Raw genomic sequence first — 144,179 nt, forward strand, 5'->3', positions numbered from 1 at the left:
AATGCCAATTGTTAATGAATTGAGTTTTACTCAATTACAAAATGATTTCCTAGTGTCCTTAAAAGGAAAATGTGAGTTTGATCCTCAATTTTTTGAAATATAGAAAGCAATTAAAGAGATGGATCCAACTTAATCGAGGAGCTTTCACTGAGGAGTCACATGGAAATGGTGACACACCACAAGTTGGTGATAGAGGACTCAAATGGAAAAAGCATGCTATTAAATATGGCTACCTGATCTACAAGGGTAGAGTTTGTGTCTCGAATAATAATGAAATTAGGCACCAAATTCTTTTTGAGTGTCATGATAGTCCAAGTGCTGGACACCTAGAACTTCAAAAGACACATGCACTTCTGAAGATGCAATTCTTTTGGATTGGAATAGATAAGGACGTCTAAGACTACATATTGAATTGCCAAAAATGCCAGGTCAATAAGGCTAAATGCCTTAAGCTAGGAGATCTCTCCATTGGATATTCTGTCTGGAAAATGGAAAAGTCTCTCTAGGGACTTGATTGTTGATTACCTAGGACACAGATGGGGTGGGGCATGACTCTATGTGGCTAATTGTGGATGTTGACCAAGATGGCTCACTTTATTCCAACCAATGAAGAGGTTAAAACTTCAGAACTAGTTAGGCTATTTGTGGAGCATATTTATAAATTGTATGGCTACCTGCAAGTATTGTTAGTGAGTTCATAAGAAATTTAACAACCATTTTTAGAGGGTTGTGTTAATGAGGTTGGAAACTTCTTTGAATATGAGCACTATAGATCATCCACAGAGTGATGGTCAAACTAAAAGTGTCAATCACATCATTAAGGTCATGCTTTGAGCATATACAAGTAAATGACAAACTAATTGGAAACAATATTTGCCCATATTAGAATTTGCATATAGTAGTGCCAAACATTTAGCTACAAGCTTTAGTCCATTCATGATGATGTATGGGTTTCAACCTATAGCCCTAGTGGGGTGGCCGTTGGACCCGAAAAAGAGAAGGTTCAAGTGTCCAAAGACTTTCTTGAAGATATGAATCAAATGCTTAAATTAGCTAAAGATAGCATCAGAAGAACTCTCAATAGAGCAAGAAGTTATGAAAACCCACATCGAAGAAGGTTGGAGCTTGTTTGAAGTAAATGAGAAAGTCTATCTCATGGTACCTAAATCTCTAGAATCTGTAAAGATAGGTAAATGTCCAAAGTTGTCTCCTAGGTACGGTAGAGTTTGAAGTAAATGAGAAAGTCTATCTCACGGTACCTGAATCTCTAGAATCCCTAAAGATAGGTAAATTTCCAAAGTTGTCTCCTAGGTATTGTGGACCATTCACAATACTTAAAAGAATTGGAGAAACCATCCTTACTAGAGGGATGTAGAGTACATCCAGTTTTTCATGTAGGTAGGCTAAAAAAGAAATTAGGAGATGATGATAATCTTATTGGAAATGAAGTCCTAGTTGAACTCATTGAACCTTCATCTTTACCACATGAACCATAAAGAATTTTAGATAGACAAGAAAAAAGAACATGACATACAATATGGCAAGAATGTTTGGTTAAGTGGAAAGATAGAGCTGAAGAGAGTTCAACATGGGAAAGGGTTACTAATCTCCAGAGGAGGTCTCCCAATTTTGTTTTTGAGGATGTAAACCATTCTTAATGGGAGGGAAATGTTATGTCAACTATAATCATGGAAGCTACAACTAATTATGGCAAGGTGGGAAACTAGAGGACTCGATAGTGTTTGGAAAATTATGAGCATAAGGATGGGGTCTAGGTCACACTTAGGTGGCCTACGCAATATTGAGGAAGTGCAAATGAAGCCCGAGAGAGGGCCCTAATGGTAAGGTCCCTTGTCAGACACATGGCATCAAGTAATGAGGCCACATTTCAAGCACGGGTCTAGGAGGCAAGATTCTAGAAAGAGCTTAAGAAAGTTGGTCTAGAGAGAGAAATCTCACGGTTAGAAGGCTGTTTGGCTAGAATCCGCAGCTGGGGTGGCTATAATGGCAAGACTAGATAGGGAAAGTGTGTTAGTAGACAAAACTAGAAATTTAATTTACAAGGCAAAGACCAAGAAAAACATGTCCATAGTAGTAAAAGATTGAAGAACAAACTTGTAGGCTGTGTAAAATGGTATTGTAAATTTTGATCAGACCATGTCTCATGTCCTTCATGTTTCGATAAGTAATGTTTTTGTGTTGCTTTCTCTTGCATGCAGAACTAAAGGAAAAGTCTGCAAACCTTGAGAGGACCTAGGAGCAATTATTTTTTACCAAAAAGATGATGCAATGAGTGAGTCCGCCAAGCAATGAATCAAAGTGAAGGTGCTTTACTAACTCCTTTGTGAGTACTTTTATGATTGCTTTGTGAGTTCTTTAGAACTATTATGTCACTACTTTGACACTGCAATAGACTACTTTGGGGGATTATTATTATATATGTTTTGTCAATACATGTGATTGATTTGCTACTACATGTGATTACCTTGTCATTTCTTTGTCACTGATTTGTAAATGCTTTGTCCCTTTTTTGACATTGCATTTGACTACTTTAGGGGATCTTGGTATCTGCTTTCAGTGCATGTGTTTACTTTGTTATTGCTTTAGTTTTGGTTTATGATTGCTAAGTTTTGGTACAAAAGTAAAAATGCAAGTTTAAAATTTGACTTGCCTTTCTCTATCTTCATCCTTCATTGACAATTCACAGGCTCAGTTGTTTGACAAGCTCGACAGACCTACAACTCCACTAGCATTTAGTAATGAATTTAATCCTATGCTAGACAACACATCGTAGGTGAAGACGATGTGCAAATCTTAGGGCAAAGAATGTAGTTGAATTATTGTTGGTTGGATTTTGACACATAGATGGGTGAGGCTTACCATCGTCAGCCCTAGTTTGGCAGCTGATTTGTTTCCAAGCATTAATAGAAAGTTCTTCTCTTTGCCCAAAAAAAGAAAGAAAGATGGGTGAGGATTCAAATTGAGGCCCAAGAAGTGTGCTTTGAATGCATGTGGGCCAATCCACATACGTGAAGGCAATGTTTCAGAAGGGCAATTGCAAAGCTTGGGTTAATTTTTAATAGCAATGAAACTGCTATACCACTACCAAATTGGGAGAGTCGGCTTATGCTACCTCCCCTTGCACTCGACTTTGACATCATTGAGAGCAAGGTCATTGAGCATCGCACTCTACTCTTGGACTTGAATGGGGTGCTTCTTCATATGCACCAATGTTGGCAAAGAGTCATTATGGCCTAGTTGGCATTTAAACATGAGGCAAGTAAGAGACTTCAGAAGCAGACCCGATATTGAAGTCACATTTGTTGTGGCCAAAGATGTAGAGAAATTTTTATGTTGGGTAACACTATGGTTCGAAGTGTACATATGGAGTTCATAGCATTTGGGCAATGTTATATGAAGGTTCAAATTATGTTTTCTTGGTTTGGTATCTTGGATTTTAGGATCATGATGCAAGAATTCTGTTATACTACTCGCTTTACTTTTTTGGGTGGGAAGCGAGTGTTTTTTTAGCATCTTTGGAATTTCTCAGACCATTTCCCCTTTCTATGGTACTTGTGAACACTATTGATTGGTGACAACTATCATAAGTGTGTTGGGGCTCAAGAAATGTGGCAGAATAGGCAAAAATCATTGCATGATAGGAGTCTCAGAAGTCACGAGTTCAAAGTGTGTGACTTAATTTTATTGTATTCCAATAAGTTTTGAAACATAAGCCTAAGTCTATTACTAGTGGATCGATAGCCTCTTTCTTTATCACCAAGATCATTTCAAGTGGGGGAGCTACTAGGCAACCCTAACAAGGAAACTTTTGGAGGCACACGTCAATGGATCATAGGTAAAAAAATATCACTCTTCATGATCGGTATTCTAGTTGAAGTTGGTGTACATACTCTGGTTGCCTTGGAATTGTTGTACATACTTCACAATTGCTAGTTTCTTACTTTTACATTACAAGAAAAGAGAAATGTTGCTCAAGTTTCCCATATGCAATGACACATAGCTATGCAAGTTAGCAAAATGGCAATTGGTTTGACCTTCAAATGGTTAGGAAGCACTTAAGTACCAGGCATCTTGTGCGTACCCAAGTACTAGCTATGCCCAAGGTATGACCATAACAGGTCTAGTATGGTACCATGACCAGTCTAGTACTAGTACTAAGACCAAGACCAGTACCAAGATTAGTACTAGACCAAGACCAGTACCAAGACTAGTACCATGACCAGTCCAATACTAGTACACCATGATTAGTCCAGTACAATACCACGATCAATTTAGGACCATGATAGTTCAATACTAGGATTAGTACTAGGAGGTCTAGTACCAAGCATGCTTGACGAGGGATAACTTGTTCATTGATTACTTGCTTATGGGAGATCACAGTACCACCTTTAATTGGTCGCCAGCGGGATTCATCTTGAGGGGCTCATGGGGCAACCATCGCATGTAATTGGTTGACATTACTTGCATGATCAAGGAATGGAGTTGGGTGATTCAAGTACAAGCTCTCTTTTGCTCTTGTGGCCACTTAGGTGATGTGTGAGACTAGAACCTACAGAGCATAAGAGGTGGATGTACCCAATCTGGCTCATCAAACACAACAACCATCCAAATGGATCCCATCGCACTTTCCATGGAGCACATGTCAGACCACACCAGTCCTACATTGGTTTCCACATTGCATGACAAAGTAGATCTAGGTGTTATGCTTGCTTTTTCTATTCCTCTCCACGTATGCATGGCCACAAATTCTCCTACTGTCCTTGCTTTTTCTAGCTTTGCCTTACTTTCTAAGCTTTTGATGCTTTTCTTAACTTTTCTTTGCTTTCCTAGCTTTCCCCACTTTTTTTGCTGCTTCATGCTAGTGCAAGGAACCTCTTCTCCATATAGAGGGCCTACCTTGTGGTTCAACCCCGTGAACCATACCTCCTCAGTCCATATTACTCTTCCTATCAGCCTCTTCTTACAGAATCTCCTTTCTGCTGTTCATATCCTTTCTTCTATCGTTCATCTCCTGTGGTTCCAGAAGCTTCAGCGCTGGGATGATCGAGGGATGTTCAGCTCAACTTAATTCCTATCAACCTCCTCTTCCTATTAATCTCCTCTTGCGCAATCTCCTTCCCCCTCCTTCCTTATGAGCCATACCATCCTTTCGTGGGTCCCTCACTAGGCCTCTCCTCATTTCAACATCGGAGCTGGCATCGCCATGCCAATGGCCATCCATCCATACCATTCCAAACTTCAAAAATTCTCTCCTTCACGTGAGCTCATCCCCAATCATCGGTACTTAACGATTCTGTCGCGCTGCTCATGCACCACCGTTTCTAGCAAACATTCGCATTTGCATAGGCAAGACCTCACTAAGCGGAAACTCCAAGACTACGTTTCCTCTCCCCCTTACATACTTTTTGAAGTTTGGAATGGTATGGATGGTAGCTCTAGCATTGAAACGAGGAGGGGTCTAGCCAGGGACCTGCGAAAGGATGGGCACTGAGTTGTACATACGACAAGCCTAAGGTCACTATATGTATCTCTAGGTGTGAGGAATACAACTTGACTATCCTTCAGAGAGATCGTCACCTATGAATTGTCCCTAGGATGGGCACTGATTTGTGCATACGACAAGCCTAAGGTCACTATATGTATCTCTAGGTGTATACCGGACTAATTGGAGAGTAGATCCCAGATTTCAGTCCGCTCACTTAACTCTACGACATCCGTACATCTTAACTGGAATCCAAGGTGTCATGGGTGTGGAGACACGAATAACTTTAAGTTCGATTTCCCAGATTTCAGCCCATTGACTTCGATATTTCTTTAAGTCTCTCATTCAAATCTAGGATTTCTATATCCCAGATTTCAATCTACTTAGATCTACGATGTTCATATGTCTTTAACTAGAATTCGAGATGCCCTTATGTACCGGATGGCCATATGTCTTAAACTAGAATCTGGGATCTCTTTAATTAGAGTCCAAGATGTCTTTAAGATGCTTTATGTGATCTAGTGTCAATTATTTACGTCTTTGGACATAAATACAAGAACTGATGGCAAAGGATAGGCATGGTTAGCTAGTACCATATCACACCCCTATGCAGGTAAGTCCAGAAGAACAAGGCCTTGGAGTTCGACATTGGAGAGATGGCAGTTTAGAAAGTGACTTGCCCATGGTTCAAGTGAAGGAGCTTTTCAATGTGAATCACTTCATTGTCAGTCAGGCCAATCCTCATATTGCTCCTCTACTGAGGGTTGAAGATATTGTCAGGGCATATGGAGGAGATTTTGTTGCAAAGGTATGTGCACGTGAAAAACACCCCATTGGGACATGCATTCACAGTGTATGAGGTACTAAAAGTGCTTCCAAATCTCTTCTTAACTTCAATGAGCCATAGGAGGAAGTGCTTTAGTGGAGAGTTGATGTTACTTTTGGAAAATTTCCATGTGTATTTATTTTGTTTTCTTGACAATGCTAGGTTGTCTAGGCGTTTTTTGTTTCAAAAAAGTTCCGTAAGCAAGATTCAAATTAGAACCATCGGTAAGCAAAATTCAAAAAAATTCCATAAGCAAGATTCAAATTAGAAAGATCTCAAATGACAAGTGATGTGCCACCAATAGCATTTAAGTCCCATAAGTGGCAATGGTACATAGTACATATGGCCAAAATTGGAGCTCACTTCCTTTAATTTAAGATGTCCGCATATCTTTAGCTGGAATCTACAATGTCGTGGGTGTCCAGGATGTCCGCATGTCCTTATGTTTGGAGGCACAGATATCTCTTAGTCTGATATGTCCCAGATTTTAGCCCACCTACTCAAATCTACGATGTCCGTACATCTTTAATTGAACCTATGATGTCTTTGAGTGGAATCCAGGATGTGTTTAGGGTGACTTTATGAGAAAATGTCTATTAACATGCAATGCCTTTATGTCTTTTTAGTAGAATCTAGGATGTCCTTCACTCCGATATGTCCTAGATTTTAGCCTACTTATATCTACGATGTCCATGTCTTAAACTGGAATCTGAGATGTCTTTATGTCCCAAATTTTTGTCCCACGTTTGTACATATTTAATTGTAATCTAATATGTCATGCGTGTCTAGGATATTCGTAGGTCGTTATGTTTAGAGGCATGGATATCTTTAAGTATATATTCCGGATTTTAGCCCACTTGCTTAAATATGTGACCGTTGGAATCTGAGATGTCTTTGAATGGAATCTAGGATGTCTTCATGTGAAAGTATCTTGGATGTTAGTATGTCTTTAACTACTAGAATCTAGGATATAATGGGTATTTGGGATGACCACATGGCTCTATGTGGAATCCAAGATGTCTTTAAGTATGACATATCTTTATTTGCTATATCATCAAGTGGTCTTCTTACTTGCATGTCTGTGTATGTGGGTAGCTTGTATATGTCCACTATGATTAGTATATTAGATGTCTTGTTGCACTCGAACTTAGAATATGTTCTTATAATGTGTTTTCATTTTGACATAGTTAGAGGAGTGAATCTACGAGGGAAAGAACCATGTGTGTGCTTGCTTTGTGATGTTTGTCGCACGTTCTTGGGGAGAGGAGAATTCCAGAGGCATCAACGTTCTCACCCCAACCCAATGCGAGCTACGATTATTGGGGTTCTAGAGCTTGGAGGAGTGGCAAGGCTCCTCACATGACAGTTCAGGATCAAGAGCAACGCGACATTCCATGAGAGCCGAGCTTGAACGAGCTGCTCAAGAATGACAGTCCATTTCTTTGTATTGTGTTATGTACTAATCTCAAGACAAGCATATGAGTATTTTGGAATAACTTTATGTTTACGATCAATTTTCGGAATGAGAATACATTTCACTTTTGATTAGAACAAGACGACATCTTCAAGTGTTTTGGAATAAGGTTGCAATTTAAAGTTTCAAAAAGTATGGCAAGCATGGCTTTAGGTGGCTTTTATTTGTGCTTCATATAGTATGGGAACTCTCACTGCAAATATATAAAATTGGCACATTCAATTAGAACATTAATAAAGGACTTAATAGTCCAACAAACAATCCAGAAGTGATGGATGCAACCATTTGCCACAAACAGAAATAAAATTTCCCTCAAGCTCATGCTGAGAGAAATAAGACAAATAATATCTTACACGATGAGTAGTTATCACTCAATTCACATGGTGAGATACAACCCATTCAATGTTTGTAAATGATTGTGAAATTTGTATTTAAAAATCCAGTATATTACATAGTTTCATTTAGCACAATCCAATATGTAATATAATTCCTTATAATGTTAAGGAATCCAATACATCACATAATTCCATGCAGTAGAATCAAAGACGCAATAAATATGTTGTATAGGAGACACCAATTGCTCTAATATTCAAGCTGTTTTAATTGCTCTCATGTTCATTCATAAGAGAAGTATGGGGCTGTCCTAATGTCTTGCATGAAAGTATGGGACTGTCATCATGAAGGGGAAGCAGGGCTTCATGTCTGTGGGCTTCTTTTGTTGATCTTATGTTATCATATGGGTAGTATTGGATCATCTATTTCAGAGATATTTGTATACTGGACACATGATACATTAATGTGGCATTTCGATGACATAAAATGGATGGGAAGTATGAAGTATGGACCACAGTCGTGTTAAATTTTATATTGTTCTCATGTTCATTCGCACTACTCAATATTTTCATTTCTCTAATGTTCGGGCTGTTTTCTTTTCTCTTATGTTCATTCATATGGGAAGTATGGGACTGTCATGATATCTTGCAAGTTTACACTATTTTCATTGCATATGGTTTGTAGCAAGCTTTGTCTTTAAATAGATGATAAGTTTTGGCTGAGATAAGCTTTGGCTGAAATAATTGAGGAGAATGAATAGTGGGGTGGCATAAGAATAATTGTTTGAGATTATAAGTTTTGAAATGAAAAGTTTGGGTTGAAATAATGCGCTTACATGCTCATATATAGACTCAAGATTGTGGACCAAAAGAATTGCGGGCTGAAATAAGTGGGTAGAAAGAATAGTGGGCTGTAATAATAATGACGGGCTGAAAGATATGTGGGCTAAAGTAGCCAAGAGAGAGGAACGAGCCAAGAGAGTGGGTTGAAGGAGTCAAAAGAGTGGCTGGCGGAGCCAAGAGAGTGGAAGTGTGTGCAAGGAGTGGTGAGAGGTTGAAGCAGTGAATCTTGAAACGTAACACCTTGCAAAGTTTAGCCTACTTAGAAGGCAACCCATGAATTAGATATTTACATGTGTCAACACCTTGATGTGGGCGAAGATTATGTTTCATCCTCCTAGACATGTGTCCCTATATAGATTCATGACTGAATAACAAGTTTGGGCTGAAATAAATGTTTGAGATTATAACTTTGAAATAATAAGTTTGGGCTGAAATAATGACAAAAAATGGGCTGATGAGTGGTTTGAAGGAGCCAAGAGAGTAAAGCATGTGCAAGGAGGAGTGGTAAGAGGTTGAAGCATGTGAATCTTGAAACGTAACACTTGCATCTTCAGCCTACTTAAAAGGAAACCCATGAATTAGATATTTTTATGTATCAACATCTTGCTATGGGCTATGATTAAGTTTCATCCTCCTACCATGTGTCTCTCAATTCCTGCTCATGCTCAGTTTTTAATACTTAAACTTCAAAAGATGTAATAACTTGTGCAAGGATGAGTGCACTTATTGTAACCATTTATACCTATCAAACGGTGTCAATCCATAACTCATCTGCTTACTTTGTGACCATATTTATCAAGTTCATAATAGAGTCCATCTTATACAAGAGTCCAGCAAACATTCAATTACAACAATGATGAAGGACATCACAGTCCAGCAAACAGTCTAGTAATGCTGGATGTATCCATTTTCCACAAACAAAAACAAACTTTTTCTCAAGCTCATGCTGGGAGAAATAAGAGAAAGAATATCACTACACGTTAACACTCAATCAGTAGCCCACATGTTTTCTTAGTAGAGTAAGAGAGAAATCCTGAGAATTATGTGTTAAGGAATCCATATATATGCCACATAATTTCATAGCAAGTAACTTTTCCATATAGTATTATGGATTCCAATATATCACATAATTCCATGTGGTAGGATCCACATATACAACATAATTTCGTTGAGTGGGACTTCAAGAAGGAATTCAACGTAAATCCATGCAGTAGAGTCTAATAAGTCCATTAAATAAAATCCAACATAATTTCATTGGGTAGGAACCAATAATGAACCCAACACTGTTTCAAGAAGGAATCCATCTTATTTTCATTGAATAGAATCAAAACAAAAAATTTAGAATTACGTTCATTATACTACTCTACAATGAAAAGGCTACTCTCCAGTGGTTGCATCATCTAGCCTTTGTTGCATGCTCCGCTTTCTTTCTGCCTTTGTGTTTGAAACGAGGGTGGAGGGGTCTCATGAATGCTTTTTCTCAATCAATGGCCGTGCTCTCTGTATCGTCATGCCAAAGCCATCTTGTATGGCTTGTAAGCCCATGGTTGGATGCATAGGCAAATCCTGTTAGAACATGAAGTCAATTTGAGTGTTTTTTAGTGTGTTCTACTAGGAGTTCTTGTAGAGTCTTATGTGTGAGTGCCATGCGTCATGTTGGGAGATATCCCATATACACTTTGGTATTCTACTGTGTGCACCTATTCTTCTATATATGATTGTGTGTGCCTATCCTATATATGATTGTACTTGTGTGTCATGTCAACACACATCAAGCTTTATCAATGTGAGTCTTTCATTTTGCTACTTCCATTTCTCTTTAATTCATTTCCATTTCCTCTCAGTTTCATTATGTTTCCATTCGAGTATCATTACCTCTCTCCCTAGCCTACCCTCTCTCTCTCTCTCTCCCTCTCCACCATGTTCCTTCATGTGGTGTCAAAGCCATCCTTCCTCCTCCATTTCTTCCCTCCTTCCTTTACCCTCTTGCCCCCGACTCTTCCAAGCGATCGAGGTGAGGAAGGCCAAGAAAGAGGAGCTACTCTTCCTCTTTCCTCTTGGAAGATAGCCCTTGTTCCTTCACCCTTAGCCTCTCCAAAAGTTGTTGATCTACATCGTCATTGGAGCTGCCACTGCTCACACTTATGTCCTTGCCATCAGTCTCGGGATTGCTGATGTTGCTCACCTGGGATTGTGGCATGTTGCTCCCGCTGTTGCTGCTACTATTCACGCTTCAGAATGCTGCCATCTCCCCCGACATCAACATGAGCTACTACCTACGTCGTTCCTTCTTGCCGCCTCCCTTCTCTTGATTGTTTTCTGTCCCAATTGCAAACTGAACTGCTACTCTGTAGCCCATACTATTTTAGCATTTGCTCCGAGCTCGCCCTTCAGCTCATATTGCTACAACATTTGGAGTAGACACTTGATTGACATAAAGTATTCCAAAATGGGAATTGTCATTGAAAAGTTTCTTGGTAAGAACTTTCAAACTGGCAAACCAAGCTGAGGCTTCTGCTTATGAAGGAAGGTGTGTGGAATATGGTAAGTGGCAACGACAAGAAACCTGTATTTGAGGACAAACTTTTGAGTAATCTCATGTGCTAGCACCATAGTTTCTAGATTCTCCCATTTAAGCTTGAGGCGGAATTCGTCACTTGCTCCTGCTACAAGGTAGCCCAGCACATGCCGAGTCCAGGCATTGTCCTCTTGCGTGGCAATTAAATGGTCCAGGAGCACAGCCGCTCGATCCATATATCGACGCACCGTCTCACCTTTTGACTGCTTCAAGTTTGCCACCTGCAGGTACACATTCTTCGGCTCCTCTTCTTTGCTGAAATACTCAATCATCGCTGCTGTTAACCTTGGCCAGCTTTGGCGAACATCGTTGGCCTGCTTCTCATACCACGCTTGAGCCAAACCCTCTAGAAATGTGGGAAGAACCAATAGCCATCTATCTTCAGTAAGAAAGTTGAGAGAAACACAACGGCGCTTGAAGGCCACAAGATACTCATTTGGATCTTCTTCAACCCGTCCCCAAAAAGAATTACAACTTGAAGCTCAAAATGAGGCACAAAAGGTTGATTAGGTACAAATGGATTCCTTGGTCAAAACATTACTAACCATAGCCGAGCCCTAGAAACCTTTGTAATGAGATCGATAAGAAATCATTCAAGACGAGCTTATCCACATGAATAAATAAGCAGATGTGCCAAATCTCCCCCCAAGCTTGGGGAGCATCCCACCCTTCAAAGAATGTCACCCTTTTAATTACCTCCGATGCAGCAAGTAGCTCGATCACCGCACAATGAGTAGAATTGAAATCAAAGTCCTCCCAGTGTATCACTAATTCTTCACCTTGAATCATCCACAGTGTATCATCCCACCCGTCGTCTCCTTGAACAATGCATTGTACAATCAGTTGTTGAAGATCGACATGAAGATCAAGAAAGAGATCTCACCAATTGGTAGCCGTAATGAGCGGAGGACCAAGCACCAAATCCTTGAACTCGTCAAGAAGTGACATAAATATCCACCATCCTCGTGTGGCATGCGTCCAAGGAGTGAATTTGAAAAAGTTCCGAATCGGCAATCTAGTAGGAGATGTGAATAGAGCACATGAAATGAAATACTTTTGCTTTTTACAGCAAGAGGAAACTCCCCACGGTTAGAGAGTTACAATTCTCGATATTTCAATATATAAGCAAAATCATTACATTTTCATCACTTCCTATTTGCTGGCCCATTGATAAGTCTTTCTTTTGTGAATGGGGAGGTCTTGGGTTCAATTCCCACTCCTTAATAAAAGGAGAGGAGAAGAGAAGAGAAAGAGATAGAGAAGGAGAAGGACAAGAAGAAGAAGAGGAGAGGGGCGTGATGTGAGGATCATCTGTTATAATTTTGCAGAAGCTATGAAAATCTGTCGTAACCAGAAGACGTGATCTGTCTGTGGCCAGAATATGTGCGACACACACGCGAATGCGCCAGTCGTGACAAAGAGATGTGCGGGTGCACCCAGGAGACGTGCGAATGCATGCACAGGACCCCAAAGGAAGTGCAGATGTTACAGTTTTGCAGATGTGACCGGTACGACTAGAAGATTCGCCAAACAAAAGATGCGCCGGAACTACAGGTAGACTAGGGGCGCAGAAGCAAGGATGCGCAAATGCGCAAAAACTACAACCAGAAGCACATTGGAGGCGCAGAAGCTGAGAACCGCAGATGGAAGGTGTCGCAGAATCACACTAAGTCGTAGGAGAAACGAATTTTACGCCACTAGCCGTGGAGATTTCGATCCCAGTAGCCACACCATTTCTATTACCTAGAAAAGAAATCACAAGGAGAACGTGAGGGCGAAACGTTGTCATGGGTGGGAAAAAGGGATTAGAAGGGGAGGGAATGAAGAGGGAGACTATGGCACAAGGGGGAAAGGGAGAGGGGAAAGACAAGCATGTACATGATGGGAGGAGGAATGTAAAGATGGAGACATCAAGGGAAGAGGGCCATGCTTTATTTGAAGGAAGGGAAGGGGAAATCAAAGTACTAGCTAGGTGGCTTTACAAGAATGAGCGTGTCCCATCAAGGAATAGCCCCCTCCTTTTATAGCCAAGAGAGGGGGTCTCTTCCAATAAATGCATCCTCCCACATGCATGGTGTGTGTGGAAAAGTCTCCCATGTGGGCTAGGCGGTTACCCACTCTCAATTGTGTGCGACAACCCTTTGCCTCATTTTTCCACAGAAATCAAGCCCCATATCTCAAGTCTATGATACTCCCTTGGTCTCTTCCCAATTTTATAATATGTTCAAACCTCTAGGAGGACAAGTGGAGGGTTGGCACAAGGAATCTTGCCACCTCATCCTATTTTCCCCATTATTTAACTTGCATCCTTAGACTATCTATACCCCCCCCACATGGGCCTATCCTACATGGAGGGAATAATCTAATATAATATCCATCTCCACCTATTTTATATTACTTCTCTCATGGACTTTAGGCCATATCTCACTAAATGCAGGCATGGGACTACCTAGGTGGAGGGGTGGCACATGGAGGAACCATGCCACCTTACATTTTATAATATTACTACTATGGATTATGTACAACACACCTTATGGGTCCTCTTACGTGGAAGGGTGGCACATGGTCATGCCCTGCCACCTCAACCCTGGGCCCTATGCACAACATATTTTATTATGCTATTGCCACACATACAAACACACACACATATTTATGCCTTTTTCCTTAGATAAATTTATCCATAACATTGTGCGTGTGTGTGTGTGTGTGTGGAGAGAGAGAGAGAGAGAGAGAGAGAGAGAGAGAGAGCAGCATTGGGATGTTAATTAAGAATGGATTAGATACTTTTACTATTAGGTACATTTTAGAGAAAGGGAAACAAGCATGGGAACCAGAAGTTTTAGGTACTTTTTATACACGTTAATATGCTAAACAATGCTTTCTTTGCAAGTGGTTTTGATTTATGTCTCAAAACAATTTAGACGAAGTCTAACTTTTACCTTTTAAATAAATAAATAAACCACAAACTCAAGGAAGTGGGTGGCCATAGCGTTGGAAACAACACTTTGGATGAGTCATTGCCAAAGGGATTTGAACACGATTACTCGCTCAGGAGGGTGAGTGGCCAAACCACTTGAGGGCCCATGTCTACCTTGAAATCTCTCTTATATGATTTGTTTGTATGGAATATTGGTGCTTGATCATGCATCAAAGATCATTTCATGGAAGTAGACATGAAGTTTGTAGCGATTTAATATGTATAGTTTGCACCTATAACATAATGATAAGAAGAGCACAATCATGGGGTCACAATGGTTTTTTTAATTCAATGACATGTTCATCCTCTTTGTAAAGAAAGGATATGAAATATTTTGCAAGATCTCCAATAAGCTTGTTCATATGAAATACTGCAGTAATTAATTCGCTTTTAAAAAATGGCGAAGAAATCTCCCTTGAAAATATATGCTCTCTTGTTTGGGTTGAGAGAAAGGACTTTGGGTTAACATTTTCTAACCTTCCAACCAAGGATATTAGATCATGATTCAATGCATGGGCCCCTGGCATAGCGGATCAGTGTAGCTCACGCGGTTCGAACATTCGCCCACCCACCCTGCCTCCATGCGGTCGGTGCCCTCGCGAAGCTCCTCTATGGCTTGTGAAAGTAAGCCATGGGCGATGGGGGGGAAAGAAGCTGGCGATTTTAGCGGGAATGGTCATAGGGAGGACCATTCCCGTAGACATCTTCTTGTTGTCAACTTATCGAACTGCATGCACGTCCGATTCTTGCTTGCTCACGTGCTTATCCATCACTTGCTCATTTGCAAGAATTTTGCTGCCCACCTCACGAATTTTGCAAGAATTTTGCTGCCCATCTCACGAATTTGGAAGAATTTTGCTCCGTCTCACGAATCCATCAGAAGCACAGCAATAGTGCCCAGTTCTTGGAGCTGCCTTCGACTGCTGCAAATCATGCCGGATGAAGACCCCTGAGTTGTGCATTTCTCCCTCTCTTATCGAGCAGCTCTAGCTTCAACAATCCGCAACCTTAGGGGAGCTTTTGCATTGAATTAAGATGTCGCATATGACATGGAAGATCTGCGGTTTTTTGGCGTACCGACCTTTCTCAGTCCTTGGAAATTAACGACAGCTTTCAACTATTGTCACTCGGCTCCTCGAAGGGTGAACACAGGAAAGAGAAGTACACAACTAGATTAAGCATGCATTAGCTCGACACAGCAAAAAGCGCAAAGGTAAAAAGTCGTCACATTACTGCGCGACTGGGCAACAGTGAAGATCCTGAGAGACGCCAAGAAAGGTTGACAAATGAGCTATCTCGGAATAGTTTTTCAATCTCATGCGTAAGACGTTTGTGATCCAACTACGTTAGGGTTGAATTCCCAGCAGCCACCCAGATATGGAGGGTTTGAAGTTGGCTAGTGATCCTCTCAGTAAACTAATTAGACGGGCAGAAGTTTTTCGTGATGCCCTTTCTAAAGCGTCAACACAAACAAGCTTACGGTATCAGCAACCCCCAAACACCTCACCTTTGCTTGAGAAGGCAACGTGCGACCCCGCTTCACAGGACGGATCGGAACGGGTACCTTGGATTAAAAACAATCGGGCCGTTTTGACTGAGGTATATTCAGACAGTAATTTTCTAGATAAGCTTTTCGAAAACGACGGCCTAATGCATCTACAGGATTGCCAATACGATCTCGAGGAAGATGATGATCTGAAATTCCTTGACGAGGAGCTGATGGAATCAGAACAGGAGCACCCAAGCGATGTTGCCGAAGAAGCTCTGCTGCAAGAACTGTTTTTCCCTGGGAGCGGAGAGGTCAGGCTACGCTCCGGCGGCGAGCACGTAGGATGTGTTGGTGAAACTCTCTCTACTCCCCGTACAGTTGCACATTCTCCATTTTCAACATCTAGCTCCACTCAAGGCAGTATATGTTTGACTGTGAACGTGGGAAAGCTGCGTTTTTGTCAGCCTTTAAAGCACCTCAACGTGCCTGTAACACCTACATGCTTGCTCACTCTCATCTTCCCTAACATCACATCCAAAAGAGAAGAAGTGGGTTCATGTCCTGAGCAATGCATCTCAATTATGCCAATCAATGTGAGTAGGGAAGAACTTTTGTTCGAGCACCAGTCTCAGTTGTTCTGGAAGGTACCTCCAGGACAGCCCGTCTGCAGCATATGGAAAGCACAGATGGTGCAGGCAATCATTGAGGTGAGAGTGCAAGGAGGAGAGACATTGCAGGGTAATGCTTACCTTTCGCTACATAATGTCGTGCGCTTAATGCCATCTACTCTTCACACAAACATGGTACTAGTGGGATTGGATAATAGCTCTCAAAAATGCTCTCAGAATTATACTTCAGTTCCAGAATGTGACACGCAAGAGCAGACAAAAGGTCTACAGAACTATCGTAGACATAGGATAAAAGAAAGTTGCTTGAGGCAGAAATGGAGCGGACAGAAACCTTTGGCCATAGTCGACATAGGACTGAAGCTTTCACATTTTTTACAGGAGGACCTACCTCGCATTCAAAAGTATTCTCCTCAGACAGAGGTATGGAGTCAAAGTGGCGTTGGGATTCTAAAATTCAAAGCCGTTATAAGTCGGTAATAATTTAGTAAAGGTTGTATTTTCTTAAGCAAGAAACAGAGAATTAATAATTCTTTTAAAAAATACCAGTTGTTGAGGAGGAAACTCTGTGTCAAAAAATCTCTCTTTTGAAATTGAGATTCTCTTTGAGAACATGGAAGAAACTAATTTCATACAGCGCATCAAAATATCCCAAACCAAGTATCGGTAATTGGATGAGATTGGGCAAACATCCAACTTGACAGCCCCATTTTGTGTGGAAGAGAATTGCATGATGGAGAGAGTTTGCCTGACTAAAGGGAGAGGAATCGATGAATGAATGAATGATTGAGAGGGAGAGACTAATAGCTTGTGGGCTGATAAATCTTTTTGATACACTCTTCATTTAAGCAATTGGATTTTATGCTTTGAATGACAAAATCTCTAACATAGCTGATATGAAATTGCCTTGAAATGCCACAACTTCGAATCGATTTCTTTCGACTCCTCTTCGTGATGAAAATATAAGGTCTTCGGATCATGGATTGTGTTTTCCGCAGGAATCCTGGCTCTATATCTATGTGCACAATATTGATCATATCTCAACGCCCAGTACTGCAGACAGAAAGAGGGATAGCTTGATGTTCGTTATTAAGTCTGGGAATCACACCATTCTCAGGTTTCTCTCTGTGGCTCATCGGACATCCACGAAAGTGGATCCTGAGTCAAAAATATTGATACCGCATTTTCCTGATGCCTTGATTGAAGCTCCAGAAGTAACAAAGAAGACCTTTGTGTTTATAGAGATATGGTGCAACAATAAAGGTTTATTAAAATGGAGAAACGATGGACTTGAAAATCTGCATGGGCTTGTAAAAGTACCCCTCCCAGTGAATGGTCTCAGGAAAAACACAGGCGCTCACAATTTAGTAGTTGACAGAAATTTTCCATTGTGGCATCCTAGAAGTGATACACAAGGTAGAAAGCTGAAAGTTACAATTTATATGGGTTCCAAGGCAGAAGTGCAGAGAATCCAACACGAAAATCAGTCTGTTATAACTATACAGGGACACGTAAGAAAGTACTTGAAAAGTATTCTTAAGGCAAGAAGGAAACTTGCTGAAAATAATCAGCAGCCCTCTGCTTGTGTAAGTTTGTTTGCCACTTGGATTTTACTTCAATGACAGAAAACAATACTTCATACATTGTCTCTTTTTTCTCTACAAGGTGCAAACAGTAGACTTAGTATTCCTTTTAACTCCACTAACCCATGTTCTTTCATGACAAGGGGGAGACATTGAGGCATCTCTTTGAAGTAAGAGTTCAAAGAGTTAAGGACATTCCCATTGAAGACTTAGTGGACATTCATAAAGGCCAAAACTGCAGTAAGTTTGATATGGATCACCCTTTCTTTTCTTTCTTTCTGAAAATGATCATTCAGCTACTATGGCGGAAGATTTTGTAAACGTTTGCCCAAAAATCACATAGGCCTAGCTCAAATCTCACTCCTTTCCTTATTGTGTAGACAAGTAAATATAGATAAATGCAGGCAGTTCTTGAACTATGCACATGAGAGTAGAAACAGTAAACATGTACTGCTCCAAAGATCTTGCCACAGTTGCTCGTATTTTCTTGGTCCAATAGGAGATGCTTGAGTCCCATCCATGCACAAATTGATAGACTTTATGTGGATGATTGGACATTGGATAGAGGTGGTATTATTTGCGTTGCCCCTAGGGTATCACTTTGGACCAGTATCCAGTTATTATCTCTGTTTTTGAGCCGCACACACATACTCATTCTGCCAGTATTAGGATTCCGTATGTTTTCTATGTAGTGGAGGATCTGTCAGTGGCAATTATATAGATACGAGATTCTTTCTTTCAGGATGGTTTGTGTTCTCTCCTACTTTGGCAATAGCTCTCCGATATAGTGGATTTTATCACTCTACTGCCAGCACTAGGAGATAGGATATCTTTAGGTAGCATATTGCCATTTGCCAACACATTGGCAACCTTATAGAGGGAGGAACAAAAAGACCTTCACATGCCTAGGTCTCGGAGTGCCTTGTGTAGTAAGGGCTCACCAATAGGCTCTCATGGAGCATAAACATTAGAGACAGTCTGAGATCTCAAAAGGGCCTCATAAAAAATGGATTAGCCTGTTAATTAAGGTCTTAAAATTTGATTAGTAATCTACACATTACTAGAGGTTAAAGTCGTAAAGCTAAATTATAGGTCATTTTAGGTGCATTATAATAGGTACTTGTAAGAAGCTTTACACACAAGTAGCTGATTGGATGGAAGGTAAGCCTATGGGTCCATGGGCAGGAGGTGGTAGGTTCAAATCCTAGAATGACCACCGACCCAGCTAAGGTGGAGGTGACTCTGACCGTGCCCATTCCTCGCACACCTCGCGAGGTCAGGTCCTTTTTAGGACATGTGGGTTATTATCGCAGATTCATCCGGTTCTATGCCGACATAGCAGTAGCACTGACAGAACTCCTCCACCAGGAACAATCCTTCCTATGGTCCACACCTCAGCAATTGGCATTCAAAAATCTCAAGGACCGTTTAGTGAAGGCACCCATCCTACAGCAACCCCAATGGGATATCGTTTTCCATGTCCATGTTGATGCAAGTGGGGCGGCCATTGGTGCAATATTAGCTCAATCGGATGCAGAGCACAAACTGGACCTGCCTGTTTACTTTGCCAGTAGACAACTCAACTGTGCAGAACGCAACCATAGTACCACGGAGTGCGAGGGCCTAGGCATGGTTTATGCCATGACAAAGTACCGGCACTACCTCTTGGGCAGTAAGTCTATTATCATCACTGATCATCAAGCTCTCAAGCACTTGCTGAACAAACCCACACTTGGGGGTAGATTAAGCAGGTGGATACTTCTTTTTCAAGAATTCAACTTTGACATTGTCATGAGGGCAGGGCGTTTGCACCAACCTGCAGATCATTTGTCACGGATCTCTTTAGGTGAAGCACCAACAGGGGTGGAGGATGAATTGCCAGACGCGGGCCTCTTCGGAGTGACAATGACAAAGGATGATTGCTTGCTTGCAGTGGAATCCATTCCACCGTGGTATGCAAACATTGTACAGTTGTTGTCCACGGGTGAGTTTCCTAAAAGGCTAACCCCAGCCCAAATGAGAAAACATATCATTCAAGCTGCCACCTTCAAATTGATTGCTGGACAGTTGTACAAGCTAGGTAAAGACCATATCCTTTGCTGGTGCATGCTCCCTCATGAAACACAGGACATTCTTGATGAGGCTCACTCAGGCATGGGGGGTGGTCATATGGCCCCGGAGGCCACTGCTCGGAAGATAATGCGCGCAAGATTGTGGTGGCCGAAGTTGTTCCAAGATTGCTATGCTCATGTGCGCAATTGTGACTCATGTCAACGAGTACCCGACGTGAGTACCTCCCCCTGAAGCCATTCAGCCCTGTGCCCCCTTTCTATAGATGGGGTTTGGACTTTGTTGGACCCATCTCTCCTGCCATCGGAGAGGGAACAAGTACGCCTTGATTGCCACAGACTATGGCACCAAATGGGTTGAGGCCAAGGCTACAAAGGCATGCACCGCTCAAGTGGTAGCTACTTTTCTTTATGATCAAATCATCTCAAGGTTTGGATGTCCTGTAGAATTGATGAGCGATCGAGGCACCCACTTCCTAAATGATGGCATTGCTGACATCACCACCCAAATGCAAATAATTCACAAGACATCTAGTTCATATTATTCTCGTGCCAATGGCTTGGCTGAGAGCTCCAATAAGACCATGTGTCTTATCATGACAGGGTTGTGTCTTAATTCTCTGGAGGATTGGGATATTTTGCTACCCACAGCTCTTTTTGCTCATAAGGCCACCACTAGATATTCACCATTTCAATTGGTTTACGGCCTGGAGGCGGTTATGCCTTATGAATTTCATATGAAGACTACTAGGGTCATTGCTGAGATGGATGACAACTTCGAGGCCTGCACCCTTGAACGGGTGTGGGATCTTGAAGCCTTAGAAGAGCACCGACGAGAGGCCATCCTTGCACAGGAAGTTTGGCAGAATAGACAACGGGCATGGCATGCAGGAACCTCCGTCGTCGTGAGTTTAAAGTGGGTGATTAGGTTCTCTTGTATTCTAGCAAGTTTTTGAAGCATAAAACTAAATTTGTTAGCGGGTGGACTGGACCTTACTTCATCTCCAAACTTCTGACTAGTGGCGGTGTGTATTTGGCCACTTCGCATGGTATGGTGCTACCAGCCCCAGTGAACAATTCCAGAGTGAAGAATATTAGCCTTCGTAAACTCTTATGGAGGAGTTTTAGCTCCATGAGTCCCCCTACATCTGGACCGCTCCCCAGGAGGCCCACTACATCTTCTCCCACAGCACCAGCTGCATCTGCTGCCCTAGACTCTCCTACAGGTCCCACTGCACCTGGTGCAGCTACTACCCCGAATTCTCCTGCTGGTGCTTCTACATCGGTATCTGCTACATCGGGCACTTATGCTGTACCTGCTCCATCTGCTACTCTAGTGGGCCCCAACATCACAGTGAGCTCTGACGAGGATCGGGATCATCCTACAGCTCATTCTCCCACTTCCTCTAGCAGTTTGGACCATGGCGGCTCCGATTATTCACCCGCTCCCGCTCCACGACGAGTGGCACCTCGAGATGCACCCATTGATGATGAGAATTCCTCCCAACTCCGGGTGGTATTCAAGACTATTCTTGATCCATCTCTTCATCTCTCATCCATCCTATCTATAGGGGAGATTGAGGCACTCGCCCTCATGGAGTTCAATGAGATTGATTTTCCTCCGGTGGACATTTCCTTGTGTACATCTTTCATCCGGAGTGATGACATGTCATCTGACACCTTCGAGTTTATGGGTTCCCGCCACACACTCACCCCAACTCTAGTGTCCACTTATTTGTGTCTCCCCACACTTGCGATTCAGCCTGCTTATGGTGAGTCTCCGCTCCTGACATCCTTCTCGCGGGCTGTAAGTGGCACAGACGGGGAGAGGATTGCCGACAAGGACAGAGGAGAGGAGGTACTGGCGAGGTATTTCTTTGCACGTTTATATTCAGCAGCTGGCCATTTCTTTTGTGCCACTGTGTGAAAACGCCGCGGAAAGACACATACATGCACATGTGGACCACATCTCACCTGCCTTCTACATCAGTGGCAGGCTGCCCCTCCTCCTATAGTTGCTGCACGGCTTCCATCTGCCCACCCGGCCCCGTGTGTTTCTCGGGTGGCATCCAGGACACACTAGACACTCCGGCAAGGAACCACCCTCAAATAGATACACTGTGATCGAGTCGACCTCCGTAGTAGCACACGTGACGTCGAAGTGCTAGGTGCGGCGTAGCTAGTACATGGTCGACAAGGAGGCACGGGAATGGAGGGCTGTAGGAGGGATAAGCTTTGGGGGGTCGAGTGAAGTAAGAGTGCCTGCTGCCCATGTATAGTCCCGTCACTGCTCATGCCCAAAGTGAGATTGAGATCGAATGGCTCCCGAGATGGAGCACTGAGGGGCGGTATGCATGATGTAAGGACCTGGGAAACACGTGGTGAAGCAGTAACAACTGGCAGATCAAGTGGCTCCATAGTAACATCTCCTTCCCAAAAAGTAGCCATAATCGGATCTATAACAACGCCGACCACTGAGGATACCCCGGTGAGATGAAGGGAGTGGACATGCGAAGAGGGTGCCAAATCTGTGGAACAAGCATCTGGGACCTGTGCAAAACTGCCCCCAAGTGGGCTCCTGAAGTGCATGAAGTACTGGAGAGGTGGTGGAGTGGTGGTTGGAGCACGGAGAGAGGGTGAGATGCGGGAGAGGAAATGATGGTACTGGCAGGGGGTGTGGAAGAAGGGGAAGATTACAGGCGGTTACTCACTAGCATGAAAAGGAAGAGGTCTCCCATCAACCTGGAAGAAGAGGACGTCGATGAGCTATTCACTATCCCTCTGCAGGAGACCTTGGCGCGAAACAACCGCGCTACTAGAGCACCTACAGATTACATCGGACTCGATCGTCTAGCGAGTGTGGTAGTCTTGGACGCAGTGGAGCAGAAAGACATGAAGGCCAACTTTGAAGAGCTAGGCAATGTTATCAACATGGCTGATCGCATGTCTTTTAATGACAGGTATGCTTGGGCTCAGAGGTCATTGCATTTACATCAGAGAATCGTGGATGACACCTTTGCCCAATTAGGGGCTGCTGTTTTTAATGCAACAGGCCATACCCAGATGCTCTTGTGCTAGAAGCAACACCTGAGGCTCAAAATGGAAAAAGAAGCACGTGTGCAAGAGCAACAATACAACAAGCAGCTCCAGAGCACAGAAAGTGCCTATAAAACAGAGATGGAAAGGTTGAAAGCACAGCATGCGCAGCACTTACATCAGAGGGACTCTCAACTACAAGAGGTTTTATGCAGATAAAGATAGGCTAGCACCAAAAGTACACTTCAAGCCAAACATGACTTCCTAGCCACTTCCCATTCTGCAGCAAAGAGGAGGATAGCTGAGTTGGAGTCTCAGCTTCAGATTCAAGAGCAGGGCCTCAAGGAGATTCAGGAACAGCACTCTGCATTGCAAGATACACATGCCACAGTCCATGTAGAGCTACTATCCCTACAGGCAGAGCATGTGCAGTCCGAGCGTGACCTCTATAGATCAAAATATCACAGATATAAAGGAAAATATGAGGATCTCCGGAATGTGATGGACACTGTGGAGGCAGAGAATGATCAAGTGTCTAGAGTCTCTGTAGCACCATCTTAGGGAGAGATGAACAATGACATATGTTTCAGCAGGAGGATTTTTGTATATAGTTATCTTGTTTGCCTCCTCTAGCATCTCTTGTTAGCATGATGGCATCTCTGCTGATTTTAGTATTGGGTTGGTTATTTCCATTTTCAGCTCCAGCATTTTGTACATAGTGCTTCTCTTGGTGTGTTTCTTAAATTTCAGCACACTTTTGTAATAAAGGAGGTCTTTTTGTAGAACCATGGCTTCTGCCAAGCAATTTGATCAGCAAATTTTTGTAACCACTGGTTCAATAAAGTTTTCAGCAAGTTTTCTTTCAACTCCACTCTTGCGAAATAGTGGATCTCCATTAGTGATACATTTGGAAGTGAATGACTCTGATATGTTTTCGATTCCTTTATTTAGCAAAAGGCACTCTTCCTGCACATCTTTCAGCATCACTTATTCACCGGGACGGTGAATGATAGTGGCGGGGGAATTGTTATACCGAGATCATGCAGGACCAGCTATGTCAGCACTTAGTGAGGGGATGACACAAGTCAGGGGATGACATGGTCACAAGGATGACACAAGTCAGGGGATGACAGTGGGCTATGCAGAGCGGCCAGAGGCTAGCCATTCTACTCTTGGATTTTGAGAAAGCTTATGGCAGGGTAGATTGGGCTTTCTGGAGAGCACCCTTCGTTGCTTTGGATTTTCACATGCATGGATTAGAGGCGTTTCCTCCTTATACATATCAACCCACAACTAGGCGCTTATTGGTAGGGTCAAGGGAGAGAGGTTCTAGATTTCTAGATCAGTCCACCAAGAATGCCCTCTAGCTACTTTCCTTTTTTTGTTTGTGGCTTGTGGCTGAAGCTATGAGTATCTACATTAGATCTCAAGCTGAAATTTTTGGTCTGAGACTTTCCAAGATCTTCTAGACAGTGAGTTGGCAGATGATACTATTGTTTTCAGGGATGCCATGAGACATACACTCACTTCTTTTAGGATAGCCTTGGATTTGTTTTGCACTACTGCAGGGGCACACATCAATTGGCATAAATCCAATGGATTTTGGATCAGTGACAAGAACATCTTGGATTGGGAAAATGACATTGGCTTCACTGGTTTCAGAGGGGTGTTCTCGTTAGGTATTCGGGATGCGAGGTCAGTATGAATATCTCTTCATCACAACAGTTTTCTCCTGTGTTGGAGAGTATAAGGAGAAAACTCCTCTTTTGGAGTTTGGCCAAGCCTGATCTTGCCTTTAGGCTAGTGGTGGTTAACCAAGTTTTGTTGGCCATGTTGGCTTGTATGTTCTTGCTGGTGCCATTCCAAGGAGTGTATCACTCAGCTCAAGAGACCTATGAGGAACCTTTTATGGAGTGGACTTTATGGCACAATAGATGATATAGCCAGGGTGGCTTGGGAGACCTTGATTCTCCCCACACAGGAAGGGAGTCTTAACATCATAGATCAAGATTTATAGTGCAAATTCTTGCTCTACAAGATGGTGGTGAGGGGACTTATGCCTAGGCAAAAGCCGTGGAAGGACTTTTTTATTTGCAGCATATAGTCTTGTACGCCTGTTTCAGGAGGAGACTGGAGGGACAATACTAGATGTATTTTTACTTCAGCCCACCTTAGGTCTCCTTCTTTCCCTCTTATGGCTGCCATCCTAAAGGCTTGGTCTAGGTTCAGGAGTACCCTTTAGAGAGTCCCCCTTCCCTCTCATAAAGAGATAGATAGGTAGCCTTTCATGTGGAACGATAGCGTACTTGATGATCATGGCATACCACTTGGTGCCTATCACTACATGCAGTGGTCCAAGTGGGAGAGGGGACTTTCCTCTATTATGGGATCCTAAAAATCTTTCAAAAGGCTTTCAAAGGACCGTAAGGCTCAATTACTAAGCAATCTCAGAGGGAGTGCAAGTAGAATTCAGCAGATTGTTGCATCCATTCTAGTGGATTGGATGAATACATATGATATGCCTATTTCATATTCCACTTGGATGGGACCTTTCATGAGAGCAGGCATTGCTCCAGAGGTTATTGCTTTTTGTTGTGAAGATGAGGATGCCCTAGTTTTTTTATGTCCTTGCAGCAGCGGGAGTCAGGCTGTCTAGATCAACCGATTATGTTCTACTAGAGGTTGCATCTCAGCCTGTCAAGATTGTTGGTCTTGTGGAGCATCGTTCAGACTTAGAGTGGTACATAGACCCTCTCCCATGTCTTGTTGCCCTGGGTTTTTAGAGATTGTGGCTTTATGGGGGTGCTCCCATAAAGTTCTTGCAGCGGGATCCCAAGGAGTAGGAGTGGATTGATGAAGGGAACCGAGAGAAGAGCCTCCCTTATACTGTTAGTAATGCCAGGAGATTTCAGTTGAGCTATAGAGGTTGGAGTCCCTCCAAAGCACCCCATTGGGAAGGGTTTGAGATTTCAGCTGATCTACAAAAGAACGTTTGGAAGAGACTCTGGAAATGCCTCAGGAATAGAAAATTACTCTCTTATTTTGGCTTTCTATTCATGATGGGATTGTAGTGAACCTGTGGACATCTAGGTTTGGAGCTGACCGTACTTGTCCTCATTGCCTTTCTATTGTGAGTCAGTTTAGCATTGCTTATGGGATTGCAGACAGGCCAGGATTATTGGAAGGGGGATAGCCAAGATTTTCAGCTTTTATTCACTCTTATAGAGTATTTATTTTCCTCATGCCCAGCATGATGTATTTCCGCTTCGAGCTTGCTCACGTGGGTTTCTTTCATACTTAATAGAAGTCTTTTTCATGAAAAAAAAAGATTTTTAGTACTTTAATTCATCGCCCCTTCTTCATGACTTGGGGTTTAGTTGCTTGGGTTTCTCTTTTGGGGCCTCAAGTCTTCTATGAGAGACATGACTCCTCTTGGGCTTTATTTATTTGATGCCAATTAGTTGATCCATGCTCTCTGGATGATGTTTTTGCCTCATTTTTTAGAGCTGTGCATGCCTCTATGGAATCGTCTTGGGAGATACTGGCAAGTATTGTAGCATGGCATATTTGGAGAGCTAGATGCACAATGGATCCCAAGTTCACCCTTCTCACACTTTGTCCAATATATGGACAGACACTATACATACAATGGCCATTTGGGCAAGCATGCAAGGATCCTCTCGTACAGCTTCTTCTAGGAGGGCTACGTTCTTTACAAAATGGAGGGGGCCCCCCTTCTTCTCAGAGACTTCTACAAGGTTGAGATGGCACTTTCAGCCTCAACCTTTGTTGTTTTCTACCTCTTTTTGAGGAGTGTTTTTTTTCATGCACTGCATGATATATATATGCTTTGAGCTTGCTCTCACAGGTTTTGTTCATAATTTATAGAAATTTTTCTTGGGAAAAAAAGAAACAAAGCTGGCACCTTACATTTCGAGGGGCATTCTAGGACTGTGACCAGAACTTTGCACTCCAGGCATCACAAACCACTACGTATTGGAGCCTCAAAACATGAAGGCTCCTTAGCCTTTGATTTCTCCTTTTATATTCTTTTGATCTGTTTTGACTCCCCCAAATACATTGCCATTCTAAAGATTTTGCTTCTACTGGAGATCCCAAAAACGGTACTCAGCAGAAGAAGCATTTTTTTATGCTGCTCCTCCCCGCACGAACTGCCCCTCCCTCCTCTCAGCCTAGCCTCTCTCTCAGCCCCCCCCTCTTCCCTCTCAGCCCTTCCCTCTCCTCCCTCTCAGCCCCATGTCCCTCCCACCCTCTCTCCCGGCTGCCTCCCTCTCAGCCCCGCTCCCTACCCCACCTCCTTTACCCCACCTCTTCTACCTCCCCCCACCTCACCCTGCCTCCTCTACCCTCCTCCCCCCACCTCCTCTACCCCCGTCTCATCCCTTCCTCCCCCCGCTTCAGCCTTCCCCCCCGCCTCCTCTACCCTCCCCCATGCCTCCTCTACCTCCGCCTCAGCCCCTCCCCCCGCTTCAGCCTTCCTCTTTGCCTCCTCCCTCCTCTATGCCTACCCCCTCTCCGCCTCCTCCCTCCCCTTCATCCTCCTCCTCATCCTCCTTCCCGCCCTCTCTCTCATCCTCCTCCTCATCCTCCTCCTTCTCCTCTCCTCAGCCCCCTCCTCCCTCTCCTCCTCAGCCCCCCCTCCTCCTCCTCCTCTTCATCCCACCCTCCTCCTTCTTTCCCGGGCAGCTTAGTGCAAAAGGAACCTTTTTGTGTTCGATTCGGCCTCACCCACCTCGATTGGTGATGGCTCTGCCTTCAGCCAATCTCCGTCCACTCCCACAGGCCACAAAAACAATGATATTTTCGAAAGATGAGTTGCAACAACTTAAAAAAGATGCAGAGGAAGAAAGTTTGACATCACTCTTTGCTCGCATCCATGGGTCCCACCCTTCCAGATTACAGGCCAGGGGCTGGATGCTCTCCACTCTACTTGGAGACCTCTCAGGGCACCTCACAAATGTTCATCTGCTTGGGCGAGGATTCTTCCAGGTTGGTTTTGACTCCTTGGAGGTAGCAGGTACAGTGCTTCAAGCTAGTCCGTTAGCACTTAGCTCCAAGTGGATTTTTTTGACCCCTTTCTCATTGGGGTTTGATCCTATCAAGGAGGATAGCCGGACAACATCACTCTTCATCAGATTTCCCGTCCTTCCTTAGGTGTACCACCGACTTTTGCATTCCATTGGAGCCGCCTTAGGGATGGTTACCGAGATCCCCCCTCTCCCTGGGCTACCTTCCTCAGCAATAGAGGTAGTCAAGTCGGATAGACCCGTGCCTTACTTGAGAATGATGCCAAGGTCATACAGCACCATGCCGAGGTCATGCAGCACCCCCCTTGCTACACCAGACAGAGGTAAGGGGGTTATGGATTCCACTTCTCCATCCGTAGGGCTCCTTCGCACTCTTGCGCTAGAGGTGCCTTGTAGGAATTCAGTTCTAGCAAACTTAGCTGAGTTTGAGATAGAGGAGGAGTTTGTACCCTCTACAGTCGGGGAGCACATTTTTCAGACATCCGTGGACAGAGTATTCCCCTCAGTAGGTGTGGGTGTGCTATCCCCAGTTGACTTCCCTCCTCTTGATAGGAGGAACTTTTCTCAAGAGAGGGATTTATTTGCTACTTTGTTTTTATTTGCAAAAAGTTTTACTTAGAATGTCTTTTGAGAGAAGTGAACTCGTCTGCCAAAACTTACGCCCCCGCCTTAGTTTCTCAAAAGGATTTGATCTCAAAACATCAGAGTTTTTGCAAGTCTTCTGGGTTTGTTTGCAATCCAAGCATACCTTTTCTTTGTGCTGCTTGGAAGTTTCACAAAACTCCAAAAAAGCCAAGATTTATTGCAGCTGCTTGTGAGACTACTTTGACGAATATCTCTAAATGGCTAAGCTACTGCTTCAAAGCCATGTTGCCTAGTGTCCATGAACTTTGGAGGGACTTATTAAAAGAGGCAGATGTCCCCTCGAACTCAAGCTGGATTTTAAATGACTCTGTAGGAGTGATTCCTGTTGTAAAATTTTTTAATTCCTCTCGAAGCATTCAGGAAAAAGAGTCTCCTATTCTCCTTCAAACCTATGATTTTACGACGCTTTACACAAAGATTGAGCTGGAAGACCTGAAGTTTAGAATTAAAAAGCTAGTAGCTGAAGTTTTCAAGCTGAGATTTGACAAAGATAGATGCAAAGTGCTAAAAGTTGAGAAAACAGCCTTATGCTTTGACTTTTTGTGGCTAAAAAATAAAGATCATGACATAGGTTCTAAAAAGAAAAGATACACAAAGGTAGTAAGTGTAGAAGATGTTTGCTCTTGGATAGATTTTCTTTTAGATAATCTTTACATCACAATAGGTGATTCTTTGTTTCAACAAGTTATAGGAATCCCCATGGGCACTAATTGTGCCGTCTTTTTAGCAAACTTTTATCTTTTCACTTATGAATTTGAGTTTATGCAACGTCTTATTTCTATCAATACCTGCCCTATCATTTTACATAAGCTTAGTCAAGTTAGGCGTTTTATAGATGATTTATTTGTACCAGATGTTCCTAACTTTCAAGACTTTATGTACAAAGACGCTAGAGCTTTTGGAGAAGGAATCTATCCTCGTGACTCTTGTGAACTAAACTGCACTTCAAAAGGGGATTCTTGTGTTTTCTTAGATCTTAGACTTTCTCAATCTACCATAGGATTAGAGGTTGATATATACGATAAACGTGAACAACCTGAATATAGTGGTTTACACATTATAAAAATGCCTCACATTGACTCAAACATTTCTGATTTGGCAAAATATGGAGTCATTTCTTCCCAATTCCATAGATTTTCCCGCCTTTGTACAACTAAGGAGTCTTTTATCACTCATTGTAGTAATTTGATCACTTTACTATTACACAATTGGTATAATCCAAGGAAAATAATGAAAAAAGTTCGCACATTCTTAGATATGAAGTCTTTTATCTATGGTGTTTCGGCCTTAGGTTTGTTTAGAATGATTGAACTTAAGCTGAAAACAAAAAGCGGGGAGCTGAATAGCCCGTTTTTCTTTTAGTTTCAAAAGAGAGTTTGTTTGAGTATACTTGTGCTTTCTAAGTTAGAAATGTATTTTTGCCTCTTTGCAGAAACGAGACATAAGTGTAAAGTGCCTTTTAACTTTTTATGTTTTAAATAAGAGAGAGAGAGAGAGAGAGATTCTAGTTTTTTGGAAGTTTTTGTTTCTTTACTTGCTTGTTTATTTTTGCTTAAGTCACCTGCTTCGTTTCTTCTTTATTTCTTGTTTTCATTCTCTTTTGTTTATTTGACGTATTTTAGCAAGCACTGGGTTTGCCCAAGAGACTCCGCGGGTCTTTAGAAACCCAGTATAGCTGCTTATGCTTGGGCACTGATGACGACATAAGTGTTGCTTTGCTTGCTAAGTATGTCTTCCTTTTGCTTTTCATAAAAGTTTTTGTTTACCTCTTTTTTCTTCTCTTTCATTTTCTCTTTTATTTTCTTTGTAGATTTTCGATCTTTAGAACAACAAAAAATTCTAAATTTGTATGATTGGACTTATTCTAGTCTTACAAAGGTATATTTATTTGCTACTAGGTTGGGTAGGATCTTCCATCCGGCCTCTTCCTGTCGCAGATGAGGATTGTCAGTTGAAACGTTCCAGGCCTCGGTGGTGTACATCACCGCCGCCGTAGGCAGTTGATTTGTAACCAACTCCATCCAAGTGTTACTGGGGGACCCATTGATACTCTTATGATTCAAAAACACAAATTGGATGTCACGGATTGTGCCAAGTCGGGTAAGCTTTTCTCAGGCCATACTTTTTTGTCTCACGCCTTGGGCACCAGGGGAGGTACTTGCATCTCTGTTTCTTCCTCTATACTCCCCTTGGTGATTGGGCACAGGATCATAGTCCCTTCTAGAGCGCAGTGGATTATACTTTTGATTGGTGGGCAAAAGGGTGGTCTTTTAAACCTTTATGCAGGCAATTCTAAAGGGGATAGTGTCCTTCTATGGAAGGAATTGCTCTCTTGATCACATATTATAGAGGCTTGGATAATTTCTTGGTTGAACAGGAGATTGCATATGCCTATTCATGCACGTATTGACAGATTTTATGTAGATGATTAAGCTCTTGACAGAGGTGGTACAGTTAGCATTGCAGCTGGGGTGTCCACTTTGGATCATTTTCTAGTGATTCTGATGGTTTCATATCCTCATGTGAGGGGCTATTCTTCCAGTGTTAGGATTCCAGATGCTTTTATATAGAGGAGGGCCTTACAGAGACAGTGTTGAGGACTTGGGTATCTCAAATGCATGATGGGCAGATTTCTCTGTCAGACTTTGCTACAGCCCTCTCTGGTATTAGTGACTTTCATCTTTCAGTTGCTCGTATCAGGAGGGGTGAGATCCTCAGGCGTGAGATAGGTATCCGTCAGCAGTTGGCTGCCCTCCAGAGGGAGGAGTAGAAGAGGTCTACAGATGCTTAGATTCAAGAGTGCCTTGCTGCAGCAAGGGCCCAGCAGGAGTAACTTTTAGATTACAAAGGAGAGTATGCCTTTCATGCCAGAGAGTCATTTTGGACTCAGACGGGAGGTAGGGTCAACAAGCAGTTCTTCTCTACTCTTGGTCCCAGACATAGTAAGGAGAGCGTCTCACAGCTGGTTGACTCATGCGGAGTTCTTCAGACACATCCGGATGTCGTCTTGCAGGTTGCCACCGATTCCTATGCCTCCCTTCTTACAACAGATCCTGACACTCAAGCCACAGAGATGATAGAGTGGTTATTTGGCAGCACTTACCTATGTTGGTGACTACGGATATGACTCTCTCACTTGATGCACCCTTCACTAACATAGAGCTCAGGACTGTTCTCTCTGCCCTTCACAAGGGCAAGTGTCTGGGTTGAGATGGACTTATCCCCTTATTTTTTATTATTTTTTGGGATCATATTAGGGATCACATTACTTCAGCCCTGCAATGTGTTTGGGACTCGGGTGAGATGCCAGACTCACTTACAAAAAGCCTCATTCATTTGATTCCAAAAGGGGGTTGCAGGAATTTAGTTTCTCAGTGGAGACTGATTACTTTACTGGGTACTTTGTATAAAATCTTAGCAAAACCTATCAGCCTTCGTTTGCATCCCTTTCTGCCAGATCTTATCATGATACGCAGACGGGCTTTGTGCATGGTAGGAGCATCTTTGACAACATCTTCTCATTTTGGGAGGCTTCTGACTGGGCCATGCATAATGGCCACAGGCTGGCTATTCTACTCCTAGACTTTGAGAAAGCTTATGATAGGGTAGACTGGGGCTTTCTGGAGGTTGGCGGGAAGGTTTAATCATTTTTAATTTAAAATATTTTACGGGAAGGTTTAATAAATTTTAGTTTATTGGTTACTCAGATGCATGGATCAGAGGGGTGTCAGCCCTCTACAGATCAGCCAGGTTCTTATTGGTGGAGTTAGGGGGGACAGGTTTGATATTACCAGATCAGTCCGCCAGGGATGTCCTCTAGCCCCCTTTCTGTTCTTATTTGTGGCTGAAGCTATGAGCTATTACATTAGACTCAAGCTGATATTGTAGGGCTCAAGCGCTAATTGAGGCAGGAGGATGAGCTCTTAGACAATGAGTTGGTAGATGATACAACAGTTTTTTTGGATACCACTCCACAGACACTGACCTCATTCAGGACGGCGTTGGATTTTGTTTTGCATTGCGGTAGGTGCACACATTAATTGGAGCAAATCCAATGGCTTTTGGATCAGTGATGAGGACACTCCAGACTGGGGGAATGACATAGGGTACACTTGGATTCACAGGGGTGGTTTCTTCAGATATCTTGGATGCCAGGTTGGGGTGGGCATCTCTCCCAGCAGAGTAGTTTGCTCCCGTTTTGGAGAGTATCGGGATGAAACTCATCTTTTGGAGTTCTGCCAGACTTGACCTTGCATCTAGAGTTGTGGTTGTGAACCAAGTAATATTGGCCACTGCCTGGTTCGTTTTCTCAAAGTACCTCTGCTGATCCGCAGTAATACCAAAAGTCTCCCAATGAGGAACTCTGGAGGGTCTCCAGCCTCTACTATTGAGCTGAAATCTCCTGGCATTACTGACCGTGTAATGAAAGAAGGGGGAGATCTTTACTTTAGCCCATCTCAAATCTCCCCCTTCCCCTCTCATGGCTACTATTCTTAAAGCTTGGGGTAGCTTCAAAAAACACTCTTCGCAGAGTTTCACCCACCTCTCATGAAGAAATTCACAGTCAGCCCCAGTTATGTGGAATGACTCGATATTGGATGATCATGGCAGGCCACATGGAGTGTCACACTATATGTAGTGGTCTAGATGGGAGAGGGGACCTACTTCTATAGTAGACGCCTGGCAGGCCTTTAGGAGACTTCCAGAGGATCAGAGACTCTTAGCAGTTGGCCACCTCAGAGGGAGCGCAGTCAAGATATAGCAGATAGAGGCAGCCATTCCGGCAGAGTGGATAGACATAGATGACTTGCCGATCACAGAGTCCACTTGGTGGGGAGCATTCTCGGGGACAAGCATTCCTTTACAGGTTATTGCCATGCAGGATGCACATGAGGATACCCTAGTCTTTGATGTTTAGTCGAGAGGCAGACTTACCAGATCTTCTCATGATATTCTTTTGGAGGCTGCCTTTCAGCCTGTCAGGATTGCAGGTATCATGGAGTGGGGTACGGACTCACAGTGGTATCTTGACCCCAATCCTCTTCTCCTTGTGTTGGGGTCTTGCAGACTCTGGTTATATGGTGGTTCCCCTATTAGGTTCCCGCAGTGGGACCTAGGGGAGTAGGAATGGATTGATGAGGGGAACCGAGAGAAGAGCATCCCCTTCTTTCGTTATACAGTCAGAAATGCCCGGAGATTTCAGCTCAGCAGTAGCCCTCCAGAGCCCCTCATTGGGATAGTTTTCAGATTTCTGCAGTTGTGCGGAAAAAAATTTGGCGTATGCTCTGGAAATCCCTTAGGAATAGAAATTTTTGGCTTTCTATTCATGGAGGGATTGCAATGAACTTGTGGAGATCCAGGTTCGGGGCTGACCCTGCTTGTCCTCATTGCCACATAGTAGTTGAGTCAGTACAACATTGCCTTTGGGAGTGCAGACAGGAGAGGTTGATTTGGAAAGGTGTTGCTAGGATTTTCAGCATCTTTCATACAGCACCTTTCTATATGGCCTGGGGTTCAGTAGCATGGTTATCTCTTACTAGCCCCCAGGTGTTCTTCGAGGGACATGATCCAAATCCAGCTTTCATTGTACGGTGACACTCAGTGGAGTCTTGTTCCCTCTAGGATGTTCCCTTTACTCCTTTCAGAGCTGCTCATGCCTCAGTAGACACATCATGGGACATTCTGGCTAGCATTGCAGCTTGGCGATGGAGGGTACCTAGGTTCACCCCTCTCACACTATGGCCCATATTTGGACCGACACAGTATACACTCTGTGGCCATCTGGGCGAGCATGCTGGAATCCTCCAGAGCAGCCACTGCCAGGAGAGTTACTTTTTTCAAAGTTTGAAGAGGATCTCCTTTTCTCCTCTGAGTCTCCCTTAGGGTTGAGGTGGCATTTTCAGCCTCCGCCTTGGATTTTTATTAGCTCCTTTTGAGATGTTTTCTTTTTTCTCATGCATAGCATGATGTATTCCCGCATGTGAGCTTGCTCTCACAGTTTTCAATCATACTTAATGAAGTAATTTTCTTGAAACAATAAAAAATAAAAATGGTACTCATGGTGCATCGAAGCTGAGTTGTGACTATCCATTTTTGCCATTTTGTTTAAGAAAACCTAGAGAGTGGCATATTTAGGCAAGTTACTGCAAGGCTAGTAGACGAGGGCGAGGCTCTCAAGAATAATCCCTCCATGATGACATCATTAGGGAGCATTGACATCTTAGCAGCTAGAACCTTTGTGCACGTGTACAACTAGACATGCTCTCCCCTAGCTTCATCACAATGGTAGAAAACTCTTGCACAATTATGTGATCAGACTTCTCAAGCTTGAAAGTCCTGTAGCCATTCGCCAATCTTTGATGGGAGGCTGACTTAAGGCCTTTTAGCTGTTTTTCCATTACTTGCAAGTCGCCAAGAGAAGGAAAGCATGGAAGTATGTATATGTGTGTGTATGTGAATGCGATTGTGTGTGAGAAATGAGTGGGAGTCAGCGTTTGAGTGTGGCATTATGTATGTGAGGGTGTAAGGGCGAGTGCGTGTAGAAATGAGAGTGAGTGCAGGTGTCAATTTGTAAGCAGAAAGTTGAGCGTGTCAGTTCGAAAGTGTTTGAGTGGATGCCGTGAGTAGAAAGGATGAGATGAAATATGACTGCATAGGTGTGTGTTTGAGTGAATGTGAGTGTGGTAGTTAGGCTACAAGCAAGAAGGAGAAAAAAAACGGGAGGAAATAGGAGAAAAGGGGCATGTCTGTATAGGCAAAAATGAGAGGCAGAAAAAAGGTGAGTGGCAGGAAAAAATTGGAGCTGATGGGTGAAAATGGGAGGCAGAAAATGGGAGGGCTGATGTGCAAAAGATGGGAGGCAAAAAACCCAGAGGAAGGCAGGAAAAAATGAGAGGTTGATGGGCAGAAAAGGGCAGGAGGGATGAGAGGGTGCATGAGTTAGAGGCTGGAAGCAAAGAGAGAGGAGGGGCAACAAGCAATGAGGAGCAGCAGAGCAGCTTCATGAAAAACTGCATGAATGTAACATGCAACGGTAATCTTATCGTGTAATTCACAGCAAGACCTTCTTTAAACCTTTAGTGAGGAATTAGCATTGTACACCATAGAGAGAGAAGGGAAATGAGGGTAGAGAGAGAGTAGAGTCGACAACCGATTGGGTCCCTGTACCCACTGAGGGCCCCCTCCCCCAATCAGGGGAGAATTTTCTTTATACTTGGAGAACTGAGAAATACAAAGAACACTCTTTGAGAGAACACGGAAAACGCGCTTTTGAAGAGCTCAGTGTGCACACGTATAGCAGACCCAAAGACTTGAGAGGGAACGCCAACCAATACCGAGACCTTGATGCTATCCACACTAATGATGTAGGACGCTTCTACAAGGCAAGGGAGAGGCTTGTGCTGTCCACCGGAATGCAAGGTTACTGCGTGAGTGAGAGAGTGAAAGCTAGGAGTGATACATCCTATAAGAGATCTGAGAGATGACTGAAATATAGAGCTGATAGTGAGCTGTGTAAAACTGTAAAAGATAACTGAAAAGAGCTGCTGAAACAGACCCCAAACCTTACTCCGTTTGCTGTCCCGACTCCTCATCTGATGCACTGCGTCAACACCTTCCCAGAGGGCTGAACTGATGCCAAAGGATGAGGCTGGTCAGAGGGCCGAAGATGCAAGACACGGAATGGAAAGGAAAAGCAGGACTAGGAAAGCATAATGGAAATGAAATAATGCCAGAAAGAAATGTACAACCAAGCAAAGTACTTACATGATCAAGAAAGGCTTGAGGCTTGATTGATTTGACATGGGAAAGTACAATGCCTTTATAGGATAGGCACACACACAAGTGTCAAATGTATATGGGATAAGTCCCAGAGTGACACATGGCACTCTAGGATATAAAGTAGTATTGTACTACTCTAGAACACACTAAAAGTCACTCAAATTGACTCCATTTCCTAACACCCCCCCATGGAGAAAAGGTGAGGGACTACTGGAATGGAACCAAGAACAAAACATGACAGTCATCAAAACCTGTGCATGTCGGTCTAGAACTAGACATGGCTCCCACATAATCTCAAAGGCAAATGAGCATGGCTCAGAGGCTAGTGAGCATAACATAGAAATCTCATCTAGCATGGCTCAGAGGCTCATCATGCATGGATGTATGATCAACTCAAAGGTCTAGGAGGCCAATGCACCAACAAATAGACCTATCAAAGCCAAAACATATGGCTCCCATAGTACATCCCCTCCCGGCTCCAAAGACTAACGAGGAACATGGAGCCACACACTAAAAATAGAAAAGAAATACATCATTTTAGGAGGACTATCCAAGGCAGAGTACCTTTATTGACTCAACACACATGATTTATTGCATTCATTTTTGGGAAACACCCCTAGGGCAGAGTACCCAAATATATCATGCTTAGAAAGCAAAATCATGATCTCCATGATCCTCTAGATGCTGGAGACAGGTAGTAAGAGCATGGTCCTATGGCGGCTGGTCATCTTCGTCTGCATATCACTAGTAGCGGATGCCACCCAACTGGCATGATCCTTCGATTGTTGTTGAGCAAGCTTCTGGTAGCACCTGTCCTCCGTATGACCGAGCTTGTTGCAATAAGTGCACTTGAATGGCTTGAATGTCTTTCCTCGTGCTGGTGGAGTCAATGGCCTAGTTCTCCATTTGTTGGTGGAGGCAAGAGCCTGTGTAGTATTTGATGAGTAGGATGGAGATTCTTTGTTGCGGCGATCCTTTTCAAGTAGAAAAGACACCATATCTTCGAATGTAGTCGATGCAATGCGAAGTACTTCAAGGGCATTCTCAAAGTGAGAAATCCCTTCCATACTTGTCATGAGGACATCCATTTTGTCCTCATCAACTGAGCAACACTTCAATTTGGTGAGTTGTTGAACGAAAGATTGCATTTTTGCTATATGTGCTCTCAAGGTATTAGACTCTTCCATTTTCAACTTATAAAATGCATTTTCAAAAAAACCTTGGAGTTGTTGATCTTGTTACCAAATATATTCTCGAGGCGTGCCCAAATCTCCTAGCCTTGGACTGGAAGTTGATGTGATGAATCAATGAATCATCTAGGCAAAGCCCAATGATTGTGATGGCCCTCAAATTGTGTTGTTTCCAAATCTTGCGTGTTTGAGGCTCCGTTGATGCCTCAAGTGCTTCATCATCTTCAATGGCATCCCAAACATTCTCCTTCATGAGAAGGACTTGCACTTTTGTTTGCTTGTGGGGAATCCGTCCCCCTTGAATTTGTCCACAAGGAGAGAGTTGGTGGAAATCGAACCCATGAAGCTGGCGGCTAGGAGAGAGAAGAGTGATGGATAGAATGGAGCTGTAGTAGAGGAAGAGCAGATGTAGGAGAGGAAGAGATGGCGAGCGCAAGCGAGCAGAGGAAGAGATGGCGGGCACAATGGAGCTATAGGTGGCAGACAGGGCAGAGAAGTGGAGCGGGTGTACGGGCAAGCTGTACGGGGCAGTCAACAGTCTCTTACCTCAACCTCTTGGAAGATAGCCTAGCTCTGATACCATATGACGATGCAAAACATGGAATGGAAAGGAAAAGCAAGACTAAGAAAGCATAATGGAAATGAAATAATGCTAGAAAGAAATGTACAACCAAGCAAAGTACTTACATGATCAAGAAAGGCTTGAGGCTTGATTGATTTGACATGAGAAAGTACAATGCCTTTATAGGATAGGCACACACACTATAAGTGTCAAATGTATATGGGATGAGTCCCATAGTGACACGTGGCACACTAGAATATAAAGTAGTATAGTACTACTTTAGAACACACTAAAAGTCACTCAAATTGACTCCATTTCCTAACAAGGGCCACTAGGGGTGAGTGTCAGGCCTAAGGCCTAAGGCTGAGGAGTGAAGTGCTGGGAGAACTGAATGAGGAAAGACGGCCTAAGGCCGCCTATTTATAGGGCTTTTGGGGCTGGTTGGCTGGTACCTTGGCCCCATAAAGGCAGCCCTAGGGCCCATAAGTGGCAGCCTAGGGAGAGGAGCAGGGTAGCATATAAAGGCAGCCCTTCCCCTACCATTCTCTTCACTTGTTCCAGCCATGAGGGGGCCGAGAAGGGCTCCTATCCTAGGCTGGACCTAAACCTATTCCTTAACGTAAGACGGAAACACTACCCTACGGTTCTCTAGTGGGTACTAGTGAACAAGGACAGATCTTCCGACTTGACCTAAGGCTGAGAGAATGACTTACGTAGCTTGTGCCTGACTATCCCTGGACAAGGGCTTACAAAGGGGTCACAACATACGACAAAATCTCCTATTAGGGAACTATTACGCACTTGTCCATGTTACTAAAGCGACTAATAATAGTAAGACATTGAGTGTACGCGTACCCGCGGATGCTGGAAGTGGCCCCACAAAATTCATACCTATGTCCTGAAAAGGACCGTGGGGGATTGGCGATGGCATAAGTAAGCCTGCCGCTTTCTTGTGGGAAGCCTTGACCTTTTGGCATATTTGACAATTCTGAACATAGCCGTATACGTCCTTCCGCATCTTTGGCCAATAGAAATAGCGCTCTAACTTCTCCAAAGTCCCATTGATACCTCTGTGACCACCAGTAAGGGCATCATTTGCATCATGAAGAAGCAACTGCCATTTGTCTTTGAGTACACATAATCTTTTCTTATAGAAAAGTCAACCGTCCTATAATGAGTAATTGCCTGGAGCAAGTGTCGTGGCTAACTGGAACTGCGTGCCAAACTCTGATGACTCTGCGTACTGTGCCTTCATGCTATCAAGATCCTTTCCTTTGATTTTGAGCACAGTGGCCTGCTCAATGGTTTGGATGGAACCTTTCCAACTGTGAGCGTCGGCAATGGGGTTGTTTTTGCCGAGAACGTACTCGATCATTCCCCCAAACTGCTGGTATATTTGGCTCCAACGTTGTTACCGATCGCTCCATTGCGCACTAGGCATTATCCGAAGCCACTTAAGGGCTTGGTGATCTGTCTTAACCGTGAAAGTCCGTCCGTATAAAAAGGCTTCCAATGATTTAATGCCTAGATGACACCGAGGAGCTCTCTATCATAAACTGAAAAGTTCTTTTCGGCATCGTTAAGATTTCTGCCGTAATATGCCACGGGCCTATCTTCTTGCTGTAAAACTGTCCCGATGGCGACATTGCTAGCGTCTGTGATTACCAAAAATGGATTATTCCAAGAGGTGATCTTCATAACTGGTGCTGTCATGGCCAACCATTGCAAGTCATGGAAGGCCTGCAAAGCTTTGCCTGTGACTTGAACTTTTTGTCTACGTGTCTTTACCCCCTTGAGCAAATCTATAAGAGGGGTTGCATGTGTCGAGAAACCATCCATGTGTGAGCTGTATGCTTGATATAAACCCACAAAGGATCGGATCTCCTGAGCCGTCGTGGGGATAGCCCAAATTCTGATAGCTTGAATCTTCTCTGGGTCCAATCTAATCCCTTGAGCACTAATGATGTAGCCCAAATACTGAATTTCTAGTAGGCCGAATTCACTTTTCTTTGCGTTGAGGTATAGCTGTTTATCACGTACTAACTGGTACTAACTGTACGGTACATCACAGATCCTTAATATGCTGCTCGGCTGTAGCGGAAAAGGTAAGGATATCGTCCAGAAAGATGAATAGGCACTTCCAAATATACTTTGCAAATACCCGTGACATGATCTCGTTGAATGTTGGTGGTGCATTCTTTAGACCAAAGGGCATGACGAAGAACTTGTAATGAGCTCGCTCTGTTCGGAAAGCTGTCTTTGGGATGTCAGCTTCAAAAATCCAGACTTGATGGTAGCCACTCTTGAGGTCAATCTTTGAGAAAAATTTTGCACCATTGAGTTGTTCCAAGATGTACTTGATGCGGGACATAGGAAACTTGTTGCTTACTATAAGCTTGTTGAGTTATTTACAGTCGACACATAGTCGTGCGGACTTATCCTTCTTTGCCACAAATAGAATGGGTGCAGAAAAAGGCGAAGAAGAAGGTCTAATAAACCCTCTGCACAGTAATTGAGACGATTGCTGCTCTAACTCCCCCTCCATAGACTTGGAAAGTCAATATGGGAACTTACTTGGAGGTGTCGAGTCCAGAAGTAGATCAATGCGATGGTCTTCTTGTTGGTTGGGAGAAAGCTGGGGTGGCAGATCATCCCGGAGCATGATGTCTTGGAACTCTTCGAGTAGATCCACCAGTGCTTGCCCCATCATCGGAGCGGCTTGAACTGCAATGATTTGGCACTGGACGTAGACAAGTGCACACATGGCACCCTTGCGGGCGGTGCAACCTGCTTGAATATGCAAGATTAATGGAATCCCTGGTATGCTCCGATCGCCGCGTATCACGGCGGGATCAGGTAAACCTTCCACAATAGTGAAGGTGTCTTGCTGCCAATTAGGAGTTGGTACATGCTCACAGAACCACTGAATCCCGAGGATCATGTCACACCCCATCAAAGCAGTCAAAATAAAATCCCACTTAAACATGGCCTTTTGAACTGAAAAAGTGAAATGGATGGCCTTATGCGTGATGTGTGTGCGCAAGTCGGGCGTGAATCCATCCACTGCAAGCTCGTGAGGCACCAAGGTGCAAAATTTGGAGTGGACCGAGTAAGTGGTGTTACCTTTGTCAATGACAAAGCTGTGGCGGTGCCGACTGTTGCGATCAAAGTTGCCTGCATAGCTGCTAACATCTGTTTGTGTTGAAGAAGCATCGCCTCTCGGTCTAGATTTTGTTGCCTCTTTGCCTAGGCAGGCTCTGCGCGTCGTAGTGCCTCCTCATTTTTGCATTCCTCATGCATCAACAAGAGCAGTTTTTTGAAATCTATGGTTCCTCTTTCTTCCAGCAGCGGATTTTTTGCTTCTTTTTCCTCCAGACGTTGTTTTGTCTGGTCCAGTTGTCTTCTGCTTTCTTCTTGCTGGCATGAATGTTCTTTGAGTTGCTGTAGGAGGACCTGATTCTGCTCTAGAAGGTTCACCATCACTTCTTGAGCACTTGGCGGAAGTGGATCTTGTTGGTTGTGTTTCTCCTCTTCAAACTCTTTAAGGGTGAATCCTTTTCCTGACCCTTCCATGGCACTTGATTGTGTGTCCTTTCTAGATCTCAACACAATCATACACTCGAAATAGTCAAGCTGGATACAGACCAAAGCTCTGATACCAATATAACATGCAACGGTAATCTGATCGTATAATTCACAGCATGACCTTCTTTAAATATTTAGCAAGGAATAAGCGTTGTACACCATAGAGAGAGAAGGGAGATGAGGGTACAGAGAGAGTAGAGTCAACAACTGATTGGGTCCCGGTCCCTGTACCCACTGAGGCCCCCCTCCCCCAATCAGGAGAGAATTTGCTTTATACTTGGAGAACTGAGAAATACAAAGAACACTCTTTAAGAGAGCATGGAAAACGCGCTTCTGAAGAGCTCACCGTGCACACGTATAGTAGACCCAAAGACCCGAGAGGCAATGCCGACCAATACCTAGACCTTGATGTTGTCCACATTGATGATGTAGGACACTTTTGCAAGGCAAGGGAGAGGCTTGTGCTGACCACCGGAATGCAGGTTTATTGCGTGAGTGAGAGAGTGAAAGCTAGGAGTGATGGATCCTATAAGAGAGCTGAGAGATGACTGAAATATAGAGCTGAGAGTGAGCTGTGTAAAACTGTAAAAGATAACTGAAAAGAGCTGCTGAAACAGACCCCAAACCTTACTACGTTTGCTGTCCCGACTCCCCGTCTGATGCGCTGCGTGAACACCTTCCCAGAGGGCTGAACTGATGCCAAAGGCTTAGGCTGGTTAGAGGGCCACTGGGGGTGAGTGTCAGGCTATTCACAAGGGGCTGAGGAGGAGCTGTAGGAGGCTGAAGTGCTGGGAGAACTGAATGAGGAAAGAGGGCTTGGAGGCCCCCTATTTATAGGGATTTTGGGGCTGGTTGGCTTGTCCCTTGGCCCCATAAAGGCAGCCCTAGGCCCCATAAATGGCAGCCCTAGGCCCCATAAATGGCAGCCCTAGGCCCCATAAACGGCAGCCTAGGGAGGGGTGCAGGGCAGCCTATAAAGGCAGCCCTTCCCCTGCCATTCTTTTCACTTGTTCCAGCCCTTAGGGTGCCCAGAAGGGCTCGGGCCTAAACCTAAGGCGGAAACACTACCCTACGGTTCTCAAGTGGGCACTAGTGAACAAGGACTGATCTTCCAACTTAACCTAAGGCTGAGAGACTGACTTATGTAGCTTGTGCCTGACTATGCCTGACTACTATCCCTGAACAAGGGCTCACAAAGGGGTCACAACATACGACAAAATCTCCTATTAGGGAACTATTACGCACTTGTTGATGTAGCCAGTGTGTCGCTTTGCACCCAAGTGCAGGGTTGCATGTGACAATGAAAGAATCAATCGAGAAGTTCCTGTGAACCAGTTTAGAATTCAGGGTTAGGATCTATACTCGAGGGTTGCAAGCATCCCATAGTTCTTTTCTAGGGTATCTTATGAGGAAATGTACTTTCATCATGAAAAATGATAAATCTTTTTAGGAGGATATATTTTTAATATCTTAAGTATGGAATGTGCATGTACGTATTGATAGCTTTGATGGTGGTGGCAGGAGGAATGTTCATTAAATATATATTTCCTGGAGAAGATGAGCCACTCTTTACTCATGTGAGTTCCACCATTGCTCCCACCATAGTTTCTTGTTGTTACAAATTTATGTCAGTAGCCCGTCATTATTTCTTTTAGTTGTTTCTAACTTAGGCTGCCATGAAGCATCAAGGAAAAGAAGGAAGATTAGCATAGGAGTGCGAATTCAAAATTGTCAATTCTAGCCACCTTGATCTTGCTCCTTTCTTTACACAACTCCATCCCTTGATGTATCAACATGTCCACCCCTTTTTGCTTTTTGTCTCTCTTCTCCTTGTTGCCTTTTGTCTCTCTTCTCCTTTGTTTTATTCCATTGTAAGTTTTACATTCATCAATACTCATCTGCCACTATTGATGGAAGTTGATGCTAATCTTTTTCCATCCAAGAATAATGTGGTAATACTTAGCTTTTCTTTGGCATACATTCTAAGGTGCACACACTCCCCCGCTGGCCTCCTCCTCCCTGCCGGCCTGCTCCTCCCTCCCCCGTAGGCCTTCCCTCCCCTGCGGCACCTCTACACCCCCCCATAGGTCTCCTCCTCCCCCATGCGTCACTTCTGCCCCCCCCTGGGGGCCTCCTCTCCACCCCCCTTGGGCTGTCTCCTCCACCTCTCCCTCCTTGCCTCGCCCCTCCTCCCCTCCTCCTCTCTACTCCTACCTCCTTGCTTAGCCCCTCCCCCCCTCCTCCTCTCTACTCCTACCCCCTAGTCCTAGCCTCTCTACTCCTCCTCTCTCTGCTCCTACCCTCTATCCTAGCCTCTCCCCCCCTCCACCTTTCTACTCCTACCCCTAGTTCTAGCCTCTCTCCCCCTCCTTTAGCCTTCTTCATCCCCCTCTCTCCCCTCAGCCTTCATCCTCTCCTCCCCTTTCTCTCTACTAGCATCATTTTTAGTCAAACGAGCTCAACAGTGTTCGAGTCGGCCTTCCCACCTCGATTGACAAGGGCTCAGCCTTCATCCAATCCACGCCCGCTTCCACCGGCCGCGAAACCATCATTTTCTCAAAAGACGAGCTGCAGCAGCTCAAAAAAGATACAGAGCAGGAGAGCTCGACATCGCTCTTTGCTTGCATCCATGAGTCCCACCCTTCCAGATAGGCCAGGGACTGGATGCTCGCCGCTCTACGTGGAGACCTTGCAGGGCACTCACAGATGTTCGCTGCTTGGGCGAGGTTTCTTCCAAGTTGTTTTTGACTCCTCGGAGGTAGTAGGTACAGTGCTTTAGGATAGCCTGTTAGCACTGAGCTCCAGGAGGGTTTTTTTTACCCCTTTCTCATTGGAGTTTGATCCTATCAAGGACAGCCGGATGACGTCACTCTTCATCATATTTCCCAGCCTTCCTCAGGTGTACCATCAACTTTTGCATTCCATTGGAGCTACCTTTGGGATGGTTACCAAGATCCCCCCTCTCCCTGAGATGCCATCTTCAGCAGCAGAGGCAGTCAAGGTCCGATGGGGCACCGCGTGTTAGGCTCATTGTCTCTGACCCTAACATCTCGGATGACAACAATATGCTTCAGCATCCAGATGGCTCCTTCTTCAGACAGAGAGTCGAGATTGCAGGGAGACAGGATCAATGTAGGATTTGTAGGACCCTTGGGCACTTTGCCAGAGATTGCCCAAGGAAAAGAAAGAAGAAAAGACCTAAAAGATCGACGGGGGGCGCCTCATAGCTTCACCCGACCTGGACCTTTCTCACGACCAGCTCCTACCACTTTATGCACTGCTAGACCTTCGACTTCACAGCCAAGACCGTCCTCGTGTCCTGGTACTTCTTCAGCGCAGTCAGGACCATCAGCCTCTCGTCTTGGTACAGAGGGTTCTCAGATATGTACAGGGTACACTTTCCTATGGGCTGCATTATATACTAGATGGTGACATTTCTCTGAGTGGCTTCACCGACTCAGATTGGTCAGGGGACATCGACGATCGTAGGTCCACTTCCGGCTATTGCTTCTCATTGGGCTCAACGTGCATCTCATGGCTCAGTAAGAAGCAAGACCACGTGTCTCTCTCCTCCAGTGAAGCAAAATACAAAAGCTGCAAATTCAGCCACTATGGAATGTATGTGTGGTTAAGGAAGCTTCTGCATGACTTGCATCATGCTCAGGATGGTAATGCAACTCCGATCTTTTGTGATAGCCATAGTTGCATTGCTATTGCGAACAATCCTGTATTTCATGCTTGCATGAAACACATTGAAAACCACTATCCTTATGTGCGGGATTGTATCAGAGATGGCTTCATTGATCTCACATATTGTTCCACTGAGGACAATGTGGTAAATATCTTCACTAAAAGCCTATCAACGCCTCTGTTCAAACGACATCGACATGGCTTGGGGATATGAGACATTCAAACAATGTCAAGGAGGGGTGTAAAATGACATTGTTTTCTTTTGTACTCCCATAGGTTGCTATAGCATGTGGATTAATTTGTGCAACCATGGTACTTTAGGTACTTCTGAGATCATTTTAGAGTACTTCAGCCATATCATTGAGGGGGGATTTGTAGACATATATACAATGATATGATGGTGTAGGATAGACTAGGACTTAGTCTATTTTGGAGGTTTAGTGTGTTCTAGTACTTGTACTTCATTTGGTTGAACATTTCAGTTGGAGTTCACATGTTTTCACTTCTTGCTTTCTTGTGTTCACAATCCATCTCCATTCTTGTTTCTACGGGACTGTATATCCAACGAATCCCTCGTACCAAAAAAATGTGAAAAATGCTTGCGGGCCACGCCTTGCATAAACGCTTCTCCTTTTGGTAGTTGCTCTAGAACCCAAAGACACGCGCTCCCAAGTGGCTCGTAGGGGATAGATGATTTCCAGCTAGATGACGACCAAAATGGCCACTGGTGGAAACCAATACTCGCCCATCACTAGGCTGTCGCGCAACCCAGATATTCAACGCTGCGATGTTGGCCACACTCTCCCACACATCATCCTATAGAGAAGAAAGAGGATGATGTCGACTAGGTGGGACCGCGTCATGTAGATCAATCTTGTGAATGCTCTGTCCATGTATCTTATAGGCTGGGGAAATCTCATAAATATGGAAGTCATGATCCCCCTGTGTCGATCAGGCTACCATGCCCCAAGTGAAGTCTCACTAGGTCCCTTGCATCCAGGTAACAATCTATAGGGCTCTTATCGAAATCCTTGGAGCACCGAGACAACTCCATAAGCAATGTGGAATTGTCTCCAGAACTCCATATGTGCAACGATGGCACCTCCCATCCACTTACTCTGCTCCATCCAAGGGCCTATAGGCAAACCCCCATGGGCGACCAGTTGTAAGAAGTAAGAGATCTGAAGGAACATGGTGGAGAGAGGGAGAGAGAGAGACGATAGGCTAGGGAGAGAGGAAGTGATACTCAAAAGGAGACATAATGAAATGGAAATGAAATGACTAGAGAAATGAAAAAAAATGAAAGTACTCATTTGTAGACCAAAGAGCTCGTAGCTTGATACTTGATTGATTTGACACTAGATAAGCACAACTCTTATATAACAGCACACACACACATATGTACACCTATGCATATGGGATAACTCCCAATATGACACATGGCATCCATAGGACACACTAGACTAGAACTCACACTAGAACATGCTACTTTGGCTTCATATTCCAACACCCCCCCATGAAGGCAAGGTGAGGGACTACTGGAATGGAACCAAGAACAGAACATGACAATGATGGTCATCAAAACTGTGCATGCTGGTCTAGAACTAGACATGGCTGCCACACAATCTCAGAGGCAAGTGAGCATGGCTCAGAGGCTAGTGAGCATAACATAGAAAGCTCATCTAGCATGGCTTAGAGGCTCATCATGCATGGATGCATGATCAACTCAGAGGTCTAGGAGACCAATGCACCAACATCCTAGAACTCATATGCCAAGCCTGATAACTAGACCCTATCAATGCCAATACATGGCTCCCACAGTACATCCCCCTCTTGACTCCAGGGACTAACTAGAAACATGGAGTCACACACCATAAAAGAAATACATCATTTTAGGAGGACAATCCAAGGCAGAGGACCTTTATTAACTCTTCAAACATTCTTTTTAGAGGGACTACTCAAGGCAGAGAACCTTTAACTCAAACATATATAAAAATATATAAAAGATTTCATTCCTTTTATGCATAGCAAGGGCAGAGAACCCATGAGCCCGAAGTAGCTACCGCACAAGAGTGTGCACATCCTGATGCAAAGTGGTATGTCGGTGAAGAACCAGGTGAGGATGCCCTCAAATGATGTGTCAATGAAGGCCATAGGAGCAGCTACCAAGGGAGGTCACGTCACGACTCTCACTGTGCCAATCAGAGAGTCACTGAATGCACAGAAGAGGCAATGAGTAGCAGAGATGGTGCACCAATCGAAGCAGTCACCAAAGTGTACCAAGATCAGAGAAATGAGATTTGACTGTTCGGGACAGTCAAACACCGCAATATCGCAATGTCGGAGATGACGAGGTGTGAAAAGAGTATTCCCCGCTGTTGGAAGCCTCAAGTCAATGTACCGGAGTGTTGGTACAGTCAAAATGACTTGTGGGTAAGCTCGAGAAGCTCAAATCACTGGTGGAGGTCACGGGAGTCCAAATCTGAGCAAAAAATGCCAAAAAGTAGCCTAAAAGTGCTCGGAATTGCCTTCTGACAAGTTGTACGGACTCCTGGCACTATTGCGCATCCGCCTGCAGAGGTTCGTACCGACAAAAAATTGATTTTTTTCCCCCCTCAAAATGGTGTGGGACAAGGTTGTTTATGTTTGAGCAGTGCCAAAATGTCAAAAAATGTCAAAATCGGACCTCAAAGGGTCAAAAAACAGCCACTGGACTGCTCCAAAACAAGTTTTTGGCGACCAACTGACGAGGAATGTCCGCCAATGCTGAGGGAGAACCACGAACTGATGCGGGAGTGAGCTGAACTCACAAACGAGGACCAGGAGCAATCACTAGGACACCGGAGTACTTGATGGCGAGGAACCATGGCGAGGCTAAGGGAGGGGAGGCTCTACCTTAGAGGAGAGGGGAGCTTCCATTTGCAGGCTTCTCTCATCCTCTAGATAGAGCGAGAAGAAGGGGAAGGTAGGAAGGGAGGCTCTGATACCAAATGAAGGAACATGGTGGAGAGAGGGAGAGAGAGAGGATAGGCTAGGGAGAGAGGAAGTGATACTCAAAAGGAGACATAATGAAATGGAAATGAAATGACTAGAGCAATGAAAAAAATTGAAAGTACTCGCATGTAGACCAAAGAGCTTGTAGCTTGATACTTGATTGATTTGACACTAGACAAGTACAGCTCTTATATAAGAGCACACACACACATGAAAACCTATGCATATGGGATAACTCCCAATATGACACGTGGCATCCATAGGACACACTAGACTAGAACTCACACTAGAACACACTAGAACACGCTTTTTTTTTTTTTTCAAGAAAGAGACTTCTATTAAGTAAGAAAAAACCCACGAGAGCAAGCTCAAAGTTGAATACATCATGAAATCATGAGGATAAATAAAAAACCCCCTCAGAGTGAGGTGGAAAACAACCAAGGCTGAGGCTGAAAGTGCCACCTCAACCCTGTAGTAGTCTCAGAGAAGAAAGGAGAATCCTTCCATTCCCTGAAGAAAGAAGCCCTCCTAGCTGAGGCTGCACGGGAGTCTCCTTGCATACCCGTCCATACAGCCATCAAAGTATGTACGGTGTCTGTCCAGATATGTCTGTCCAGATACTAGCCAACGTGTGCGAGGGATGAACCTGAGTACCCTCCAAAGCCTGTGTGCATCTGGCTCTCCAGATATGCCAGGATGCTATGCTCGCTAGAATCTCCCAAGAAGTATCCACAGAGGCATGTACAGCTGTAAAAGGAAGGTGTGGTATCACATCCAACAAACAGGACTCAGTCCGATGACGTTGAACCGAAATGGCCCGAGAGGAGTCAAATCTCTCATAGAAAACCTGAGGTCCTGTAAGAGAAAGCCAAGCCACTGAGCCCCATGTCATAAAAAATGGGGAGTGGACAAAGTGACTGAAAATCCTGGCTACCCCCATCCAAATCATCCTCGCCTGTCTGCAATCCCATAAGCAATGTTGAATAGCCTCCGAAGCAGAGAGGCATCGAGGGCAAGTAGGGTTCGCTCCAAACCTGCTGGACCTCCAAAGGTTCACTGCAATCCCACCATGGATAGAAAGCCAAAAGAAGATAGTGATCTTTCTATTCCTGTGGGATTTCCAGAGTCTCCTCCAGAAGCACCTCTGCAGATCCATAGTGATATCGAATGTCTCCCAATGAGGAACTCTGGAAGGTCTCCAACCTCTACTACTGAGCTGATATCTCCTGGCATTACTAATGGTGTAACGAAAGAAGGGGATGCTCTTCTCTCGTTGCCCTGCGTCAATCCACTCCCACTCTCCGGGGTCCCACTGCAAATACCTGATGGGAACTCCCCCATAGAGCCAGAGCCTCCAAGACCCGGTGGAGAGTAGCCGGGGGTCTGGGTCTAGGAACCACTCTGAATTTGATCCCTGCACCAAAAGACCTACAACCCTGATAGACTGAAAAGCAGACTCAAGCAAGATGTCCTCTGTGGACCTGAGCAATCTGCCACCATCCTGGACACTAAAAACCAAAGCATCCTCCTGTGCATCTCGAAAGGCCAAAACCTGAAGCGGAACACCGCCTCTCGTAAAAGTACCTGCCCAAGTGGAGGAAGTGAGTGGCATATCATCTGTGTCTACCCAAACCTCTGGAAGGGCTGCCTCAATCTGCAAGATCCTCCCTGCACTCCCTTTGAGATGTCCTGTCAACCTTGATTTGGTCTCCTCTGGAAGCCTACGGAAAGCTTTCCAAATAGATGATGCAGGTCCCCTCTCCCACCTGGACCACTGCATGTAGAGTGAGGCATCCAGTGGTCTGCCATGATTATCTAAAATACTGTCATTCCACATGATGGGTTGCCTATCAATCTCTTCCCGAGAGGAAGGAGGAATCCTCCGAAGAGTGCGGCCCAAGCTTTCAGAATGGCAACCATGAGAGGTGATCTGAGGTGTGCTGTGGTGAAGATCCACCTAACACTGCTCATCCAATCTCCTCCTGAAGAAGGTGTGCACCTCTGTATGCTGCTGACAAGAAAGTCCTTCCACGGTTCCTGCCCTGGCATAAGTCCCCGCACCACCATCTTGCAAAGTAAAGCTCTGCACTGTAAATCTGGATCAATAATATTGAGACCCCCTTCCTATGTAGGAAGGATGAGGGTCTCCCAAGCCACCCTGGCTGAGGCATCTGCTGTGCCATCAAGCCCACTCCAGAGAAAGTTTCTGATCGGTCTTCTGAGCTGGATGATGCAGTCCCTAGAACGGCACCAGCATGAACAAACAAACCAGGCCGTGGCCAAGAGGACCTGGTTGACCACCACAACTCCAGAGGCAAGATCCAGCTTGGCTGAGCTCCAAAAAAGAAGCTTCCTTCTGATGCTCTCCAAAACGGGAGAAAACAGCTGCGTGGTAGAAATATCCAAGCCGACCTGGCAGCCCAAATACCTGATAGGCTCACCCCTCTGAACCCAAGTGAATCCTATGTCAAGCGCCCAAACTGGAGTGTCCTCATCACTGATCCAAAAGCCATTGGATTTATGCCAATTTATCTGCGCCCCTGCCGCCAAGCAAAATAAATCCAATGCTGTCCTGAAAGAAGTGAGCGTCTGTGGAGTGGCATCCAAGTAAACTGCTGTGTCATCTGCCAACTCGCTGTCAAGTAGCTCCTCTTCCCTTCTGATGGGAAGTCTCAGCCCAAAGATGTCAGCTTGAGATCTAACATAGATACTCATAGCTTCGGCCACGAACAAAAAAAGGAAAGGAGCAAGGGGGCATCCTTGACGGACTGATCTCGAAATCTGAAATCTCTCACCCCTTACCCCACCAATAAGTACCTGGCTGTGGGCTGATCTGTACAAAGAGGAAACACCTCTCATCCAAGCATCAGTAAAGCCAAAGCGTAGAAGGGTGCCCTCCAAAAAACCCCAATCTACTCTGTCATAAGCTTTCTCAAAATCCAAAAGTAGAATGGCAAGATTCTGGCCACTCTGCATGGCCCACTCTGAAGCTTCCCAGAAACAGAAAATGTTATAAAAAATGCTTCTGCCATGCACAAATCCCGTCTGAGTGTCATGAATAAGATCAGGGAGAAGGGGCTGCAATCGGAGGCTGATAGCCTTGGCCAGAATCTTGTAACAAGTCCCCAGAAGTGTGATAGGCCTCCACTGGGACACTAAATTTCTGCAACCTCCTTTTGGGATAAGGTGGATGAGACCCTCTGTAAGCGACCCATGCATCTCGCCAGAGTCCCAAATGGCCTGCAGGGCTGAAGTAATATAGTCTCCAATCATATCCCAAAATGCAATGAAAAAAGACGGGTGAGGCCATCCGAACCTGGGCACTTGCCCTTGTGAAGGGCTGAAAGTGCAGTCCTGAACTCCGTGTTGGTGAAAGGTGCATCGAGTAGAACATGCATACCCGGATTCACCAACACAGGGATGCTCTGCCAAATAGCCTGTCTAGCATCCTCTCTATCATGTGTCTCAGGATCAGCAGTAAGAAGGGTGGCATAGAAATCTGAAGCTATGCATAAGACATCATCAGGCGCTGTCTGTAAAACCCCATGTGAGTCAATAAGCTGGGATACACTCTCTCTACTATGTCTAGGGCCAAGAGTAGAGAAAAAGTGTTTATTGACTCTACCACCCATCTGAATCCAGAAGGACTCCTGTGCATGAAAGGCATACTCTGCTCTCTGATCAAGCAATAACTGCTAATGAGCCCTTGCTGCAGCAAGGCGTTCCTGAATCCAAGCATCTGAAGGCCGTTTCTGCTCTTCCCTCTGCAAAGCTGCCAACTGCTGGCGAACACCAATCTCACGTCTGAGAATATCTCGTCTCCTGGTACAAGCAACTGAGCGGTAGAAGTCGCGAATACCAGAAAGGGCAGCGGCTACATGTGATGGATATGGCTGCCCTTTCTGGACATGAGAAACCCATATCTGCAGGGCTGCCTCTGTAAGGTCCTCCTCTGTGTAAAAGGCATTTGGAATCCTGATGCTAGCAGACCGGCCTCTCAAGTGAGGCTCTGAGATAGCCAGCACAACAGGAAAGTGGTATGAAGTGGAAACCCCAACAGCAATGCACACCGATCCACCTTTGTCTAGTGCCCAGTCATCTACATAGAATCTGTCAATGCGTGCATGAATAGGCATCTGCTGCCTCCTGTTCGACCAAGAGAACAGGAGGGATTGTGGCTGAATAAGAAAGGCATCATCCCACCAAGTATCTCTGCCACAGAAGTGAAAAAGGAAGGCATCCCAAGCTGCTCTCTCCAAAGAGTGAAGTCCGCCTTCTCTACCCCCTTTTTTGTCTGACGGTAACTCGACCATGTTAAAGTCACCTCCAATCACCCATGAATCCACAATGGGGGCCCAGGAGAGCAAAGTCTTCCACATAAGGACACGTTCCCCTCTAATGTTGGAGGCATACAGGTTAAGGAAACCAACCTTACGCCCTCCAATCAAAAGAATAATCCACTGAGCTCTAGAGGGAATAATGACTCCGTGTCCAACAACTAAGGGGAGAACCGACTGCGAAACTGAAATAGAAGTGCCCCCCTGGTGCCCAAGGCAGGCGACCAAAAAGTATGGCCAGAAAGCAACTTGCCTGACTTGGCACAATCTCTAGAATCCAGCTTGTATTCTTGAATAAATAAGATATCAATGGAACCCCCAGTAACACCTGGATGAAGCTTCAGCTGTCTACGGTGGCGATGTGGGACGCCACCTGGGCCCTGTATGTTCCAACTAATAATCCTCATCAACTGGAGGATGTAGAGTGGAACACCTTACCCGACCTAGTGGCGGAAACAAACCCCTCAACAGGGGAAGACCTCCTGCTCGAGGAGGGAGGGAAGGAACCAAGTGGCGGAAAATCAACAGGGGAAAGAGCCCTGCCACCTGAAGAAGAAGCCCTGTTAACAGGAAACCCAATCACTGGCTCCCCAAAAGTAGCGGGCACAAACTCCTCCTCTGGGAAATCTGAACCATTTGCCAGGGCTGAAAACGAGTTCCTGTGAAGCAAGCCAGACACCGGAGTGCGAAGGATCCCTTCTGAGGGAAGAGGATCAATAGTGTAAACCATCCCCTTCCCCCTATCCAAGGGAGGAAGTGAGGACTGTTCTCTATCCTGTGTCTGCCCAGCCGTGGAGACCTCTACTGCCTCAAGAAGAGCGTCTGGCACCGCTGGATCTAGGGAAGAAGTTGCAACCGAGGATGAGGTCGAAGCTTCAGTGTCTCGGACTGTGCGAGGTGAGACTGGAGGGACAGCTCGAGGTGAAGCAGAGTCCACTAATGTACCCTCGTGAATTGAAGGAGGGATCTGCACATGTGCCGGAACCCACTGGAGAGCGTCGCGTGCCCCTGAGGTAGGTGGGGGTCAAGGAGCAGGTGATGGACCTGCACCACCCCCTTGTCGAGGCCGAGGAGCAGGTGCTGAACCTGTACCACCACCATCCTGAGGAGTACCGCCATGCAAAGGTCGAGGAGCAGGTGCTGGACCTGTACCACCCCTATGTCGAGGCCGAGGAGCAAGTGCTGGACCTGTACCACCCCCTTGTCCCCCCTGTCGAGGCCATGGGGCGGTAGCTGTACCAGAGGGCTTCTTGGGCCTTTTCTTCTTCCTGGGGCAATCCCTGGCAAAGTGTCCAATGGTCCTGCATATCCTACACTGGTCTTGTCTGCCTGAAATCTCTACTCTCTGGCAAAAAAAGGAACCATCCGGGCACTGGATCATAACATGATCCATCTTGAGGTTAGGATCCTTACAGAGGACCCTAACTCTAGGTACCCCATCAGCCTTGGTTGCCTCTGCTGCAGTCAATGGCAACCCAGGGAGGGGTGGGATCTCAGCAACTGCGCGAAAATGCTCCCCAATAACAGTAAGAAGTCGATGGTAAACCTGGGGAAGCCCGGGGAATCTGATGAAGATCGAAAAGATTTCCTTATCTGCCTCCACTGGGTCGAAACCAATATGAAAGGCTTCAAAGAAGATCTTCCTGTGTCCTAGGTGTAAAAACTCAGCCTTGAGCACAGTGCTCGCAGCCTCTGGAGTGTCAAAAACAACCTGGAAAAAACCTTGTCCCAGAAGACGAACATCTAACAATCGTGGAGTGAGGTTTGGGGGGAGAGCCGCGAGCATCCAGTCTCTGGCTTGGGATCTGGAGGGGTGAGACCCGAAGATGTGTGCTAGCAACGTGGTAGAGCATTCAATCTCTACATCCTTCTTGAGCTGCTGCAACTCGTCTTTAGAAAAGGTAATAGTTTTCGCGGCCGGTGGAGGTGGAGTAGGATTGGCTGACGGAGTATCCATCGCCAATCGAGGTGAGGAGGCCGACTCTGACAATTTGGAGGCTCCTTCTGCTCCAAAAAAAAGCTGCGCCCTTGATCTTCAACATCTCTCTCGTCTTCCCTCTGGCCACTTGTTTCCCTTAATATGCTAAAGCTTGAACCTTGGATATAAGGCTTGTTAAAGCCTGTGAATTTGGGTAATTGAAGCTTTAGCTTCACATTAAAGCCTAAACCTCAGAACACGTAGTGTAGCGCCACTGCCTTCAACACATTAATCAGAAAATCGAAATCACTGCAACCCTCAAATTGAAAACTTTTGTTTGAGTGAAAATCGACAAATTGGAAGACCTCCAATCTGTAGGTTTGAGAGTCATGGCTTAAATGCCCTGCATAGCACTTCCCACAAACTTCATTAACATCATTTTCTGGGAAATTCTTTCTGAGAGTTTCACCGACACATCACTAAATGAGCAGGAATGTGTACACGTGTGCAACAACTGCACAGGGAACATCTCTCACTCTGAGAGAGATACATTTTTATGTTTTTATGCTTGTGTCAATAACGTATCTTGGGTTGTCCACCCAAAATGATTATTATTTTTCCCCTTTATTGAGTCAGAGCCTATTTCAGGATTCTGAGTTATACCCTATATCCAGTTAGGAGTAGTGATGGTCTCAACTTCAGCTGACTGAGGGGATTGCTATCACATGGGAGGTACGGATACTAAGGCCCAATCTTTGCAGCATTGCGGTGGAGTTGGTATTCTCCTTTACATTTCGGATCTCACTACCTTTGCTCCAAAGGGGGTTCGCACATTCCGGACCTGGTTGGGACCTAATCTACTCCTAAAAGGTCAAATGACCTTTCAAACTTACAAAGGACAATCACAGTTCGGGACAGGTACACACATTCCGGACTTGGTTGGGACTGAGCGAGCTTCTAGTGAAGCTCAGCTTCTACAGGGATCAGTGTTTACATATCATAGAGGGGTTTCGTTGACCCACCAGGATATACACAGATCCACTTACCCCACTCATTGAGGATCTCTATTGGGCAGTTTCAGGTCTCTTCACATAGACTGCACATTGAGAGTGACAGGGCAGAGGGTCTACCCTAGGAGAGGCGCATATGCACATTATGACAGGAGGTCAAGTCAGAGAAGCATTTCATTTTCAAGTGCCTAGTTTACTATGAGATCCAAGGATGCTTCTACTGCCTCTTCAGAGACAGTTCTGGGGTGTCGTTCCGATTTCTCTCCTATACAGACCATAGATGCTTGGCAACCTTCATCCATGAGGCAGTCAGGCACCACGAGCGTCTACTTCGATCACGGAGATAGGAGCAGATCTCCTCCTTGGTAGAACCTTCCTAGAGCTCGATCACGGAGTTCTTCCAGCCAGAGCATGTGGACCCCCATACTACAAGGCTCCGACATGATTGGGATCCAAAGACAGCGACATGAAAGCTCAGGCAGAGGGTTGATGCACAGATTACACTTGGGGATATCCCATCTTTGTTCATATTCGGGGCTCGACCGATAGGGGTCACTATAGCCCTTGTTAGGCATAGAGCTATGACCAGGAGACGACACAGGACCACGCCCCCCGCGAGCAGCCGACAACACTCTATCGCCACATGCCACTCGCCTTCTCAATTTCCCATAAATGCCTCTGCAATTTTCCAAAGGAATCAAATAAACTATACAGTTTCCCCTGCCGCTAAACCACTAACAATGTGAGGGAACATGCATCCCTCTCAAGCACATTTCATAAAAGTGTTGGGATATGCCCCCAAGCTAGCACTAGAAGAAAAAGATACATATCTCATACAAGAACAACCTTACAAATCAATCATGAGCACATCTCAACCATCTGTATGCTACAAGTTGGAAAAGCAGCTTTCTCTTGCCTTCACATATATGATAATGAGATACTGTAGAGAATCTAGGCCCTCTTTTGGGCCATCACCCCATCCAAAGCACATGCGTGTGCATGCCTACACCCACACATGCATATGCACACACACACACACATTTTTTGGTAAAAAGCGTACACACGCACGCACACACACACACACACACACAACACACACACACACAGAAAGACATATGCTGTGCACGCATGCACACACACACTTTTTTTTTTGGGGTGAAAGCCATTTGTATTATATTACAAGAAATTGTGAACCTGTCCCCCCAAAAAAGAGGAGACAAGTAGTTATTAAAAGATATCATTATAGGACAAAAGCTAGATAATTCGAATCCCATGCATGTAGGCAACCAAAGAATGATTGGCATAGAGAAGCACGGAAGAAAGGATACTTAGACAGGGAAGGGTCACCAAAGACTCTATGATTATGGTCCTTCCATTAAGTCCATAGTGCCCAAAAATGAACCCAATGAAATAAAAGATCAAATCTCTGCCTGACAGGGTAAACAAAGAAGATCCAGAATAGCTTGCCAAAATTACCTATAAGAAAATGAGTTGTAAGTCGTCGTTGAAGCATAAATAGGAAATCATGAGAATTCGGGAAATGCCAAGACAAATGAGGCATAGATTCTTGCAAGGCTAGACATCGGCAACAAACAACAGGAGCAATGTGACAGTGAGCCAATACCTGTACAAATAGAAGAACATCAAGGAGCTCTCTCCAAAAGAAAACCTGCTGAAAAAGCGGAAGTTTGTAATCCCAAATTTACCCCAACCGTTTCCTCCACCATTGAGGAGAACGTGTCAAAAGACCAAAGGCTAAGACCCCATGCATCTTTGGAGTGCAAAGGTGATCCATAGAAAGGAGCTGGAGGGCTTTACATCGATGATGGAATTGCCAAAAAGTTCCATGATAGAATACATGAAACATCAAATGTCTTGCTTTGAAAACATCATCAAAGGAAGATAGAAATGTATGTAGGCACACACACACATTTTCTCTAGAGGATCTAGGTGACCTTCTTGCTCTGAACATCATCCCCATATAAATATCCTCTTGATCAAAATTAGAAACCCACAATTACATGCATGAAGAAAAGTAGGGCACAGCCGGTCGTAGCAGTACCCCATGTATTGGTCGATGGACATCCTCAGATGAAACCAAGAATGAAGGAACCATACTACTCTTGAAAATGATATTATATTGGAGTTGGGACACTTTAGTAGAATGGATTTGGCAGCCCACAAGAGGAAAATGAGGCGTAACTGCGATGGGCAGAAGGTAGGCTCTCGTTCTGTCAAAAGAAATTCTAGCATAATGTCAATAGACGCTATCTCCTCCCTGATCAAGTTTTTCAGGTCTGACTCTTCTATCGCTTTACTGCTTGTTGCGCTTCTGCTAGATTTTCTGCTTGTATGCTTGCTCTATTGCTCAGTTTTTGCTTTTGCTTTCTTGATTGACACTTGCTGCTTGCAAGGCTGGTTGATGCATAGTAGGCAGCAGATAGGTGGCTAACCAAAAAAGAAAAATGACAGAGTTGCAACTGCTAATTGAGATAGATAGCCTGAAAGCGACAGGGAGCTGCAGCTAATCAACTAATAACACAGACCACATGAAGCTGCTAGAGAGAAATGTGACTGGCAGCAGAGAAGGCGACTTGATAGAGGCTCTGATACCATTTCTAGGAATCAAAGGAGCTATGGGAGCTATGGAGATACATAGAGTTCCATCATGGAGAGTAAGAGAGGCAGAGAAAGTGAGCGAGTCGGAAGATTGAAGATGATGTTTGAGGCTCAAACTGAAAGTTGATTGAAGTGATTTCAACACACACATCACTGATGATGTCACACAAAATCTAATCTAATCTAATCTACTTCCAAAAGGTCAAGTCACCTTTCAAACTTACAAAGGACAAAGCTAAACTCCTGTAAGAATATGAAGCCAAGTTGAGTCAGTTTGATTTAGAGCATGAGTGTTCCACGACTCTCTTCGCACGCATTCATGGCTCACACCTCTCCAGGTCACAAGCTAGAGATTGGATGCTAGCGGCGCTTCCTCAGGACCTCGCCCCCCACCTCAAGGATGTTTGTTTGTTGGGACGGGGTTTCTTTCAGGTGTGCCTAGATGGTGTTTCCTTTTCAACTGGGATTTGACCCAGTTGAAGAGGACAAGCAGGGAGTTTCTGTTTTCATCAGGTTCCCTGGTCTTCCCTCAGTTTATCATTGGCTTCTTTCAGTTATTGGCGAGAGGTTTGGTGTGGTAGCAGAGATCCTCCCTCTCCCTGGCGAGCCCTCTTCGGTTGCTGAGTTGGTCAGGATGGATGGGGTACCGAGGGTTAGGGTCATTGTCCAGGACCCCAATATTTCAGATGACCACATCATGCTACAAGGACCCGATGGGTCTTTCTTCCGCCAGAGATTTGAGGTTGCAGGTCGGCAGGACCAGTGCAAGATCCTCGGGGCACTTCGCCAGAGATTGCCCAAAGAAGAAAAAGAGGCCCAGAAAGCAACCAGCTCGTACTAGCTTATGACAAAGAGCAGGAGCAGGACCTACTGCTCCACAGACACGGCCTCAGACACGGGCTCCCCCCCCTCCTAGGGCTACTCGAGTCCCCCCGCACCACCTCTCGCCCATGGTGGGTTCCGGTCGCGGTTAGGCCCTCTACTTTAGTTCACACCTCCACCTCTTCGGAGGCTACCCTCTTGGAGCCTCAGGAGGAGACTAGTGTTCAGGAGCCTTGTTCGACTCCACCCTTGGATCAAGCTGTACCTTCCCCAGCAGCCCAGGTTGTTGGCACCTCGTCCGTACCACTTTTTGATCAGGATCCAGTACAGGTGCCTCCCTCTTTGGATAGAGAGAAGGGGGTTTTACATTCTCTTCCTGCTTCGGTAGAAATCCTTCGTACCCCCTCCCCAGGACTGGCTCAGCGGAACTCATTTTCCGCTTTGGAGGACCTCTCTAGCCTCCCAGATGATGATTTTGTACCCTCTACTTTTGGAGAGCCAGTTATCGGCATCCCTCTTGAGAGATCCTTCTCTCTCTCACCTGTGGACTTTCCTCCCCTTAGACCTCGTGTGTATGGCAGGAGGTCTGCTCCGGTAGAGGTTTCTTTTTCCGCCACCAGGTCGGGTAAGGTATTCCAACCCACTTCCTCCCACCGATGAGGATAGCCAGTTGGAATATACAGGGATTGGGCGGCATCCCTCATCGTCGTCGCAGACAGCTGATCAGGAATCAGCTCCATCCAGGTGTTTCAGGTGGTTCCCTAGACATTCTTTTTCTTCAGGAACACAAACTGGATGTCAGAGATTGCTCCGAGTCAGGTAAGCTGCTGTCGCTGCTGTCAGGCCGGACTTTTTGGCTTCCTGCCTTGGGAACCAGAGGAGGTACATGCATTTGAGTTTCAGATTCTATTCTCCCTCTAGTCATTGGACACGGTACCATAACCCCCTCCAGGGCCCAGTGGGTTTTACTTTTGATTGATGGACATAAGGTTGGTTTCCTCAACCTCTATGCTCTGAACAATAGAGGGGACCGTGTTTTGTTTTGGAAAGAGTTGCTCTCGTGGGATGACATTGCGGATTCGTGGATTATTGGAGGTGACTTCAACATGGTTGAGGCACCTTCTGATACGAAAGGGGGCAGAGAAGGTGGTATCCACTCCCTTGAGAGAGCAGCCTGGGATGCCTTCTTGTTTAGGTTCAGTGGCAGAGATGTTTGGTCAGATGATGCATTTCTTGTTCAGTCTCAGTCACTTTTGTTTTCATGGTCGAACCATAGGGTGCAGATGGCTATCCATGCTCGGATTGACAGATTCTATGTGGGTGACTGGGGTCCTGATAGAGGGGGGACAGTTTGCATTGCACCCGGTGTTTCCACTTCAGACCATTTTCCGGTAATTTTGTCCATCTCAGAGCCTCATCTGAGAGGGCGGTCTCACAGTATGAGGATCCCCGACGCCTTATACACGGATGAGACTCTCACAGAGGCAGTGTTGGAGATCTAGGTTTCTCATACGCAGGGGGGGGGGCGGTCCTTCACATGTGGCCACAGCACTTGCCAGTATTAGCGACTTTTATCACTCCGTTGCTAGTGCTCGACGAGGTGAGGTACTCAGGTGAGAGATCGGTATCCGTTGACAGTTGGCAGCCCTACAGAGGGAGGAGCAGAAACGACCATTAGATGCTTGGATTCAGGAGCGTCTTGCTGCGGCAAGGGCTCACTTGCAGACCTTGCTTGATCAGAGAGCAGAGTATGCCTTCCATGCACGGGAGTCCTTTTGGATACAGATGGGAGGGAGAGTCAATAAACACTTTTTCTCTACACTTGGTCCTAGACATAGTAGAGAGAGTGTCAGGCAGGTTATTGACTCTGACGGCGTTTTGCAGTCCCATCCGGAAACCGTCATGCACTTAGCGACAGCTTTCTATGCCTCCCTACTTTCCGCAGATCCGAACTCACAGGCCAGAGAGGTGGCTAGAGATGAAGTTTGGCAGAGTTTACCTGTGTTGGTCACCCCAGAGATGTTATGCTCACTTGATGCATGCTTTACCAACACAGAATTCAAGACTACTCTCTCTTCCCTTCATAAGGGCAAATGCCCTGGTTCCGATGGTCTTACTCCCTTTTTTATAGCCTTTTGGGATATGATAGGTGATCATATTACTTCAGCCCTGCAGGGCATTTGGGACTCGGGTGAGATGCTTGACTCACTGACCGAGGGACTCATTCACCTTATCCCGAAAGGCAACAGGAATTTTGTATCCCATTGGAGACCCATCACTCTTTTGGGCACTCTTTACAAAATCCTTGCCAAGGCGATCAGCATCCGATTACAGCCCCTTCTTCCAGACCTCATCCATGATACTCAGACAGGCTTTGTGCATGGCAGGAGCATTTTTTATAATATCTTTTCCTTTTGGGAAGCCACAGAGTGGGCTATGCAGAGTGGGCAGAGGCTAGCAGTTCTACTCCTAAACTTCGAGAAAGCCTACGACAGAGTAGATTGGGGTTTTCTTGAGGGCACTCTTCTACGGTTTGGATTTTCAGATGCTTGGATTAGAGGGGTGGCCTCCCTTTACAGATCAGCCCACGGCCAGGTTTTGATTGGAGGGGTAAGGGGTGACAGGTTTTAGATTTCCATATTAGTTCGTCAGGGATGCCCTTTAGCCCCTTTCCTCTTTCTTTTTGTGGCAGAAGCTATGAGTATCTTCCTCAGATCTCAGGCTGAGCTTTTTGGGCTGAGATTGCCCTTGAGACAGGAGCAGGAGCTTCTTGACTGTGAGTTGGCTGATGACACTGCTATTTTTATTGAGGCCTCTTCGCAATCACTTGATTCTTTCCGGACAGCCTTGGATATTTTTTGCTCAGTTGCAGAGGCACACATTAACTGGCATAAATCCTTTGGCTTTTGGATCAGTGATGAGGACACTCCAGGCTGGGGAGTTGACATTGGCTTTTCCTGGATTCAGAGGGGTGTTCCTATCAGGTATTTGGGATGCCAGGTAGGATTGGACATCTCTCCAGCACAGCAGTTTGCCCCAGTACTTTCTATAAGGAAAATCTCCTTTTCTGGAGCTCTGCCAAACTCGACCTTGCATCTAGAGTTGTGGTAGTGAACTAGGTTCTCTTGGCCACCTCCTGGTTTGTGTGTTCTTGCTGGTGCCGGTCTAGGGATTGCATCACTCAGCTCATCAAACCAGTCAGGAATTTTTTGTGGAGTGGACTTGATGGCACAGCAGATGTTGCAGCAAGGGTGGCATGGGAGACCATTATTCTCCCTACATGTGAAGGGGGCCTTAATGTCATTGACCCGGACTTGCAGTGCAGGGCATTGCTTTGTAAGGTGGTGGTGAGGGGACTCATGCCTAGGCAGGAACCTTGGAAGGATTTCTTTTTTGGACGCATTCAGGTTTGCACACCAACCTTGGGAGATGATTGGGTGGACAGCCTGGTTGGATTTTCACTTCCGCCCCTCTCAGATCTCCTGCCTCTCCTCTCATGACTGCCATTCTGAAAGCTTGGGGGAGCTTCAGGAACACTCTTTGAAGGATTCCACCTTCTACCGTCGAAGAGCTTGATAGGCAGCCGATCATTTGGAATGATAGTATTCTTGACGAGCATGCTAGACCACTGGGCACTTCCCATTACATGCAGTGGTCTAAATGGGAGAAAGGCCCCGCCTACACAGTAGGCACTTGGAAAGCTTTTATCAGGCTACCTGAGGATCAGTGACTACAGTCCGTGAGTCACCTCAGAGGGGTAGCACGCAGGATTCAGCAGATAGATGCAGCCATCCCGGTCGAATGGACAGTTGAGTTGCCTATTACTTCCACCACTTGGATGGGGGATTTTTCGAGGACATCAGTTCCTTTACAGGTGATCGCTCTTTGAGGTCTCGGGGAAGATGCACTGGTCTTTGACGTTGGGGATGGAGGTTTACTCTCTACATCCAAGGATGGCATTCTTCTTGAGGTTGCCTTTCAACCTGTCAGGATTGCTGGTTTTGTGGACCATGGAGCGGGCTTGCCGTGGTACTTAGACCCCGACCCTCTGCTCTTGGCCTTGGGATCATGGAGGTTGTGGTTATATGGAGGTGCACCTATCAGGTGCTTGCAGTGGGACCCAGGAGAGTGGGAGTGGATAGATCATGGGCACTGAGAGAGGGGGATTCCCTTCTTTCGTTTCACGGTTGGTAATGCCAGGAGATTTCAGCTGAATAGTAGGGGTTGGATTCCCTCCAGAGCCCCCCATTGGGAAAGCTTCTTGATCACCGCAGATTTGCGTAGAAATTTCGAGAGGAGGCTCTGGAAATCCCTCAGAAATAGAAAGATCACTCTTTTCTTTTGGATTTCTATTCATGGAGGGATTGAAGTGAACTTATGGAGATCACGATTTGGGGCTGATCCCACTTGTCCTCCATGTCATTCTGCAGATGAGTCAGTGCGACACTGCCTTTGGGACTGCAATCAGGCGAGGACTGTTTGGAAAGGGGTTGCTTGGATACTCAGCATCTTTCACACTTCCCCTTTCTTCATGACTTGGGGCTCGGTCGCATGGTTATCCCTTACCGAGCCCCAGGTGTTTTATGAGGGTGAGCCTTCTTCTTGGGCACTCTTGGTCCGCCGGCAGGTGATAGAGCCCTGCTCTCTTTAGGATGTACCACTTACTCCCTTCAGAGCTTCTCATGCTTCAGTGGACACCTCTTTGGAGATTTTGGCTACCATTTCCTCTTGGCACATTTGGAGAGCCAGATGTACTTAGGCCTTGGATGGCACCCAGATACACCCATCACAGGTGTTCACGGGTATTTGGACTGGCACGGTTCACACTTTGATAGCCATATGGGCTAGCATACAGGGCCCTTCACGGGCAGCCTCTTCTAGAAGGACTATATTTCTTCGAGTTTGGAGGGGTTCTTCCTTTTTCTCGGAGGTTTCTACCGGATTGAGATGGCACTATCAGCCTCAATCCTTTCTTTGTGGCTCTTGAGCTTTTCGTGCATTGCATGATGTATCCCGTATGGAGCTTGCTCTAACGGTTTTTCTTTAATACTTAATAGAAGTCTCTTTTTGCCAAAAAAAAAAAAAAATCTGTTGCTCGAACACTCGTGCATGGTGCAAGTTCCTCAGCCTGAAAAAGCTGCTGCTGCTCCCCGCTCCTTCCTGCTGCCCTCCTCGCTGCTCCCTCCCTCCCCTCCTTGCTGCTTTCTCCCTCCCCCCTACCCTGGACTCCCCTCCTCTTCCGCTGCTTCAGCCCCCCCTGCGCGCTGCCTCCTCCCCCCTGCGTGCTACCTCCTCCCCCCTGCGCGCTGCAGCCCCCCCTGCGCGCTGCCTCCTCCCCCCTGCGCGCTGCCTCCCCCTTGCGGGCTACCTCCTCCCCCCTGCGCGCTGCCTCCTCCCTCCCCTACCCCTTGCCTGCTGCTCCCCCCTGCGCGCTGCCTCCTCCCTCCCCTCCCCCTTGCCTGCTGCTCCCCACTGCGCTGCTGCAGCACCCCCCCCCTCCCCGCTGCTGCCAGCCCCCCCCTGCATTGCTTCAGCCCCCCCTTGCTGCTGCCAGCCCCTCCCCCTCCCTCTCCTCCACTCCTCCTCTCCTTTTCCTCCCCTCCTCTTCCTTCTTCCTCTCCCTTTGCTGCCCCCTCTTCTTCCTCTCCTCTATCCTCCCCTCTTGCTGACGACTCCTCTCCTTGCTCATTCCTCTCTCTCTCTCCTTCCTTTCACCCTCTCCCCTCATCTGGAGTACCCCTATTTTTGTTAGGGGTCTCCTGGGCTTCAGGAAAGCGGACGGAGTTCTTTTTTTGGTTTTGAATCGGCCTTTCCCACCTCGATTGACGAATGGGTTCCCATTCAGTCAATCCTTTACCGCCCACACCGGCCGTGAGAACCGTCACTTTCTCAAAAGACGAGCTGCAGCAGCTGCAAAAGGATTTGGAGCATGAGTGTTCCACGACTCTCTTCGCACGCATCCATGGCTCCCACCCCTCCAGGTCACAAGCTAGAGATTGGATGCTTGCGGCACTTCCCCAGGAGCTCGCCCCCCACCTTAAGGATGTTCGTTTGTTGGGACGAGGTTTCTTTCAGGTATGCCTAGATTCCCCGGACATCACGAGAGACCTGCTACAGGCCGGTTTTCTTTTTCTAGGCTACAGGAGGATTTTTTCGTTTCCCTTTCATCTTGGGGCTTTGACCCAGTTGAAGAGGACAAGCAGGGAGTTTCTGTTTTCATCAGATTCCCTGGTCTTCCCTCAGTTTATCACCGGCTACTTTCAGTTATTGGCGAGAGGTTTGGTGTGGTAGCAGAGATCCCCCCTCTTCCTGGCGAACCCTCTTCGGTTGCTGAGGCGGTCAGGATGGATGGGGTACCTAGGGTTAGGGTCATTATCCAGGACCCCAATATTTCAGATGACCACATCATGCTACAGCGACCCGATGGGTCCTTCTTCCGCCAGAGATTTGAGGTTGCAGGTCGGCAGGACCAGTGCAGGATTTGCAGATCCTCAAGGCACTTTGCCAGAGATTGCTCAAAGAAGAAAAAGAGGCCCAGAAAGCAACCAGCTCGTACTAGCTTACGACAGAGAGCTGGAGTAGGACCTACCGCTCCACAGGCACCGCCTCAGACACGGGCTCCCTCCCCTCCCAGGGCTACCCGAGTCTATTCTGCACCTCGCACCATCTCTGGCCCATGGTGGGTTCCGCCCTCTACTTCAGATCACACATCCACCGCTTCGAAGGCTACCCCCTTGGAACCTCGGGAGGAGACTAGTGTTCAGGAGCCTTGTTCGACCCCATCCCTGGATCAGGCTGTACCTTCCTCAGGAGCCCAGGTTGTTGGCACCTCATCCGCAACACTTCTTGATTAGGATCTAGTATAGGTGCCTCCTTCTTTGGATAGAGGGAAGGGGGTCTTACATTCTATCCCTGCTTCGGTAGAATCCTTCGTACACCCTCCCCAGGACTGGCTTAGCGGAACTCCTTTTCCGCTTTGGAGGACCTCTCTGAACTCCCAGATGATGATTTTGTACCTTCTACTTTCGGAGAGCCAGTTATAGGCATCCCTTGTGAGAGATCCTTCTCTCTCTCACCTGTGGACTTTCCTCCCCTTGGACCTCGTGTGTATGGCAAGAGGTCAGCCCCAACAGAGGGTTCTTTTTCCGCCACCAGGTCGGGTAAGGTATTCCAACCCTCTTCCTCCCGCCGATGAGGATAGCCAGTTGGAATATACAGGGATTGGGCGGCATCCCTCATCGCCGTCGCAGATAGCTGATCAGGAATCAGCTCCATCCAGGTGTTTCACGTGGTTTCCTAGACATATTTTTTCTTGAGGAACACAAATTGCATGTCAGAGATTGCTCCAAGTCAGGTAAGCTGCTTTCAGGCCGGACTTTTTGGCTTCTTGCCTTGGGAACCAGAGGAGGGACATGCATATCAGTTTTAGATTCTATTCTCCCTCTGATCATTGGACACGGCACCATAACCCCCTCCAGGTCCCAGTGGGTTTTACTTTTGATTGACGGACGTAAGGTTGGTTTCCTCAACCTCTACGCTCCGAACAATAGAGGGGACCGTGCTCTATTCTGGAAAGAGTTGCTCTCGTGGGCTGACATTGCAGATTCATGGATTATTGGAGGTGACTTCAACATGGTTGAGGCACCTTCTGATAAGCAAGGGGGCAGAGAAGGTGGTATTCATTCCCTCGAGAGAGCAGCTTGGGATGCCTTCTTATTCAGGTTCAGTGGCAGAGATGTTTGGTCAGATGATGCATTTCATATTCAGTCTCAGTCACTTTTGTTTTCATGGTCGAACCATAGGGTGCATATGCCTATCCATGCTCGGATTGACAGATTCTATGTGGATGACTGGGCTCTTGATAGAGGGGGGACAGTTTGCATTGCACCTGGTGTTTCCAGTTCCGACCATTTTCCAGTAGTTCTGTCCATCTCAGAGGCCCATCTGAGAGGACGGTCTCACAGTATCAGGATCCTCGATGCCTTATACACGGATGAAACTCTCACAGAGGCAGTCTTGGAGATCTGGGTTTCTCACATGTAGGGGGGGTGGCCGGTCCTTCACATGTGGCCACAACACTTGTTAGTACCAACGACTTTTATCACTCCATTGCTAGTGCTCGGCGAGGTGAGGTACTCAGGCGAGAGGTTGGTATCCGCCGGCAGTTAGCAGCCTTGTAGAGGGAGGAGCAGAGATGACTATCAGATGCTTGGATACAGGAGCGCCTTGCTGCGGCAAGGGCTCACTTGCAGACATTGCTTGATTAGAGAGCAGAGTATGCCTTCCATGCATAGGAGTCATTTTGGATACAGATGGGAGGGAGAGTCAATAAACACTTTTTCTCTACACTTGGTCCCAGACATAGTAGAGAGAGTGTCAGGCAGCTTATTGACTCTGACGGCGTTTTGCAGTCTCATCCGAATACCGTCTTGCACTTAGCGACAGCTTTCTATGCCTCCCTCCTTTCCGCAGATCTTGACACACAGGCCAGAGATGTGGCTAGAGAGGAAGTTTGGCAGAGTTTACCTGTGTTGGTCTCACCAGAGATGATATGCTTACTTGATGCACGCTTTACCAACACAGAATTCAAGTCTGCCCTCTCCGCACTTCATAAGGGGAAATGCCCTGGTTCCGATGGTATTACTCCGTCTTTCTTTATAGCCTTTTGGGATATGATAGGTGATCCTATTACTTCAGCCCTACAGGGCATTTGGGACTCGGGTGAGATGCTTGACTCAGTGACTGAGGGACTCATACACCTTATCCCGAAAGGTGGCAATAGGAATTTTGTATCCCATTGGAAGACCCATCACTCTATTGAGAACTCTATACAAAATCCTTGCCAAGGCGATCAGCATCCGATTGCAGCCCCTTCTTCCAGAGCTCATCCACGATACCCAGACAGGCTTTGTGCATGGCAGGAGCATATTTGACAATATCTTTTCCTTTTGGGAAGCCATTGAGTGGGCTATGCAGAGTGGGCAGAGGTTGGCAGTTCTACTCCTGGACTTTGAGAAAGCCTATGACAGAGTAGATTGGGGCTTTCTTGAGGGCACTCTTGTACGTTTTGGTTTTTCAGATGCATGGATTAGAGGGGTGGCCTCCCTTTATAGATCAGCCAGATTTTGATTGAAGGGGTAAGGGGTGACAGATTTCAGATTTCCAGATCAGTTCGTCAGGGATGCCCTTTAGCCCCCTTCCTCTTTCTTTTTGTGGCAGAAGCTATGAGTATCTTCCTTAGATCTCAGGCTGAGCTTTTTGGGCTGAGATTGCCCTTGAGACAGGAGCATGAGCTTCTTGACTGTAAGTTGGCTGATGACACTGCTATTTTTATTGAGGCCTCTTCGCAGTCACTTAATTCTTTCCGGACAGCCTTGAATATTTTTTGCTCAGCTGCAGGGGCACACATTAATTGGCATAAATCCTTCGGCTTTTGGATCAGTGATGAGGAAACTCTAGACTGGGGAGCTGACCTTGGCTTTTCCTGGATTCAGAGGGGTGTTCCTGTCAGATATCTGGGATGCCAGGTAGGGTTGGGCATCTCTCCAGCACATCAGTTTGCCCCAGTACTAGAAAGTATAAGGAAAAAGCTACTTTTTTGGAGCTCAATCCAACTCGACCTTGCCTCTAGAGTTGTGGTAGTGAACCAGGTTCTTTTGGCCACCGCCTGGTTTGTGTGTTCTTGCTGGTGCCGGTCTAGGGATTGCATCACTCACCTCATTAGACCAGTCAGGAATTTTTTATGGAGTGGACTTGATGGCAGAGCAGATGTTGCAGCGAGGGTGGCCTGGGAGACCATTATTCTCCCTACATCTGAAGGGGGCCTTAACATCATTGACCCGGACTTGCAGTGTAGGGCATTGCTTTGTAAGGTGGTGGTGAGGGGACTCATGCCTGGTAACCTTTACTATCTTGGAAGCAACCCACTAGCATACAAGTCCATGGCTGCTGTTGGCGGAAAAAAGTATGCAGCAGGGCAGGAACCTTGGAAGGATTTCTTTTTTGGACGCATTCATGCTTGCACACCAATGATTGGGTGGGCAGCCAAAGATGGATTTTTATTTCAGCCCCTCTCAGATCTCCTGCCTCTCCTCTCATGTCTGCCATCCTGAAAGCTTGGGGGAGCTTCAGGAACACTCTTCGAAGGGTTCCGCCCTCTACCCTAGAAGAGATTGATAGGCAGCCGGTCATTTGGAATGATAGTATACTTGATGAGCATGGCAGACCACTGGGCACTTCCCATTACATGCAGTGGTCTAGATGGGAGAGAGGCCCCGCCTACACAGTAGATACTTGGAAGGCATTTATCAAGCTACCTGAGGATCAGAGACTGCAGTCCGTGAGTCACCTCAGAGGGGTAGCACGCAGGGTTCAGCAGATAGATGCAGCCATCCTGGTGGAATGGGCAGTTGAGTTGCCTATTACTTCCACCACTTGGATGGGAGCTTTTTCGAGGACAGCAGTTCCTCTACAGGTGATCTCTCTTCGAGGTCTCGGAGAAGATGCGCTGGTCTTTGATGTTGGGGATGGAGGTATACTCTCTAGATCCACGGATGATATTCTTCTAGAGGTTGCCTTTCAGCCTGTCAGGATTGCTGGTTTTGTGGACCATGGAGCGGGCTTGCAGTGGTACTTAGACCCCGACCCTCTGCTTTTGGCCTTGGGATCTTGGAGGTTGTGGTTGTATGGAGGTGCACCTATCAGGTGCTTGCAGTGGGACCCAGGAGAGTGGGAGTGGATAGATCAGGGGCACCGAGAGAGGGGAATTCCCTTTTTTCATTTCACGGTTGGTAATGCCAGGAGATTTCAGCTGAACATTAGGGGTTGGGTTCCCTCCAGAGCCCCCCATTGGGACAGCTTCTTCATCACTGCAGATTTGCGTAGGATTTTCTAGAGGAGGCTCTGGAAATCCCTCAGAAATAGAGAGATCACTCTTTTCTTTTGGCTTTCTATTCATGGAGGGATTGCAGTGAACCTGTGGAGATCACGATTTGGGGCTGATCCCACTTGCCCTCGCTGTCATTCTGCAGAGGAGTCAGTGCGACATTGCCTTTGGGACTGCAGTCAGGCGAGGACTATTTGGAAAGGGGTTGCGAGGATACTCAGCATTTTTCATACTTCCCCTTTCTTCATGAGTTGGGACTCGGTCACATGGGTTATCGCCCCATGTGTTTTATGAGGGTGAGCCTTCTTCTTGGGCACTCTCGGTTCGCCGGCAGGTGATAGAGCCCTGCTCTCTTCAGGATATACCACTTACTCCCTTCAGGGCTTCTCATGCTTCAGTGGACACCTCTTGGGAGATCTTGGCTAGCAATGCCTCTTGGCACATTTGGAGAGCCAGATGTACAGAGGCCTTGGATGGTACCGAGATACACTCTTCACAGGTGTTCACGGGTATTTGGACTGACATGGTTCACACTTTGATAGCCATTTGGGCTAGCATGCAGGGCCCTTCACGGGCAGCCTCTTCTAGAAGGACTGTATTTCTTCGAGTTTGGAAGGGGTCTCCCTTTTTCTCGGAGGTTTCTACTGGATTGAGATGGCACTATCAGCCCCAATTTTTTCTTTTTGGCTCTTGAGCTTCTCATGCATTGCATGGTGTATCCCGTATGGAGCTTGCTCTAACGGTTTTCTTTAATACTTAATAGAAGTCTCTTTTTGGGAGAAAAAAAAAATTTGTTGCTCGACATTTTGTTGTGCACTATCTCCTGGATATTTTGTGATCGATTACTTCAACACAAAAATTTGATGAGTTAGCTCCTAAAACTTTGGGGCTTTTCTATTTCTTGTCTTCCCTTGGCATACTTGAAGCCTCTGCTATGTAAATCTTTTGGGGATTCGCAAAATCCATGTAAAATCATCATTTATTTGTATTTTGTATTTGGGAATTTTGCTACCTTAAGGAAAATTAACCCCCATTGAGGCTTCTTTCCGACATCTGTTGATTCTCCAACCAGCATTTTCAGAGACACCATGTGAGTGCTCCATGTAGCTGCCCCATGGACTTCACCGACATCTTTATTGGGGCATTCCTGCTCAGTGCTTCATCGACATCTTCATCAACACACAGGAATGGGCACTCATATGTGCCGGCAGCTGCTTGGAGGACATTACTCAAAGAGATCTATATTTATTCTATATGCTTGATGTTATTGGGTTCTCTGCCTTGGGTAGTCCCCCCAAAATGATTGTCATAAAGTGTCATTGAGTCAATAAAGGTTCTCAGCCTTGGATTTTCCTCCTAAAATGATGTAATCCTTTTATTTGTTTTGTGTGTCTAACTCCCTGCCATTCTGTTATGGAGTCAAGAGGGGGATGTACTGTGGGAGCCATGTATTGGCATTGATAGGGTCTAGTTATCAGGCTTGGTTTATGAGTTCCAAGATGTTGGTGCATTGGTCTTCTAGACCTCTGAGTTGTTCATACATCCATGATGAGACATGAACCTGTGAGTCATGTTCGGGACGTAAAGCCGTAGTCCTGTCACTGTCATGTTTTGTCCTTGGTTCCATTCCAGTAGTCTCTCACCTTGCCTTCATGGGGGGATGTTAGAATATGAAGCCAAGTTGAGTCAGTTTGGTGTGTTCTAGTGTGTTCTAGTGTGAGTTCTAGTCTAGTGTGTCCTATGGATGCCACGTGTCATATTGGGAGTTATCCCATATGCATAGGTGTTCATGTGTGTGTGTGTGCGCTCTTATATAAGAGCTGTACTTGTCTAGTGTTAAATAAGTCAACATCAAGCTGTCTATTCATGTGAGTACTTTCGTTATCATTGCTTTGCACTTGTCTCTTCATTTCCAGCTTTTCCATTTCCTTTCCATTCCGTTCCTGTGCAACTCCTTCACGCTGACACTCAAAATGCGTAGTTCCACACCTTAGGCTCCAGAATAACCCAACAAGGAGTGGCCTTGCATTGTATTTAAATGAGCTTTCAGTTTGAGAATGGGATCTTGACCGAATCTTTTTTTAATTGAGCCTTCTTTCATTTAGCATTTCATGCTTACTCAATTGATTAGGAGCCAATAAAATAATAACATATCTAATTTAAGAAATCATTCATTGTAACCTTTTTCTGAGACGGATAGGGTTGATGTGGGAGACTATGCTATGGCCCCAACAGTCTTATTCTTAGGGGTGATCCTTTAATGGTCTCTTTGGTTAAATGGCAGATTTTTGTGTGAAAGGATGCAGATCCTTGTTCCTCAGAACAGAGATTGAGCCGATGTTGTAGAATTTGTGGAGAATGGAGTAAGAGAGGCTTAAATGGGATTGAGGAGAAGAATGCCATGTGGCATAGATGGAGTTATCCCACATAAGATGGGTTTTGGAGAGGCCTTGGGATGTGACCATACTTGTATTTGAGGGGACATTTCGTTGTGGGAAAGGGATCTTCATTTGATCCTTATCTTGTTTCATCAGCTGGCGTTCTTTCTTTTCAGTAATTTGTGATTTTAGGTTGCCTTACCCAGTGGGCTTAGGACAGCCCACATGACATTTTTTACTTGAGTCTAAGTGCGGTGCCATACGCCAATTGAAAAATGGTGCTTTGTAGTTTAAATAGAACATTCTTGAGGGTCAGTTAGGCTCCATTCAGTTGATCAGGGTATTCACATCGTCCAACATTACTAAGAGTTCACATGCCCTTAAGATTGTCTTCATGATTTACCAATACCATTATAGAGGCAATATATCATATGGTCTTTATGTAGTGATTTATAAATTATTAGTTTGTGCCTTTCAATAATATATTTTGCATTGAATATGCTACAGGAAGTGGAATTGCAGCAGACTGTTGTATTTGGAGCAACAGTTCATCATCGAATTACTTTGGCCCCAGGTCAAGAGTTGGTTGACTATCTCCAAGATCTAGACGAAGAGACTTCTGGCCTAAGATTTGAAATATGGACTCATGTTTTGGATTCACAACATAATCCAAATCAATATATAGACAAGGATTGTAAATTTCCCCAGAATATCCGCAAGGCAAATCCAATTCTTCATGGAGAAGATCTCTCTAGAATAAAAAGAAAAGAGAGGTGCATGGGCACTGCAACGTTACCAATACAGGAGCTTTTGGGCCTCCTAAGTGTGACATTGAAACAAAGCTTATGTTGGAAGGTAATCATATCAATGCATTAAACTGAAATGATTTAGAAGACTTCAAATCTGTCTCAGAGATTGTCCTTAAATTGGCATCTGGAACTATGTATATGTTCCAATTTGTGATACTTAGCGGCAGAGCTGTTGTTTCTTTTGTGTATATCCCTATTTCTTTCATATTTAACGTGTGGCTGATATTGTTTCCAGGTAAGAAGGATGTTTGATCTACCAATCAAGTTCCAAAAATGGGCGAACATTCATGCTAGAGTATGCAAACTGAGTGTGGATGTTGCCTATGATGTGGTTGACCTTGCCGACAAACATCTACTTGATGGTACTATTTTTTATAACCATCGTATTGCAGCTGCAGAGATACAGCTTCCAATGAAAGCAAAGTTGGAGGTTGCGATTATGGACATTCAGGTATTGTTTTTCTCTCTTTATGTGTATGTGTATGAACGTAATTTTCTACCCGAGGTAATGGAGAAGACCCAAGGTGAGAAAACACTATAAATGAGATTGCGTGCTTGAAGTAATTGTTATGTGATACAATCAACTTGGTATTCTTTTTCATAAATCTGGAAATTCATTTTCGTGGCCTGCAACACCCCACTCTCATAAGCAACGACTCTTCCATCCTGCATAAGCTCCTCCAATGCTGTTGCCACATGCATCACACTGGACAGCGAAGGGCTTTCTCAAATCTGGCAAGATTAGGATAGGGTTAGAACACAACTTTTCTTTTAGCTCTTCAAAAGCTGCAATTTCTTTGTAAGTCCAGCGAAAAGATACTCCTTTCTTTTGCAAAGCGTGCAAAGGTGAATCAATCTCAGCAAAGTAACGAATAAACCTCCTGTAGTACGAGCATAACCCAAGAAAGCTCCGTACTTCCTAAGTGGTGGCCAATTCTTGATTTCTTCAACCTTTGCCGGATCCATCTGAACCATAGTTCCATGGTCTGTGTGCATCTTTTGATATTATATCTATGCTTTATAAACACACATATTCTTGTTATAGCATGAGTTATGTATGATGCTTGAATGCTAGCAAAGTAGCATGATGTCTTATGTCGAGACAATAAAGAGAACTAGAGAGACAGTGATGGCGTGTGAAAGGCATCATTCAACCAGATATCTCTACCATTGAACTAGAACAAAAAAGCATCCCTGGCTGCTCTCTCTAGAGAGAGAATACCTCCTTCTCTACCCCCCTTCTTGTCAGAAGGCAACTCCACCACATCGAAGTCACCTCCTATGACCCATGAATCTACAATGGGGGGCCAAGAGAGAAGTTTCTTCCATAGAAGGATATGTTCCCATCGATTGTTAGAGGGCATAAAGGTTGTCCCACCCCTATTACCCAAGGTAGGTGACCAAAACTTGTGACTTGAAAGCAATTTACCTAACTTAGTACAATCTTTGGCATCCAACTTATGTTCCTGAATAAATCGATGGATCCCCCTATAACACCTAGATGGAGCTGGGTACTGATAAGCTGCCTACGGTGGTGAAGTGGTATACCAACACCCTATATGTTTCAACTAACAATCCTCATTGGCAGAAGGAAGTAGCATGGAACACCTTAGCTGACCTAGTGGTGGAAACAAACCCCTCAAAGGGGAAAGACCTCCTGCTCAAAGAGCGTGGGAGAGAACCAAGCGGAGGAAAATCTACGTGTGAAAGAACTCGTCCACCTAAGGAGGAAGCCACCCTGGGATAAAAATGAATACCAACCACTGCCTCAGCAAAGGTGGGAGGCACAGATTCCTCATTAGGAAAGTCCACTAGATCTGCCAAGGCCAAAAAGAGGTTCTTGACAATCAGACCTAGCATCAGGGTACATAAAGTGTTTGTAGTCAAAACTGGGGAGACGGTGTGCACAACCCCCTTTCTTCTGTCCATGAGGAAGGATGCAAATGAAGGAAGAGCCTTCTCGGAAGAACCATGACCACGAATATCTCCAATAGGGTCAGGGAGAGGAGCTACAACCAGGGCAACGTCTGGAGCAGCATCCTGAGGTAAAGAGGGGATAACCTGAGGTACCATTGTGGTCAAAGCCTGAAGTACCATTGTGGTCGCAGCCTAAGGAGGATCGTGAGAGTCACTAGACACACCAAAATGGGAATATCTGAACCCTATCGCGGCTGGGATGTGTGAGGGCCCCTCTGATTTGCAAGTCTAAGGTAGTGCCTGAGGAACACTCTAAGGAGGAATAATATGAGGAGTTGTGGAGATCGTGGAGGAGCTGCACCAGAAGGATTTTTGGGCCTCTTTTTTTCCTCCTTGGGAAATACCCAGTAAAATGCCCAAAGGTTCTTATAGATCCTACATTGCTCCTGTTGTTGGGGTAAAGGCACATTGCCAACCCTTCATTAAAAGATAGGACACCTATGACTGTCTTAAGACAGTCATAGGGTAAACCTAATCCTAATAAAACATAAGTGAGTTTGTGGTGTGGCTCATCATTCTTCACACCCGCACTAGAGTGTCACTCTCTCTCACTCTCACTCTCTTGCTCTCTTCCACTACTCTCCCCCTCTCAACTGGTATCAGAGCCTACCTAGCTCCCCCTTTTCCCTACCCAGCCTTCTCCCTTGCCTACCCTCTCTTCCGTACGGACAGATCCGTACGGCCGTACGTCGTCCGTACGACCGTACGGACGGGCTCGACCTACGCAGGAAGCGGCGGCGCATTTTCGCAGGACGACGGTACAGGGCGGCGCATTTGCGCGGGCTGCAGGGTGAAGGCGCGGGCGCGGGCTGCAGGGTTTTGCGCGGGCTGCAGGGCGTCGTCGGATTTTTTTGTTGCAGCTGTACAGCAGCTGCTGTACGCAGCATTTTCGACGCTGCATCAGGTAGCTGCATAGCTGCTGTGCGCAGCTAGTTGTACGACAGCCATACGGACTGTCCGTACAGTCGTACGGACTGCCGTACAACTGTGTACGGGAGTCTTCTTCTGGTATCTCACCTGCAGGTACAGTTTTTGGCTGCAAAGACTCGATTTTTTGGGGGGAAAGCGTGCCTGCTACAGGCACCGATAGTACACAGGTACTCTGCAGGGACAGAAGTACAGCAGGTACTTTGCAGGTACTGAAAAGTACAGCAGACATTTTTTGTTGGAAGAGGAATAGTGCTGAAGCACTCTGTTTTTGTGCATGTGCGCGCAGTACATGAAGCATTTCTGATACATTCCTGAAGCATTTCAGCTGTATACTGTGCATTTGTTGAGGTACAGCAGGTACTCTCGTGTCACTCACGCTTGAGGTGACTTGTGCCACAGTGGTGGTGTTTGCGCAGTTACTTGTCTTTCAGGAAGGTCAGATGCTTGTTTTGCAGAAGCTTCTATGCATTTACTGAGTGCAATTCTCAGTTTTGGGTGACCATTTCAAAGGGCTTTTGCCTGGATGTGTTTGCAGTATATGCCTTGAGGCAGTGTGTAGCCAGGGAGCACACATTTGCTTTATTTCCGCAGTGCATTTGGTGACATTTGTTGCAGGTCACATTCTTTGTACGCACTTTGAAAATCTCAGTTGAGCCACGCTTGGTCAGGGCGCATCGAGTTTACTTGGTCCCTAACTGCCCATCGTTGACAGTGCTCAAAAGATTTTCTTCTTGGTGTTTGTACTTTGTGATTTGTATTGTTACTGAGTACACAGGGGCAGTCTATGCATTGCACATTGTCAGATACAAGTGTCAGAGAGATTTCATATTGCATGCTACCTCAGTGTTGAGGTGTTCTCCACTTGATTCAGGTGTCAGATCAAGGGGCTTTTGCCCAGACCTTGTTTGATAGCACTTGGGTTACCGACAGAGATCTTCAGATGCATTTTCTCCCCTTGGTATAAGGGTGATTGCTTGGGATTTATCCCATTTACTGTTGCAGGTTTTGTGACAGGCTGAAGGATCATTTACTGTTTTTGGGGAGTTTGTCAAGTGGTTTCTGCAATTTAACTCAGTGCAATACTGAGGTGGGAGAAGTGATCAGTACAGTCAGTACAGCAGTGTTTACAGTAGTGTTGGTGGTTTTGTCAGATGATTATGCACTGTTAAGCACTTGTTGAGCAGCAGCAGCAGTCTGAAATTACTGTTTTTATGCCTCTTTGAGCTCAGAACAGTTTGTCAGAAGGTACAGTATTTGCAGGGTCATTTACTGTTTTGCTGCAGATTTTACTGACAGTAAAAACAGCACCATTGAAAGTGCTTCTGGCTCTTGAATAGAGCAGGTTTTTTCTGAGAAATCAGAATTTTTATTCAGTCTTTTTACTTCCAGGGAGTCAGGTACTTTCTTCATCTGGTATGGCATCAGGGGGAGGTGATTCTTCAATTCTGAACATAAAGAAACTGGAAGGAGCACACAACTATGCTTTATGGGCAGAACAGTGCTTGAATGTACTTCTGTTAAAGAAGATTGCTAAGCCCATAAGGGTGAAGGGTGTCAAGCCATCTGATATGGTAGCTGATGACTGGGAAGAGCTTGATTTGTCCGCGAGGGCAGCTATCATGCTCACTATTTCAGACACTCTTGTGTTCAATGTACAGGCTGAAAAGACCTCTTATGGTCTATGGCAAAGACTAGAAGAATTGTATGCCCAAAAGAGCTCAGCCAGTAAGGTTTATTGGCTGAAGAAGCTGGTCGATCTTCGCATGAAGGAAGGTACAGCTATGACCTCACACTTGAGTGAGTTCAATGCTATCTTTACACAGCTGATTGCACAGGGGTTGAACCTTGATGAGGAGTTCAAGGCTACTTTCTTGCTGTGTACCCTCCCCGAGAGTTGGGACACTTTCAAGACCACCCTGTCAAACTCGAATGCCACTCTTATTTATGCTGATGTAGAGAGCTCTCTCCTTATGGAGGAGATGAGCAGGAAGAATAATGCGGGCAGCAAGTCTTCAAATGCTTTGCAGGTACAGGACAGAGGCAGGACTCAGCAGAAGGGGAGATCTGCTAGTAAGTCCAAATCCCGCAGTCAGTCCCGTGGCAAAAAGGACATTGAATGCTTTTATTGTGGCAAGAAGGGACATGTGAAGTCGAAGTGCTTCAAGTTCATACGGGATCAGAAAGCCAAGAAGGCTGAAACAAAGGATGTAGGAAATGCAAGCAAAGGCAAAGGCAAGGCCAAGGCAGATGACTTGGATGCAGTGAATGTTGCAGCAGAGGACAGTGACAGTGACATATATGATGTTTTATGCTCTTCTGCTGTAATAGCACATGCTTTGGTTATTGATGGCCATGACATGCACACCTGGCTCTTGGATTCGGGTGCCTCTTTTCATGTTACTCCTCATAGGGAGTGGTTTACTTCCTACACAGGTACTCATGGAGTTGTTCATCTTGGGAACAACAATGCATGTCAAATTGCAGGGATTGGCAGTATACAGATAGTATTTCCTGATGGACAGTCATTTATGCTTGATGGTGTTCGCCATGTGCCGCAAATCAAGAAAAATCTGATTAGCACTGGCTTATTGGATGACGGTGGTTACCACACCACATTTGGGGATTCCAAATGGGTGATTACTGATGGCCAGACTGTAGTGGCTGAGGGTTTTAAGAGTGATACCTTGTACCCTCTTTATGTTTCCAGTGTGGGTAATCATGTTGTTGCCATAACCGAGCTGCCAAAGGTTTCATTGTGGCATAGCCGGTTGGGACACATGTCTGTTAAAGGAATGCAAGAACTGTCACGTTTGGGTTATCTGCCGCCTCTCTCTTTTTCAGATTTGCCTACTTGTGATCATTGTATTTTTGGCAAGCATTTTGTAACTCCTCATAAGAGGAGAACTCCCCAGAATAGAGCACCACTTGATCTAGTGCACACTGATTTGTGTGAGATGCCACAGTTATCACTAGGGGGTGCAAAATATTTTATTACTTTCATTGATGATGCCACACGTAAGGTGTGGGTCTATTTCTTGAAGCACAAGGGAGATGCCTTAGATGCTTTCAAGAAGTTTGTCGCTCAGGTTGAGAATCGGACAGGTCGTAGGCTGAAATGCCTCAGATCCGATAATGGGGGTGAGTATGTGTCACATGCTTTTGTGCAGTTTTGCCAAGCTAAGGGCATCAAACAGGAACTCACAGCCCCTCATAATGCATCTCAAAATGGTGCAAGTGAGCGGATGAATCGAACTGTTCAGGAGAAGGTTCGATGTATGTTGTCTTATGCTGCATTACCCCATGGCTTTTGGGCAGAAGCCGTGCAAACAGCAGTTCACATTATTAACAGGTCACCAAATAAGGCTTTGGAGTTGAAAGTGCCAGAGGAGGTGTGGTCTGGCAAGCCACCCTCATATAAGCACTTACGTGTATTTGGCTGCGAGTGCTTTGCTCATGTACGCAAAGATCTACGCACCAAACTGGATCCAAAGTCTATCAGATGCATCTTTATGGGTTATGGTGACGAAGGTGAAATGGGGTACAGGTTATGGGATCCCGTTAAATGGAAGATTATACGCAGCAATGATGTCATCTTTAAAGAAGATAGTGTGCACAAGGAACCCGTGCAACCTGTGGAATACAGGAGGGTTATTTATGATGATGTTGGACAGCAAAGAATGCCCATTTATATGCAGCAGCAGGCTGCTGCAGATCACCCTGTTCAAGAGGGTATCCAGGCTGAAAATCAGCCAGATAATTTTGCCAATGATGCACCACTGGATGTGCCAACAGATGGGGCTGTAGTACAGCCAGATATGGTGGTACAGCCACCCGTCATGCATGAAGAACAGGCTGGACAGCAGCCTAATCCGGAACATTTTGTTAGGAGGAGCACCCGTGCACAACGGCCTCCTGCCAGGTTTGTTCCAGGAGCCAATAATGTGGCTGATTTTATCATGCTGACAGATTGTGGTGAGCCCTCCAGCTTCAAGGAAGCTATGGGAAGAACAGAGAAAAAGAAGTGGGAGAAAGCCATGCAGTCAGAAATGGACTCCCTACTTCAGAATGATACATGGGACTTGGTGCAGTTACCTGCAGGCAGAAAGGTTTTGCCATGCAAGTGGGTTTACAAAGTCAAAGTGGATTCAAATGCTTTACCTCGGTATAAGGCCAGATTGGTTGCCAAGGGATTTAAGCAGGAAAAGGGCATTGACTTTGATGAGATTTTTTCCCCTGTAGTCAAGATGACTACTTTGAGAGCAGTGTTAGCTCTTGTTGCTCATGATGACATGGATTTATGTCAGATGGATGTGAAGACAGCTTTTCTTCACGGAGATCTTCATGATGAGATCTATATGAATCAGCCAGAGGGATATGCTGTTAAAGGGAAAGAACAGCTTGTGTGTAAGCTCAAGAGGAGCTTGTATGGGCTCAAGCAGGCGCCAAGGGAATGGTACAGGAAGTTTGATGCCTTCATGCAGTCCCAAGGGTATCATCGGTGTGAGACCGATCATTGCTTATACACCAAACGGGCAAAGGATGGCAGTTTGATGCTACTCATTCTATATGTGGATGACATGCTTATTGCCAGTAAATCTCAGCATGAGATTAGTGCTTTGAAGAAACAACTGCATAAGTCTTTTGACATGAAAGACTTGGGTGATGCAAATCATATTCTTGGCATGCGTATTACCCGTGACAGGTCCAAGGGACTTTTGTTTCTGTCACAGAAAGAGTACATTGACAAAGTACTGCAGAGGTTTAAAATGGAGGGGGGGAAGTCCATTAGTACCCCGTTGCCTCCACATTTAAAACTCAGCAGTAAGGACAGCCCCAGATCAGATGATGATAAGGCTGAAATGGCCAAGGTTCCGTATGCATCTGCAGTTGGATCTTTGATGTATGCCATGGTTGCCACTCGTCCGGATATTGCTTTTGCGGTGGGAGTCATCAGCAGGTATATGGCAAATCCAGGCAAGCGGCATTGGGAAGTAGTGAAAGGTGTCTTGAGGTATCTCAAGGGTACCAAAGACTTGTGCATATGCTATGGTAGGCAGGATGCATTGGTGCATGGTTTTACAGATTCAGACTATGCAGGGAATGCGGATAACCGGAAGTCTACTACCGGTTATATTTTCACATTTGCAGGAGGTGCTATATCATGGGTGTCTCGGTTGCAGAAATGCGTTGCACTGTCAACCACAGAAGCTGAATATGTTGCAGCCACTGAGGCTTGCAAGGAAGCAATATGGCTTACTCGGCTGGTGGGAGATTTGGGCATTACAGGAGATATGCCAGTTTTGCATTGTGATAGTCAGAGTGCTATCATGTTGGCAAAGAATCCGGTCTTTCATCAGAAGACCAAGCACATAGAAGTGAAATATCATTTCATCAGGGAGGTACTGGAAGACAAGCGACTTGAGCTTGTGAAAGTACATACTGATGATAATCCTGCAGATTTGCTCACTAAGAGCTTGCCTACAGAGCGGTTTGCACATTGCCGCCACATCATGGGATTAGGATGAGACCATTCTTATTTTATGGTCTTGTATACAGTAACTTTATATTGCTGTAATTTTTTATTCTTTTCTCCCCTTTAGGCACATTGGTCTTTAGGTGGGAGGTTGTTGGGGTAAAGGCACATTGCCAACCCTTCATTAAAAGATAGGACACCTATGACTGTCTTAAGACAGTCATAGGGTAAACCTAATCCTAATAAAACATAAGTGAGTTTGTGGTGTGGCTCATCATTCTTCACACCCGCACTAGAGTGTCACTCTCTCTCACTCTCACTCTCTTGCTCTCTTCCACTACTCTCCCCCTCTCACCTGTTTGCCCGCAATCTTGACTCTTTGTTGAAAGATGGAACCATCGGGGTGCTGGAGCATGATATGATCACCAGATAAGTTAGGGTCATCAACGATAATCCTAACTCTAGGAACGTCATCCGATCTGACTGCCTCTATTGCTAAAGAGGGTAAATTAGAGAGGGGGGGATCTCAGTGTGACAACACCAAACGGCTCTCCAATCAAAGTGAGTAGCCGATGGTAAACCTAAGGAAGGCTGGGGAACCTGATGAAGAGTGAAGTATCATGACTATACTCTTCTATTGGGTCAACAAATCCTAGCTTGAAAGGAGCCAAGAAAATCCTCCTATAAACCAACTGCAATGCGTTGGCTTTGAGCACCGTGACCATAGGCTATAGAGAATCGAAGACCACCTAGAAGAACCCTTGTCCCAATAAATGAACATCTTTAAGATGTGGGGCGAGGTCAGAGGGTAATCCTACAAGCATCCAATCTCTAGCTTGAAGTCTTGAAGGGTGAGAACGATAGATGCAAGCGAAAAGTGTGGTGGAAGGCTCCAAAATTCCACATCTTTCTGAAGCTACAGCAACTCGTGTTTTAAAAATGTGCACGTGTTGCAACCAGTGGAAGTGGATGAGGATTGATTAAATGCACCATTGTCAATAAAGGGTGAAAGGACGACTCAACACAACCTCATCAATCATTGTTTGTTTGCCAGACCCATGGAAGAAAGAAGAACAAAAAGGGCGGGAAGGACTGAGAGGGGGAGGAGGAAGGGGAGGAGAGAGGGGAGGTTGAGAGAGGGGAGGGGGAAGGGAGAGGAAGGCTGCGAAGGGGGTGAGGGAAGGGGAGGAGACGGGGAGGGCTGAAAGGGGGTGGTGGGGGAAGGAGGAGGAGGAAGGGCTGAAAGGGGGGACCGGGGGCAAGGGAGGAGGCAGGGGGCAGGAAGGGGCTGGTGTCGAGGGGCAGGAAATTGGGAGTGGGGGAAGGGAAGGGAGGCGGGTGAGTAGGGAGGGGAGGCGGGTGAGCAAGGGGAGGAGGCGGGAGAGAGGAAGGGGGGGCGGGGAGGTTGCAAGGGGGCAAGGGGCTGAGAAAGGAGGAGGGGGGTTGAGAGGGGATGCGGGGGGGCTAAGGGAAGCTATGGAGAGCTGAAGGGAGGGAAGGTGATGAGGAAGCTAGGGAGATGGGGAGGAGCTGCACCTCCCAAAAGGCTGGAGTTTTATTTGTTCTTATTGATGCCACTCTAGGAAATGCATCACTCAACTCAAAAGGCCTGTAAGGGACTTCTTGTGGAGCGGTGTAGAGACACTAGAGCAGGGTGGCTTAAGAGACCTCAATTCTCCCCACTCAGGAAGGGGGCCTCAATATTATTCATTCAGATTTGCATTGCATGTCTATTCTTTGCAAGGTTGTGCTTAGGGGCTCTTTCCAAGATAGGAGCCTTGGAAATATTTCTTTATTTGTTACATATGGTCCTTCTCTCCTTCCATGGGTGGGGATTGGATGGATAGTACCAGGTGGGATTTTACATCAAGGCATCTCAGGATTCCTTCCTCCCCTGTCGAAGCATTCTCCCTAAAACTTCTTCTTGCCGCCCTTCTTCTTTTTGTCACCACTAGTAGAGGACTCACCTGAAATCTTGGGGCAACTTCAAGAACCCTAAACCCTAAATAATCTTCTGATTTTTCTCCCTTCTTCTCTGGAAGAGATTGATAGGCAGCCTATCATATGGAATGACAACATGCTCGATGATCATGGCAAACGCCTTGGTGCCTCTTGTTACATGCCGTTGTCCATATGGGAGAGAGGACCCAATTTCTTTGTGGGTTCTTGGAAGAATTTCAAAAACCTTCCGGATGATCGAAAGTGTCAGTTTGTAAGTCACGTGAGACGAAGTTATAGAAGAATTGAGCGGATTGATGCAGCCCTACCCTTAGATTGGGTTTTACATATGGCAGGCCTCACCATCACTCTGTATGGCTTGGGACTTTTACGAGGTCATGTATCCCAGTTAAGGTTATAGGATTTGGAAAAGGTTTAGAAGGGGATGCCTTGGTTTTTTATATTCACTCTAGGGGCAAGTTATTCAGGTCTAGGGATGAGGATATACCTTTATTTATGAGAGGCATGACTCTTGTTGCATATTTCAGTCTGATGATATATAGTTGAGTCATGCACTTTGGATGATGTTTCTCACTTTCCATACAGACTTACACATGCCTTGGTGGATACTTTTTGGGAGATTCTAGCGAGCATTTTTGTGTGGCATATTTGGAGATCTAGATGTGCAAAGGCTCTTGATGGATACCAGGTCCACCCATCACACATTGGCTAGTATTTGGACAGATTATATACACCTTGAAAGCCATTTGGGTGAGCATCCCCGAGATGCGAGTGAGCTGCTGCTCCTCCCCGTTCCCCTGCTGCTCCCCCTCCCTCAGCCCGTCTCTCTCCCCCCTCAGCCTGTCCCTCGCCCCTCCCTGCTGCTCCCCCCCCTCCCTCCCTGCTGCTCCGCCCCCTCCCCCTGCCTGTCCCTCGCTCCCTCCCCCTGCCCTTCCGCCCCCTCTCCCTGCTTCCGCCCCCTCCCCCCTGCTGTCCCGCCCCCTCTCCCTGCCTCCGTCCCCTCCCCCCTGCTGCTTCGCCCCCTCTCCCTGCCTCCGCCCCCTCCCCCCTGCTGCTCCGCCCCCTCCCCCCTGCCTCCGCCCCCTCCCCGTTGCTGCTCCGCCTCCTCTCCCTGCCTCCGCCCCCTCCCCCCTGCTGCTCCGCACCCTCCCCCCTGCCCCCGCCCCCTCCCCCCTGCTGCTCCGCCCCCTCTCCCTGCCTCCGCCCCCTTCCCCTTGCTGTTCCGCCCCCTTCCCCCTGTCCCGCCCCCTCCCTTGCTTGCCCCTCCTCCCCCCTGCTGTCCCGCCCCCTCCCTGCTTGCTCTCCCGCCCCCTCTCTTCCTCTCACTCCTCCCTTTCTTCTCCTCTCCTTTCCCCCTCCCTCCCTCTCTGCTTGCCCCTCTCCCCTCTCAGCCCCAGCCCCTCTCCTCCTTCCCTCCCCTTCCCCCCTGCTTCCTCCTTGCCTCCTTTCCCCTCCCTTGCCCCCCGCAGCTTTTTTGGAACGGAAGGAGCTTTTATTCTGTTCGAGTCGGCCTCCTCACCTTGATTGGCGATGGATACCCCGTCAGCCAATCCTACTCCACATCTCCACCGGCCGCGAAAACTATCACTTTCTCTAAAGACGAGTTGCAGCAGCTCAAGAAGGATGTAGAGATTGAGTGCTCTACCACATTGCTAGCACGCATCTTCGGGTCTCACCCTTCCAGATCCCAAGCCAGAGACTGGATGCTTGCGGCTCTCCCCCCAGACCTCACTCCTCGATTGTTAGATGTTCGCCTTCTGGGACGAGGTTTTTTCCAGGTTGTTTTTGACACTCCAGAGGCTGCGAGCACTGTGCTCAAGGCCGAGTTTTTACACCTGGGACACAGGAAGATCTTCTTTGAAGCCTTTCACCTTGGTTTCGACCCAGTAGAGGCAGATAAGAAAATCTTCTCGCTCTTCATCAGGTTCCCCGGGCTTCCCCAGGTTTACCATCGACTTCTTTCTGTTATTGGGGAGCATTTTGGCGCAGTTGCTGAGATCCCACCCCTCCCTGGGTTGCCATTGACTGCAGCAGAGGCAACCAAGGCTGATGGGGTTCCTAGAGTTAGGGTCCTTTGCAAGGATCCTAACCTCAAGATGGACCACGTCATGAACCAGCGCCCGGATGGTTCCTTTTTTCGCCAGAGAGTGGAGATTTTAGGCAGGCAGGACCAGTGCAGGATTTGCAGGACCTCGGGACACTTTGCGAGGGATTGTCCCAGGAAGAAGAAAAGGCCTAAGAAGCCCTCTGGTACAGCTACCGCCTCAGGGCATCGACAGGGGGGACAGGGGGGGGGATTAGACCCGGCACTTACCCCTCGACCTCGACAGAGGGGTGGTACAGGTCCAGCTCCTGCTCCTCGTTCTTCACGTGGCGGTCCTGCTCAATCAGGTGGTGGTACAGGTCCAGTACCTATTCCTCGGCCTCGTCAGGGGGGTGGTACAGGTCCTTCACCTGCTCCTCGACCCCCACCTCCCTGAGGCACACGCGACGCTTTACAGTGGGTTCCAGTACGTGTGCAGGTCCCTCCTTCAGTTCACGAGGGTACCTTAGTAGACTCTGCTTCACCTCGAGCTGTCCTTCCTGTCTCACCTTGCACAGTCCGAGATGCTGAAGCTTCGACCTCCTCCCCAGTTGCAGCTTCTTCCTTAGATCCAGCACTGCCAGATGTTCCTCTTGAGGACGGAGAGATCTCCGCGGCTAGGCAGACACCGGGTAGAGAGCATTCCTCACTCCCTCCCTTGGGTAGGGGGAAGGGGACAGCTTACACTGTTGATCCTCTTCCCTCACAAGGGATCCTTCGTACTCCGGTGTCTGGATTGCTTCACAGGAACTCGTTTTCAGCCTTGGCAGAGAGTTCAGATTTCCCAGAGGAGGAGTTTGTGCCCACTACTTTTGGGGAGCCAGTGGTTGGGTTTCCTATTGACAGGGCTTCTTCTTCAGGTGCCAGGATTCTTTCCCCTATTGACTTTCCTCCACTGGGTTCCTTCCCTCCTTCCTCGAGCAGGAGGTCTTCCCCTGTTGAGGGGTTTGTTTCTGCCACTAGGTCGGGTAAGGTGTTCCACTCTACATCCTCCTGTCGATGAGGATTATCAGTTGGAACATACAGGGCCTAGGTGGCGTCCCACATCGCCGCCGTAGACAGCTGATCCGGGATCAGCTTCATCCAGGTGTTACTGGGGGTCCCATTGATATATTATTTATTCAAGAGCACAAGCTGGATTATAGAGATTGTGCCAAGTCAGGCAAGTTGCTTTCAGGACATACTTTTTGGTCGCCTGCATTGGGCACTAGGGGAGGCACTTCTATTTCAGTTTCGCAGTCGGTTCTCCCCTTAGTTGTTGGGCACGGAGTCATTATCCCCTCTAGAGCTCAGTGGATTATTCTTTTGATTGGAGGGCGTAAGGTTGGCTTCCTCAACCTATATGCCTCCCAACATTAGAGGGGAACGTGTCCTTATGTGGAAGACTTTGCTCTCCTGGGCCCCCATTGTGGATTCTTGGGTGATTGGAGGTGACTTTAACATGGTCGAGTTACCTTCAGACAAAAAAGGGGGTAGAGAAGGCGGACTTCACTCTTTGGAGAGAGCAGCTTGGGATGCCTTCCTTTTCCATTTCTGTGGCAGAGATACTTGGTGTGATGATGCCTTTCTTATTCAGCCACAGTCCCTCCTGTTCTCTTGGTCGAACAGGAGGCAACAGATGCCTATTCATGCACGCATTGACAGATTTTATGTAGATGACTGGGCACTAGACAGAGGTGGATCGGTATGCATTGCTGCGGGGGTTTCCACCTCAGACCATTTCCCTGTTGTTCTGGCTATCTCAGAGCCTCACTTGAGAGGCCGATCTGCCAGCATCAGGATTCCAGATGCCTTTTACACAGAGGAGGACCTTACAGAGGCAGCCCTACGGATATGGTTTGCTCATGTCCAGGGTGGGCAGCCACATCCTTCACATTTAGCCGCTGCCCTCTCTGGTATTAGCGACTTTTACTGCTCAGTTGCTTCTACCAGGAGACGAGATATTCTCAGACGTGAGATTGGTGTTCGCCAACAGTTAGCAGCTTTGCAGAGGGAAGAGCAGAAACGGCGGCCTTCAGATGCTTGGATTCAGGAGCGCCTTGCTGCAGCGAGGGCTCATCTGCAGTTATTGCGCTTGATCAGAGAGCAGAGTATGCCTTTCATGCACGGGAGTCCTTCTGGATTCAGATGGGTGGTAGAGTCAATAAATACTTTTTCTCTATTCTTGGCCCTAGACATAGTAGAGAGAGTGTATCTCAGCTTATTGACTCACATGGGGTTTTACAGACAGAGCCAGATGACGTCTTACGCATAGCGTCAGATTTCTATGCCACCCTCCTTACTGCTGATCCTGAGACACACGATATAGAGGATGCTAGATAGGCTATTTGGCAGAGTATCCCCGTGTTGGTGAATCCGGATATGCATGTTCTACTTGATGCACCTTTCACCAACACAGAGTTCAGGACTGCACTTTCAGCCCTTCACAAGGGCAAGTGCCCAGGTTTAGATGGCCTCACCCCGTCTTTTTTCATTGCTTTTTGGGATATGATTGGAGACTATATTACTTCAGCCATGCAGGCCATTTGGGACTCTGGCGAGATGCCTGAATCGCTTACAGAGGGCCTCATCCACCTTATCCCAAAAGGAGGTAGCAGAAATTTATTGTCCCAGTGGAGGCCTATCACACTTCTGGGGACTTGTTACAAGATTCTGGCCAAGGCTATCAGCCTCCGATTGCAGCCACTTCTCCCTGATCTTATTCATGTCACTCAGACGGGATTTATGCATGGCAGAAGTATTTTTGATAACATTTTTTCTTTCTGGGAGGCTTCAGAGTGGGCCATGCAGAGTGGCCAGAATCTTGCCATTCTACTGTTGGATTTTGAAAAAGCTTATGACAGAGTAGATTGGAGTTTTTTGGAGGGCACCCTTCTACGCTTTGGATTCACTGATGTTTGGATCAGAGGTCTTTCCTCTTTGTACAGATCAGCCCATAGCCAGGTACTTATTGGTGGGGTAAGGGGTGAGAGATTTCAGATTTCGAGATCAGTCCGTCAGGGATGCCCCCTTGCTCCTTTCCTTTTTTTATTCGTGGCCGAAGCTATGAGCATCTATGTAAGATCTCAAGCTGACATCTTTGGGCTGAGACTTCCCATCAGAAGAGAAGAGGAGCTGCTTGACAGTGAGTTGGCTGATGACACACAGCGATTTATTTGGATGCCTCTCCACAGACATTGACTTCTTTCAGGACAGCATTGGATTTATTTTGCTTGGCGGCAGGGGCGCAGATAAATTGGCATAAATCCAATGGCTTTTGGATCAGTGATGAGGACACTCCAGTTTGGGGGCTTGACATAGGGTTCACTTGGGTTCAGAGGGGTGTGCCTATCAGGTATTTGGGCTGCCAGGTCGGCTTGGGTATTTCTACCACGCAGCAGTTTGCTCCCGTGTTGGAGAGCATCAGAAGGAAGCTTCTCTTTTGGAGCTCAGCCAAGCTGGATCTTGCCTCTAGAGTTGTGGTGGTCAACCAGGTCCTCCTGGCCACTACCTGGTTTATTTGTTCATGTTGGTGCCGTTCTAGGGACTGCATCATTCAGCTCAGAAGACCGATCAGGAACTTTCTCTGGAGTGGGCTTGATGGCACAGCAGATGCCTTAGCCAGAGTGGCTTGGGAGACCCTCATCCTCCCTACACAGGATGGGGGTCTCAATATTATTGATCCAGATTTACAGTGCAGAGCTTTACTTTGCAAGATAGTGGTGCGAGGACTTATGCCAGGACAGGAACCGTGGAAGGACTTTCTTATCAGCAGCATACAGAGGTGCACACCTTCCTCAGGAGGAGACTGGATGAGCAGTGTTAGATGGATCTTCACCTCAGCACACCTCAGATCACCTTCATCCCCTCTCATGGTTGCCATTCTGAAAGCTTGGGCTAGTTTCAGAAGCTCTCTTCGGAGGATTCCTCCTTCCTCCCGGGAAGAGATTGATAGGCAGCCCATCATGTGGAACGACAGTATTTTAGATGATCGTGGCAGACCACTGGGTGCCTCACTCTACATGCAGTGGGCCAGGTGGGAGAGGGGACCTGCTTCTTCTTTGGGATCTTGGAAAGCTTTCCGTAGGCTTCCAGAGGAAACCAAGTCAAGGTTGACAGGACATCTCAGAGGGAGTGCAGGGAGGATCTTGCAGATTGAGACAGCCCTTCCAGAGGCTTGGATAGACACAGATGATATGCCTCTCACTTCCTCAACTTGGGCAGGTACTTTCTCGAGAGGCGGGGTTCCACTTCAGGTCTTAGCCTTCCGAGATGCACAGGAGGATGCTTTAGTTTTCAGTGTCCAGGATGGTGGCAGATTGCTCAGATCTACAGATGATATCTTGCTTGAGTCTGCTTTTCAGCCTATCAGGGTCGTAGGCCTTTTGATGCAGGGATCAGATTCAGAGTGGTTCTTAGACCCTGACCCCCAGTTACTCTCCACCGGGTCTTGGAGACTTTGGCTCTATGGAGGAGTTCCCATCAGGTATTTACAGTGGGACCCCGGAGAGTGGGAGTGGATTGACGCGGGGCATCGAGAGAAGACCATCCCCTTCTTTCGTTACACGGTCAGTAATGCCAGGAGATTTCAGCTCAGTAGTAGAGGTTGGAGACCCTCCAGAGTTCCTCATTGGGAGACTTTTGGTATTACTGCGGATCAGCAGAGGTACTTCTGGAGGAGGCTCTGGAAATCCCACAGGAATAGAACGATCACTCCCTTCTTTTGGCTTTCTATTCATGGAGGGATTGCAGTGAACCTTTGGAGGTCCAGATTCGGAGCCGACCCTACTTGCCCTCGTTGCCTTTCTGCTTCGGAGTCTATTCAGCATTGCTTATGGGATTGCAGACAGGCGAGATTGATTTGGATGGGGATAGCCAGGATCTTCAGTCACTTTGTCCATTCCCCACTCTTTATGACTTGGGGCTCGGTGGCTTGGCTTTCTCTTACAGGACCTCAGGTTTTCTATGAGGGACTTGACTCCTCTCGGGCCATTTCGGTTCAACGTCGTCGGGTTGAGTTCTGCTCGTTGGATGTGGTTCCACACCGTCCTTTTACAGCTGTACATGCCTCTGTGGATACTTCTTGGGAGATTATAGCGAGCATAGCAGCCTGGCATATCTGGAGAGCCAGATGCACAGAGGCTATGGAGGGTACTCAGGTTCATCCCTCGCACACATTGGCTAGTATCTGGACAGACATCGTACACACTCTGATGGCCGTATGGACAGGTATGCAGGGGGACTCCCGTGCAGCCTTAGCTAGGAGGGCTTCTTTCTTCAGGGAATGGAAGGATTCTCCTTTCTTCTCTGAATCTACTACAGGGTTGAGATGGCACTTTCAGCCTCAGCCTTGGTTTCTTTCCACCTCACTCTGAGGGGTTTTTTTAAATTATCCTCATGATTTCATGATGTATTCCGCTTTGAGCTTGCTCTCGCGGGTTTTTGTTCTTACTTAATAGAAGTCTTTTTCATGGAAAAAAAAAAAAAAAAAAAAAGGGTGAGCATGTAGGGTCTTCCCAGGTGGCTTGTGCCAGTAGGACTATTTTTCTCATGGAGTGGAGTGGCTCCCCTTTTTTCTTGGAGTCTAGCATAGGGGTGAGGTGGCATTTTTATTCTCAACCTTGGTGTTTTACTAGCTCTTCTTGATGAGCAGGTTGTTTGCCCACTCAGGGTATTTGGTTCACCATGCTATGCATGATGTATTTCTGCCATGAGCATTTGATTTGGGGGCAATTTTCATACTTAATAGAAGTTTCTTCATTGAATTTTAAAAAAAAATCTAGTAACAACAAAAAACTAAGAGCAGCGGAATTTGGGACAGCTGCCATTGAGGCAACAGCACACTACTTCCAACAATTTGGTCTCTGTGTGTGTGTGTGTGTGCGTGTTCACCAAAAAAAAAAAATGTGTGTGTGTGTGTGTGTGTGTGAGAGAGAGAGAGAGAGAGAGAGAGAGATAATTAACCATTTTCTAGTGGTAATTGTAGATGCATTCTGCACCTGCAACAAGTCCTTTGACAAGGGGAATCCCACATATACGATTCTCTTTGTTTCCTTGCAACCACGAGCTTGAATGCAGTTACCCTCCCATCATCACACCTTTGATGAGGGTAAGCCATTATGCCCTTCTAAACTTCATGTAATATTATATTGTCAAGCAATAGAAAATCTCACATCCCTGTCTGACAAAAAATGCATGCACAGGATTCTCAACACGTAAAATACACTATGAAAATGAGATTAGATTTACTGGTGATAAAGGAGATTTGGGAATCTTATATGAGCTTTGAGGTCTGGAACCGCTTGGTTCTACAACCTGGTGAACTTTCTCCTGTTCAAGATGTTTCATTTCATGAAGATTCATGGCTTGCGGTTGGGATTGTTCCGTGTGTGGTCTTAATTTCAAGAAAGCAAGGTCAGAGCGACATTCCTGCTTCTATTTAACTTTACATTGAAAGGCATTCCAAATAAATAATTATTAACAGCATGACATAACTAAACAAAGAACCAAAGGTACAATTATTAACGCTTAAATACTGATTTCAGCCTTTCTACTGCAGGTATCACTGGATGGGTAGACTTGCTTGGCAGGGGTAAAGAACCTGTAGGCTCTTTGAAAGTTTCTGTTCATTTCACAGACTGGACAGTCTTATCCTCAGGGAGTGATTCAGAGGACTTTTAAAGCTAGAATAGGTGCACAGGGTCTGGAATTTAATGATCATAAACGATGAGGATGCATAATGAAAGGTGTGAGATTATGTGTTGTCCCGTTTCTATTCTCCAGATCTACCTTAGTGTTCCCAATGTTATAACATTTGAATCGCTTCCCATCCATGGTTATGTGCAAGCAAATAAGATAGGGCTCTGATTTATAAATATTAGGATTTGCATATCTAGCACTTTGTCCTTTTTTTGAGAAGGTTTTTGACATATCGATAAATGTTTGCAAGTGAGGGTGGCTTGCGATATGGACAACATGTGCTTTTTTTGTATTTTAGTTTAAAATCCAGAATCTAGAATAATCTTTTTGTTTATGAATGTCTGAATCTTGCATGCTACCGTGCTTATGATAAGGTGATACAGTACAAACGTTCTATAGTACCACAATACTATAAAAGCAAAAAAATATTTAAGTTTGCATGTGCTAATTCTTCCAAACACAATGCTATTCTTTCTGGTTACTAACACGAAATAAAGCACTTTTAGCAATGGGAAAGATGAAACATGTGAATGGGCAGAGAAAATTAACCACAAGTATTCATATAGAATTTTATGGCCAACATTAAAAAAAAAAGAGGAGCATAGCGCTTGCTTACAAAAGAAAGAGCAATATTCTCTAGGACTTGCATTCTACCATTCTTATGATATCATTTAAATTCAATGCAGTACAAAAGTTATATAGCGCCACAAATAAGATTTAGGTTTGCACTGGGTACTTCTCCCAAATACATTATTTTCTTTCCTGGTTACTAAGATGAAATGAAGCATTTCTAGCAATGGGAAATAGGAATCATGTAGATGGGCAGAGAACAACAACCACAGGTATTTGAATAGAGTTTTATGACCACCCTGGTTTCAAATAGCCCCTCATCCTCTTCCCTCCTCAGCCTCTCCCCCTCTCCCTCTCTTTCAGCCTCTCTCTCCCTTCCCTCTCCTAGCCTGCTACAATTCGCAGCTCTTTCTTTGATTCAATTGGTGGGGTAGCTACTTGCTCATCTCATTTTGGCGGCTCATCAAACAATCCTTCTAGAATGTTTGTTACAAGGAGTGGTGGCTGGCTTTGGTTTTCTTCGTTGATGCATGCCAAAAGGCATAAGTGCACTCGCACTGCCTTGACTTCTACCTCTTGGAAATCAACTTTGCTACTTGATGGCTTCTTTGTAGAATCATCAACTTTGCCTAATTTACTTTGGCTCCCCCCCGTCACCTCTAGGGTTTTTTTGTACGAGCATTGGTGGCATGGAGGTGTCCAACATTTTGACTTGGATTTTCTTAGACAAGAACCCAAACAAAATGTTGACTACTACATCATTTATCTTTTTGGTAACATATCCTTGCCCTTGCACAACCACACGTCTTCACTAAATAGTGTGTTGCAGTTGGTGGCAGGCAAGTGCATCACTGTTGTGGAGCTTGAGCATTTTGGCCACCTTTCCTTGGTTGATCATCATTGTTCGTCCCTTTTCTTGGAAGGTCTTTCTGTGGGTGTTGTATGAAATGGCCTCGATGGCTATGTTCTTGTTGAAGGCCTCATTCCATGGGAGTTCATAGAAGTTGTTGAGATCAGTGAGATTCCAGCCAATTGAGGGCTACGACTAGCCACTGGTGAACTGGTGGCATGTTGATCTTGAGACGCTTTCGTTTTTTGTCCTTTTTGTTCTTTGGGATTGGCCCCTTGCTTTTTTTTGGACTTTCACTTTGGTGGCTGGTTGTATGTAATTCATGTTAGGAAATGGAGTCAAGATGAGTCAGTTTGGTGTGTTCTAGTGAGTTCTAGTCTAGTATATCCTATGGATGCCATGTGTCACATTATTAGCTATCCCATATGCATTGGTGTTCATACGTGTGTGTGTGTGTGTGTGTGTGTGTGTGTGTGCTCTACATAAGAGCTGTACTTGTCTAGTGTCAAATCAATCAAGTATCAAGCCTACAAGCTCTTTGGTCTACATGTTAGTACTTTTATTTTGTTCATTGCTCTTGCTATTTCATTTCCATTTCATTATGTCTCTGTTTGAGTATTATAATCTCTCTCCCTAGCCTAACCTCTCTCTCTCCCTTGTATCAAGCCTACAAGCTCTTTGGTCTACATGTCATTACTTTTACTTTGTTCGTTGCTTTTGGTATTTCATTTCCATTTCATTATGTCTCTCTTTGAGTATTATTATCTCTCTCCCTAGCCTACCTTCTCTCTCTCCCTCTCCACCATGCACCTTCATGTGCTATTAGAGCCATCTAGAGGATGAGGGAAGCCCGCAAATGGAAGCCATCCTCTGCTCCATGATTGAGCTCCCTTCCACTCCTTTCTCCCTATCTTGTTCTCTTCCCATACGTTATCCTCACCTTCAGAAGCTATGGAGCTTGGTTTGCTGCCCACAAAGGAGCAACTCAGTCACCATTCTTGTGGGCATTAGTGGACGTCTTCGTAGAGAAAAAAGACAACTCGTTTAGCTTGTTTTTGCTGTTTTGGGGGGGGGTTTGTGAAGGAAATAGTTGCTTACTGTTGTGGAGATGTTTCTACTACTGGTCGCCCTAAAAACGACCTCATTTGGAGCCTGTTTTTGAAGAAATGACCTACTTGAAGAGAGCTGCTGCTACATCGACCAATGGCATCATTCTGCGTGCCATTGCTGCTCATTGCCTCTTCTCCTCCACATGAGCTGAGCTATCCTCATTTTTTCCACAAATTGCTGCTCCATTTCCCGCATGACATCTCTATCCTCTAAGCCTCTTCTGCCTTCAGTTCCAGCCCTCCATTTCCTCCTATGCATTGTTTAGCTAATTGGTCAATGCCCTCATTTGTGTGGCATGAGTTGTACATAGATTTACTCCACCCGTTCATTGTGTTGGTTGAGATTTAGCAATACTTATTCCTTGTTGAATTGTTTTAGAACCTCTTTAGGAATGTAGCTTTCAACTTGTCCCACATAATAAAGTGCTGATTGGGATATTGGTCATACCACTCAATGGCTTTGTCCACGAACGGGGTGGGAAAATAGATCATGTGCTCTTCCTCATTAACTTTTGAAATGTGCCATTTGTAGAAATCTTTGCAAATGAGATTGGGTATTTGTCCCATGTATTTATGAAATTTCATTCATATTTTTGGTTTTTTTGCTACCTTGGCGAACCTTAGTGGACATTTTAGGAGAAAGATTGTGAGGACCTTGGGACAATACAACACCTGATCACAGTGGTGGTGACGTAAGTGGACAATAAAAGATTTGGTCACTCCTAATTGGAGCTACCAAGTTGTTGAGAAAATATTTGGTCACTCCTAATTGGAACTACCAAGTTGTTGAGAATCGATACATTTTATGACTACTGGGCTAGTAACATAGGAGGGTTGATAGGTATCACACTAGAAACTTCTTTAGCTCATACTTCTTGGATTTTGAATGCTTTGTATTCAAAGGAGAACCTTATTGAGGATGTTTTATAGATTTGGGTGCCTCATGTGCATGGTGGATGCCATCTCGTTCACATGTGGCAAAGGATATATTTTTCTTGTATTAGTGATTTTTATCATATCATCACTAGTACCAAGATGCATGAGATTCTTAGATGAGATTGGCCTCATACAACATCCAATAGCCTTGTAGAGAGAAGAGCCAAAACAACCTAAAAATGCTTGGATTTAAGAGTGCCTTCTTGTAGCAACAAGGGCTCATTGGCAGGTTTTGCTAGATCCGAGAACAAAGTATGCCTTTCATGCACAGGAGTCTTTCTGTATTCAATAAACACTTATTCTCTACTCTTGGCCTGAGACACAATAGAGAAAGTGTTTCTCAACTTATTCACTCTAATGAGGTTTTATAGTGTACACTTAGCTCCTGATGCCATCTTATATATAGCTATAGATCTAATGTCCCCCTACTTTTAGCAGATCCTGACATGACTGCCAAAGATGATGCAAGACACAGAGTTTGGCACGGTATTCTAGCATTGGTGAAACCAAACATGAGAGTCTCACTTGATGTACCATTCACTAGACACGAGGGCCTTACTTGATGCACCTTTCACTAATTTGCAATTTAGGACTGCACTTCTTGCCCTCTACAAGGGTAAGCACACGAGATGAGATGGGTTGACACCGTCCTTTTTCATAACTTTTGGGACCTGATTGGGGACCATTTTAGCTCATCCTTTGTAGGGTGTTTTGCGCTCTGGTACAATGCCTGGTTCACTTATAGAGGGTGTCATGGGGGTTGCAAAATTTGATTTTTCAATGTAGGCCGATTGCTCTTTTGGGCACCTTTTATAAAGATTTTGGCCAAAGCTATCGGTTTGCATTTATTATTCCATATCTAATTCATGATACGCACACTGGGCTTTGTCTATGGCCAAAGTAGTTTTGATAGTATCTTTCATTTTAGGATGCTTTGGATTGGGCTTTGCAGAGTGGTCAGAGGCTAGACATTCTATTTTAGATTTTAAGAAAGCTTATGATAGAGTAGATTAGGGTTACTTGAAGGGTACCCTTCTACATTTTGGATTCTTAGATGTGTGGATTGGAGGGGCTTTCCTTATGTACAGATCACAATCCACAGCCAAGTGTTTATCAAGGGGGATAGGGAAGAGAAAATTTAGATTTCTAGATTAGTCCAATAAGGATGTCCTGTTGCGCCTTTCTTGTATTTGTTTGTAGCTGAAGCAATGAGCATTGTTTTTCGATCTTGGGCTAATATTATTGGCTAATATTTCCCTAAGATAGGATGAAGAGATTAGGGTTTCTTGGAGGGTACCCTTCTACGTTTTGGATTCTTAGATGTGTGGATTAGAGGGGTCTTTTCTTATTTGTACAAATCAACCCACAACCAAGTGCTTATCAAGGGGGATAGGGAAGAGAGATTTTAGATTTCTACATTAGTCCAATAAGGATGTCCTGTTGCCCCTTTCTTGTATTTGTTTGTAGCTGACGCAATGAGCATCTTTTTTAGATCTTAGGCTAATATTATTTGGATAATATTTCCCTTAAGATAGGATGAGAGGAGCTCTTGGGTAGTGAGCTTGCACATGATAACGTTTTTTTTTTGGATGCCACTATACAAAATCTCAGTTCTTTTAGGGTAGCCTTGGATTTATTTTGTCTTGCACATATCAATTGGAATAAGACAATGGCTTTGGATGGAAACTCTAGATTGAGGGTTGATTCAAATTTAACTTGGATACAAAAGGGTATCTCTATTAAATACTTAGGTGGCTAGGTTGGTGTGTGTATCTCTCCTTTGTAGCAATTTGCTCCTATGTTGGAGAGTATTTGGAGAGTATTTGGAGAAAGATCCTCTTTTGGTTTTCAGCCAAACTTGACCAGGATTCCAAGACAGTTGTTGTTAGCCAAGTAGTGCTAGCCATGACATGGTATTTGCTCTTGTTAGTTCCATTCTAGGCACTACATCACTCATCTTGAAAGGCCTATGAGAGACTTTGTATGGTTTGGGCTAGATGGTTTGACAGACACTAGGTAGGGTGGCTTGGGAGACTTTGATCCTCCCTCCATGGGAAAATGCCCCAATATTATTGAATCGACTTGTAGTACAGGGCCTTGCTATGCAAGGTAGTGGTCAAAGGGGATTTGCTCAGATAGGAACCTTGGAAATTTTTTCATTTGATGCCTACGGTGATGTTCTCCTTCCATGGGAAGGGATCAGGTGGATAAGCTAAGTGAATGCTTACTTAGCTCATCCTAGGGTTCCTTCCTTCCTCTTATGGTTACTCTCCTAAAATCTTGGGGCACGTTCAATAGTACTCTTTAGAGAGTTTCCCCCTCCTCTTGAGAAGAGAGTGATAGGCAATCTATCATGTGGAACCACTATAGTAGACCACTTGGTACTTCTGATTATATGCAATGGTATACTTGATGAACATGGTAGACCACTTAGTACTTTTGATTATATGCAATGGTATAGATGGGAGAGAGCTCTTGCTTTTTCTATGGCTTTTTGGAAGGATTTCAAAAAACTTCTAGAGAATTGTAAACTCCAAGTAGCAAGCTGCCTTAGAGGAAGTGCAAGGAGAGTTCGGTAGATTGATGTAGCTCCACCCTTGGATTTCAAAAAACTTCTAGAGGATTGTAAACTCCAAGTAGTAACTTGCCTCAGAGGAAGTGCAAGGAGAGTCCGGTAGATTGATGCAGCTCCACTGGGTTGAGATAAATCACAAGCCTCATTGTTGCTCTACTTATTGACTCTAATGAGGTTTTACATGCAGATCATGACATGCCTATGAGAGATGATGCTAGACATAGAGTTTGACATGGTATTTCAACATTGGTGAAACCAAACATTAGAGTCCCACTTGATGCACCTTTCACCAATCTAGAATTTAGGAGTGCACTTCTTGCCCTCCACAAGGCCAGTGCCCACAGGCTGAGATGGGTCAATGCCCTCCTTTTTTATTACTTTTTGGGAGATGATTGGGGACATTTTGCCTCATCCCTGTAGGGCATTGTGGACTCTATACTATGCATGACTCACTTATAGAGGTCTCATTCATCTTATCCCAAAGGGGGTTTTAAAAAATTGAATTTCCAATAGAGGCCAATCACTCTTTTGGACACCTTTTATAGGATTTTTGCCAAAGTTATCAGTTTGCATTTGTAGCCAATTCTTCTAGATCTCATTCATGATACACATAAGGACTTTGTCCATGGCTATATCATTTTCAATAATATCTTTTTATTTTGGGATGCAACGGATTGGGCTTTGTACAGCGGCTAGAGGCTACCCATTCTATAGAGTACATTGGGGTTTCTCGGAGGGTACCCTTCTACGTTTTGGATACTTAAATGTGTTGATCAGAGGGGTTTCTTCTTTGTATAGATCAGCCCACATCCAAGTGCTTATCAGAGGGAATAGGGAAGAGAGCTTTCATTTTTCTCAATCAGTCCAACAAGGATGTCATGTTGTCCATTTCTTGTATTTCCTTGTAGCTGAAGCAATGACCATCTTTTTGAGATCTCGTGCTAATATTATTCAGCTAAGACTTCCCCTAAGATAGGATGAGGAGCTTTTGGATAGTGATTTGCACATGACACCATTGTTTTTTTGGATGCAACTCCATATAATCTAACTTCTTTGAAGGTAGCCTTGGATTAATTTTGTTTTACTGCACTTATCAATTAGAACAAATACAATGGAGTTTGGATTAGCAACGAGGAGACTCTAGATTAGGGGACTGATTTTAATTTTACTTGGATTCAGAAGGTATCTCTATCAGATACTTGGGCTGCCAGGTCAATGTGTGTCTCTTTCCTTTGTAGCAATTTACTTATGTGTTGGAGAGTATATGGAGAAAATTCTGGCTTTTAGCCAAACTTGATCGGGCTTCCAAGATTGTTGTTGTTAACTAGATAGCACTAGCTACAACATGGTTCATTTGCTCGTATTGGTGCAATTCTAGGGACTGCATCACTCACTTCAAAATGCCTATAAGAAAATTTCTATGGAGTGGGCTAGATGCTTTGATAGACACTAGATTCACGATGGCTTGAGAGACTTTGATCCTCCCTACATAGGAAGGGGGCCTCAATCTCATTAAATCAGACTTGCATTGTAGGGACTTGCTATGCAAGGTAGAGGTCAAGAGGCTTCTACTGAGATAGGAACCTTGAAAATATTTTTTCATTCGATGCATACAGTGTTGCTCTCCTTCTTGGTTGGGGATCATACAATGTTGCTCTCCTTCCCGATTGGGGATCATATGGATAGAGCTAGGTGGATTTTTACTTCAGGTCATCTTAGAGTTCTTTCCTTCCTCTTATGACTCCTATCTTCAAAGCTTGAGGTAGATTTATGAGTACTCTTCCTTCCCCTCAAGAAGAGAGTGATAGGCAGCCTATCACGAGGAATGATAGTATACTTGATGAGCATAGCAAACCACTTGGCATTGCTAATTATATGCAATGGTATAGATGGGAGAGAGGTCCCACTTCCTCTGTGGATTCTTGGAAGGATTTTAAAAACCTTGCAATGATCATAAAATCCAATTAGTAAGTCACCTCAAAGGAAGTTCAAGGAAAAGTTTGATAGGTTGATGCAGCCATACCCTTGGATTGGGCTGATATGGATCACAGGTCTACCTATTTTTCTACTTGGATTAGGGCTTTTACAAGGTCGTGTCCCATTACAAGTCATAGGACTACAATGAGGTTTAAACAGGGATGCCTTGGCTTTTGATGTTCACTCAAGGGGCAGGTTGTCCAAGTGTAGAGTTGACGATATGCTTGTGGATGCTTTCTTTTGGGCAAAAAAGACACATCTATTAAGTATGAAATAACCTCCAAGAGTAAAGCTTAATAAGGGAAGTACAAGATGTGAGGCATATGAAAATAAAACTAAATGGCAAAATCAAGCCCCTATAACAAAGTTAAGGTTGATCGTGCCACCTCAACCCTATGGGCACTTTTGAGAAGAATGGGTAGAGGCTTCTTGTGAAGACCCTCATACTCCCCCAAATGGTACCAAAGTATGTACCATGTATGTCTAGGTTCTAGCAATGTGTGTGCGGGGTGGACCTAGGAACCAAAGCCTCTATACATATGGATCTCCAAATATGCAACGCTAATATGCTTGCGAGAATCTCCCTTGAAGTATCCACAGATGTATGCATAGTCCTATATAGAGAGCTAGGGACCTTGTCCAGAGAACATGACTAAACCAAATGCCGTCAAATTGAAGGAGACTAAGAAGAGTCATTTCTCTCCTAGAATGCCTAGGACCCTGAAAGAGAGAGCCATGCTACCAAGCCCTGGGTCATGAAGAAAGGAGAACATGTAAAGGTGCTATGAATAGTCTAGCGATTCCTTTCAACTAATCCTCACTTGTTTGCATTCCCATAGGCAATATTAAATAGACTCATAAGTAGAGAGGCAACGAGAACATGTGGAATCTTCTCCAAATCTTGACCTCCATTGGTTTATAGCAATCCCTCCATGAATAGAAAGCCAAAATAAAAGAGAAAATTTTCTATTCATGAGGGATTTCCAGAGTCAATTCCTGAGGGATTTCCAGAGTCACTTCCAGAAGGATTTCCAGAGTCGCTTCTAGAAGGATTTTTTGTAGATCAGCAGAAATTTGAAAATCCTCCCTGTCCTATGCCCAGTAGCAAAGGCAACCTAAAATATCAATGACTAAAAGGAAAGAATGCCAACAATGAAACAAGATAAGGCTCAAATGAAGATTATATCCCCCAAAGCAAACATCCCCTTCAAATATAGGTATGGCAATTTTCCCAAGCCCTCTCCACATCCTAACATATGTGGGATAACTCCTCCTTTGCCATAAGTCACTCTTTTACTTCATCCCCATGTAGGTCTCTCCTACTCCATTCTCCAAAAGACCTACAACACTTTCCCCCAGATCACTTAGGAGTGACCTCGATATCCTCCTCCTCTACTTCCATTGTATACATCACATTCTGGAGGTTCTTGTACTTTGCTTTATAGCAGTGGTTTGCCTTGTAGTAATGATCATGCTGGGTCTACAAGGAGGTATGTGAGCTTTAAAGGGTGATAAGCTATGCACAAAGTTGCATGAACTCATTGTCCTTGGATGCAAGTTGATGTTCTAACTTAGCCACTCGTAGATCTAATTTTTCCTTTGCTGCAAGTTGATCTTCTAATTCAGCCACCTGTAGATATGATTTTTCCTTCCTAGACATCGTAGAAGTTAGGGAGTTTCGTAGCTGAGTGAACTCATGCTATAATTTGGTCACCTTAGCTACATGGTGGCTTCTCAGGGCTACCATATCTGCCTCCCACTCTTGTTTCTAAATGATGCACTGGTCCTCAAGGGTTGCCCTTGCTGAACATTCCACACTATGTCCCACTCATGTAAAGCAAATTCATGCTATTTTTTAAAGCCTTCCTTTTTCTTCCAAAGCATCACCTCCAAGGCTCATTGTTGTTGCGCTGCTTGTACTTTCTCAAATTCTAGCTTCAAGTATTGTTGCTATGGGAGAGTAACTTATGTGTATAGCCTTTGGAATTAAAGAGTGCTTCTCCCAACTGGGTGAAGGTGCCATCCATTATGTGCTATGCTAGATGCGATGATCTCTTTAGCTCGGCATATCTATCACTAAAATTTAGGCGGTCTCTCATATTTATCACATCTCCTAATTCCTCAAATATGGCTGGCACAACACGTTCTTCTAGTTTTGCCAGACTTTCCATTGGGGCAATCAGCTAACATAGGCAATTTCCCATCTTCAAACACCTTGCCTTCATGTGTTGGCTCTAGAAAGTCTACCTCGAGTGCACTACCATATCTGCAATGTGGACTGTGTAGGGGGGGCTATCGAAGAGAAATATGAATATCCCCATGAGAAACATTAGGAATCGCCTGAGAAACAATAGAGTCAGTTCCTTGAGCTAGGTTCAAATCCAACCCAAAACAGCTGGCATGATCTTAGACACAGGTGGTGCTAATGGCATCTATGAGAGTAGTGGCCATGGAAGAAGTTATAGCCGAGGTCAACCCCTGAATACTTGATGCCACTCCATGTAGGCTTGATGTCTCTTCCTCCAATGAACCTATGGAACCCGTTGTTTGAGACAAAGTATCTGAGGTGGTCTTGGGTAGAACACCTATGGAACAAGATGTGACACCCTGAAGAGCAGTCCATGTCATCACTGGTGGTTGAGCATTGGGGAAAGCTATGCTAGGAATGAGGGATGTCAGCTCTTGGATGGTTGGTGTGTCCATGTGTAAGAAGTCCATGCAGAATGATGTGACTATAACAAATGTATGCCCTAGTGCCACTAGTGGCTCATGAGGTACAACTTCCACCATATGCTAGTGACTCATGGTGTACAACACCCCCACTGATGTCCACATGCCCTAAATCATGGGGTACCACCTATCCTAATACACAAGAGGTCATTGCTACTATGGAACCTGATGCCAATGTGTTGTATATGCTGCCCTGGGGATCTTGGTCTGGTGGCATCTTTTGGGGAGGTTGCTTGGGGGTTGGCTCTCAGAGAGGTTCTCCATGTTGAAAGTGGAGAAGAGGCTGGGACGATAGGAGTAAAAAATGCAATGATGGCATCGGCACTCATGGGAGAGGAAAGTGAATATGAAGGAAGGCAACCTGCCAATCTGGACAGGGGATTGGCCCTCCATTGATACAATAAGAAGGTGAGGTGTGGCCCACAAGTACACCTATATGTCCCCCTATGCTTGTGAATGATGTTGCGGAAGGCAGAATAGAATAGAGAGGAAAAGTCACAGGGAGTGGTGGAGAGCATGGAGTTGAGTGCAAGATGGATGGCTTTTGTGATGAAGAAGGGGTGGAGTAGATGTGCATATAGAAATACCTAGCCAGGGTAGCTTCTCTGCTACTTCATGTGATGAATTTTTTACACTCATGTCCCTGTCGATGAGTTTTACATTGTGAGAGAAAGGGCATAAATACTTGAGACTCTTTGTGAGGTGGCAGAAAAGGGAGAGTTAGAAGACGGAGATAGGCGAAACCTAAAAAGATAAAGGTGTTTGTGTCATAGTCAGATGATCATATGAAAGCAGTACACAACTGGACATCCACAGGGGGGAGTGCCACCATATCAAATTTGGTCAATGACACTCGTCCAATCTCATTGTGATATAATATTGTGGAGAATTTGAGCTTGAGATCCAGAAAGGGTTTAAAGAAAACCCAAGTGCTGAGGAGCATGAAGTAGGATCAGGAAGATCATCAGGTGCAATGTTCCTGGGAGGATCTCGCCACTTGCACTGTGCCCACTAGATCCTTGTGATGTCACCTTTTGAGTTCCCTTGGGAGGCATATAGTTAGAGTCTTCGAGATTCGAACAATCTAAGGAACTAGAGAGATGTGATAGATCCTCAATCGAGATGATGGTGATATCTTTGGAGGATGGAGAATCTTTATCTCCTTTAGGTCTTTTGGAACTCCCCTATGGTGGCAATGCAACACCCTAGTCAGTTGTAGCTCGTTTTCCTGGTGATGCCATGGTTGATTGGACTTTGGAAGCCCTTGACGACTGAGATCTAGCAAAGAGAGTGTCCTTAGGAAACTAAGGCTTGTACTTTTGTCAAGTCATAGGCATGAAAGGGATAGCAAGAGGGGACGAAGTAGGAGAGGAGTGTGTGACACAAGAGAAGAGTAGATAGACAAGGGAATGTAGAAGGAAGATGCCAAGGCAGGTGGCACGGGACAATGGGATGCTGGTAGGAATTTGATGGCATAGGACGATGATATAGAGGGGGTGGTGGCATAGGGATTTGATGGTACAGGACGATGACATGATGGCAGAGGCAGTGGTGGTACAGGGAGTTGATGGCGTAGATGATGGTGTAGAGGGTCGTGGTGCCAGAGATGATGGTGCAAGAGAGGTGGTGTGGAAGACGATGGTGCAGGGGGTGGTAGTAAAGGAGGTGATGGCGTAGAAGGTGATGGTGCAAGAGATGATGGCACAAGGTGGTAGGATAGGAGATGATGGCACAGGAGGTTGAGATGCTAGCATAGGAGGAAGAAATGCCAATGGAGAGGGCAATGGCACAGGAGGCAAGGGGGGTTTAGGGAGGAAGAGCTGAGCAAAAGGGAGGTGGAGGGAAGAAGATGGCACAAGGGAAGGAGATGGCACAACAGGGGGAGGAGATGACGCAATAGGGGCAGGTGGAGGTGGATGAGGAGGGATGAAGATGGCGCACAAAGGGGGAGGAGATGGCACAACAAGGGGTAGAGGTGGATGCCGAGGGAAAAGATGATGCAAAGGGAAGTAGATGTTGCAACAAGAGCAGGGAGATGGCACAAAAGGAGCAAGGAGATGATGGTGCAAGTATGGAGGTAAGGAGGGAGCGATGGGAGAGATAAGGGGTAGGAGATGGCCAAAAAGCAAATTGGCCAAAATTAGCAAGAGTAGTAAACATATCATGAGAGAGTAAAGATATCATGAGAGAGCAATGACTATGGTGAAGAGGGGAGGGAGATACAGAGAATCAATGGAGGAGACGAGAGAGATAAGGGGTAGAAGATGGTCCACCAAAATTAGCAAGAATGCTAAAAATAGCCCAAGAGAACGATGGCTATGGTGAAGAGGGGAGGGAGGTAGCGAGAGGTGAAGGGGATGGAGAGAGAGAGGTGATGTCTTGGAGACAGATTGTTCTTGTAAGTGAGAGGTGATGGGGTGACAAGAGGTGGAAAGAGAAGGTAACATGTAGAGAGAGGTGATAAGAGGTGGAAAGAGAAGGTATCATGTAGAGAGAGGTGGTGTGACAAGGGGTGGAAAGAGAAGGAAACATTTAGAGAGAGGTGGGGGTGTGACAGAGGGTGAAAAGAGAAGGCAACATGTAGAGAGAGGTGGGGGTTTGACAGAGGGTGGAGAGACAAGGCAACGTATAGAGAGAGGTGGAGGTGTGACAAGGGGTGGAAGGAGAAGGCAACATGTAGAGAGAGGTGGGGGTGTGAAAAGGGGTGGAAAGAGAAGGCAACACATAGAGAGCATTGGGGGTGTGACAAGGGGTGGAAAGAGAAGGAGAGGTGGGGGTGTGAAAAGGGGTGGAAAGAGAAGGCAACATGTAGATAGCACTAGGGGCATGATAAGGGGTGGAAAGAGAGGGAGAGGTGGGGTGTGAAAAGGGTGGAAAGAGAAGGCAACATGTAGAGAGAGGTGGGATGTGAAAAGGGGTGGGAAGAGAAGGCCCCATGTAAGAGAGAGAAGGTGAAGTGACAAGGGGTGGGAAGAGAAGGTGTTTGTAAGAGAGAGATGGTGGAGCGACTAGAGGTGGAAAGAGAAGGCCCCTTGTAGAGAGTGAAGGTGACACCTGGGTGGAAAGAGAAGGCCTTATGTAGAGAGAGAGGGTGTAAGAGAGAGAAGGTGGAGTGACAAAGGGCAAAAAGAGAAGTCCCATGTAAGAGAGAGAATGTGAAGTGACAGGGGGTGGAAGAAAACGTGCTTTGCAAGTGAGAGAAGATGGAGTGACAAGTGGGGAAAGAGAAGGCCCTTGGTAGAGAGACAAGGTGACAAAACAACATGGTATATACAAGGTTGGGATGAAAATTCCTCATTGAACATGGTACTTCTTGACTCGTGACCCATTCCTTAGGGCATGTAGGAGCTAGTCCTCCAAAGTGGCCAAGTAAACTCCTCCACTTAGGATAAGCTTGGCTATGAAAAATGGGCCTGTCCAACCACTTACACACTTAGGATTGTGTTTGAGAAACTTACTTGAATAGAATGGTACCAAATCATCAACTTTTATCTCTCTTTTCCTAAGGTTTTGATCATGCCATGCTTTCTATCTCTTCTGCCACACTTCTTGAGTGAATATTGCGTCATGTCGATGCTCTTCTAGTGCTTCTAGATTCCATAAATGTTCAATAGTGTAGGCTTCTAAGTTGTCATCCATCATGATCACCTGCGGCAGGTATCCAGATGGAATTCATAAGGCATAATTGCCTCCAAATCATAGACCAGCTCGAACGGTGAATACCCAGTACTCGCCTTGTAAAGTAAGACATCACAATCTACTAAACAACTAAGGTAGAGACGATTCAAGTTCGATTGGAGAACTTGGCAAGACTATTGACACGTGGGTAATAGGAAGTGAAAATTTTGTGAACTATTTGTAACATCTTGACCAAGGTAGCAATGGCATCATTAAGGAAATGAGTTCCTCGATCACTCATCAATTCGACAAGAAAACCAAACTTAGAGATGATCTGATCATATAAGAATGCGGCCACAACTTAAGCTGTCCTTTTTTTTACTGCCTTGGCTTTAACATTTGGTGCCATAGTCAGTGGTGGTGAGTAGAGCATAGATGTTCCCTCTTCATGTTGTAGAAGAGATGGGCCCTATAAAATTCAATCCCCAACAATATAAGGGGGTATGAGAATGAATAGTTTAAGAGGAAGATACTCACACCTTGTAGGCTTGGGGCCTTCTTATTGACTGACTCACATCGGGCCACATGAGTATAGAAATATCTGCACAACTTGGGCCACTAGAACCCAGCACGCATGATCTTTCAAGTAGTAGAATCCGAGCCTATATGGCATTCGTCGATGCCAGCATGCGCCTCCTCATCAAGAATAGACTGTATCTCATGGGGGAGCACACACCATCTCAAGATGTGGTCCTATTCTAGTTTATACAATTTACCTGCAATCAACTTGAAGGGGACGGCTTGAATGATCCTCTTTTGTTTCTCTATTGGAGTCATACCTGGAGGAAAGCCACCCATGGACAACAATTGTACTATGTTGGCATACCATAGTGGAAAGGATTCCACCACAAACAAGCATTCATCATGTAGTGATGTCACTCCAAAAAGGCCTGCATCGGGTAATTTATCTTTAAAAACACTAGTTGGTTCCCTGGAATTTAACCTAAACAAGTGGTATTCAAGTTGATGCATTCAAATGGGCCTGCATTAATTTAAGTCGATGTACATTAACATGACCAATGTGTTTATGCCAGATATCAATATCTGCAACTACACCGGTCCCATGTGCAAACATTGCTGCACTCAATTCAGGCATGTCCATATCCAATGTAAACATCCTACCCTTATTCTTCATTTTTGGTATCAAGCGACCTTTATTTTCCTCAACAAAGCATCCATGAGGATTAAATCTGACTTGCAAGTGCTACTCAACCATTTGACCAATAGAAACGAGGTTCTTGGTGATATTCGGGACATGAAATACATCACACAGGTGTTTCTTTTTCCCATCCTGCATAGACAAAGGAATTTTACCAATCTGCACAAAAGGATGTGTAGTATCATCACAAGTCTCCACAAATCCTGGTCTTTCCATTTCTTTTGCATCTTGCATCTATTCTGCATGACCTGTCATGTGGTTTGATGCACCTGAATCAACATACCACACATCATTGCTTTCTTCTGCACTTGTCACAGAATTGGTCATGTGCTGCATCATAAACAAATGCTCATTTCTGTCATCACCATGTCTACTAGAGGATGCATAATTGCCTTGCTGCAATTTTCCATTCATGATGTCATTTTGCTTTTTATAGCAGTCTTTAGCCATATGACCCATTTTACCACAGTAGTAGCATTCAACATTGCTGTTTGCATTTTGGCCTCTCTACCATCCACCACGACCTCTTTGGCTCCCCCTGCCTCTAAAGTTACCATGTCCTCCTCCATAGGACTAGTTTTCTTGAATTTGCTACATACTCTGATTTCTGCCACGGCCTCTAGATCGGCCTACTCTACCTCTGCCTCTACCTCTTCCAACATTTGAGTAGAAGACAGCTTCTTTTGAAGTTCCTCGTGAAGAAGATGCACCACCATTTCTCTGCTCTTGAGAAATTAGAAGAGCAATCAACTCCCCAAAATCACGAAAATTCTCACGGACGGCAATGGATGTCCGGAACTGTGCATAATCCTTTCCTAGACCATTCAAGGTCACAGAAACTAAATCATCATCTTCCACTGGTGACCCAATAGAAGTAAGTGCATCTAAAATCTTCTTCACCTTCATGTGGCAGTCATTGATGTTCATATTTTCTCTTTGCACATTATGCAACTCTTGCTTGAGCTGCATTTTCCTGGCTTACGTATTTGTGCTATACATTTTTGTTAAAGTATCCCATGCCTCCTTCGGCGTGCTTGCATCCTGAATATGCACAATTAAGAATTTGAAATACTGATAGATAGCCAGTACATAACTTTTCTGGCTCTCTTTTCTGGCTCTCTCATGCCATCCTTTAAATGCCTACAACTCCTGTTGATTGGGAACATTAGGAATAACTGGTTCTTATTTAGCTCTAGTAATGAACTCCCAATAGCCTTTTCCCTTAAGGAAATTCATCATTCTAAACTTCCATGCTTGGAAGTTGTTCTTGTCAGCTTTTCAGTGACAATCTGTGAAAGAGCATCAGACGCCATTATAGAACACTATAAAATATTCTGTCACTGCAAAAAACACAACTGCTGCCTCACAAGGGCAAATCTGCAAAACTGACGAAAGTGGTATTTGACCACACTGTCACTTCCTAGTCACGATTTTGCATCAACATGCAATAAGAATGATTCTGTCACTCCCAATATCTATGCGCCTAGGCATATGATGCAATTCCTGTGGTAACTTTTCATCGACCTGTAGAACAGTGGTCGCACAGCAAAAACAGGGCACCTTTCTGAGTGCCTGCGGAAAACTTCCGTCACCAAAACGGGCCACGAAATGGCCTCAAATCAAAAAAATAATGTCACCATGGGCCTTGCCCCCTCCCGTAGCATATACTACCTTCTCACTGCACCGCGAAGGGCATCCCAATCTGAGACAGTGCACTCTTGCACTTTCCAGCTGTGCTACCTGCAAAGATTTGCTCCCAAACTCGAAAAAGGAAAGCAACACTGATCCTCTTACCAAGACACCGCGAGCTTGGTTTGCTTCCTTGAGCTCCTTACCACAAACCGAGCTCTGATACCATGTGAAGAGAGTAGGAGAGAAGTAAGGAGTCTCACTTGCAGCTTTTTCACATACACAATGGGGGAATACACACAAAGGTGGAGGCTGAAAATAGTTTTTCTCTTTTAGTTGTGAAAGCCAAAAGAACTCTCTCTTAGTAGAAAAGGAATAGATGAACCCTATATGTGGGTCTCAAACCAAACTCAGCTAACCTAGGTGGCATACTAACTGAGCCACTAACTAGAGTATATAAAGATAGCTGTCATCCAGCTATTATTCATGGGCGGTGTACCAACCGCATCTGCAACTAGCAAGTCGATGACATAAATGCACAATTGTCACCCTGGCATATCACGAGTGGTGCTCGATATCTCAACACTCTTACTTCCCCCTGGTGACCTATTGTGTGAACTCAGCATGTTTACCATTCATGGTGGCTTTCATGGTAGCCATCTCTTTCTTGAGAGTTTCTTTCTCTGCTTTGAGTTCTTCCATGGCTTTGCAGCCCCCAACCAATGTCATTTGCATGTCTTTCATTTTCTAACACTCAATTCCCACGTATGTACTTTGTCTTAGAACTTGGTATTCTCACTTTCCCACCTTGCTTTCTCCTTCTCCCACTCCTCTGTCTTAGCCTTTTCTTTCCTCCATTCTTCTTGTACTTTCCCTCGTTGCTATTTGATTTTAGCTAATGAATTGTGCACGTGCACTTTCTTAGCTAGTAAAGCCACATTTGAAATGTGGCCTCCAAACTATCAATCTTTCTATCAACATAAGGCATATCTTGTTAAGGTAGGTGAGTACATCTGGGGTACCTTTAGTTGATTCACCTATAGATTAAGGAATTAAAGAGGGTGAGCATCACATTGAAGACTTGCGACCTTTAACTAACATAGAACTTGAAGCTATCCCAAAGATTACATTGGAAGATTTGGAACAAGAAGGTCTTTAGCTACTCATTTATTCCTTGTGTATATAGTTTCAAAAGAATTTTAGCAATATAATAATATGACTTTTATGGATTTTCTAGATTGTAGATACTCTCATTATATTAAAGAGATTAAACATGTGGTATGATGAAATGGTGTGATATAATGACATGGGGAATGTCACTAGTGTCATTATACTATGTGGGGTTATAGATAAGATGTACTATTGGCATTTTATGTGACCTCATATGGAGAATGGCACTAGTGCCATTCTCTCTTTGAGGTTATGTAGAAATGGTAATCTGTTATGCTCCTTTCTTAAATCTGTTGGAAAGCTGAAAGGAAAGGAAAGAGTGGACACAAACTCAGAATACTTGCATTACTTGGTTGTAGAATGAAGAAGAGTGAGGTCCTTAAGTAGGCACCTCATACATGCTCACTGACATCACTGATGACCTCAGAGCTCCACAATCATCTCCTCAATCTGCTCCTAGATTCTCTCAATCATCCTATGTGGCTTTCCACCACCTAACTATGCTTGTGGGCACCTAACTGTGCCTCTAGCACTCACACATAGAAACATAAGGTGTGCCTGAGGCATACACCTTGAGATATCCCAACAAACCCCCCCTCAAGGAAATGCCTCAGGCTATGTCAAGGATACATCTAGTCTCATAGTTTCTCATGCCATCTCATGGTGGTCAAGGATAAATCTATGGCTAGGTTCTCATGCTAGCAAGGGTTCCCTTGGGTGTAAGGTAAACAAAAAAAGGGATACAAAAAGACCTTCCAATGGTTATCTCCCCTGCATGTACATGCACACAATGTCTGCAGGAGGTACCATGGAACAAAACATACACATGGCCTACATCATAAGGTGACCAGAGGTGTTTACACACAAAACACAATAGTTTATTTTCATTCATTTTGGAGGACTATCCAGGCTGAGTACCTTGACATAAAAAGAGAGATCTAGAGCATACATAGAGATGTGTTTAAAATGCATAATCTTCAAAGGATGCCTCATCTTGTGGAGGCTCATTAACTGTAAGTAGATTTGCATTTTCTGTCTTTGCTTTGGCTCTGCAAAACTTCTCATTATGGTTGTTCTTGCCACAGTGCTTGCATGGATTAACTTTGAAGCAGTCCTTTGAAAGGTGATTTGTCTTTCCACAGTGATTGCAAGGGGTATACTTGCCCTTCTGGACTTTTACAGCATAAGCAGTGTCATTGCCTTTCCTGAGCTCCATATGCCTTTCTTCTTCTTGGAGAGCAGAGAAAATGCCTTCAAGGTTAGGATTGGGAAGATTCTTCAAAGTGCTAACAATGTGATCAAATCCTTCAGGCATACTCTTAAGTAACACTGCCATAGCATCATCAGGAGTGATAGGAGAGTTGATAGAAGCTAATTGAGTCATAAGACCCGCATATAGTTGACATGAGCTGCTAAAGTAGTACCACTAGTCATCTTCAATTCAAAGAAAGAGATTTTAAGTGATAGTTTAGAGATGTGAGAGCTAGCACCAAAAATCATGTCAAGCTTCTGCCAAGCTTCCGAAGGAGACTCCAAATCAGAGATATGGTGTATATAATCATCACCTAGAGCAAGAGCAATTATACCATATGCTTTTTCTTCTCTAGCTGGATCCCTTGCCGGTCGTGTCGGTGTTGAGGATTCTCCAGCATTGGAGGCTGTAGAAGAAGCGGTAGGAGTAGATTTGACAAGTCCCCATAAGTTCTCCCTCATCAATGCAAATTTCACCTTCATTTGCCATGTATGGAAGCCCTTTCCATTGAACTTCTCAAGATTAAATATGGTAGCCATGAGAGGGTCTAACCCAGATATTGGGCAGTGTCTATCTCTCTTACAAGGCAAAAATAACTGAAAGACTTCCAAAATATGAGCACTTGATGTAGCAAAGAGTAGTGACCAGATTTCAAACAATGATGCTTCTTCTTACATGCTTCATAAAAGTGGGTGAAATAAACACTTTCCAATCAAAACCAGGTCTAGCAAGTCAAAACAAAACTGAAGCAACACTTGTACTGAAGTTATTGAAAACTTCAAAAGACCAGAAATGCTAGAGTAGCATTTTATGTAGCATCATCTTCAAAAGCTTGTCAAAACTGTCAAAACTAGAGAGCTGAACTTGGAGGGCTTATAGCTCACTCTTCAAAGCAAAAGAAAGGGGGATTTCTAAGGCAAAAGAAAGCTGGTATACCACAGTAGATCCTCTGGGAAGAAGAGGCAAAAAAACGCGTCAGGTCGCCTTCTCCTCCTTCAACAAAGTCGACTGGTTTTTCTCAATTTTCAGCTTGAATATGCAGCCATTGCTGCTCAGATTTCAGCACAAGGTAGCCCAAGGTATGGAGAAGCTTGCCCTGAAAGGAATTAGAGAAAGAAGGAGCAGGCGCAAAGAAAACGCAGTAAGAAAAATCGATGAAAATCGTACAATGGCGACCAGCAGATGTGGAAATACGTCAATTCCTTGCAGCCAGAAATTTGCCCCAACAAGATGGATCTCCAGCTGGAAGGGCATGGGAAATGGGTGAGAACCGGAGGAGAACAAGCTCAAGAAAATTTTGGGAAGAAGAGGGAGAGATGGTGAAGAAGAAGAAGAGGAAGAAGATGATGATGTGGCAGAAATGGGCTCAAGGAGGATCAAATGGCTCTGATACCATGTTGGAAAGCTGAAAGGAAAGGAAAGAGTGGACACAAACTCAGAATACTTGCATAACTTGGTTGTAGAATGAAGAAGAGTGAGGTCCTTAAGTAGGCACCTCATACATGCTCACTGACATCACTGATGACCTCAGAGCTCCACAATCATCTCCTCAATCTACTCCTAGATTCTCTCAATCATCCTATGTGGCTTTCCACCACCTAACTGTGCTTGTGGGCACCTAACTGTGCCTCTAGTACTCACACATAGAAACATAAGGTGTGCCTGAGGCATACACCTTGAGATATCCCAACAAAATCTGTGTCAGTATTATGATCCTTTCTTAAATCTATGTAACTTGGTTGAAAGCATTACAGAGATTAAAAATTGTATAGTATCAACTATTCTATCAAAGTTTGGATTTGGGTGCTTTCTACAAATCTATTGGAGCCTTGGGAATGGCACTCGTTTCATTCTCCCAATAAGATTATAGGAATCATCCATGTCATCATTTGGAGAATGGCACTTATGTCATTCACTCTATGGGGTTATGGATATTTTATGTTCCTTTGCCAACTTGTGTGCTTTGACTGTAACAAAGAGAATAAAACTGTAATACAATATCTATGCTTTCAGATCATGCATTGTACATTTCTTAGGGATTGATAAGACCTAGTAGCTCTCCTTATCAAGAACCTTTCTAGTTGGTTAACAAGAAGAATGGCTCTTACTGAATGTAGATTACTGTGCACTAAACAAAATCACCATGAAAAAAAAGTATCCAATTCCTATGGTAGATGTTGATGTTCTTTTAGATAAATTGAGAGGGGTCAAGGTCTTTAACAAAATTGATCAATTCCATATGGGAGAAGAATTCCTTTTCCTTCCTTTTGGGCTAACCATTGCACTATCTACTTTCAGTAGAATGATGAATTGGATCTTTCTTAAACACCAAGATTGTGTAGTGGTATTCTTTGATTATATTTTAGTGTTTGGTAAAGACTTAGAGACATCTAGAGTTAGTCTTTACATGCTCCAAGAAAAACCAATTATATATTAATCTTGAATTAATAGCATCCTTGGGATTATGTAGCTTCTATAGAAGGTTTGTAAATAATTTTGCATTAAGTAGAAAATCCATTGAGAAGCCTTCTTAGAAAAGCTAGACACTTCCATTGGATTGAACAACAAGATTACATCGTTTGAAGATTTGAAATAAGTTCTTACAATTTGATTAAAGGCTCGTGTGTTACAACTACTTGATTTTCTAGACGATTCTTTGTAGTTGTAACTGACACCAATTGTTTATGGGATTGGAGAAGCCCGAATCAATAGTGTGTAATTATAGTGCATGTTATAGATAATTGACCATTGTTCTTCATGCAATAAAGATGGGAGCTAAATTCCTTATCAAGATGGATCAACAAAGTATCAAACATTTGTTGACCCATTGTTAATATTAGATAGGTGCATCGAATGGGTTTCATTTATACAAAGCTTTCAGTTGATGATTAAATATCATCCCAACAAATTGATGTAGTTGCTATTCTCTAAGCAAGAGACCAAGTATTGATCACATTATTGCTTTAGAAATTCAATCATTCAAAAACATGAAAAATTCTTACCAAGGGGATCAAGAATAAATTGGAGAATAATAATTGGAATCCTACGTCGAAATATTCATGTTCCAGAGGACTACGACCAGGGAGTTACTGGAGCATCTTCATTGACGTGTTGGCATTGGGCTGGAATTATGAATACCTCTTTTATAAAAGAAACTATGCATCACTAGATCCTTTAGTCAAAGCAAAATGAAAGAAATGCATCCACCACCATATATGAGGCATATGGGATTGGTTAGCACTCTATGGGTGATGGTAAGAGAATTCACCAAGCTTACTATCAAGAAAGGTATGGCATGTACCACTTCATATGGATTGAAGTGATCTTCCTTGATGAATGTTTGCTCTCTCTTTTTCTTTGATAGGTCCATGTTGGCATTTTGTTAAATCACATTTTGACTAAGGAATTTCCTTTGGAGTCCACTTTGACCTTCATGTGCTTGCTTGAGTTCCTTATGGTCAACATGCTACAATTGACATTTTAATGTAGCTTTTATGTTGGGTCTTTCCCTACTTGTTCTTCTTTCTTGAATTCACCTATGATGGATTCATTCTCGCCCTTTAGAGTACATTCAACCGAGATATGGAGCCACAATTCCACATCTTTTCCTACCCCATGACCTATACTTATCACACTTCCCAATACTAGGCTTTAGAGGTCCATCTCCACATCCAACTACCGCTGAAAGCTTAAAGAACCCAATCCATTACTATGATGGATGGATGAAAAAGACACACTTTTCTAATAGTCTGGCATGTTTCCTTTTCCCTTATGTCTAGCAGATGGCAACCCAATTGGTAGTGTAGAACCCCCTGCATTACACAATCTATGTCCCTGTTTCAATGAGATTATCAATAGACTATTTGAAAGGAGCAAAGAGATGGTCCAAGCCTACCCTGGAGCATTACTTCCAAGAGACCGAGCCTCTAAAGGTTTCCGACTCTGAGGAAGAAGTCCAATCTGTATTGGCAAAACGGATGCATAACAGACAGCTAGCTACTAACGGTCAGTACTCTTGGTACGATTAGCAGTCTTCTTGGCGAGGAGGAAGAGGATCTGATCAACAAGACAAAGAGACGTGATCATGTGACTCCTAATCATGAAGAGAGTTCCATAGTAGTACTGAAACTGCAGGATGAGTTGCAGATGATTTTCTATATGATCCAGGATGTAGAACAGAACATGAGCTTCGATCGTCTCAACAGCTATATACAGCTCCAATTTCAACAGCCTCCCTGCCAAGACTTCCACCAACCTACAGGTACGACTAGTTTTTTCTTGCAATACAAAGGCTCGTTCTCGAAAACCTCTTTCGCTATGACTAGCGTAGTCTCTATATTTTTTCATCTTGTGAGATGCTTTTGTGGAAGACTGGATTACAAGGGTGTGCCTAGTGCACGTAATTGATACTTTTTGCCAAAAATTATCCCAAATCCATGATTTTTGTGATTGTGCACCTTTGTGTCTGACGTGTTTGGGCACGTCTATTTTGTGTATGTTGCACTGGTACTTCCTGATTAATTTAGTAGACTACAATCTTCATGGAGGGAAATTTGTTAGTGAAATAACATGAGGTGTCAGGAGCTGCTATGTAGTTTCTATAGCTGCATGGAAAGATGATCTCCCACAACGGGAGGAAGGGCGACGTCAAATTTTTTTACCAAAACCTCAAAAGGACACTTTTATGTCTTGCTATGCTACCAAACTAGTGTTAAAATGAGGGGAATAAACCAGCTCCAAATGCAACATTTAATTAAAGGAACACAACAAAAACACCCATTGAGTGTTAGCCTTTCACATGCAAATAAACAGTATAGACTATCCCTAGTCTCTATGGGCGTCCCCTCCATGCAAGCCCATGCAAAAATAAACAAGTACTGTGGTTGGCCACAGTCAATCTTGCTTAGCCTTGGTCAAGCCATTTCGAGTCACTTTGACTGAGGTCAACTCTGTGTCCGAAGTCAATTATTTAATTCTCTGTTTGATCATGGTCAACCCTCCTTGACTTGGTCAAGGTTCTTTGACTGGGGTCAATGCAATTGCTCTTTGGCAGAAGTTAAAATATATTTTCTTTTAGTTGCTTGGAATAGCACACATTTATTGACACAAGATTATGTGAGAAGGTTTTCCAACCACCTCCTTAACCTTGCTGGAACCTCCCCCTATAGTAATGAGATGTTGCCTGTAAGGAGAGGAAGTACTGGTACGAGAGGGATGACTCTTGACTACTCCAAGACGGGTGCTATTATGCTTTATTGGTCGGACCAAGAGTCACACCAGGGTCACCACACCTAGGTCACACCTAGTTCAACATGCCAAGGATGTTTAGACCTCGGTCAAACCTGGTCACACCTTGTTCACATCTTGGTCACCGGAGCAGCATGCCTAGGATGGTCACACCTTGGTCACACCCGTCACATCTTGTTCACACCTTGGTCACTGGAGCAGCATGCCAAGGATGGCTAGATCTTGATCATACCTAGTCATGCCATGTTCACATCTTGGTCACTGGAGTGACCTGTACATGACTTGGACATGAGCGAAGTAGTACATAACTGGAGTAGTACATGACTGGAGTGAGATGATTGCTCATATCAATCTTAAGCAAGGCGGTGGCGACTCTAGACATATTGCTATTGGTGTCTCTCCCTTTCTAGACCATGCGTGCTCTTTGGATCTGGTATCTCTTTTGTAGAGTCTCTGGATCTCTTTTAAAGAAGTCATCTTAAGTGAATTGGAATATTAGGGTCCTTGGTGGCCTTTTTTTGATGGCGTGTAATTACATTCATAGTTGTGATATTATGCTTGCCGGCCCTAGACTTTGATGATCCACCCCAATAATGCCGATTAGAACATCAAGCTTAGCCTTAGTTTGTTGTAGGGCTTCATTTTTCATGGGACAATCCATCCATGCATGACCTATGCCATAATCTCTGCAGAGTGGTTGGAAAGTAGCGGGTCTACCATGATGAGGGCACTCTGTGATTCGGTGATTCTCTCCACAACCGTAGCACTTGATTGGTGCTCGATATGTGTTGGGTTGAACTTGATTCAGATAGACTGGTATTAAACCTTCTATACCTTCCACATAGTACATTGGGTACTTAGCTTCATACTCGAATGGCGAATCCACTTCCAAGGCTTGAAGTTGTTGTATTAGAACTGCCATAGGAATTGGATTTGGTGCTCTTGGATATGGTCATGGATTTGGATTCTTAAGTATTGCAGGACTTGTGTCTGTATGAGAATAGGATTCAGCCTCAGAGTTGGGGGCGCTTGTGCAAGTGTCAGTTGCCTATACACTGGCATGGGTATCGGTTGGTATTGCTGAGGTTGAGGTGGGTTGTTGTGCATGTTGAAGATGCAACTATTTTCATCATGGCTACGCAGATATGGCACCACAACCTTGGTGGTGGATTTGCTTGTGCAGTGATTCTGGCTCTTAGGACCGGGCATTCATTTGATAAACGATTGGCCATGCAATGTGGGCACCATACATTTTCTTGCCGTGGATAAGTCTAAGGTGGCAGCTGAGACATGTGAAGCTTTTGCTCCATGGCCTACATCATTTCTTCTTTTAACTTCATGGTCATGGCCTCTAGGTGACCTTCATTAGACGTTTTGGCAATGGACTTGAATTTTCTCTTTTTAGAGTGCTTATCTCGTGCACTAGCTCTTCCATCGTCACTGATGGTGTCAGAGTTGATCATGCCATCCTCAATGTCAATGGTTGTGACATGAGCAACACTAAATGTTTCGTATAACTACTAATCTTTTTCATGTCTTTGTGGATTTTCTTCCTTAGGCCTACAAATGAACTAGGCTGTGAGGTACTTAGCATCAGGGCATGGGTCACATTTAGCAATCAAGCGTTTCATCTTGCCCAGGTACGTGCGTACATTTTCTCAGTGACCTTGTTCAAGCTTGCTTAGTTGGAGAGCGAGGTCATCTTGTAGTCTCCCTGTTTGAAAGCACCTCTTGAATTCTGTTTGTAGCAAGTCCCATGTGGCTCTTTCTTCCACTAGGAGGTCTAGGTACCATTCTGAGACTTCATCAGTTAAGGCCATGGGGAACCAGGCAGCCTTGGTTTCATTGGATTGTTCTCCACTCGCTCGACATGCGGCATCAAAATGCTGGAGGAATCGGGCTGGATCGCCCCTACCATTGTATTTGGGAAGTTCGAGTTTGCCCAGGGGGTGCCTGCCTTGATTGTTATTATTGTTGCCAAAATTGTTGAGAGGGTTAAAGAAATTGTCCCCTCCACTTCGAGTTCAAGATCCCCATCATCTCGCGACAGCACCCAGCCTCCTGGCCATGTCTTGTTGTGGAGGAGTCAAAGGGATTTCTTGAATTTCAGGAGGGGAATCAGGACAAAGGGTTGTCAGAGGCATTGGTCGGAGCATAGTTGCATGCAGATTTGGAAAGCATAGTTGTCGGAGGCGTTGGTCGGAGCGTAGTTGCATGTAGCTTTGGCGAGACGTGGAATGAGTGTCTCTACCGCCACAAGTGCGGGTGTTGATGTAGTTGTGTTAGGTGGTTAGAGATGCATTAGTATTGTAGGACCATTGTGTTAATAATGTGCCTAGGAGTAGGAAAATGTGTTGGTGTAGATGGATCATCAACCGGACATCACGGTGAAAATTTATGAGCGAATTAGTGTGAAAAAGATCCCACACGAGGGCACAAATTAACAAGTGCTAGGGATTCCAAAATGGTGTGCAATGGGCTAGAAAAATACCTCATAGCGTGGTGTTTTTATGTGTGAAACCGTGTTCAAACAGGGTCCAAGTTGGGTCCCAAATGGATGAGTTATGATGTGTTGAAGTAGGGGTAAAATGTGGTCTTTTTTGGTGTGTGTGTGGGGGGGGTTCTTGGCCTTGAGCCTAGTATGAATGGACTTCTTTAGTGGGGTAACTGAACTAGGGCAGTTAGTCTAAGTGCTAGTTAGTCTAATTGTCTAGTTATCGCCGTAACTGTCTTAACTAATTGCAGTTAGGTAAACTAACTATAGTTGATCTACTAATTGGAGTATAATTAGTCTAACCTATCTAGAACCTAACTAACTCAACCTAGGTTCGCCTGACCTAACAAGAGCCTAGCTAACCCAACCTAGGTTAGTCTAACCTAACCCTAGATAAACCTAGGTTAGTCCACGGGGTTTGAAAAGTAATCTCAATATCTCACCAACTTGCCTTTTCATGTTATTGGCAAGGATTTAGGTATGCTTTTGGACTATACCTAAATTTTATAGACATGATTTTATGATGATGTTGGATGCATGATGATCTCTCTCTCTCTCTCTCTCTCTCTCTCTCTCTCTCTCCCCCCCCCTCCCCCCCCCTCTCTCTCTCTCTCTCTCTCTCCCCCTCCATCCCTCCGTCCCTCCCTCCCCCCCCCCTCTCTCTCTCTCTCTCATGTAGGAGTTGCATGTTGCATGTAGGAGTTGCATGTAGAACTCGCATGTAGAACTCACATGTAGAACATGCATGTAGGAATTGCAAGTAGAACTTGCATGTTGAGGATTCCTAAGAGAGATTATTCCTAGAGTAGCAGAGCTTTGCTGCTACTCTAGATTCCTAAGAGAGATTATTCCTAGAGTAGCAGAGCTTTGCCGCTACTCTACACACACATTCTATCCTACCTAAGTCCATGTTGGCATAGAGACAACATTGATTGCATGTCAATTGCAAGGATTGACTCCCCATTTCCCATTCATCGGTTGGGATTTTGGAGTTCCAGTAGAAGAGAGATAATTGTAGATTGTCTTCCTGAGTCTGATTATCGACACCCATGTTTTGAGTGGGCTCTATTTTCACTAGCGATCATTGTCGTGGGGATGTGACCTTTTGGATATACCTTATGCAGATTATTTTGGTTATAGTCTGAGCCATGTGCGTTCATTTGTGGTTTGCAATGAATGCTTTACAGGACATTTGGATGCATTGCGATCCTTGTTGGATGTGTTGATAGGCCCAGATTGCCTTGTGGGATGCTTTATTGATGGATGTTTAGCACACAGATGTTATTTTATGCTGAGGGACAGGTTTGACATATTGCAGTGGATGCACAGGTTGTGCTATGATCTCTTGGATGAGATTTTGTTGATGCATATGCTCATGGACAATGTTTATGCTTGAGGCATTTGGTTCTTATTGGTATTGGGTTTGCCATTGTTTTGTCATTATAGGTTGACATTTTCTTTCGAGCCAGATTTGCTCATATGGATGCATAGTATATGCACATGAGTTAGATGCATTTTGATGCTTTGAGCCTTGAGTTTTGGTGACACTATCCTTCATAAGGTAGACATATTTGGATGCACCAGGTATTTGGTGTGATTTCTATCTTGCAAGTACTAGCATTTGGGATTTTATTTCATTTGCATCATGGCATCCTCTTCCATGTCTGAAAAGGAGTTTTTTAGCATTAAAAAAAAACTTTGATGGGACAAACTTTTGTCAATGAAAAGAACAAATAAGGGATGTGCTTATTCAAAAGAAGTAGATTAAACCCTGGGCAACGATTGGAGCTAAGCTTGCAGATATGTCTGAGGATGATTGGAATGAGTTGGATGCATTAGCAAAGTCTACTTCATCTTGAAGAGTCAGTCTATTTCACAGTAGTAAATGAGTTGACTACGAAAGATTTGTGGAAGAAATTATGTGCCACTTATGAGAAGGAAACTACCTCTAATAAAGTTTACCTCATGAAGAGGTTGTTTGAGCCGCGGATGAAGGAAGGGGTCTCCATTTCTTCTCACTTGAATGAATTCAATATTATTTTCAGCCAACTTCAAGCTGAAGAAAAAGAATGCAAATTGGGGTGCAAATAAGAAGGAAGAGAGTCCAAGGGAGGACAAAGGAAAAGTGAAGATCAAGGAGAAGAATGCAGTCACTCACTGATGATAGTGACAATGACATTCTCGTCATGTCTAGTCCACCTCTACAAACTTGCTTACCACTTCAGATGGTGCATATTCCCAAGATTGGACTTTGGATTCTAGTGCTTCATTCCATGTTACTCCCCATAGGGAATGGTTCTCCAGTTATAACAGTGGAAAGATCGGTTGTGTGCATCTTGGAAACAACTATGCATGTGGCATAGTGGGAGCAGGTGACAAAGTTTGCATTTGTTTTGAAAAATATGATACATGTGCCTAAGCTAACTAAGAGTATCATTTCAATGGGTCAAGTAGATGATGCTAGTTTTTAAACCACCTTTGGTTTTCAGAGTTGGAAAATTCAGAAGGGCTCCATCGTTTTGGCAAGGGGTGCCAAGTGTGGGACATTGTATCCCTTACATGTATCAGGGGTGTCTAAACATGTTGTTGCAACCTAACCAAGTAGCCAAGTACTTCTTTGTGGCATTACAGGTTGGGGCACATGAGCCAAAATGGAATGAAACTCTTATGCCGTTTGGGTTATGTATCAGATTTGAGTTTTTCTAATTTTGAATTTTGTGAGCACTGTCTCTATGGGAATCAAACTAAATCAGCCCATAAAAGAAGGGGAAAGAAAGAGCTTGAAAGGCTTACTTTGGTGCATCCAGACGTATGCAGTCCCATGCCTACACGGTCATTAGGCGGGGCTGAATATTATGTGGCATTCATTGATGATGCAACTAGGAAAGTGTGGGCTTATGCTATAGCTCAGAAGAGAGATGTGTTCCAGGTATTTCAAAAATGGCTGGCTTTGGTTGAAAATCAGCTAGGTAGAACACTTAAATGCCTACAGACTGACAATGGTGGAGAGTATCTCTCTCATGACTTTCAGCATTTCTATGATACACGTGGGATTAAGAGGGAGCTCACATCCCCTTGTACTCTAGAACAAAATCTAGTTGGAGAACATATGAATTGCACCATTCAGGAAAGGTTGCAATGTATGCTTTCGAATGCAAGCCTTTCTGGTGGTTTTTGAGTTGAGGCAATGAAGAGCGATAGTGCATGTGATCAATAAATCACCTAGTAAGAGTTTGTATGGTGGTAGTGGCAAGAAGCCCTCTTACTCTCATTTGTGTATATTTGGGTGTGAGGCATATGCACATGTGCCAAAAGAGCTTTAGAAGAAGCTAGATCCTAAGTCTAGGAAATGCATCTTTCTGGGTTATGGTGGTGAGAGTGAAGAGATGGGCTATCGTCTATGGGATCCATAAGCAAAGAAGATCATACGAAGCCATGATGTGGTCTTCAATGAGAAGAAGATGCATAAGACACCCATGAGGGATGTGGAAATGAGGAGAATCGCTTTCCAAGATATGAATCCACTTGCATATATTGATAGATAGCAAGCTATCCATGCACCAAATGTGTAGGAAATGCCCCCAGGTACTCCCACAAGTACAGAATCGAGGGAAGATGATGGATCATCTATTGGTCGAAATGATGAGCCAAATGTGGCTGATATGCAGGCGGGACAGCAAGCTGAAATTCCCTTGAGAAGATCAGCTAGAGTGTCTAGACCGCCTGAGAGATTTGTCTCAAGGGTAGACTATATGATGCTTGCTAATTGTGGGGAGCCTTCTTGCGCAAGGATCAGTGCAAGTGGGAGTATGCTATGCAATCAAAGATGACTCCACTCATAAAAAATAAGAATTGGGACTTGGTATCTTTGCCACATGGAAAGAAAGCACTGCCATGTAAATGGGTCTACAAGATGCAAGTGTCACAGGTGATGATGTGTCTAAGTACAAGGCCTGTTTGGTTGCTAAAGGGTTCAAGCAAGAGAAGAGTGTGGACTTTAATGAGATCTTCTCTTCGGTTGTGAAGATGACCACACTTAGATGTGTACTTGGACTTGTGGCAGCAAAGGATATGGAGCTTATGCAGATGGATGTCAAGACAGCTTTGTTGCATGGGGATTTGCATGAGGAAATTTACATGGTATAGCTAGAAGGATTTGAAGAAAAGGGCAGAGAGGAAATTTACATGGTACATGGTTTGCAAGCTAAAAAAGAGTCTCTATGGCCTTAAGCAACCACCTAGAGAATGGTATCAAAAGTTTGATGCTTTTATTCAGTCCCAAGATTCAAAACAAGTGAGATTGATCATAGCCTCTATACTAAAAAGGCTAAGGATAATAGCCTGATACTCCTGGCACTTTATGTGGATGATATGCTATTGGCTAGCAAGAACACTTATGAGCTCGATGCATTGAAGGCCAAGTTGCATGAGACCTTTGACATGAAGGATTTGGGACCTGTAGGTCATATTCTTGGTATGTGCATCACATGTGACTAGAGTAGGAAACTCCTTTGGCTTTCACAGAATGAGTATGTTACACAAGTGTTGCAGCATTTCAATATGGAGGGGGGGAAGGTAGTAAGTACTCCATTGCTTTCATATGTGAAACTGAGTCAGGAAGATAGTCCTAAATTAGATGAGGAGAGGGCCATGATGGCCAGGGCTCCTTATGCATCAGCGGTTGGGAGTCTTATGTATGCTATGATAGCTACTAGAGTGGACATTGCATTTGCAATGGGAGTTGTTAGCTGGTATATGGCTAATCTAGGAAAGAGGCATTGGGAGGTAGTTAAGTGCATCATAAGATACATGAAGGGTACCAAGGATATGTGTATCTACTTTGGCAGAGGAGAGATGCGTGTACTTGGGTACACACATTCTGACTATGCAGGGCATGTGGATAGCAGGAGACCCACTTCTATTTATGTTTTCACCTTTGCAGGTGGTGCAGTGTCATGGATGTCTTGCGCATAGAAGTGCATTGCTTTCTCTACTACAGAGGCCGAGTATGTAGCCATAGAGGGTTGCAAGGAGGCTATATGGCTTGATTAGCTAGTGGGAGATTTGGGGATTCATACAGGTGTACCGAAATTGCATAGTGATTCCATGAGTGCTATTCAACTACTAGCACAGAATCCGGTCTTTTATGCAAAGACCAAACACATTGAAGTCACATACCATTTCATCATGGAGGTACTTGAGGACGAGTGCATAGAGATTGTCAAGGTTCATATAGTTTGATAACCCTGCAAATATGTTGACAAAGGGTCTACCTAGTCACAGCAATTTGATAATTGTCATGTATTGATGGGTAGTGGATAGTATGTCCACTGGTTGTTCTCTCTTAAAGGCACATTGGCCTTTAAGTGGGAGGTTGTGGGGGGTAAAGGCCACTGTACCTTAACCCCAATTATGTACAATACTCAAACACACATATATATGGATGACATAGAAGATTAGGGTGTTATGCACCCACCAAAACTTGTGTGGCTCTCTCTTTTGGCTCTTCCTCTCTCTCACCTTCTTCTAGACCACTTTCGTTGTTGATATCTCTCACTTCTTATTTGTGGACTAGTGTGAGCCAAACTTGCACAAGCTCCTTTTTTTTTTGAAAATTGAATGAGGTCAAGTGTGAGTTAGTTTTGTAGTAATACTTGAGTATGAAGGAATGCTATAAGTTGTACTTGACTCTGCTAAAGATTGGAAAAGTCTCTTCAAGGCTTTCTCATTCCTTTTCTTGGAGAGCTTGGTTTATGCACACTCATCAAGATCTTTCTCAAATATTTGTCATAAGGAGATGTGACCTCTATTTAGATCCCTTGGAATTGGAGTTGGATATTTGATAAAAGTTTGTGATCCAATTCCTAGAGATGATCCTCCTTGGCCAATTTGTGAGAACAATTCCAACATTTGTTTCATCTGTTGGGCTTGATATTGAAGGATGACAAGCAATGATGAAACTTTTCAAAAATTTTGATACACTTGTTGTCCATGCATCTAGATTGAATCTAATGTTTTGGCTTGGGGGTCTTCCATGTGTAGTTTTGACACTCAAATGTAAGGCTTCTATTATTGTGCTTAGGATGGTACACTTTGTGTGCCATTGATTTCCATGATGATGGAGGGAGCATTTTGCAAAGGTATTGCCTCTATTTCTTTATGTTGTTGGATGGCTTAGTCTTCACCAAATTGTAGCATCTCCTACTAGATTGTCTACCTCAGTTATGGGCAATTGTTCCTCTGGGGTAGCCTCACTAGTAAATGAATGAGAAGAGGCAACTATGGTTGTTCCCATACAATTGTGGTGACATTAGTAGGGCCATTTCCTCTTTTGCACCTTTGCATTGATGGTCACTGCTAGAATATTAAGCTTTTGGCCAAAATAAGTGATGGCCTTTCTTTAGGCAACTCTCCATTGATGATCACTCTAGTAAGTGGGGAATATTAAGATTTTGGCCAAATAAGTGATGGAATTTCCTTGTTAAGAAGAGGGCCAGATGCCTAATCCATTTCTGTTTTAGTTTTCTACTTAGTTGAACAAATGTTTGGAGTGGAAGGGGGGGATGTTTTGCACTCTAGCCATCCAACTTCTCTAGAAACAAACCTAGATGCTTCCTTGAGGTTATGTTCTTTGATTGTATGAAGCATGGTCCATCCCTATGTGGCTTGGGAGAGAGGAAATGCTATATATAAACTTCATGAACTTGGCATCAATAGGCGCCTTGAGAGATATACTTGCACTTGAAGTGAAAATGCAAAATCCTCTCGGATCACTACATCGCTAAGATAAATATTGAGGGTTTTGGACTTGCAGCAGTGATTGTGCCACTCTGTCCTTCATGGTCATCCTTATTGTGGTAAGAGGAGAGGAAATCTTGATAATGTACTTTCAGTAGGATAGGAGTTTCATTCAAGAACTATAAGAGTTTGAACAAAGTTCCTAGTCCCCTTCACCCTAAGAAAACTTGTGTGGATTTGGAAAGAGCATATGTCAAGAGGGGTGGGGCCACAAGTTCTAGGGACTCAACTACATCAATGGTCATGTAGCATTGATGAGGTCTTGGTTGTACTAGAAAGTTTCCTGGTTGCATTGACTCTTCTTGAGAACCATTAGTGTTTACCACAAATCGTGAGTTTGTTGTGGTTGAGATAATGTTGATGGGTGTAAACTTGAGTGGGTGTCTTGATGACAAGGTTGTGATGTCTTGATTTGGATCTTCTTAAGCTTCGGCATTGCTTTGCGACCAACAACCATTGTTGAAAAGATTGTTCATTGGCCATGGAACTTGAATCAGTTTGCATGTAGGTGAAAGAACAGTGCCTGAGGATAATGTGTGGTGTGATAAAGGTATACTAATTCATGCTATGATATGGAGGAATAAAGAAGTGCTATAGGGAGTTTTATTGATGCAAACTATTATGTGCATAAGCAAAATTGTGTTGAGTGCATTGAGCCTATCGGCTAGATAGGGGCTATCTATGTGCTAATTTGCTAGTAGTTCATAGGACAAAAAATACCCGTATCTAGGTTCCTAGGTTCAAATTGATCAGTTACCCTATCGGCCTACCCATACATATGCAAATGAATGCTTGGGTAAAAATCTATATCTAGCTATTGAAGATTTTGTCCCCAAAATCTTCAAGGTTGTCATGGACAAGTTGCGAGTTGTTGTACTAGCGTTTGAGTCTATTTGTTGTTGATCATTGAGGTGAATTGCACTCCATTCAAGATTTCCAGTAACTTGGTGCCAGTTGGGGTGATCTTCTTGACATTATATGGCCCTTGGCATTGATACTTTAATTTTCCTTTATGGACTTTGGCATTGTATAGCAAGATGAGATTCCTTCATTAATTTTCTTATCCTTGAGGTTCCTCTTGAACCATGCCTTCATCTTTTTTTGTTGGTCATAGCATGACAGGCTCTTAACCAAGTTTTTGTGGGGATGATGAACTCCAAAGCGACTACTGCCTCGAAACTATACACTAGTTGGAATGGTGTAAAACCATCATTTACCCCTAGGGCACCAAAGCCTTTAGTAAGAATACCTATGAAAACTTTAAGTGTGAGATGAATTTAACAATATTCCATGAGTAAAAGTTAGTCAAATTAGCATGATTGTGTTCTACACTAAAAGAGCTTCAAATATGTCTTTACATCTTGAAATTTGGGCAGCTCATGAAAAAGTTACATGATTTTGAAAGGAGTTCGGTTTTTATATATTAGTGTTTTTTTTAATAAACACCCCTCATCTAAAAGACCCCCCCCCTTAGGTCTCACATATTATGAAAAATATGTACCAATCGTACAATATTTCCTATTTTTAAAAGTATAAACCTTATGCGTTATGGAAGGGAGGACTGGAGATTGTCATTTTTTTCCCTTGCATATTAAAATTTTTTGTAGGGAATCCATACATATTATCTATGGACCTTTTCCCCCCATGCCCTAGATTTTGGACGAGGGTAGTAACATAATACATATTGAGTTGGCGCCCAAGGAATTTACCTTAAAAGTAGCTCTACAAGACCATAAGGCAGAGTTCAATTTCTCATCCCAATTAGAATGCTTGGATTCCACTACCTTTGTGAGAATATTGCATAGAATTTTATTGTGGGCTTTGCTTGTCCATTTCCCTAGGGACAATAGGCAATACTTTTTTTATGTCAAAATCCTGACAAAAGTTCTTGGATCGCTTCATTAATGAAATTTGTGTCTCAAATAAAGACTATTTCCAAGGGATATCTATACCTTATGATCACATTTTCATAAAGGAACTTGGTAGTGCTTTGGGCATTGATTTTGCATACTACTTTTGCCTCGGCCCACTTGGCGAAATAACCTATGGCTAGAATTATGTACCGATCTTGTGTTCTTTTACTAACAGGATGTATATGGCTCACAAACTCAATCCCCCATTTTTCAAAGGGGTTTTGTGCCATTATTTTTGTTAGAGGATTGAAGTCTTTATGGTGTGTTGGCATACATCACTATGTGTAACAAATTCATAGGCATCTTTCTACAATATGGGCCACCAATAGCCAGCCAAAGAATTTCCCAAGTGGTGACTTCTCCAGCAAAGTGTCCTCTTGCAATGACTTCATATGCTTCCTGAACGTTGAGTGAGATTTCATATGGCATGACATACTATGCAGGATCTTATTTTTACCTATTTGTAGACTTGGCCCGCCGTGAGTTGATATGGTGTAGCTTTGATTATGAGTTTTCTAGCATCCACTGGTTGCAACCCGACTTGGGTCTTTCTACCAGTAAGTACTCAATGATATTAGTACACCAATGTAGCACATCTCTATTTGGAATAGTGTGGAATCAGGCAAAGTCATCATTGACTCTAGTTCTTCTCCACTCCTAACACAGGACAAGTGATCAGTGATCTAGTGCTAGGAACCGTTTTGGACCACCATTTTGAAGTTTAATTCTTGAATAAAGAGTAGCCATTAGGTTATTCTTCCTTTCATACACAGACGATTCACAAGATAGAGCAATTATTGATGGTTGATGTTGTTAGATATGCTCAATGCCCCACCCTCCTGGTAGCCACCAGCGGTCCAAGGTGCTCAAGTTGTAAGGCCCCCATATGAGGAGAAGCCATGTGTGAGCCGGGGACACTAGATGGATCCTGACTTGCATGTCAGATGAGGTCTATCAATGAGACTGTTGATGGTAGAAAGGTGATTGTGTGGGAGTCCCTTATTCTTGCTGGGGCCTGGGGGCTAGTTGGCCCCTAGCTGGGGGGTGCCCCCAAGGCGACGGTATAGGGAATATTCCATGAATATTCCTTGGACGACTAGTCGGTTCCACCGACTAGGTTGACTGGTCGGCTCCATCGACTAGGTTGACTTGTCGGTTCCACCGACTACGTTGATCTGACTACCGCCCTCATAAAGAGGCAACCTCCCCAGTCCATTGTACCAAATCAGATCTTCCAATAGAGATCTTTCAACTAGTAGCTCTTCACCTAGTATTTGTCTAGATTGCCATCTAAGCTCCACTATGGGAGCGCATGGGTGGATGGAGCCATCATCTGTACTACATCAGTATTGAAGAAAATTTTGTTCCTCCCTAGTTTATTGTGTACTTTCTATCCTTTGTTCAGTTTCTGTTCCACTGCACCATATAATTTAACAGATGTAGAAGATAAAATCAATTACCAATAAATAGTGTCAAAATTTCTTGACACTATAAACCATAGCAAGGGCTTTTCTTTCTATGGTGGTGTAGTTAATTTCTAGCTCATTGAGTTGTTAACTGATGTAGTTTTCTTTAGTTCACCAAGTTGGCAAAGCACACTCCTATTTGGATACTTGGAGCCATCAATATGGACAAGATATGAATATCTCAATTGGGAGTATTAGGACGGGTGATGTGACTTGGCACCACTGTAGAAGTTCAAAGGCTTGATCACACTCCTCCGTTCAAATAATTCCACCAAAAATATAGAGGCCAAAATATCATGGCATACTAAAAGATGAATCTCCTCTAGTATCTGGCATGTCCCATAAAGATTTTGCACACCTTTGGTATTTAGAGAAGGTGGCAATTCCATGATGATTTTGATTTTTCCCGTGTCAATTGCAATCCCATGTTGAGAGATGATGTGCCCCATAACAAATCCGTGGGTGACCATGAACTGGCAATTTTGTTGGATTTAGGGAGCTACTATTGTACTATGTGTCCACTTTAATACAAGTAGTATATTTAGCCATTTATCCTGTAGGGTTTTGCATAACCCTAAACGTATGTATGGATCAAATTGAAAGTACCTCTTTTTCTAGAAGCTCTTCTTCCAAAGCTAGCTCTTGATTGCTTAGTGAAGAGACATGCTTTGCAAAATGCTACATAGTCATAAAAAAACAAATCAATACTACATAGTCATAACATCATCATTATCACCACCACCACCATCATCATCCTAACTCATCAAAATCCAGTGTCGAGTCTGGTCCGGTATAACAGATACAGGAGCCCCCTCCCCTAGAAGGGGGGTCGTGAGATGAGAGAGAGAGAGAGAGAGAGAGAGAGAGAGAGAGCTGGGTGTTCACAAAGAACTCTAAAAAGCTACACTTTAATCAATTATATTCCCATCAGCATCCAAGAATGACCTGCTATCTGAGTTTCATTTAGATTCAGATCTCATCACTATTCAAAATGTACATCAATCTTCTCTTCGCTGAAAGACTAAGGAAAAGCTCCTTGTAGAATCTCATTGGCAATTCTCAAAAAAGCAGACTAACGAAAGCCCATTCAGAGGAGGAATGCAAGCAATTTTAACACAAAATGCAACGTGTTAAGGAACGGTTTAGACCAAAAAAACAAAAAACCACCACAGAAAATAAAGCAGGGTTGCATTCCAAAAGCAGTGTGGGAAGGAGGAATCAAAGAATCCTCCTGACCTAGTAACTCAACCAAATAGGAGAATGCCTATGGATACTTGGACAGCAACTAGGGTGCAGCTTTTAAATCCAAAACTTTGTTACAGGGAAAGCTTCCTGTAAATGCGAGCGTCTAAGAATTGTATTTCATATTGACATGATGACAACAATAAATAATTCCAGCTCCATACCAGCTATATTACCGCTACATTGATTGGCTTGAGGATAAAAACAAGTGGCCCAGGAGAGCTCGCAGTACTGGAATGATGCCAATTAAAGCCATCTGCAACTGTTCTGAGCTGCTAGCTCGAATGCTCAACTGACCTGCTCCTCTATTGTTCAAATTGGCTCTTGCAATCACCATGGTCTTCCCCAACTCAAACTGTGACTGCATGTTGCCACCAATGGCCAAATCCCCATGCCAGTCCATTACAGAAACTCCTAATGTAGAAAGAGCACGACCAAGGGGATAGTCCTTGTCTCTAAGGGTAGCCTCTAAACTTGCCCCATAAGCCAGATCTCTTTGCCCCATGATGGCACCCCCATTCAAAACAAACTTCAACCTTCTGCCAACTATCATCTGATCTTCAAGTTTCATGCCAGTTGATATTGTATCCCCCAAAAATGTGAATGCAAGACCTCCTGTGGTCGTATTCCCCTTGAAGTTCCGGAAGCGAGTCTCACTGCGCAAAGTGTATGCAGGGTCTTTCCCAACCGTCTGTACATCCAAACCTACCACAGTCACCTTCCCTTCTCCATGTTTGAGAGAAGCTGCACACTCCATCTGCACATTAGCCTCTTTCTTGTCCTTAGTTATCTGCCCTGAAATTGAAATAGGAACTTTCTGACCGATCACAAAAGCCTTCTCCAAGTTAAGACCTTCATAACCAGTATCGTGATCCCACCCATGTGATTCTAACACAGGCCTTACAAGCCACTGGTTGGCTGATTCAAGGTACCTGTACCTGTGACTTGGGTTGTCAGAGTCAAATGATGGTGGCAATGCCATATCAGGCATCGGCACTGGTACTACAGGTGACTTTTCTTCCATGACTTCCTCCTGTTCAGCCCTTGAGGATGATCCTACCCCCTTTCTCATCTCCCTCCGACGAATAAGCTCCTCTTTCCATTGCTTTCTTTGGAAGAGTTTCTCTCGATAGTCAAGCTCTTCAAAATAAGCTTTCCTTTGCTCCTTGTCAAGCAAAGCTAACTCATCATTTGTCAAACGCCTAAAGGGTGGCAACTCATCATATTCTTCATCATCTTCAGATTCCAGACCTTCCTCAAAGTCTTCACCAGATTCGTCTTCATCAAGCATCTGCTCCTCTGGTAGCTTGGGCCGAATTCGAGACTGCAAAAGCGAAGACAGGAGGAAAGGTAGAGGAGGCACTCTTGAGCGGACACCAAAAGGCCTACCCGGACTATTGTCCTGCAGTTTCAAGAGAGAATTGGCCTCAGCCAATATTTTGGATGCAAAACAGAGGAGTAACAGCTGGGGCTTCCAAAGTTGGCCATTTGGCAACACTTTCTGGCCTGCCTTATTGGTCCTGCAAGCAGCATGATTTTCAACCAGAGAAACTGGGTTCATCAATCGCATGTCTCCAGCTGCCTGACGTATGGTCTGCTGTACAGCATGTGAACGTTGGGCAACAAACATCTCATAACTAAGAGGGACACCATTTGCATTATCAGGAGGGGCAGAAGAAGCATGTGTGAGGACAACAATTGCATTGAACCACACAGCAGCACCAAAAGCATTGGTTATAGTACGTAGCAGGGGTAGATCACCATAATCTCTACTTTGCACATCTAGGCGATCAAAATAGAGCACAATATCTGGTGGTGACTTCTTCATTAATCGCTTAACTGATGACATAATCTTCTCATTGTGTCGTTGATCGACAGAGGAAGGCAGAAGACCAGGTGTATCAATAAGTCTAAGCTTTATACCTTGCACAATCCCAGTGATCTCTTGAACCTTCTTGGTGGCTGGTCGAAAAGCATCAATTTCAGACTTTACCTCACCAAAAATGGAATTGATCGTAGCACTCTTACCTACACCAGTCTTCCCGAGGAGCATGATCGTGCAACTGAAGTCTAGCTGTTCTTCACCCACTGCCTCCTGCTCTTCAGCTATCACACTTGCTCTCTCAAAACTGAAAGCTCCTGTTCCATTGGTAGTACGACCCCCTCTGAGTTGTTCCGCCAGACCTAACCTGTATAAAACCTGGGCGACGACCACATTGTGGGCATTCTGACCAAGCCTGTGCGCCAACCGCAAAAACTTCACTCGAATCATCTGAAGCTTATCCCTTGTTTCTTCATTGCCATCACTAGCCTCATTACGTGGCTGGGTACTTTCAAGAGGAGCAGCACGCCGAGAGACAGAAACTCCATTGCCACGCACCTGAGTAGCACGGGGAGCATGCTCCAGAGATGCTACTGAGCAACCCAATCCTGCGGGTCGCCCAGGGAGAGATGGCCCTGCACCACCCAATAAAGGTGTTTCAGTGCCAGGGCCTACAGGACCTTCAGAATGTACCAGGGCATCCAAATCAGATATATCCCCAGTGTTGCCATTATCTTTGTCAACAGTGTCACCTCCTCTTTGTGTTGAAACCGTCGCCTTGTGAACATCTTTAGTGACAGGGAAAACCCCGTCTCGCTCTCTAGCAAGTAAAATCTTTTGGGACCCCTCTTCTGAAAAGCAAGTAGCAGCTTTCTCAATTGCCAACTCTGAAGTGGGCTCATGTGCGTCAACTTTATCATCACCATCCAATTGAGGATCAAACTGCACAGCAACAGATGTATTCACATCACCATCTGCTTCAGCCTCTGGAACATTGCTTTCAGTTTCTAGTTCAACAGCAGGAGCAGGATGTACAGGACTCTTTTGAAAGTCACTAATAGCATGTTGCTGTTCAAGTCCACTTTTTGTTGAAGGTGAAAACTCATCAGAAACACCTCCATCCTTAGAAGATATGTCTTCCATTAATGATTCAAGCTCTTGATTACCTAGGTTTAGTGCAGGGTTGTTGTCTGAACCAGAAAGCATTGCTCTTTTACCGACTTCTATTTGCTCAGCATCACAAGGAGTGGCACAATCCTCAGAAGCTAAATCTTCTGAATCTTGACAGTCTGTATTGAGCACAGCTCCCTCATCTACCTCAGCAAGAGCAACCATTACATCATCGGTTGCCTGCTCAGCAAATGATGATGCCTCTGCATTCGTTTCTACCCTTGTTGTTTGCTGCTGCAAGGTTTCTGATGGAAAGACTGGCACAACTACAGCTCCTTCCTCATTCTCCCCTTTGAATTTAACACCACCTGACTTCTGGTTTAATGTCTCTATTAAGTTTGGATCCCTTCCATCTGCATGTATATCTTTCATGCTTGCTTCTGCTTCTGCGTTCATGGATTCTGCTTCTAGACTTTGGCTGATGTCTGCAGCCGATGGTTCAACTTCTGTTCCTGGTAGTTCAGGCAAAGAAACTCCTTGTGGACAACTATCTTGGGCTGCCTCCTCAAGTGAAGTATCATCGCTCCTGCCGGCTGCTTTATCACAGAAAACTGGAGTACAATTTAGGTCCATGTCAATTACCTTTTCTGCCATTCTTTCAGATTGAAGCTCTACACAAATATCATCTGGAGAAACTTCAGTCCCTTTATCATCCTTGCCTTTGTCCCTGTCAGCATCAGATCCTAGTTTCTGGACATGTTCTTCCCTGTGGTAGGGATACCCCTTATCTGCATGCACATCTTCTAGGCTAAACTCTGCTTCTGCTTTTCTGGTTTCTGCTTCTAGACTTTTGCTGTCTTCATCCTCAGGAAATGCCTTGGCTTCATTTTCTGGTAAACAATGAGAGGAATACTTATCATTGGCAGCCACCTCAGAAGGTAGGGATACAGAAGCTTCACCACTACAGTCAGCTCCTCCATCAGAGAAAAGCAGAGTACATTTCAGGTCAGTTCCATTCGGCTGAGGTTTCATCATATCAGATGGAGATTCTGCAACGCAGCCACCGTCATACTCTTTCTCATGAATGTCCAACTCCCCCTCTTCGTGATGTCCATACATATGCCCAAGATCTTTGTCCTTCACGTCTCCAACTAAACCATTCGCCACCTCCTCTGACAGATCTACCTCAGTTATGCCACCAGAAGAAAATTTCGGTTTTTGAGAACCCTGAAAGGCACCGTTCTCTCTCGCGAGATTAAGAAGAATATTCCTTTCACGTACCACAGGAAGCAGTGAATCAAGAACGTTTTGAACCACGCCATCATGGGCAGAGTAATTCCTGCCCACGGCAATATTGACGACGAATTCCTTGAACTCGTCCCCGTTGAAGTGGTCTAGTAAAGAGCTGTCCAAGGATGACTCACCACTGTGCCACTCGTTAAGCTGCTTCAATGCAGCTTGCTGCGCCTTGAAGGATCCGACGCGGGGGCTGGAAGTCTCCATACGCTCAACAGCGCTGTCAAAACTCTCATCGCTGGCCGCGTTACTCTCTCCATCCTCATCATCACCATTCTGTCCCTGAAGAATTTCGGGTACGGAAGATGCGGTAGAGATTGTTGATGCGCCATCGGGCGGCCCTTGAGCATCCTCGAATACTCCTTCTGGCTCGTGAAGATGGTCTTCCAGATCCGAAACAATCTTACATTCCACATCAGAGAAGGATTTATCTTGGACTGCCACCTCGGGAACAACTTCCTCCCGATGCGCTTCCTCTTTCTGAAAGGACCCTTCTCCTTCGACGGGCGGATCCAAGACAGCATCGGCGTTGCTATCCATGACTTTACTAACGATCCCCTAGAACTCAAGAAACACAGAATGGGTCGATTTATGCAACGTTCAAAACAGACCCGTCAATGTATAACGGAGGGTGATTCCATCCATTCATGGGTACTAGCGAAACCTCCTGGAATTCCTAGCTTCGCCTTTTCTGTGTGCACAAACCACCAATGGACAGATGGCGAGGCAAAGCTGGTACTTTTGGGGGCTACAGGGCCCGATCCGAAACTGCCCATTCTATTCTGCACCGACAGGAATTATCATCAATCTTTTGCAGATGCTTGCGAAGCTGAAGCAATCTGCAAACCGCCTATCTATTCTGCACGGACGGGGATTATAATCGATCTTTTTGCAGATGCTTGCGAAGCTGAAACAATCTAAGCGCACATGACGGGCTTTATGTTCATCAACCCTACATGTGCATGCAATACTTTTAAATCTTCTACGACACCTTTTGGTCTCTCCCAAAATTAACAGAAACATCTATTTAGGTACCCAAGATTGAATTTGGGGGCAATTAATTAATTTGTTTGGGGAGGAGGGACTCGGATAAAGGGGGGAGAGCTTGAATTAAATAAAGGAGGAAGGGGAAGGGACAATAATTAGGGACTCGTGAGGAGGGGCAATCTCACAAGAGGGGAGGGGAGAGGTTGATTTAAATAAGGTAGGGGCATTCAAGATAAAGAGAGAGGGACATGTGAGATTACTTATGAAGGGCATAGGGGAGGGAGGCTTTATAATAGTATAGGTAATATAGAGTGTCTTGGATGGGTTGAGCTACCAAACTAGAATGAGTGGGTAGCCCATGAGGTTTTTGTGACCCATGATAGAAGGGACGAGTACTAAACCCGTGCTTTGCACGAGCAAAGATGCATGACCATCCTCAACCAATCCCCATCTGAAGGTGGATGTTTGATTCTTAAATTTTGGCTAAGTCTTAACCCATGGCTTTGAGACCTACCATCTCCTCCTTTCATTCCATTAACCTTCCATCTCCTCCTTCCTCCCGAAGGTGACCTTCCATCTCCTCCATTCCATTGACCTTCTATCTTCTCCTTGCCCCTAAAGTTGCTGCTTGTCTTTCCACCTCCTCCCCCCTCCAAGCCTCCATCCAAGAGCTCCTTTGTGACACGTGGCAGGCTCTTCTCCTCCAAGCTGCCATGTGTCCTCTTTTTTGTTGGGTGTACGTTCGTACATATACATGTGCACGTATGTATGCATGTATGCATGTATGTATGTATCGCATTATAAGACAAGTAAGCAGGAGAATCTAATTGATGAGCACACAGACAATCATAAAATAATTGTTGGATTGACATCTAAAACTTGGGGAAGGTGGGATCACCTAAGACTCTATAGTTCCTATCTTCCCATAGAATCAAGAGTCCCCAATAACAAACCCATGTTAAAAAGAGATCATAACTAAATCTTTCTGGATAATTCCAAATAGCCAAAAATGCTTGCCAAAGCAAGGAGTAGGAAATCGTGCATGAAGTCGCTACTATTTAACAAATTGTAAAAAGTCACGAGTCTTAGGGGCCATGGCATTGCAAAAAAGGTGAGAATGAGCCAAACAGCTATAACAAATAGCAAAAGCAATATGTTTTCATGCCATGAGTTGACCAAAAGGGAAAACTCCAAGCATCACTCTCCACAAAAGGTCTATTGATGGAGAGGCAATTTATAGCTCCTAATCAGGTGCAATCTCTTCCGCCACCACTAAAGATTAAATAGGATTAGACCTATTTGAAACCCAAGGTGGAGGCATCAAAACCTTGTACTAGCTAGCTACAATGATGTCAACCAATAATAATGGGCGACTGCATGAACCCTAGTGATGTAGAACCCAATCCTTAAGCGAAGAAGTGAGCTCCAACTTTGGGAATGATAGGAAACATTGAAGCATCTAAGAAATATAATGCCAGTAGGATCGATAATGCAGCCTCAAACCAAATTGCCTAACTGTCAAAGGAAAAGATAGTACCATCAACATTACATACATCCCCCATGAACTGAATTCTTTAGATGAAATAAAATAGGAGCGTCTGGGTTCCAGCAAGGCCAATGGGCGAGGAAACATCTTGGACCAATCTAAATTCTCAACCCTTAAGGAGTTTCCCTCAAGAGAGGTGTGACCTTGCCATTTAAGATGAGAGAGTATCTCTTTCAATTTGAAAACATTCGGGAGGCAAAAGGGCATTCCTTAACTCTTCCATCAATAATATAATCCCATTTTGAGTGGGCTACCAATGCCCAAAAGCATGAGTAGTCAAATGTAAAAGTAAAGGACACAGCATAGCAGCCCAAGGCTAGTCAACCTGCATTTTAACTTAGCTATGACCTAGTGTTACTCTTAATTAAGACTTATTAAAATCTATATATCCATGCACACTATGTAGTCCTCTACAATCATTTCCATTTCAAGACACCTCCCCTTGAACTATGATATTGTAGTCTATGCCTAATAAGAGGAGCGCTTTTTCTAATTGAAATCCACTATAACCTATTTGCAGTGGTTATCAAGAACTCTCAAAAACAAACACACACACACACACACACACACACACACACACACACATACACACACCCACTTCCTATTCCCTTCCCCCTTTACATTCACTTTAGCCTATTTTCCTCCCCCCCCCACTGTTTATTTTCCTTGAAAACCCTTGTGATAACTTATCCCCTCTCTCTCGCTCATTATATTCCCCCTAATTCTTTCTTAATTTTCAAAGTCTTCTCTTAATTTTCCTATTTTCTCTTTTCTTCACTCCCTAGATTAGTTACGCTCCCTCTAATTTTTGCCTATTTTTTCCTAATTTTCCTCAATTAATTTTTTCCTAAAATTTCTCCTGATTTATTCACTTTCCCTACTTTCCTTTATTAACCTAATTCTCCTAATCTTCCCTAATTATTTCCCATTTTTTCACGTTTTCGCTTAATTAATTTTTTTCATTATTTTTTTCTTTCTTATTTTCATTTTTTTTCCCCTTATTTTTCTCCCACCTTGTTTTTCTTAGATTTATACCTTTTACTTTCTTTTTTATCTTCATTTTTTCCTAATTGTTCCCTTCTTTGTTTTCTTTCAGTTCCCTTTTTCCTTAACCTTTAAAAAAAAATATCTATTACATCTAGTTTCCCCCTTCCCTACCTTCCCCTCTCCCATTTTCCGACTCCCCCTAATTTTTCCTATTCTTCTTTAATCTCTTCCTAATTTTCTAGCTTTTTATAATTAAAAATTCTTAAATTCTTTGGTTTTTAAACCAATTTTTTCCTTCTTTCTCATTTTATTTACTTTTTAATTTACTCTCCCTACCCAACTCTACCAAACCCATCAAACCAACCCAACCCCACCCCCCTCCTCTCCCCCCTTTTTTATTTTTCTCCCCCTATTTTCTATTTTTCCTTACCTATTTTTCCTATTCGCTTTAATCCATTATTAATTATCTCCTTTTTGGACAAACCCCCAAAAAAAACCCCTGCGCCATGTGTTATTTGCCCCGCCCTTTGGCTCTTGCACGAATCGCGTTACTCCAGTCCCTTTGACTCCCGCAACCATCGATCTCCATATCCCATCATTTATGACCGACTGCGAATAATTGTTTTGCTCCAATGCTTTTCACGATCTAACTTCTCGCCTCCCTAGACTGACCAATGCCTCAGACTCCTTGCCTCACACTCGCTTAACCTTCACGACTATTCTCACTACCTATTAAACCCCCTCTACCAAACATACCCCCTCACACACTTCTAAGTTCTCAACCCTCTTACTCTCTTGCCCTCTACCCCCATGTTCCCTATCTCCGCTCAGTGCAGTGGACCACTGCCCACTGCCATCCGTTCTTGCTGCAGTACTACTGTCGTGGCGCCGCCTACTGCATAACTCCCCTGCTCCTCGTACCTCAGGCCCTCGTACCACCTCGTGCGAGATTCTGCCACGTGTATACCTCTTTGGTTCCGAGCCATATGCCACCATGGACTCAAAGGTTCTACCCTTCTTCCCTTAATTTCTCATTTTACTTTTTTACTTTCACAACCCCCCCCCCCTCCAATTTCCCTTCTCTCCTTTTTTAGTTTCTCTCTCTCCCGTCTCTTTGTATTTTATGTCTTCTTTCCCTCTTCCTTCTCTCTATATATATAGCTTTTCATTGTCCCTCTCGCCCTCTCTACTTCTATAAATTCGATCTTATTTCCCCTCTTTGTTATTTTTCCTTCATTTATTTTTCTTTGTTTTAAAATTTTCTTTCACCGCCCCAACCTCTTTTCCATTTTTGCACCCTCTCATCACTCTGTTTTCTTTCTACGTCAATATTTCTTTCAAAACTCACCCTCAAACTTTACACTTCTCGATATTTACAAATGTTATTTCCTTCCCCCTTCTCTTTAAAATTCATCTCCCCCTACCCTTTTCCTTTTTTGTTATAAATTTATTTCCTTAAATTTTTTTAAAATTACCCTCCTTCCTTTAATTTTTCCATGCTCAAAATAATTCTCTTCATAACCTTTTTATATACATCTATGTGCTTATTATCTCTTGTACTAACCTTAGTATGACTAGATGCTCACATTAATCTCCTTATTTATCATTCCCCTAATGGTACTTTAATTAAGTTTACACTTGCAAGTTCTCATTAAGTTTGATTAGTTTGAGGCTAAGTGTTAAATTTATTGTGATGGTCCCGATACCAAGGGAGGGGTGTTTATGACACCTATCTTCCCAACTAAAGTTAAAGCTGGTTCTTACCATTTTTCTTGTTGGATGGTGGCAGGTAGGCAGATTCCCTTCTTTAATAAAAATGATGCTACCAATGACTTATCAAAGCTCAACTACTCACATTTCCTTTTTTCTTAAAAAAAATGTTCACCCTCTAGTGATGCTACTTCATTCTTAGTGTATTTTCTATTTATTTAAAGGTTTATCAATAAAACATTTCTCATTCCTACTCTAAATTGTTTTCTCTTCACTATGGAAAGGGGTGTTGTAATGTCTTCTACACACACACGCTTTCCCCTGCATATTTGGATGGTTGCACATAGGGCTTTTAAGTCATCAAGGCCTTTCTTTGGATTTTTGACTCCCTTATCTAACTTGGTTCTCCTTTTCTCCCCTCTTTTCAGAAGCATTCTTGGGATGTCTCGCTCCAATCAAAGACCCTCAACAACCCACTTCCTGCTCCCTCTCCCGCTTCTCAAGCGGTACTCTCCTATTTCTAGGTTTTTGAGTTCTTTTCTTTTATTTGGACTCACGATCTCAATGCTCTTGCAAAAAACTCCCCCTTAATCAAAACCCTCTCCTTCAATGATTCGGTTAAACTTCTAAAATTCTTCCGCACTGAAACAGACGGCGCTCTTGCAAGACTTCAAAGAGTCGCTTCTAATCTTTTTGCAATTAACCTTAATGATACTACTGTTCTTAATGAGTATCACTCCATTATCCTCGGCCTCGCCAAAAACATACTCATCCTCAATGGTGCTTTCCCCCTCCACATCCCTACTGGCCTTGCCCCTCCCAACATCACTTTTCACTCCTTCATCAACCTTGACCTCCTCCCCCCTGAGGACAAAGCTTCCTTTGAGACCCTCTCCCAATCTCACTCCTAGCCTCCTCAATCCCTCAATGGCAAGGAACTTAATAACTTTGCTTCATGTGTACCACTTCTCCCTTCCAGACACCTCGAAATGAAGGATCCGTTGCTTGATCACAAAATCTGGTGCCTTGATAATCTCAGTTTCCTTGCCCCTTTCTCCATTCAGTCTCTCGCCTTCATTTGTAACCTCTCTTCCAAAGAGGTGGAGCAATGCAAAAATGATGCCTACCATGGTCGTCAACATCTTACTTCCTCGACATTCCTTTCTTTCTAAAAAATGTTGATCATTCCAAGTGTGGTCTCACTAAGGAAATCTTTTTTCGCTCCAAAGGCTCCAACTAACAAGACTCTGGCTTTTCAAACAAAGATGATAATTACTATGTCAAAAACTGCTGGAATGTTTTTGGTCCTTACATTAAATGTACCTGCCTTATCAAGAAGACCAATCTCTCCTACAAATATTCCATTCTGTGGCTTGACCATGTCTTATATACCCTGACCCTTGAAAGATTAATCTCCCTACCCTCATCCAACCCCCATTCCTCTACTCTCTTATCCCTTTATAATACCCTTGACTCTCTTAATCTTCCTTTTAACTTCAATTTTCTCCCTCAATTTTCTCCCCTATCTCATGTGTACCTATAAGGCACACAAGCATAGCTTTTGTTGGCTTACCAATGGTCACAATTGCATCTTCTCCTCACTTACTGATCTCTTAGCTTCAGGGATTAAAGAGTTAAAAAATGTCATCTCCCTAGAGGGAGAAAAACGACATTCCACTTGTAAAAATTTCCTCAACGTTTCCACAAACATGCTTTGGGGTATTGATTCTAACTTACAATTCCTCATCAATTTACCCCTTGAGATTCACTCCTTATATTCTACTGACATAGCAAATTGCTATGAAGCTATTCCCCACTTTGGCCCATTCAGCCTTATGGAATCTCTCACTTACTTGTGGGAACTTGCTGCCAAAGTAGGTTATAAAGGCTTCTTCCTCAAAGTCGGTAGTTTCCACCTCACTAAAAGGGATAATGTAAAATCCCTTTACCACTTTGATACTTTTCTTAGTTACAACCATTCTCTTCTTGATTCATGTGTTATTCAAGCTGGTTTTCAGTGCTGGACCCAATCAAAAAGCATCCCCATGGGCTTTTCTTGTTTACCTCTTTGGTGCCACCTTTACCTCAATTCCTTTGAATTCAAGTTCATAAAGAAGCTAGCACAACTTGGCCATTCCCACTTTCTTCTTACCTTTAGGTATGTTGACAGCATCCTCTTCATCAACAATCCCATCATTACTAAATTTCTTGACCCTTCTAGACCTCTCAATGATGATGACCCACTTACAATCTACCCACTTCACATCATCTCCCTTAAATGTAGCCTGACCTCCTCTTTTATCGACACCAACCAAAATCTCATAGGACTCTCCTGCACCTTTTTAAACACTCACATCTCTCTGCTGCCATAGCAACCGACCTTTTTCCTCCTCTTACAAAGTCTGCCTAACCTTCATTCTCCCTATCCTTTACTCATGTTCAGATGAATTTGAAGACTTTTTTCATATCACATTACTTACTGACATTTGTAAAGACAACGGCTTCCTCCCCCCACAGAATCAAGAAAATTATTCATGACTACATTGCCTCGAACTCCTTTCCGCATCTTAAATTGAACTTACACACACTTCCTTCCCTTCTTGGGTAGATAGTAGGTCATCTCACTCTGTGATGACCTATTGTCTCACCTTGTGTGATGTACTCTACTGGGGCAAAGGCGGGCATACACACACACACACACACATGCATTCGGGTCTTAACTAGTTACCAAATCTTACACTCAGTCAGATATAAAAGATATTATTAGAAGGTAAGTCTCACATGCCTCCACATGAGCGCACATATTCATTGTCCCTCATCTTAGCTTATAGATGCCTTTGTGAAATCTACATAAGACTATCTATAGCTTATCACCATTATTAAGTCTTATGCAACCAAATACAGCTCAACTCACTCATAGTTTAATCTACCCCTGAGGAAGCTATGGTGTGGCATATCCTTGGATTTCTATCGTGTTTCAATGTAATCACACGTCTTTCATTATGTTGCTGTTATTCGAAATACATATGATGGAGCAGGTTAGCAATGATTAACCAGGTTTTTTAGAACCTCAGTATATCGAGTTCTTGGTCTTTCTATTATAGCATGCACTGGCTGCAGATATGTCTGGGCATATGTCCACAGGTTGGCCTGAGCATATGTCTATGGGTATGTATGGCTACGGATATGTATAGCATGCTCTATCTGTAGATATGGCTG

At 44.5% G+C, this 144,179-nt stretch overlaps 1 protein-coding gene and 1 pseudogene across 1 annotated transcript; one reads left to right on the plus strand and one right to left on the minus strand.

The window, feature by feature from the left end:
- The first annotated feature begins 15,910 nt into the window (after positions 1–15,910).
- On the plus strand, positions 15,911–92,854 carry LOC147891594 (uncharacterized). Its single transcript, XM_087388000.1, has 11 exons — positions 15,911–16,132; positions 16,196–16,394; positions 16,440–17,071; positions 17,647–18,234; positions 18,375–18,471; positions 43,667–43,722; positions 73,306–73,653; positions 73,843–74,058; positions 91,995–92,117; positions 92,212–92,422; positions 92,568–92,854. Exons 1-11 carry the CDS (start codon positions 15,911–15,913, stop codon positions 92,687–92,689), a joined length of 2,814 nt encoding a protein of 937 aa, XP_087244126.1. The 3' UTR covers positions 92,690–92,854.
- A 38,577-nt stretch (positions 92,855–131,431) lies between these two features.
- LOC147891595 (translocase of chloroplast 108, chloroplastic pseudogene) lies at positions 131,432–136,636 on the minus strand (annotated as a pseudogene).
- Between the last annotated feature and the right edge of the window lie 7,543 nt (positions 136,637–144,179).

The sequence above is a fragment of the Dipteris shenzhenensis genome, chromosome 17 (genome assembly GCF_047967505.1).
Source record: "Dipteris shenzhenensis isolate YYH24624 ecotype China chromosome 17, Dip_SZ_1.0, whole genome shotgun sequence".
NCBI lineage: Eukaryota > Viridiplantae > Streptophyta > Polypodiopsida > Gleicheniales > Dipteridaceae > Dipteris > Dipteris shenzhenensis.

Excerpts from the sequence above, each read along its gene's own strand:
- LOC147891594 (XM_087388000.1), top strand. The coding sequence starts at position 15,911 with ATGGAGGGTTTGAAGTTGGCTAGTGATCCTCTCAGTAAACTAATTAGA. Across the intron at positions 16,133-16,195 it reads ATCGGGCCGTTTTGACTGAG|GATTGCCAATACGATCTCGA; the intron begins GTATATTCAGAC and ends ATGCATCTACAG. Across the intron at positions 74,059-91,994 it reads TTGCGATTATGGACATTCAG|ATGCATTCTGCACCTGCAAC; the intron begins GTATTGTTTTTC and ends TGGTAATTGTAG.